The sequence below is a fragment of the Mytilus californianus genome, unplaced genomic scaffold (genome assembly GCF_021869535.1).
Source record: "Mytilus californianus isolate M0D057914Y unplaced genomic scaffold, xbMytCali1.0.p SCAF_9, whole genome shotgun sequence".
Lineage (NCBI taxonomy): Eukaryota > Metazoa > Mollusca > Bivalvia > Mytilida > Mytilidae > Mytilus > Mytilus californianus.
In genome coordinates, this window is record NW_026262745.1 from 10,084,113 (window position 1) to 10,228,291 (window position 144,179).

Sequence of the window (144,179 nt, forward strand, 5' to 3'; positions counted from 1 at the left end):
TTTATTGATTTTTTATTTGGTCCTATACAATGAATCATTATAACCATTTCTTAGTTTTAAACAATTTTCAATGTGTTTTGGGGAAGTAAAGTATAGTGTTTATTACAAATTGGCAAAGATGTGGATTTCTGTCAGTCTCTAAAAGAGATAATAGTATATATATCATCAGACTTGTGTTTAAGTTTTAAATGTAAAATAAAATCTTGTTTTTACAGGATTATATGGCTTATTAACAATCTCAAATATATGATAAAAAGGAGGATTGCATTAAGATACTTGCATTTTGTAAATATCACTGCTTTCATGATATTATTTATTTACTACTTTGAGAAGATACTTTTTATTGAATACTTGCAAGAATTGAAAGAAAAATGAATGCATCATTTTTAGGTACATCACTAAAAAAGGGTAGTTTATCATGCAGTATTTTGTAAATAAATTATCAAAGCTTCTTCCCATAATATAATGTTAAAAACATCTTAATTTGTTCTATAAATCTGAAAAAAGAAATGTTACTTTATATATATGTTATAATAAATGGATAGTTTGATGTAGATAAAAATTACTCAAATGAAGTTCTTTTTTGTATCAAAATTTAGCACACCTTAACTAACTTGATAGCTACAACATGTACCACAATTTTTTTTTTAAATCCTGAGTTACCTTGATAGAAAAATAAAGGAGATATGAGGGTCCAGATGGGAATCACAGAATAGAGAATAATGGCCAAAAAATATGAATATAGAAAAATGAGCAAAAATTAAAAAAAAAAATGGAGAATAATTGGGTGCAAAAGTATAAAGACTAACTATGGAAAATAAAAGAAGTAGGTAATACAATACCGATTACAGAAATGAACAATGTACAGAATAAGGAAATCAACTTATTACAGAAAGATTTAATATTGAAATTATTTCCATGACAATTTTTCTGAATAAGTGTTTTTTTAAAGATAAAGAAAAATGCCAAAAAAATTTAAAGATTAAAGAAAACAAGGACCCTCATCCAGACAATCAGATATATGGGGTATACGTCAATTAGAGTCCAACCAGTTAAATAAAAACAAAAACATCTAGATGTAATCATTATGGTTTTGAAGAATAGACAGATGTCTGTCCAAATTATCAAGCTTTAACTGGTATACATGTAGACTCTGAATAGATTTAACAGAGATCATAAATGATCTGGTATCAACACCTAAGTCTCCAAATGATAAAAACCCCTTAAGATATGATAAAAGACAACTTGCTTTGTTATGGTAAATGTAATGGCCTGTGTAAAAGAAATAATTTTGTCTATTTTCAGGAGCGCTATTGAGCCATGGCGGTTATGGTGTAGGGGGATTAGGACCCACAATGCATAACCCAGTATCTGGTGGCTATGGTGACATGTTCTGAATTTTGTAACTGCTTCATTTAATGTGTTCTAAATAAAGGGTATACAATATGGTGATATGTGCTGAATCTTATTACTGCTTCATTTAATGTCTAATAAATAAAGGGTATGAAATATGGTGATATGTGCTGAATCTTATTACTGCTTCATTTAATGTCTAATAAATAAAGGGTATAAAATATGGTGATATGTGCTGAATCTTATTACTGCTTCATTTAATGTCTAAATAAATAAATAAAGGGTATAAAATATGGTGATATGTGCTGAATCTTATTACTGCTTCATTTAATGTCTAAATAAATAAATAAATAAAGGGTATAAAATATGGTGATATGTGCTGAATCTTATTACTGCTTCATTTAATGTCTAAATAAATAAATAAAGGGTATAAAATATGGTGATATGTGCTGAATCTTATTACTGCTTCATTTAATGTCTAAATAAATAAATAAAGGGTATACAATATGGTGATATGTGCTGAATCTTATTACTGCTTCATTTCATGTCTAATAAATAAAGGGTATAAAATATGGTGATATGTGCTGAATCTTATTACTGCTTCATTTAATTTACCCTAATAGATAAAGGGTATATATTGTGTTCTTATTCAGCATATAAAGTAATTAGAGTATATTTTTTCTAACTGTTGTTAATAGATTTATTTTCTAGATTTGATGTTTTGTTTATGCATCTGTTTTTAATGTTTTGATATGATAATCATATGAGTATGTTAAGGTTGATGGGGGAGTCTAAATAAAATAAATAATTTTTTTAATACTTTGTCTAAACTAAGTTTATATCATACTATTTTATTTATAAAGGGTATCATAGAATGGATCTCAAAGCTTTTTTTCTAGCTACTGGTTGTGCAAAACTGTCAAATATTTGTATGATTATACTTGTAAATAAAACCACTTTGGTGTGAATAGAAAGAAAACTTAATGATAGAGGTTCAGAATAGAATATGAGAAACTAGCTCTTATGATGTGCTTTCATAATGGTTTAGCTAATTGATGATGGCCGTATGATGACCTATGATTGCCTAAATTTACATTATGTGGACTCTACTTGATAGTAGTTTCCTTGACAATCATACCACGTTTCCTTATTTATATTTCAGAAAGTAAAAATGAAAATTGAGGTAACCTTATACTCTTTTACTTGTTACAAATCAGATTAGGTAAATTTCCTTTACACTTCTTTTTTTGAATAAAATTTATTATCTGAGTTATCTCTCCTTATATGAGAAAGTTGAAAAAAGTCTGATTCAAACAAAAATATTCTTTATTTAAAAAAAAAATCATTTTACTTAAATAAATCATATGATGTTCTTCATTGAAATGAAATTGTACAAAAAAAACTGTATTCCTGAATCCTGTCTCAATGTAAGCATATTTCATTAAAAATCTGCAACCAATGTTTTCTGATACTTTACAATCCAAGATTGACTGAAGACGCCCGATCTACCTTCCAGGATTTTTGTGTCTACCTTTTAATTCTTATTTTTATATCAACAGCAAAAAAGTTTATTAATTTTAAAATGTTTGTTTACATGTTGTACCCTAAGTACTACTTGATTTGTTAAAGCTAACATAATGTATTGAACAAATAATACACAAAAAAAAGATAAAAGCCAATCTTAAAATATATTTTTCTGTCAATTTTATCCTAATTTGAAGAGTACACAAGGCTTAGAAACTATTTGAAGATAAAAGTTTTATTATACATTGTACATATGTGCATTATGTGAATTTTAAAGTAACTTTTAAATTGGGTACATTATTTATAATTTTAGGTAAATGTGTTGTATGTTTGTTCTGTAATACCATGCATGCTGTTAGGAGGTTACCATTTGAAATAAATATATTCTCAGACATGGCATTAGCTTTCTCTTTTTTAATTCATCTTTTTTTTTTGTATGTTTTTATTTGATAGGCTCTTCGTCAGCAAAATTATATATTTTATAGAATCATGTTTTGTTAAAAAGTTTAATCTTTGTAATTATTTGTCAAGTTGTTTAAGATATTGTACAGTAATTGTTGATATTTTCTAACTGTTATATACTGTATATCTATCTGTTTTTATCTATTTATAAAATAAATATCTTTTTATTTTTTATTCTTCTTAATTTTCCCAATAGAACAGACAATTGTCTCATGTATTTCTTTAACTTACAAATATTGTTTAAAAATATTCTAATACTATTAAAGTTGACAGTATGCAAGTAAAATTAAAAAATGGTATTAAGGTGAATGAAAGAAATAATTTATAGGCCAGGATACATCATATCTTCTACAATATTTATTGCTCAAAAGCTCAAAATTAAGGTAGAAAATATCTAGGAACACATGTACTGCATAAAAGTAAATTAAAACACATCTTAACACAAGAAAACAAAATATTGCCTCTAAATTTTCCTGATTGAAAAATCAAGGATGTGAGATCAGTTTTCCACTGTTTCACTTCAGCTGATTACCGTCAACCTTGCCTTCACTTCTAGTGCTATAATTTGAAACATTTTTATATGGATGGAAATCTTTGTCTTTTGTAAAACAACTGAACCTCTTGGATGGGTCTTGTGTTTTGGTGAATATTCAAAAGTATAGCTGTATTCCAAAAGTGAAAGAATTATTTAATTGTTGTCCTAAATATACATGGAATATTTGCCATTGAACATTAAGCAACAATCAGTCTGCTAATGTAATACTAGTATTTTAATGTATTTTAAAATGTCTATTATGCAAAGGAGGTTTGTTTTTTTGTTGTTTTGTGTTGTTGGGTTGCTGTCTTATTGGTACCACATCTTTCTGTATTTTGTCTACAAAGAATCCATCATGGCCTTTTCTAATATAATATCTTATTAGCAGAACCAATTGAAACCAAAATGTGACATATGTTCCTTGGAAGGTCCTTAACAACAGTTTTTACTTTGTTACTGATGTAAAATTCATGATTGCCAGAGAAATAACTTTAAATTTATGGGAAATTGCAGTTAGGTTTTCTTTTTAGGAACAAATGACTTGAAATAAAAACAAAAATTAAGAAATTTTCCTTATAGAAGCTCCAAGTACAAATGACTTGAAATGAAAAAAAATTAAGAAATTTTCCTTAAGTATAGAAGCTCCAAGTACATTGTACTATAAATGTTGTTACATATGGTTCTGAGTAAAGTCCAGTAGGGCCTCAAGGGGAAAAAAGGCTTCTTACTGGTCCGACATTGGTCCGATTTTCACTGATCTCAAGAACTAATGAACCAATTGAAACCAAAGTTGACAGAAGTGTTCCATATAGTATTACTTTGATTCTGATTAAAAGTATACTTTTGTTTTTTTGGCCCTTAAATCCAGTTGAGCAATTCAGGCTATTGGTAGCCTCTTGTTGATAAGCTTTAGTATTAAGGTAGATTTCTTGTTAAAGCGAGATCATATAATTTTGTATTACAATTCCTTTATTTACAGTACATAACTTATAACAATGGTCAACATGACATATTATTCAATATTGATTGAAATTAGTAAATTAGTTTCTCATAAATATTTGATAGTGTTTTGATTATATTTCATCATTATTAATCTCGGAGATGGAAAAACACAAATTATAGAGAACACAGTCTCTTGTGGAGAGTTGTCTCATTGGAAATCATACCACATCTTCTTTTTATATCAGTATAATATATAATTTATTATGAACTCTTGTTATGCTTGAGCTATTATGGTTAAAATTTTGCATTTAAGCTATAGGTCCATATAAGAAACGTATATTAATATGTAACTGATATTTTTTTGCTACAATTGTCTCGTGTATTACAAATATTTTCCATAACTTTTTGGTAACTCTATATAAAAATAAGCAGGTGAGCTAAAATGAAAAGGAGGTGTGGTATGATTGTCAATGAGACATCTATCCACCAAAATTCAAATGAAGTGGATGTAAGCAATAACAAGTTTACAAATAATAATGTTTGCATATAGCCTACATTCTATGCTGGCGAAATCTTGGTCTTGTTTCACTTTTAAGTTCGTATATTTAAAGATCCATGATATTAGCTATCATGTATTAATGATCAGATTAACAGTTCATCTTTATATTGGATCATTTGGTTCAGAAAGAATTATATATTACCCTGACTTGGCAGGCTCAGGTCTTGTTTTTTGAATTTAGATCCAAATGGAAGCTCTAGTTGGCGTATTTATCTTAAATCTTGTTTTCTGTCTCAAATGAACAGATAAATTGATATTGACAATAATGATTAGCCATTGGAATGCAGTGAATAAAGTTATATATATTTCAGTTATAATACCAGAATAATTATAACTTAATAATAATTACGTAATAATAATACATGTATAATTTATTGTTAATTAATGAGACAAATGAATATAATTATACACATATTACACCAACAACCTTTAGTTAGCATGTTACAATTGAACAGGACAAAGATATAAACAAGTGATTTATTATTTGGTATACGAGTAAATGGTTAAATTAATAAAACATTTTTGAATATTATAAATAACATTAACAAAACTTTGATACCAGGCTTATGATTGTATACGCCAGATGCGCGTTTAATCTACAACAGACTCACTAGGGACCCTCGTATAAAAAAGTTAAAAGGCTAAATTAAGTACGAAGTTAAATAGCATTGATGACCCAAAATTCCGAAAGGTTTTGTTAAATACAGCTACAGACGGCGTGCACAAAGTTGACGGCAACTAGAAAATGCGCTTTTGAAAGTAGTTTTATACAACCGTGTTTAAAATATCTTTTAAAAAGGAAGTTTTTAAAGGATAAAATTATGAATGCTAGCCATTAAAATCCACATTACTATTAAGGTTATCAAAATTAAATCTATAAAGTATGAAACGAACACTGAGAGAACGGCAAAAATATGTGAAACTAGTAACATTAAATAAGCATAAAATCGAGTTTGTGACCTAAAATTTATACAAATTCAACATATTTTCCCGCATTTTCGTATATTAATAGAATTTTTCGGATTCGGACTATGACGTCATACGAAATTCACCGCAAAAAAACAGAAACGGCCATGGTGGATGAGTTTGGAATGTAATTCGTTATGTGTAAGAAGTAGTTATTTGGAAGGATTAATATCCGAAAATGAAGAATCGGTAAAAAAAGATATGTAATTGCTATTTTTTTACTTCAAAATAACTTGATATTTCGAATGTGCATAACAAGAGGTTTACAAAAATCTGCAAAATATGAATGATTCGATAGCCCGGGCTGAACACCTGATTTTTTTTAATGTCCAACTATTATGTTACAGTTTAAAGAAATGACGTTTTAACGCTATTTTTTAAGAGGGTCCACGACATAGTCGCTTATTATTTCCATTACACTGCTCTTAGCATATATTTATTTATATTTCCAGAATGTGCAATTGCTGCACGTTGTTGTTCGAAAAAAAAGTGATATGTTGAACGTGTATGTTTAAAGCTATGTGATAAACTAAGTGTCCAGTGTTTTTGTTACGCGTTTGTTTTCTGGAGAAAAAATGCCGACGTCGTAAATGATTTAAGTAATTTGAAGTCGTTACGTTTGTGGACTCAGCTTTGTGCACGCCGTCTACGGTGATCTATTCCTGGGGTAAAAAATCCGAAATAATTTGAACAATTCAAAGTTTTGTAAACAGTTACTGTGCTAATGATACTCTCGGGGAGGAAACTATTTTTTTTCTTTTAGCGAAAATTAGAATAAATTTCAAACGGTTAGGGTTATAGGTATCCGTTGAACATGTAGACAATAAAACATAGGGTTAAGGTGCTTGACATTATTCTTTGATAAAATTGTTTTCCGTAGCTATTTCATCTTCAAATAATTTGATTGTTCATTTTTTTTCACAAGAAAGGATATGTTTCATGTTTATTCTTGTGTTTTGTGTTTTTTTTGTGTTTTTGTTTTGTTGGTGGGGGATACATCTGTGGATTTGGGAAACTTCATATTATGTAACGTGACGGTAACATTGCTTTACGCTTATCAATTCAATCAACTAGGCTTTTATCTCTCCTGGCCCGAAAAGCGACTGCAAGCTGATGCCATTACCTAGCGTCCGTCGTCTCTCCTCCGTCGTCGTTGTTGTTTATATATTGCCATGTTTTTTGTTTGTTGTTGCTTTTTAATCTGAAAAGTACATAGACTTTGCTCAATGACAGCTAGAGCATTTTTATTGTAGCAAAGAGACAGCTACAAGGAATGTTCTACGATATAAAACAGACATAATATTCCTGTAATATTGGTTTTTCACTAAAAAATGTAATACCTAATACTGTAAAGAATCTATTTCATGTGGATTTCTATCAACAAAGACTGAGTAACAAGTGTTAATGTAATTTTTGTTCATACAGACATAATAACATCTTACTTTTTCTAGTGATTATAGCACTCGTTTGACAGGCATTATATAATTAAGGGTCTCGAGTTGTCAGAAGTTTGTGAAGACTGTGTCTCTTAATAAAACCTGTAATTAGATTTGGTGAGAATCCAATTCTTAAGGAATTACGTAAAGAAATATTGTATTTTCTCCTCGATTTATTGAGAATGGAACATAGGGAGCACACACGTAAGTATTCTTTACATATTTGTTTCCTCGTTATTTGTAAGTGTGCTTTGTCAAACAAGTGTCAGTCTGTAGTCATCAGTTTTATGCATAATCAATCAAGTAAATTCTTTCAAAAGTGAAGATTACTTTTACAGATTAAAACAAAGGCTTAATTTTAACTGCAGTCTTAATTTCGTCAATGATTGAAGAAATATATTTTGGTTGCTAGAATTTCAATGCATTGTTATTTTAACAATACATTTAGCAATTTTGTATCAATATAAGGGTTGCTATATAATATTGTACTTTGACATCTTTTGGGATATATCGTGCGCAACAAGCTTCAATCCGTCAGTTTTTCTATAAAAACAGTAGCAAAGCATTTTGCAGATGTGCTACTGCATTGAAGCGAGCCTTTCTTTGCGTGTTTAGTGTCCTAGCTAATTTCGTTTTAAGACGAAGCTAATCAAATATGTACATTGATTTTATTCTTTGAAAAGTATTGTAAAAAGAAATTTTAAATAATATATAATTATGCGAAGATTATTCGAAGGCATTAACGATACACGCCAAGAAAGTGTAAATAGATTATAAACCACAAGTGTTTATATCATCATTTATGTAATTAGCCGAAGTTGAAACCACTCTGCACTAGAAATATCATTCTGATTGCTCTTTGATGAGTTTATAGTTGTATTGTAGCAACATAGATAGATTGCTATTTATTTTTAACAGACAACACTTCAGTCATTGACACATATAGTAACACTTAAGAAAAGCACACTAAGCAAATTAGTAGAACATAAATATCCGCCCAAAACCCCATCCAACTCATATAGTTTATTATTGTTGATTTTGTTTTGCTCTTGTGTTTTTGTTATTTATTAAACCGTGATTATAGAACTTAGTGCTTTTCTGTATTCATTTTCAGTGTATATTATTTTATGTACCTTTTACAAGACCTATTATCGAGATTAAGAATGGAACTGTTTGAGATTTATAAAAACTAGTTTAACCCTGTCACTTTTTCGTGTGCAAATCTTCAATCAGAAACCTTGCGAGTGGTGTCCCATCATTTTATTTATGAATTCGAGGAATTATGTGTTAATGGCAGATCTTTGTTAGTCTCTGATTATTTTTTGTGATGAAGAGCTTGACATAAGATATAGACACCTGACTATTGATGAAGACCGGACGTCGTCCTCTAGATGTGTCGTTGGGTTTCTGTATCATTGACGTTTACCATTATTTCCTTTTATTAGCGCACCTGTTCAAAAAGTCAGAGTGAACTATTATCATCCCTTGGTGTCAATCGTCCGTCGTCGTCCGTTAACTTTTACAAAATTCTTCTCTAAAACTAAAAAAAATGTCCGATGATCTAACCAGCCAAACATCATGACCGACAAGGCTAACCATAGAAAATAGGGGTGAAATTCAAGTTTTGTCTGTTATTTTGAAAACTGTTATAGATGGTTAATAGAGAAAATTTGACTGACGGCAAACCTGTTCAGAATATAAAGATCTACTGACTGTCCATTTGGTTAAAATTATCCTTAAAAGAGTTATTGTCCTTAAATCAAGATTTGCTTTCGACCATTATTTCATGTGTGTCTATCATCTTGAAAACTATCATAGATACAAGAAACTTCAAATATATGTGTTACAAATTTGTATATACTCGAAGTTGAGGTAGACTTTAAAAGTGGATATCATATCAAAATAAAAAAGTGATTTAAAGATTTAAATTACTTCCATTGTCTCATTGGCACTCATACCACATCTTCTTACATCTACATGTATGCGTTTCAATTGAATCTTGTGTTTAAAGTTCATAGTACTGAAACATTATTATAGACAATTTCATTATAAATATTCCTTATAAAAGAATATTCCCTAAAATTTATTCCGTTAGGAATATTTTATAGATATTATAAATTCCATAATATTTCTTTCATTTTGATTACTGACATAGAGCAATCGGATTGCAGAAAGAAAATGGATCCTGAAGAAATGAGAGAAGGTAAACCGATCGAAAACAAAGTCGGGGATGAGAGAAACAAACACCCTGCACAACCTTGTAAATTAAAGCTATATATACTTAGTATCTTTATTTTTTTTTTAAATAAAATGCGACGGACATTTGAAATTAAAAGGGGTTTACCAAAGGTCAGATCTTTTGGACGGGTTGCAAATAATGCAAAACCGTCTTGCTATATATGGTGAACGTTAGGCTTGCGGTTGGGAGTACCATTTTGTGTAATAAACTCATCCCACAGTTTTGAATCTAAGAGCTTTCAAACTTTGCACAATTTATGTACTATATACATAAAGTGTGTGCCCCTCCTTTTATGGATTCTTTTCGGATATATTTTGCAGATTTGCAAGAGGTTGAAACTTCGTAATTTTTTGGCAAAAATGTACATATGACCAAGATGACACTTCTCATGGGGCCCCGCGAGTCCTTATTAGACCGTTCAAATGATCTAAAGTATATACTAATTTGTTTAATACCTACTCGGGAATATCTGCAATGTTTGTTTCCTTTCACTACATCTATTATTGTAAACAAGACAGAATTGGTTATATGTAAATTTTATCTGCTAGCATGCATATTTTTCATCCAACTTGGACTGATTTAAAGGACCTACATGTATAATACATATATATTAATTCAGTGTTAACTTTTGAAATGTTGCATTGGCGTGTCAGGGAACATATGAGAATGTCTGCTCCAGTATTTACGGGATCAGTGTTTCTCATTTGTCTCTAGTTTCAGTGTGGAGTTGTCCCCAAATGCGTTTCTTAATTTCCCTTCTTCTTGGCCGACGCTTCGTTTTTTTTTCGATCTTTTCTTTTAACCCGTTTAACCTGGTTTGGCCATCCTGGGCCCTTACGTGAGCGTTCAAAAAGTCCAAGAAACCATATCCTGTCATTTTAATTTTTTTTTTACCTATAACGGTATTTTCTTAACAGAAAAACTTTAAAATAAATCGTAACTTCCCTTATGTTAAATAAGTAGATCTGGTGTGATTGTCAATGAGACAATTATTCAATAGAGATTAAATTAAGCGGATTTCAGCAATTATAGGTTACCATACAGCATTCAACAAGGTGCAAAATATACACCTTTTGTCAGGATAAAAAGGCCCCGATATGACAAAATGTGAAACAAGTCATAAGAAAAACAAAAATCGGCCTGATTTATGACAAAACAATAAACAAAAAATAAATATGACAGACAACAACCAACGAAAACTACTGAATTAAAGGCTTCAGACTTGAGACAGGAACATATAGAATGTGGCGAGGCTAACATGTTAGTGAGCGCTCGACCCTCCCCTAATAGGCTTAACAGCACAACGTATACGCAAGAACAAACTGAAAAAATTAGTTGGAAACGACTTGGCTCATCACATTGGCACGAACACAAAAAACAACCAATATTAAGACAAAAGACTTTTACCATTTTCATGTAAAATTATAAACTTAGAGCTAAACCACGAGCAACAAAAAGTAAAATGTAAATAATGAGCTTCCAATTATCGGAGTGTCGAGCATATGTTGGACAAGCTAAAATGCTTATTTTCTTTCAAAGTCACTGGAAGCCTATGGAAACTTTCGAGATAGAGAAAATAAATCAATCAACCTGACCGTAGAGCTTTGTGTGTTTTTAGTAAAACGACAGATTGAACTTTTCCAATAACTGTAATTAAAAAATTCAAACTAGCTTACGATGAATTTATAGAATTGCATACTTACATTACAATTACCGACCCCCCCTTTTTTTCCCCTTCTTACACATTCCCCGTTCTATAATCATAGGCGATGATATTATTAAAATAACACATAGCTGAGAAGGTGGTAGAGCAGATTATTACCCTGAGAAAGCATTGTCAACCGTGGAGAAGCCAAGGTTGACAATGCCTTTCGAGGGGCAACAATCTGCTCTATCGCCCTCTCATCTATGTGTTAATTTATTATACTGAATGTTCCGTTTTTACTGTCTATTCAAATTCAAATTCAAACGTCTGGTACATAACAGCCATCCGAATCTAAAAAAGCGCACAACTGATCAAACTTTTCGTTAAGAGTAAAAGAGTATTACCTATGTGATAGAGTAAATTATCACCCTCGTATAAATCAAACAGAATTTGGCATTGTAACATGAAGTATAATAACATAAAATGATTAAAATGTTCGAGGTACATGCACTAAGACGTTCTAAATAATATAATAATGAACCAAGCATGCATAGGATTTAAATTTTGCCGGTTCAGTTTAAAAATGGATGCATCTTATCAATGTTTTGACACAGTCCCCATATGTAAAGTCTTATTTGTCAACCTCAACGTCGAGTATATATATATACCTTTTTAGTAACATGTCTTTTGGCAACAATGATCAGCAATCAAGCTCTACAATGATTTAACATATAGCCGAAGTCGTCAGTTAACTCCTTAGAATGGCGTTTTTACATTTGTTTTGCCTATTTTCTGTAAAAAGTATAGTAAATAGAGAGGAACCTTAATAGCAAAAATCATCAGCAAAACAAATACATCCACATGGCCGAAATCGTCAGTCGGCTCTTTATTAATAGCAGTTACTGTCCCTTATTCATTATTTTGTTTTTGGTGTTTGCCTATTACCTTGAAAACTATATAATTCGTCTCAAATTTATCCCAACAATGTTAGATCTTCAAATTTGCGTTATACATATAGATAGAAACTAAAATAGCAAAAATGACCAGCAATTAAGAAAAGATACAAATGCAGCAAACATAGTTGAATCCACCAGTCAACTCCTTGTATATATATATGTTGTGTACAAGTTATCATTTTGTACAAATTATAATTTGTACAAAAAAATTGTACAAATTATAATTTGTATTTTGACTTTGTACAAATTGTAATTTGTACAAAAGTGCCTGTACAAATTACAATTTGTACAAAATTCGACTAAAATTCACTTATAACTTGTACAACAATTTATAGTATGGATTTTGTTATAAAAAAGCATTGATACACACAACATATTTATAGAACATAATAAACCTTATTTACAAAATACAAAAATACCCAGAGACAGCAAATGTAATTGATACATGCATGTCAGTTAATTCTGATAGCACAATAGAAATTGGGCACTGTCACAATTCTGATAGAATAATAAAAAATGGCCTCAGTGACAATTCTGATAGTATAATAGAAATAAGCCCCAGTAAGAATTCTGATAGTATAATAGAAATTGGCCCCAGTGACAATTCTGGTGGAATAATAAAAATTGACCTCAGTGGCAATTCTGATAGTATCAGGGAAATTGGCATCAGTGACAATTCTGATAGTATAATAGAAATTGGCCTCAATGACAATTCTGATAGAATAATAAAAATTGGCCCCAGTGACAATTCTGATAGTATCATAAAGATTGGCCCCAGTGACAATTCTGATAGTATAATAACAATTGGCCTCAGTGACAATTCTGTTAGTATCATAAAAATTGGCCTCAGTGACAATTATGATAGTATCATAAAGATTGACCCCAGTGACAATTCTGATAGTATACCTAGAAACTGGCCCCAGTGACAATTCTGATAGTACTCATAGAAATTGGCCCCCGTGACAATTAGGGTGACCCTGACGTTGAAACACCAATCATACGTGCCAGGAACCGTGCGCTGTCTGGCCAACAGATCCAAACCGAATATCTAACCATGAAAGCGAAACAGAAATTATCAGAACTTGCTGTTGGGTATAAAATCATTATACCAATTCTTCAGTATGATCGAACCCCAACTGATTCTCGAAATATCTTATGTGTAATCATTGAATCTGGAGAATTTGGGTACCGCACTGCAACTGCTGTAGGAATTTGAACAGGATATTTGTCGAGAAATCAAATTGAAGCTGTTAAAGACACATCTTTATTCGCAGCAACGGTTTCTGAGTTTCGACCTTCGCTACGTGAGGCAGATAAAAAGCTTTCAAAAACTGGTGGTTAGGGTTTTCTTTCATGTAAATGCAAAGGGGGAGCAAATGTAGATGTAAAAAGCAAATGATGTTGTGCAATTCCTGATGCCATAATTCACTCACATGCTCAAACAAATTATACAGAACTATTTTTTGTATTTTGTAAATATGTTTATTGTGTGGTCATGGAATACAACTTCTTTGGTGTGTATCAATGCTTTTTTTATAACAAGATCCATAAAGTAAATTATTGTACAAGTTATAAGTGAATTTAAGTCAAATTTTGTACAAATTGTAATTTGTACAAGCACTTTTTGTACAAATTACAATTTTTACAAAGTCAAAATACAAATTATAATTTGTACATTTTTTTTGTACAAATCATAATTTGTACAAAATGATAACTTGTACACAACATATATATAGTAGCAATTGTCCTTAAATGAGGATTTTCAACAATTGTTTTTTTTTTTTTTTTTTTGCCTTTTATTCTAATAGCATTTTCGTCCTCGAGAGTTATTGAGTTATGTATACATTATTACGACATGGAATTCATCTTCAGCCACTATATTACCTAGGGGCACAATCTATTTTCTAAATCTGTTTTATGAAATATACCACGTTCAATCTATAGCCAGCGTGCTGTTACTTATTGTAGCATAGTATTTTTTATAATATATTCATCTAAATTAGATAGAAAATATTTTTCAAGTTAATTCGTACTTTCTTTAAATTTTCTATAAGATCTTAACTTATTTCCATTAATCGAATCGTCATCATTAAAAAGTTATTTCTTTCCAAAACGAATTGTAATTTTCCTTTAGCTTCTTTGTAAAGGAGAATGTAATAGTTTTTTGTTTTTTTTTTCAAAAAGTACTTTGATTTTCCCAACACGACACACATTCAATTAGAATAATAAAAATTAAGTTTTAAAGCGAATCCTTCGCGTAATTGCTGGTTAACTTTATAAACATTATATACTCAAGACTGCTTTGAGTTTCAAATATGCAGCCAGAATCCTATAGACGACTTTAGACCCTGAATATACATATGGGGAACATTCCGAAATCAGCTAATACAGCTACATTAACCGCCTTTGAATTAGCTCCAAGTAGACTCTTTGCTTTGATTTGAAGTTTTACTGATACCATTAACAAATTAAATATTGGGACTCAAGCGTTGTATTGTTCTTTACAATATTAAGGGACCATATCTCATTACATAAAGGATAAAACTGCAGAAAGACACACCATCTTTGTCTATGCCTTTCAAAAACAATGTTGATTTGTATTTAGCTATAAAAAATGTAACACAAGAAAGTAATATACTATACCATAAGTCACTCCCTGCATGAATTGTTTCAAAAAGAATACATGTAAATCTATTTTTATAAAATATTTATGACATTTCTGTTTATTATCCAGTAGAACCTAATACATATAGAGTTCAATTGGTATACAATGGTAAGTTTGCCACTTTCCCAGCATGCCATTGGTTTACAATGGTAAGTTTGCCACTTTCCCAGCATGCCATTCGACTCGTTATGTTTGTTTGATATATTCACAATCCGTCGACAACATCGTCAACATTAGAATTTGTTTTTCCCTTTTTGCTTAGCTTGAAGCTTAAAGGCGTTAACATGAATGATTACAGCGTTTGAAGCAATTAAAGTGTACATAAGGCTTAGTTCATCCTTTTTCCTTGGATTTGTGTTGCTCAAACAAGTTCTTCCTTTTTCCTTGGATTTGTGTTGCTCAAACAAGTTCTTCCTTTTTCCTTGGATTTGTGTTGCTCAGACAAGTTCATCCTTTTTCCTTGGATCTGTGTTGCTCAGACAAGTTCATCCTTTTTCCTTGGATTTGTGTTGCTCAGACAAGTTCATCCTTTTTCCTTGGATTTGTGTTGCTCAAACATTAAATTTCGGTGCAATGCTTTGTGGACTATAGTTTGTGTGTTCATCTATTTAAATATTTTTGGTCATGGTGTTGTTTATCTTTCTTCGACTTTTAGTATTTGCTTCCTCTCTCTATATCTTTAAATCACAATTGTCATAAGAAAGAAAAGAAAGACGAAAAGGCAAATCATTCACAGTTTACAAAGTACTTCAATGTACAGATTGAGCAGCTTCTAACCCCTACCAAACACAAATTTCACATCTCAACCGATACTTTATTTTTAATCGACAATTTTCTCTTACCAAGTTTTTTCAAACTTTGATTTCCAATTGAGGACCCATTATGGGCAAACAATCCGCACAATGATTAACACACACAATATATATGATATTAATGATAAAAAAATACGCAAAAAATCTCAAAGGAGTTAATAATATGACCATATACCATAATGTTCATTTCTTGTTGATTACGCACCAGATTCGGCATCATATCCATTATGAAAGTGCAGTAGAGGGTGGGGTAATATCTAAAATAATGTTATTCCCCGCTCTGATTTCATTAGTGCCTTTTCCTCGAGTACCATTGATATATATACATTTTCTCCACTCTGTTCATAAAACAGGCTAAAAACATAAACAAACTTAAAACTATATTTTGTGTGTGTTATTTGCCCTCTGGGAAAGAGAGGAAAATAGAAATAAATTGACATGTAAACTACACAATAAGTCTTGTAATCTGAGTTGTCAGTAGCCCTTTAGTATTTTCTTTTATCATTATGAAAAGCGTACTGTAGCTTTACATACAAATGTATCTGTGTTTAGATCAGGAAGGACGACGATAGAATAACCATGTATTCTGTATACAAAGCTATGCATGGAGGTAAGCCTCTCAAATACTTCTTCACTTCTTTACCTTAAAATTCATTGTCAATACGAATTAAATTCAATTTACAACCTAGACTTGTACTAAGGTTTGATTGTCATTTTTTCAAAAAAAATATTTTACATTTCTCGCAAATGTATGTATACAGCAACCAAGGAAATAGATACAAGTACATGTTCCAGTTTTTTTTTCTTCTGAGAGCAATGTTTACGGAAACATATCTATATATCTAGAATAGATAAATAAGTATCTTTTTAATAATAAGTGGGTTGCAGTACTGACTTGAATGTTGAGTTCCGTTCTGATAAGGATGTGGTTTATAAATGTATATATCGCAGGAATTCGGTTGAGAAAAATTATAAAATTATGTAACTTTTGTCTAGCCTAAAATCTATTTCTAATATCGAGTCGCATAGTAAATTGTAAAACAAATCAGAGACTTATTTTAACACATACAGACTTAAGATTATCAATACAAGGTTGGGTACGGGTATTTTCGTCTTAGATTTGTTGCAGAACTTTCAAACTGGTAACAATCTTGTCCCTCCTTTGCTAGAAATAAGGGACATTTAGATATGTATTAATATTGATTAGACCCAACATTACCCCATCAATCAGTGTAACAAATTATCCATTCATTATTATAACTCTGTCCTCATAAAATGATCAATTACTTCCCAATTTGTGTTACACTTTTATTATCAATTTCTTTGTTATTGTAAGTGATCGCTATTTCAATTTGCATGGTTGTGATAATGGGATTATTTATACACTGTGGCTAGTTCTAAAGTGCATGCACTTTTATCATATAGGCATGAATATGTTTAAAATCTTAAAGTTGTTGAATAAGAAAAGAAAAAGTTAAGTGGTCCTTTCAGAGTTGATCATTATGACATTTACATTTTGAATTTCAAAGCATGCTAAAATGATGTGCAAACTCTTTTTTTTTTTTAAATTAGCATCTTATAAACTTGGTAAATTTTACAATAGTAAGGTTGCAACAACACCAGATAAAGTTGAATTCACATGATTTGAATTTTTTTTTATAGTACCTCACGTGTATATCTCGTCTGTTCAGCTATGAGGGTTCTGATTAAATGTTATCAAGAAAAAACCTATACATTTACTTTGATTTACATAGATTTCCTGTTCTTTCTACTAGCCATTATATCCTTTGTAAATAAACAAATCCTTAAATTATAGGTAAACTGCAATAAAGTCGTTGTCGTTAAGTAATGTTTAAAAGGCGAAATAAATACGTTAAACAATGGGAAATAACAAATGCACTAGACTTCAAGGTATATATTCAAATGATCAATGTCTACTGTAAATACGTTATCAAATCGATCCTCCCAACCCAACAATATTTATGTAACACATTCTTTGAAGAATGTATGAAGAATATGATGATACAGTTTCTTGTAAACAAAACAGAAAGTTACCATAATAATTATATAAACCACGGGTATAACAAAATAAAATGATAGATTAATATCACTTTTTCTTGTATTCAGTAAAAACTTGTCTTTTGTGATAAAACATATGTCGCATCAACATCTTGTGTTTGTATTAACATTAATACAAGAACGATGTTAGACAGACTAAAAGTGAAAGTATTCTGATTTACATGGGTATGAGTTACAAGCTGTGGCCAGAAAGCTACGAAGAGCCAGGTAGGAAGAGTTATCGTTCTTATCTTAAGCCAAATTCCTTGCAATGAATAAGTCTACGATGTACCATGTAGAATAGATGGTATAGATGAGGACATGATAATCTATGCGATACCTGGAAAAAAAATTGTACGTGAAAAAAGTTAACAATTGTGGGAAACGGGAAGAGAGTATAATAAATGTATGCTCTTTGAATCGTATATGCTACATGCACATCCTGCATGTGACAACAATCAACCAATTGCGTATAATTAAACACACTGAAACAAAAAGATGAAGCAATCATAAAATGATATTCAGATTTATTTTATCAACTGCTTCCCTGTCGTTTCAATTATACATATAGTTTACTGTACACAATTGAGTGCATACATACCGGAATCGGATGCTTTTGAATTCTAACTACTGCATTTTAATTTCTGCATATAAACACCTTTGATGTTGCAAATGCTATTTGCAGAGGACATTTAAGCGCATTGATAACTAGAACATTTTAGCGAAAGGAAAACATCGGACCTTTTAGCGCCAAATATATAGATATAAGAAGATGTGGTATGAGTGCCAATGAGACATCTCTCCATCCAAGTCAAAATTTATAAATTAAAGTAAACCATTATAGGTCAAAGTACGGTCTTCAACACAGAGCTTTGGCTCACACCGAACAACAAGCTATAAAGGGCCCCAAAAATTACTAGTGTAAAACCATTCAAACGGGAAAACCAACGGTCTAATCTATATAAAAAACGAGAAACGAGAAACACTTATGAACCACATCAACAAACGACAACTACTGAACATTTTAACGCAAGATAATTTACCAATTTTAGCCAAAAGTTGCTACTAAACTTCGCACGGTAACATTATTTACAAAGGTTAAAGTACAGCAATTGTTTTTTTCTATATATTAGTATCATCTTGATCCACCAATTTGTTGTAAGTTGTTTTTATAGAAATGGATATATTTACAACCAATTTTGTTTAGTTTGAAAACCCAATAAATATAAACAAATAAATAAATATTAACAATAAAAAAAATAGAGTTGTCCTTTCAGTTGGGCATTGGATAAGACAGTGTGATCAGTACTTTTCACAATGTTGATATATAAAAATTACTTGGAAATATAATGGTCGATTATACAGAGTAAAAAAGCATTAATTCTGTAACAGCAGATATACAGTTCTATATATATATATATACTGGTATTCTTTGGCACTGTATTTAATTGTGTTTTACCTGTATATTTCTTGTGGTCCTCTGTGTCTTAGTGAAACGCATTTCTTTGTGGCTTTTGCTTTTTATCCGATAGATATAAAAAATGAGAGGAACGCGTTTAACTTCCCGGCGTGTTAATGTGTCATTTCACAAGTTAGAATTACATTAGTTGTCGTCTTTGTTTATAGATCGGTGTTTTGTCCCAAAAAGACTTTGGTGTTGAGGACAGATCTTTGGTCTCTGTTAACCTGTCTTCATTTCGTGTGAATAAAAGCTTCAAATGTAGTATACATATAATAGTACAATTGTAACTGCCCTTCTAATATCTACTATTTTTTAGCATTTCAAATATGACATATAGCATATGAATCATATCAACATCAAAACACAGACTTTTCTAGTATCTACTGACGGATCATGGATAATAATGATGATTTTGTTTTATTGTGTTGTTGGGTTGCTGTTCAATGAAATATTCAATATCTCCTTTATATTCGGTAGATCAGATTTATAAAAACTTATATTTTAATGAATGTTTGAGCCAATAGCTGTAAAGTGGAGCATAACAGAGAAACTAGGAAGTTGTGAATTGTGTATCTAACTATTTAGTATATATATATATGTATATTGACATTTCTACATGTATACGAGTACTTAGTCTAATAATTTAATTTCCGGTTTACGCATAACTTTGCATTGTACGTTTCCATCTACTCAAATTTCACAATGGGTTTTAATCTATTCTAGATATATAGATATGTGCACTTAATTGTTTGGCATTAAATCAAAGAGCAAACACATAATAATATGATGAACTGCACAAACAATTCGATTTCTGTGGCCTTGAGATCTTAACTCAATCGGAATATATGAAAAATTAATAACACATTTACGTGATCTAATTATATATATAGAAAGTGAAAGTGTGTGCAATATTGGTTCACCTTTATGGGACATAAATCCAATTTACTGCCATTTTTGTCCAACCACGTGGAAACATTATACCTGAATAAATAAACAGAAACTACATATTTAGCGAGAGTTTAAACTACTGATTATTGTTTGTCTATAATTAAAACTCATCTACCGTTCAATTTAATGGATATCCGTGATTTTTTCATGGTGAAAATGTAACTGAATGAATTCCGGAAATGATGCGTAACCGTCTTTGGTACGGTAAGTAGCTTCATTTTCAAAAGTATCTGTAGTAATATTTGCCAATGGACGTCACGTTAAGCAAATTACAATTAAAAAACATTTTTGGTTTGCTGCACATTCAGCTCGTATGTTTATTGTAAGAAAAAGAGTAATGAGGTCAACTAGAACACGTAGAAGAGGTTAAATTTGAACTGTTAGTAGTTAGAGCCAGAGAATATTTCAAGATTTATGAATAACACGATATTTCAGATATCTGTTCTTCAAAAATATTTTACAGATCGACTTGCTTATGATTAAGTCAGATGTTACCATCTAAAACCTAACGTTTTAATACGTAGATCAATATTCAATTTTCTGTGACTACATTTATATCTACGTAAGACATACCAAGGCAAAATCCAATAAATTATAGTTTAAACATGAAACAAACACAAGCAGACAAGTTTAAATGTCGAAATCAATATTTTTTCTGTCATGTATAGAGCTAACTTAATTTCTTGTATCTATGTACTATATTATGTTATATCTTGAGGTATGGGCGATATTAACCTTTTTAAAGGTCAACTAAGGATATTGATTTACGTCACATCTGTCTTTTACATTACATATAAACTTACCTAGCGGAAACATTTAATTAACGCCAAATCTGTCAGGAGGAAAACATTAAGCTATTATGATATACATATTTCTTGGATTAATATACTCCCTTTTTTCTTTAATTCTATGAAAATATTTTTATTCCAATGACCTGCGCCTTATTTGTTCCAATTTTCTATATAGAGTTATCTCTCTTTTGCGCTTGTATGTTACTTGCATATGCTGCTTGTTGAAAGCCTCAATGTGATTTTAAGATGAAGTACAACAGTAAAACTGTAGTACTTTTGCTTTTGATTTTGTCGAGTGCGCATAGGGGTTTGTGCCTTTATTATATACACAATCAATTCTTTACCGTTGTCAGATAGGGAACATCAATAATATCGCTATTTCTTTAATTAAATAGCGTTTTTTATAGTAAGCAAACTATTTTTTCTCGATCTGCATCCATTATACACATACCTTACTGGATGTTTCCTATAGTAAGGAGCTACTGTAGGAAAACAAATAATTAACTTTTTATTGACTTGGATACAGATAATAATTTTTTTAATCAATCAATTGATTATTGTGCTTTGTCCTACATTCGCTTGCCTACTAAAACAATAGCATGTTAAGCTTTGGTGTATACTGTTTAATCAGTTCGATGCTGAGTTTGTTTGTTAACTATTAGAAACCGTTCCATAAACAAATTAGTAACGTTGGTTTGGTTTCAGGTAATACAAGGTGAAATATTAATAATATAATTGGAAGTTTAAATCCAGGATGTTTCTATTATTCTGTATTGCAAGGAATATAAAGTTACAAATTGTTAAATGATGTATTTTAATTAGAGGATTATGTTTCTTATCGAGGCTACTTTGTTGTTATATTGATAATTTCAAATGGTATTCCAGTTTTATAAACAAGTATAAGTGAAATCAACCGTTTAGATTGTTTACTTTCCTTTCATAATTTTTTTAACTAAACTATATATACAGTTATAAGCAAATGTTAAATATCATTTGTTTGATTTTATGTAACAACACAACGAAAGTTACATGTTGAACCTAGTATGGGGGTTGGGGTTGGGAGGGGGGGGGGGGTTGCGGTTGGGGGGGGGGGGGTGTTGGGGGGGGTGGTAGAGATCAAGAACAATAAGGGCAGTTTTAGCGTCCAAACTAAAATATTTGGGTCATTGGTGAAAGTGATTGTATTTATGGTATCATATTGGCTGCCAATGTAGAATGAAGGACAACTGTGTAAAATCTTGCTGTCATATTAGAAACTTACATGCTGTCATATTAGAAACTTACATGCTGTCATATTAGAAACTTACATGCTGTCATATTAGAAACTTACATGCTGTCATATTAGAAACTTACATCATGAAATTATCAAAATGGGTTCAAAATGCATTTGAAATAGTCAAAGGATTCTGATAACTGTTTTGCAATATACAAATATATAAATAAACAAAAGTAAGCTAACGATTCTCGTATCATCTTTGTCTGCCATTTTGACTGTGTTCAAATGAACTATCATTTACAGCTCATGGCCTTTTTACACTTTAAAGAAAGTTTGCTAAAATACCAATAGCTGTCTATTGATACAGTAGAATTTAATCAAGGAAAATGTTTTTAAAAACTGTTTTTAGACGTTGGCCTTGATCAATGTTCGTTAATTATTAAACCTTTTTTCCTGTTATGCACTGAATTCCTTCAAAGCATCTATTCGTCTATATAATCCTACATAGCTTCATCAGCATCCGTGACATCTTATAAATCAATAACTTGGCTATAATATTAGTTTTTAAACGAGATAGTATTGAACTGTTACATCAAGTTGCAAAAAATTCATTCTAAAATCCATTGAATAGAGCACTGAATCAGGCTTGTGTTGTCACTGTCACAGAGTTACTTTAAAGAGTCAATCATTGGAGACATAAATAATGCATGGACAACTTGGAATATTGTATTAAAAAAGAACTCATTCAATAATGTATTTGCAATAAGTCATATGAAGGAAACGTTGATAAGACTCACTAAGGACTAAATTTAGATAAGTTATATGATACAAAAAAGTTAATAAGACTCACTTAGAACTAAAAATAGAAAAAAAAGTTAATTCAAAAACAGTATAACTTAAGGTGAATATCAAAAAGAAAACCGTGAATATTTCTAGCCCTATTCCACTGTATTTCCGTTTTCAGTAATGTATACTCATAATGAATGCATTATAAACTTTAAACAAAGCACAATTGCATCAAATTTCTGAAAACGAATTATATTCATTTTATTTTTGAACTGGTCCATATGCCATTTATAGGGGGATGGCAGGGTTAAAATAAAATACACTTATAAAGTACGTATAACTTGATACTTAAGAAATACATTGATGAAAATAGCAAAACTTAAACGCAGAAGCAGTACTATAAACTTGACCAACCGTACAAACAAACAGCGACAACATGTATATAGACTGCATAAACAAAAAGGTCAATTGGCTGAGGAATATCGTGACATGCACATCTTCCCCCCAAAGTTACTACTATAAAATAACTACCGATTTAACAGATTTTTGGAAAGTATAATTGTTTCTGGTGGTAAAAAGTGCGATTATTAATGAGGCACCTGTTTGAAGTTGAACTTAGTTTCACTTCAATGGGAGCCTCAAGTTGTTTGCATGTATCTTCTATATCAACAAAAATTCTAGAAATTAAGACCAAGAACTGAAAAGAGAAACGAATAATTTAAAGTATAAAGAAGGAAATATAGAGTGTGTAATCTTATCATAAGCCTTGATAAGAAGGTAGTTTCATGAATTAAATCCACTGTCCGCTATAAAGGTGGTGTCTTAATTGTCACTACATAATTAGCAGTTAAGACACTTTGTTACTGGCTCCATCGTATTAAGCCTAACGCATAGAATAATTCAACATAATATACCATAGGTCCGTCCGTATTGAAACGTACACGAAGAATTTACTTGAATATTCCTATGGCAAACTTTCCCGTTTTATGTAGCAACCATCAAACAGCACTTGTATATAAAATATAAATAATTCCCAGATTATACGATTACAGACTTCCTGTTGTTCTTGAAAGAAGGTTGCCTTTTACCAAACAAAGCATCTGATCTAAAGGTTTGTAATGGTAAAGTTGAAGTCATTTTGTTAACAGTTTCACTTAGACCATCATGACAATGTTGAACGTTACAGAATATTTGCAAATATATATACAAATATGTTTTATTTCACGGTTCTATCCAGAGTTTTCCCACACAGTTCTTATTAGACCTTATTTTTACTTGTTATGAGCAGCTAGACGGGTACAACTTATGGATGTAGTACAGAGCACATAAGTTCGACCCAGATTCTATTCGGTTTCGTTATCATTCTTCGGTGTTCTGGTTTTTTATTGATTGTTGTTTGTCATTTATCTAACGAAAGTGTTATCTGATCTTCTACGATTATCACTTTGTTACTTTTTTTATGTCAGTTAAATATGTATAGGATATTTAGGGCTTCCTTAAACTCGAAAGTACATAAGTTGCTTTCTCGTTTGGATGTTTTATTCATTGATATTGAATCTGTAAAGTCAGTCACATTTCTCTTTTGTTTGTATCTCAATGTACACCTGAAGATTTCCAAGTTGACCGTAACGTTTGATGAAAAACCAATGAGAATTACCAAAAAAATTCTTGAATATAATAATACTTCACAAGAACAATGTATTATAATAGGTAAGATAACCAAAAGTTTGTTGTAGGCGTTTTGAATAATATTTAACTCTCAAATATGTATATAATCAATTATGCTATGTAAATACGAACATTTATTTTATTATGAGAAAAAAAACAGGTAATTTTGTGTTATTAACACCTACAACTATATATATACTGGGACATGATTTAAAACATGCAATAACAAGCATGCATGAAAACCTTATGATATGCGTAGGTAGATCTTCGATTGAACTGATTTATGTTACAAGTGTCTATACGTAACATGCAGACTGAATCTTTTATACTTGGTATTGTATCACAATCTTTTCCGCTTCGTTTCCCTGGCTTCCTTCTTGGAAGCTAAGGCCCCCGGGGGGGGGCTTTGATCTTGATGGCTAAGCCAGGAGAGTAGAGATGGAATAAATCGCATCTCTAGATTGATAACAGGCTTTTTTTAAGTTCTTCTCAGGGGCAGATTCAGGATTTTGGAAAGGGGGGGCGTAGTATTAAAGTTGGCCGAGCGGAGCGAGGCGAAAAATTTTTTGGACCTTTTTTTGGCTAAAAAACATAAAATAAGTGTAAAATGCATTTTATAGTTAAAGTGTAGGGTTGGTGCCGTATTCTCTCCATCAATTGTCTATTATGAAATGATTAGATGGATCCAAAGCTATATACTAATTAATATATTTGATGTGGGATTTGTCAGTAAAAAATGGACATGGAAAATTCTCGTTTGTTGTATGGTTAGTTAGCATAACCTCACAGATTTCTTGTTGTAAACAAGATATACGGCTATTCAATGAAATTCACAATACGACCGACACGAAAAAAGACAAACAAGCAATTTTCATCCAAATGTTTGGTTGAAATGTTTCACCCAACAAGGGAAGTGAGGGGTTCCAAATCAACCAAAGGCTACGAATGAGTCGGAAATGACAATGAAGTTGTGAATGACGGTCGACAAATGGAGACATATAGGCCACACACAGCAGGCTGGTTGCAGTCGGGCCTTGAAAAAAGTATTCAGTATATCAGTTCGGCGAAACAGACATTCCGGTCAGATATGGGATTCACATGCAACCCCCCCCCCCCCCCCCCTCTCAAAAAAAAATTACGCCCGCTTTTATTCATCATGTTCATTTAATGCTAAATAATTCTGTTGAAAATATTTTTTCTAAAAGCAAAAAAGTGGACAAGATTATTGTTTTCAATCCAGATACGGCCAGAATTTTTGTTTAAGGCAAAAATCAGGGTCAGAATTTTTTCTCTAAAATATCTAAGACTGCCCCCTTAGATCAAATGGTCCATACCTTAGACTTTAAATCTATATCTAGAGCTTACTGACTGGGGATCACTATTCAGCAATGTTATTAATGGGCTGGGGCGTGTGGGGTTAAACATGTTTTCGTAGGTAAATAATATTGCTGTGGAACTTTTTTTTTCATGAGAGTGTAATAGAGTATTACTTTCTGTTGGGTGGAATTGTGAAATACTTTGTCGCTTTGAAGGCGTCATGCTTGTCATCCTCAGCCTAAGCAATGTGTTACTGTAATTTGAATTTCAAAATGACTGAGTGACGATTTTTTCGACGAACTGGTCAACTCCACCGTAGAGAATCGCATGACTTTGACATAATCAATAATATATTACAGTAAATACGAGCGAAAAATATCTTTATAAGTCAAGAATTGTCGCATAAAAATTAAATACACGGGAAATGACAAAGTTCACGAAGTCTAGTCTGATTAATCATTTTACAAAAAAAAAAAAAAAAAAGTGCAAGCAAAAGGGGGGCGTACGCCCTCTACGCCCCCCTCTGGATCCGCCACTGCTTCTGAACACAAGATAAACTATTAATAGCTTTTTTTAAGTTCTTCTGAACAAAAAATAAACTATTCGTCTAATGTATAATTCATGCCAATTTTGGCTCCGTCAGTATTATACTTTAAATTCTTTATTACTTTACAGTACTTATAATTTACAGCATATCTTTTTATACATTGTAGTGTACATGCAATTATCTTGTAAACATGGTGTATCACTTTTGATGTTAAACACATTTAAAGTTGTCTTATAGATTTTTTTTCGCAAGTCATTTTAATTTTTGCATGAAAGTGAAACACTGGTTGTCGTGACTAAATATGTGTTCAGTGTACAAAAAAACATAAAGTAAGCATATCCGGGATGTATTATTGCCTTTTAGTGAAATGTGTAATATTCGATGTTAAAAGCGACGGTTTCGTTATATTCATTTTTGATATAAAATTTTATTATTACATATTCTATAGAATATACAGATTTACATAACTTGAAGAACGTGTAAAGTTTTTAAAAAAATAATGATTTTCAATTAATTTTGATTGTTGGGGGCGGGACGAAGGATTTGATATACGAATTGCGCATTAAAATGGATAAACAATGTATTATATTCCTTCTACAAGTTAGTTCCGATTGGATAACAGACGAAAATTATTTAGATCAGTTGTTTGGTATGCTCTTGAATCAAGAATGTTTCTTCTTTGATGAGATTGCAGTACAGTTAATATACCATGTCTATATATTATACAATATGGTATACCTGTACTTTAGCCTTTTTCATCCTGTTTGATGTAATTACATGTTACCCTTTGAAGTTTGTTACAAAACACATCTTAAGAAAAATTGGCTAGTTATATATTGTATTTTAATTCATGCACAGACTCAAAAACACAAGGTTTTCATTGCTATATAGTTAGACACTGAGCAAAAGCACCTTTATTAATGCACCGGTTGGAGCAGACTTTGACATTTATCTTTTGTATGTATATTTCCTGTGTTGAGAAAGTTGTTTTGGCTTTGTACTGAGTTAAAAGTACGCACCATCATATATGGCTGTTACCAGTATAGAAATTAATTAAAGGTATATTTTACAATGTGCGTAGCTGTGGTACATGTGATAAGTATTTTACAATGTGCGTAGCTGTGGTACATGTGATAAGTATTTTACAATGTGCGTAGCTGTGGTACATGTGATAAGTATTTTACAATGTGCGTAGCTGTGGTACATGTGATAAGTATTTTACAATGTGCGTAGCTGTGGTACATGTGATAAGTATTTTACAATGTGCGTAGCTGTGGTACATGTGATAAGTATAGGTCTGAATTTGGTACTGAATTGTTTTCCTTTACCTGAACAAGAATACAGTGTCTTCTCCTTTATAATCATGTTTTAAAATTAATTAAACTTTGGTTAAAGATTTTTAAACAATTGAAATATCATGGGAATGAATCCCAAACTAATGTAAATACATAGATAAATCTGTACACTCGAGTTTTCTATTAAAAAGGCGAAACTCTGTACAGTAAGGTTTCTTTTACCATACGTCAAGTAAGTTTCTGCATAGCCACAGTTTCTTTAATTCTGATTTTTAAAGACAAATAATGGCTTTTAATTTAAGCATACCACATACACATACATAATTTAAGATTAAACATATTGCTTATTATATATATACATGTGTATAAACGTTTGTTAGAAAGTTTTCTGAAGATCATATATGCTTTGTTAACAGTATGGAATGTGCTGTGGACATTCCATATCAAAAACTATCGTGCACAGGGGCGGAGTCAGAAATTTTTTAGGGAGAGGGAAAAGGGGGGGGGGGGGACATTACCAAACGTTAAAAACGGTCATGAAAGAGTAACAAATAAAAAAAAACCATGGTTTACAAAATTGATTCCAATCTTATTTTGTTTTCATGTCTGCGAGCAAAGGTGTAAACAAGCTCATGAAAATTTTAGTGTACATCATTATGCGCGTAAAAACCCAAAGGGTTTATTGGGATGTAGAAAAATAGAAAAAAAATATTCATCCTTTGTTTTTCTTCCTACCGACAGTTAAACGCTTATTAAAGTGGGGCGTCCGTTTGGCTGCGCGGAATGCATAAATTCGCAACCACGTCCGGTCAGAATTTGGACGTTTAATCCTATGCCTCGTGTACGAGAGAGACCTGCCAATCTGAAAAATCCTTGCAACATATCTTATATGGGAATCCGTAGGTGGCCTGTTGCGCGACTAAATTTCTGTCCCTGACCAATTTACCCTTATTTTCTAGTCGGACTATCCAAATTGCCCTATACCTATTGTTTTATTGTCGATTTGTTTTCATACTGAACAAGCATGAAATATTTGCCACCGGCCGCTATGAAAACAACAATCAATCAATCACAATGCACGTGCATCAATGCTAATCCATTAAGTCATTTCTGTTCTAATTTATAAGTAAAAATTTACCCAGGAACCAGAGCTTCTTATTTGAACGCTGACATTCTCAACTGCATGGCTACACATATTATGCAGACTATTTTAAGATTCCATATATATGATCCTGTCCATAATATGATAGTATTATATTAGGATCTAGTTTTTCTTTTTTCCAATCATATTGTGCTTAATATTGTTGTAAATGATGCCCTTTATGGGTTCTTGATTAGATTAATAAAATTCTTATCTTATCTTATCTTATCTTATGCTCTGCTGTATATAATACATTGGTTCGTATTCACACCATGCCTTCATATGTCAGCGTTATTGTCTAATATTACCTGTACACATACAGTTTGTACCTAGGCAGTGATATAGTTATATGACATTATCTACGATCCATGCACTTGTTGATAATCAATAGCCTGGTTTTTGATAGTTGGCATGATTCAAATGCTAAATGTCAATTTTATTATATTATGTATATTTGTGCTAATGCTAAAATTACAATTTCCCAGAACAAATTTGATCTAAACTGGTTGTTTGGCTTTTCAGTTTATGCTCTTGTGGTTTTGTGCTCTTCAACATTTTATAGTTTCGGCAGCCAGATTTGGGGTTTTTTGCACGATAAAGTCTTGAACTTGATGATTATTGCAATTTATATACTGCATTTATGATAAAGACATCGATTACATATTTTACACGGTCAGACAATTATGTAAATTAATATATAATACTTATATACATATATTAAGCGAAGGACATTTGCATAAACTTACATTATGAATAATTTATATTTCGAATATAATATTATATATATCACCATCATATAGAATGTTAACCAAATTTCTTCAGATAACTCCTGGTACAAATTTTCACTAGACTAGAAAATGATTAGACCAATAATTAGTCTATCATGAATGAAAAAAGTTAACAAACTTTCATTTCAACTTATACTATAAGTAATGTTACTAGTAAAGTAAAATGTACCAATACAACATATATGTGTTGTGTGTGTATTTCTTTGTATGTGTGGGTGTAGCAGCTTTCAAATGAAAATAAAAAAAAACAGAATATCACAGATAAAGAGTGTGTGTGTTTCGTAATAAGACATTTCCTATAAATTGACACTTTTTGGGAAGTCCATTTAGAATTAGGATACATGACATAACTTTTGTATCACCAATTCCCTATTATTTTTGGGTTAGCAATATATCATGCATCTGCACTAAAACATTTCATTTCTGTAATTGGTGTTGTTACAACTCGCAAACATTACGTGTGTGTCTGGCCAAACTTTAGGCCAAGAGTATATATCTTATGAAACTTGTTCCAAAACACGTGCTTGCGCAAGGAAATCCATCTACATGTATGTAGAATTTATAATTTGGTCAGTGCTGATGATTTTTAGTTCCAAAGAGAACCATCCACCAAGTAACCAGTGATCCGTGTTTAGTAGAGTTCCGTGATAGCTGTTGTTTCAATGTTGGAAGTTGAAAAAGTCGTATCACGTGATATTTTTCTGTGCATCTGCAGACCTAGATTTTCACATATGCGAAATAAGCTAATGAAATGATTTTAGAATATTGAAATCGACCACACTTTTCTATTTTGAGTCCCTCACTCTGATTTTAACTCAGTTGTAGTAAGGTGTCATTACCCATAAGTTTATATCTTTATGCTACGACGTTGTGTTGATCTCAACATTGCATAAACTTCTGACGTTATACTTGATTCTTTCATACTTTGGAGTGCTAATATATATGAATAATCTTTATTGTGCTAAAGCTATAAGTTTGGAACTCTGTCAGGGTTAAGAGACATGTCTAACCCTAAACATATACCTTGTATGTCCACAGTTGTCACCTGACCATTACACTAGGCACGGAGTGTGTTCAAATTATATATTTAAGGATGTTATGTCTAACCCTAAACATATACCTTGTATGTCCACAGTTGTCACCTGACCATTACACTAGGCACGGAGTGTGTTCATATTATATATTTAAGGATGTTCGCTATTCTGTTTCAAAATAACAAGCTTTAAAAAAAACTGTTATAAATTAAAATTTATTGATAGTACATAAATAAAGAAACTCAAAAAGCAGAACTAAATCAAGGGTCCGTGAGCTTGTTATCGAGATATAAGCCATTGAAAATTTGGCGGGAAATGATTATCTCTAGATTGTTCATACATTAAACATTGACACCTTTTTTTCTTCAAAAAATATGAAAAAATAACAAGAATTTTATAAGATTTTGAAATATTGCTTTTTAAAACTATATGTAATAATATTATGAAAAGAAAAGTAAGGGTTAGCGGGCAATTTTTTTTTTAAATCGCACTACACGGATAAAACCAGAGGATTCCGAATATCTGGCAAAAATTCAAAAACAAGAGAACCGAACATCCTTAAGGAGCTCCTGAAATATTTCATTATAACTAAATCATTTCAATTTCGTTCTTCTGTAATTCACTCGGTTTAACATAACACAATGTAACAGCTGGATCAGCTGGGACAGTACGCATCGATATAATGTAACATTTCGTAATTTCTTACTAGAAAACTGATCAAGAACTTGATGGAGCTAACATATTTCAAGCAAAAGAATATTATGTTTCTTTGAACAGCATGTGTATTGTAACACACTGCTCGATATAAACCTCAGGTAACCAGATTGACTAACTGTTATAAGACCTTAAATTTATACAAATTTATGAAAATCTCCTTTTATCAACGATGCATATTTGGACATAAGCCATAAATAATTGAGAAAACATGGATTAAAGTACGGCTCTAAGCGATATTTTGAGGTCCTTTTTACAACACGTGGAATGAAGTTATGCCAATGTTTGCCCTTGATAAAAGGACATACCGAAATAATATAACTTCAAAATAATTTTATTGTAATGTTATGCAACTGACAATCATTTATTATAGCATAATCAATAGAATGCAGATAAAGTGTTTTTGTGTGCAGATTTATTGAGAATATATATGTCATCTGCTCAACCAGAAATGATTAGGACCTAGAGGTACGGCAATAAAATGTCTTTACCTGTCATTATGCATGAAGAAATAACAATTTATCATTAATCAGATGTGAAGCTTGTTACATATTTGACCGTTCTACAACATTAGGATCTATACAAGGACAAGCAAGTGATACTGTCGGGATATTACATTGAGAGAAGGAAGAAAAAAACTTGATATTTATATATGTACACCTGCATTGATTGTTCGCTTGCAATTGGACAGGGAAGAAAAATAAATCAAAAACTGTGGATTAGGCAAGCCGAATGTAATTGTGACCAATCGCGGCAGTTGAATAAAAATAAATATTTAATCGGATAAATAGCAATATCGCTTGATATAAAAGACATTTTGTGTATTTAAGAATTTTACCTGTTTCAAAATGGAACGAGGGCTACTTGAACGGATTAGCAATGCATAAAGTATGATATTCTTTTAAGGAATATACTGTAGCAGAATAAATTGCAAATTCTCAAAGAAGAACAACTTACTGTGTCTGCAATAGACAATTACACTTCACAAAAAAGCAGAACGACGCCATAAGTGATATCTTATGATCAATGCCTCTTCCCTATGTACTCGAAAAGTGTGTTGTATCGCGTTCACTTTGTAAAATAGGACGCATAAGGTAAAGGAATTCCATCGTGAATTGACTCGTGTTGGATGAAAGTGAGGAAATCTAAAAACAAAGAAATCCACTCAAAACTAAGTGCAGTAGGAAACTGACAAACGACTTTAGTATGCTCATTATCTACTTTGACTAACTACCTAAAGGAAACTAGAAAGACCTAGTTCACTAAGTAAAATACTTACTACGTGTAATTAGACTTAATGTCGACACAGTCTATTGTGTGACCTTTTGTTATGCAGAAATAGATTTAAATTGATTCATATGCAGTTATAAAAAGAATATATATGAAACAAGGTACAATATAACGAAGGAAGAAACAAGGTACAATATAACGAAGGAAGGAAGTTTGATTATCGGACACTATAGCAGTAAAGAAATAGCATGAATAGCGATAGTCTGGATTTTCCAAGTGATCATTAAATATTCACAATTTGCAAAGAAATCCAATATTTCAAGCGACTGCCAAGTTCTGATTGGATATTGAAATTTTGTGTATATTTGGTAGAGATCTGGTGTATCGTTCTTGCTATATCAATGAAGTTTATGTAGTAAATACGATTTAAAACCACCTATACATACTCCATCAATTACTATATTATAAAACTCCATTGAGACTAATTCAGCTTAAAGTGAACCATTATTTAGTCAGCAGAACACGAGAAGATCAATCGTTCCGGCGACATAGTTCATCGCATCAATCGAGCGTTTGGAATATCCCGGCAACTGAAGGTTTGCAAAATAGCAGTCCGACTAATTACTCATGTGAGACGACAATTTGCTTAAATGCAAATGTCAAACGTCCTAACTTATTAATAGATGTAAAGTTAAATACATGTTAGAGGATTGTATCGCATCATATGTTTGTAATATTGAGGGATTTTAACTTGTATTTGTTGTTTACATGAGATGGTTCTACTTATTATTACAAGACGTAATCGGTATTCTTCATAGAAAGACAACTGTACCTAATGTGAAGCACATATGGCTTAGAAAAATATTATAGAAAGGGAAAAATAACTTTTTTTTTATCACAGTGCAAAGTGGTAGACCACATGTGAATTCAAGAAAAAGTATATCAGGATAGTTCCCGGTATTTTATATGATGGAAAGTCCATGGGAATCGCAAAGGGCAGAGGCTGAAAACGGGGAACTTTTGTCTGTTGAAGAATCGGACCATGAAGGAGAAAGACTGGTCCACAAACAACCGGTGGAGATTGTTAAAATTCATGAAGGTAAGTTAGGTCGGAGGATAAAAAACTGGAAGAATTCAATACGCTGCATTTATTAAAATCTGGTTTCTTTTTGTATGCTTCACTGAAAAAAATAAACAACGTGTAAAATTACCTATGAAAGTTACATTAAGATACACATCAAAGAGGTGACACGTAAAGAAAGGTGTTCTATTATTGATTTCATTACAATTCTGTAACATGATATAAATGTGTATTGGATTAAAACGTAAAATGTAAATGTTTAAAATGTAAACAAATCATTTGTGAACTACGGAGCCATGTTTTTGTTTATATACAGAAAATCAATACGTGTTTTAAAAGATGTATAATATTGACTGAAGGCTAACCAAGCGTAAATATCTTACATATATCTGACTATATCTTTGTGGTTATTGGATAATAGTGTTTTATTATGGCAAGTTATAGACATCTCCCACATGAATTATTATCATTATCCATTACCATCAGCCTAGTTTTACGAGAACTTAGATTTAATTTGGACGGTCCTGTATTATGACGTGGTCTTTTCATAGTTGAATTTGTAAAGTATCATTTTGTGATGAGTGTAATTAATACAATTTATACTGACACACCTCTCCACCCAAGGCATACATGTTTGATCTTCTAGTTTAATAATACATTAAGATCAATCTCCCTTTTTATCCGTGTAGATTCATATGTATACGTCGGAGTAAGTATGTGACTAAATCCAATATGCACCATCGAAAAGATTGTTACATCATTATTGTGTGAACATCGCCTCTGGGGAAACTTGACATAAGTATATATATAGATATCAATAAATTTAATAGTTTGTTAGATCTGAGGTATATATCATAAAATAACTTTGTAGAAATGAGTACAATTATAAATACTAAATCGATTATCAATACTCTCTAAAACCACTCTTTATCGTTTCTGTATTCGAATACAATTTATTGCAACTTGTAGAGCACGTATCAAGTTATTAAGTTCTTATGTTTAGCGGCAAGAATTTTAATTAGCATACGACTTTGCAAATCATTATGACAAGGACATAAATGAATATAAATTTAAACTTTTCCTATTATTATAGAAAGACAAAGGTAAATTAGAACGCCCGTTTGTACATATGCTGTGTTCAAAGATCCAGGAAGAACGAGCATCAAAATACCTACAACATGTAGCTATGTTGACACAATGACCTTAAGTTGGCCTAGATGTCTCTGAGTGTTTATAATTAATTAATCTATCATAATATTGAGATAAAGTGTATTAAACAATGATTCTTAAAGTATTATATACAAATTAGTATATTATAAGAGCTATTCTCTAAATAGTTTTTTTTTCGTTTTCCGAATTTCTGTTATTGACAAACATTCATGCACAGCGAATGCCGAGCATACTGTGCAGATTTTTAAATTGTTTTACTTTTAATACACATGGCCAAACTATTGATAGGCTAAATTGCAGGTTTAACCCGCACCAAATATTTGTATCTACCAAGTCAGACTGTCTGGACCATATGTCGTTCGTTGTTTAGTCTTTAGTCTTTATTTGTATGTCTGGTTTTTATACGACCGCAAAAAAATTTTGCGGTCGTATATTGGTACGACGTTGGCGTCGTCGTCGTCGTCCAAAGACACATTGGTTTTCGCACTCTAACTTTAGTTTAAGTGAATTGATCTCTATGAAATTTTACTATAAGGTTCAATACCACAAAAGGAAGGTTGGGATTGATTTTGGGGGTTATGGTACCAACAGTTAAGGAATTAGGGGCCAAAAAGGGGCCAAAAATAAGCATTTTTGTAACTTCCAGACATTACTTGTGTGTTAGTGTATGGATCTCTCTGACATTATACCACAAGGTTCCATATCACAAAGGGAATGCTTGGATTGATTTTGGGGGTAATTGCCCAAAATGTTTAGGAATAAGGGGCCAATAAGGGGCCAAAAATAAGCATTTTTCTAGTTTCCAGACAATAACTTGTGTTCAAGTGTATGGATCTCTCTGAAATTGTACTGCAAGGTGCCATATCACAAAGGGAAGGCTTGGATTGATTTTGGGGGTAATTGCTTAAAAATTTTAGGAATTAGGGGCCAAAAAAGGGGCAAAAAACAAGCAGTTTTCTTGTTTTATGACAATAACTTGTGTGTAAGTCTATGGATCTTTCTGAAATTATACTACAAGGTTCCATATCACAAAGTGAAAGCTGGAATTGAGTTTGCGGGTAATTGCTCAAAAAGTTTAGGAATAAGGGGCCAAAAAGGGGCCAAAAATAAGCATTTTTCTAGTTTCCAGACAATAACTTGTGTTCAAGTGTATGGATCTCTCTGAAATTGTACTGCAAGGTACCATACCACAAAGGGAAGACTGGGATTGATTTTGGGGGTAATTGCCTTAAAATTTTAGGAATTAGGGGCCAAAAAGGGGAAAAAAACAAGCATTTTTCTAGTTTCAGGACAACAACTTGTGTGTAAGTCTATGGATCTTTCTGAAATTGTACTACAAGGTTCCATATCACAAAGGGAAAGCTGGGTTTGATTTTGGGGGTAATTGCCCTAAATGGTTAGGAATTTGGGGCCAAAAAGGGGGCAAAAAAAACAAGCATTTTTCTAGTTTCCGGACAATAACTTGTGTTCAAGTGTATGGATCTCTCTGAAGTTGTACTGCAAGGTACCATACCACAAAAGGAAGGCTGGGATTGAGTTTGGGGGTGATGAATCATAAGGGGGTTCAACAAATGTGGGGGGGGGATTTTTATTTCCTTTTTTTTTCTTTAAAATTTTCCATTTTAAATTGGTTATTTCTGATTTATATATATAAGCAAATAATAATGATATGGGTTGAATAGGTAAATTACAAATTTCTAAGATCTTAGACAACATTCATTCTGTGTCAGAAACCTATGCTGTGTCAAATATTTAATCACAATCCAAATTCAGTGCTGTATCAAGCTTGAATGTTGTGTCCATACTTGCCCCAACTGTTCAGGGTTCGACCTCTGCGGTCGTATCAAGCTGCGCCCAGCGGAGCATTTTATTTTTTTTTATCTCGGAGGAAGTCCAGTGTAGGTGGTTGGTGCGTGTCGTCTGTTAAAGAGTCCAGTATTTCCTGGTATCTTGTTTAAGTGTTATTAACAGCGGACAGGACAAGAGCAAGATATAACTGTATGTTGTGTATGTTTAATATTTGGTGTTTTTGTTTAAAGAGACACAGTCATCGTACTGCTCAACCATTTAGAACGGATCAGGTTGCCATTGCCCTAACTAAATCCTGTTGAGTTGTCATTGTCCTTAATGGGCCCTGTTGAAATGCCATTGCCTGAACCCCATCCTGTTGAGTTGACATTGCCCTTACTCCATCCTGTTGAGTTGTCATTGCCCATATCCCACCCTGTTGAGTTGTCATTGCCCCATATCCCACCCTGTTGAGTTGTAATTGCCCCTACCCACCCTGTTAAGTTGACATTGCCCCTACCCGACCCTGTTGATTTACCATTGCCCCTACACCATTGTGTTGGGTTGTCATTGCCCTTACTCCATCCTGTTGAGTTGTCATTACCCCATATCCCATCCTGTTGAGTTGTCATTGCCCCTACCCCACCCTGTTGAGTTACCATTGCCCCTTCCCCACCCTGTTGAGTAGCCATTGTCCCTACCCTACCCTATTGAGTTGCCATTGCCCTTACCCTACCCCATCCTGTTGAGTTGGTCATTGCTCCTACTCCATCATGTTGGGTTATCATTGCCCCTATCCAACTCTGTTAAGTTGTCATTGCTCCTACCCCATCTTGTTGAGTTACTATTGCCCCTACCCCACTCTGTTGAGTTGCCACAGTGCATGGAGTCCAACATATAAAACGAAAAAAAGAAATGTAATATAAAGTTAACTTGCATGTTTCAAATTGTTCAATTATGAAATTAAGAAATAAGTCCACCCCAATGTACCTACATAGGAAAATAAAAAACAAATAAATGTGCTTGTAAAAAAATGCACTGGACAGTCGTATACGAGAAGAATATCGATTTTGAGTTGAAGGATAATTTGTAGGTTTAACAGTTGACATGGCAAACCTGATATTATAAAATGATCAAATTAGGTCTTTACGCGTAATGTATGTCTAGGTATTTACCTCAGTGATCATTACGCGTAATGAATGTCCAGTTATTTACCTAAATTATGATTAATAGCTCTCCTCTAGTGAGATGACCAAGTGGTTGATAATGATGTATACAACATCAATACAATGTTTATTTGAACAGAATCTGCCAGAGTTTTGAGCAAGTATTTGATATTCATGCATTCTATTTCAGAGTGAAAACAGGCTATTAGTGTGAATATAATAAATGAAATAATCTAAACACATTTTCCGTGTAGCACTGAGAATTAATAATTGAATACCACAATACATTGTATGTTGTGAAATCTTATACATAAAAACAGAATAAACATTATTTTCTTTTTATTTTCTCCTTGTAAAAACTATCAAAGTTTAAACTCATGATTTACGGTGCAACCTTTTAATGTTTTACTTGAGAAAATCGATTTTTTTTTCTTAAAACACTACTTGAAGCTTTATTAGAGAATTTTATTACAGTTTCTAACAGTTTCAGCAGGTGAAGCCTGCATATTTTTATCCTCATCATAACGGATCAATACTTACTATATATAACCTACTTCGAGTGGAGAGGAATTCTTACTTTTTGTAACCAAGTGGAAAGGATAAAGCAACGGAGCAGATGCACAACACTATCAAATCACGATTGAGTATGCTTCTTTGAACGGGGGGAATCAAACGCAATAACTGCTTGTATTTTTTCTAGCTTGATGTGTATTGATTGATTGTGGTCTGTTTTGTTCTGGATAGAAATGAAAATTATAAGCAGCTTCGTTGCTAGGATAAATATAACAACTTGAAATGCTTCATGAACTTCGATAAAAGAAAACAAAAGGCATCAAATTGGAACTGATAATTACAATAATTACAGCTATCACATAATGTGTATAGTAAACAATTATTCCTTTGTTAAAGCGTCATTATGGTACGTTTTCCTTTGCTTGGTATTTCGTATAATAATTGAATGAATAAATGTATGAAAGGGAACGATTTAGTCACATTAAAACATTCCATAACATCTGGTATATATATATATATATATAGTATAATACTAAGCAGCCCAGGGAAGCTGACTAACGGAATCCCTATTTTTGCTGTGGTATTCCATTAAGTATTTGCTACAGGAAATAAGACTATTTTATTTTCAAATTCAACATGCTTTCATAGTATCTGGTAAATAGAAACATAAAGGGGAGCTGGTTATCTGGATAACTGTAATAATAGATGTAAGATCTTTGGTGTAATCTATTAATTTAGGAAATAGATATAAAATATTAATGAAAAAGACAAAAGAGAAATAAACAACCTTCTGCGTAATTTTCATATTATATTTGAGACAACTTATTATTTTGAAAAACTTTAAAAAAAAATTATCATAATAGCGTAAATAGAATAGAATACAATAGAATAGAATATTTTTATTTCCCAAATTACAGGGCCCATAAAGGGCATAAAATCAAATACAATTGATTTACATAATTGGTAACAAAAACAATAATAGTCACTTGAAAATATATATTTAGTATATTAGCATATATATCCATCAGATCATAATAATAAAGCACTGGTACATTCCTTTCTCATCAGCATTGAACACATAGATCTGTGTAATGGGTATAAAGTTCACGAATGTGCATTGTATTCACCCTTCTACGTGCGTACTATTGTTTGAATGATTAGGAAACTTATAATATAAACAGTGCACCTAAGGAGTAAATATTTTACAGTTAACATCCCAGATGTAGACACCTTGATGATACAACTTACCAGATATTAGAAGTATTTATTGGCTGGTGATCATTTCTCTGTGTTTAGTCGATGTATGAAGGTCTATTAACAGAACTTTATTGTCTGTCTATAAATACATTGAATTGAGAATATATGTTTTCTCCAATTAACAAGATTTCACACCCTAAATATCTCACTAAAATGACAGTTAACAGGATAATTAGATACCTGCTCCAGTGGTCATCAAATTATAATCTACAGGGGCGGATCCAGCCATTTATAAAAAGGGGGGGTCCTAACCCAGGATAAAGGGGGGATTCCAACTATATGTCCCCATTCAAATGCATTGATCGTCAAAAAGGGGGGTTGCAACCCCCGGAACCCCGCCACTGATCTAACGACGGGACACAATGAAACCTGACAGATTATAAACGGTCGCAAAGATGTCCGGAATTTTTAATCATTTGAAGAGTATACACACGTATTAGATTGTGACGGGCTCGGTGACAGGATTTTTCCCCTTGAGTAATACATACTCAGCCAGCAATAAACGGTTGAGCTAGTGGAGTACTTCTAGGAATGGGCTCTAGTCAACCCCTGGTTAAAGATATGGGCTCCAGTCCAACCCAGATTAAAAGATATCATATTCGATCTCTCTAGATATGTTAATAATTTAATTTGATGAATAAAAATTTCACAAGTTAATTAATGGGGTCTTCCAAAAGTAAATCCATCCGTTTTGTCCCGAATGAGTTCATTAATGTGGACTGAAATTTGACAGTTTTGATAGACTAGACACATGGACATCAATGTCGCTGATAGTATAATTAATAGAAATAGAACAGAAAACATGTTAATTGTCATTGTAAGATTGTCTGGTATTGGAAAAGATCAAGAACAAATACAATAAGGGAATAGTAGTCTTACTATTGAAGAACATTTACTGAAAATTAAAAAAGAAAGTAGAAAAACAGGGTGCTCATGTCTGTGTTCTCCATAACAGGTTCCATATTATGATAGATAAGATAAGATATTTTATTTCCAATTATGGGCCCCAAAGGGCATAAACATTACAACATCAATAATTTTTTTTATAATACAATACAAACAATGAGATAAAAAAAAAAAAAAAGTTAAACGAGAACTATTTAAGTTCTTAAAGAATACGTAGATAAAGAATCTATAGTATGTTGTTTTTTTTAATACTAATGCATTTTATTGCAAGTGTGGTTGATATAGATAACAAACAAGCAGCCCAAAAAGAAAAAAAGAAAAATAGATATCCACATATGTATAGTACACAAAAAGTTGGATCAATTAAATATATAATAATTAGCCAAAAAGAAAGTAGAAATTAAACATGTCCATGACTCATCCTGTGTCAGCAGCAAATAGGAAAGCATTATGGTTTCCTAAAGGCAGCTGACACCAGGGGGCGATACCTTATGGGCCATAGGCATGTAAAATGTGTGTAAATGTCTCTTTCCTACCTGTATCAAAAGCAAACAAGGAAGCATCATAGGTAACTTGAATGCAGTTGATACCAGGGGACGATGCCTCAAGGATATAAGAGAACATTTGAATAAATAATATATCTTAACAATTATTTTTTTTTTAATCGGCTAGTATGTTTGTGATATTCAGATGAATATAATTTTCTATGTCCAATCAAATGTATATACACACATAGATTTCCTTTAACTAATCTTCACTAAGGAAGATGTTTGTATATAAAATTACATATTATTTTAAGTAACTCAACATTTTCTACACTAAATAACCAGATAATTTTGCTTTGACTGTTCATATGATTAAAATAAGAATTATATTGTGCAATACTAGCTAACATACAATTTCTATCATCCTCAAATTTGTTACAATCAAATAGAAAATGAGCCTCATCTTCGACAGTATTGGAAGAACATTTATTACATATTCTGTTAATTCGGGGAATACCCTGATATCTACCTAATTCTATTTGTAATCTATGAGAAGATACACGTAATTTAGTAAAAATCTTCTAAGTTCAAAATTCTTGATCAATGTTAGATATTTTTCAAAACCAAAATTTGTTTTATATAAAAGGTAGGTTTTCAGTTTACTGTCTGAAAATTTATCTATTTGTTTTTTCCAACAGCTAATAAACAATATTGATAGCTTGGTTTGTATATATTTCTTAAATTTGTATAAGGATTCACAAAATGGAGCATTTATGGCATTTGTATAGTCAATACCAAGTATTTTAAAAACAACATTTATTTGTATTGGTTTGTAAAGCATACCGGAAATTTCCTTCACCGGAGCCTTAGCAGCAAGATGAATGCTACGGAATCAATTAAAGAAATAACTTTATGCAATACAAACAGCAAACGATATTTATCTACAAATATATCGTTAATCAAAGCTTTCAGATATTAAGATTAAATAAATTTCCAACCTACTATTTACCATTTTATCATAAAAGCACGTGTGCATGGCGAATTGTAATCACTATCACAGCATTCATCGACGGGGTAACATACAGGGGTATAAAACCTTCTGCAATAGAATGGTGACAATTGACGACAGCTGTATTTCTCGGCTTTTTATCGGAGATTCTTCTCGTCATAGCTATGCAACATTTTAATCCAAATCCTTATAACAACCATACATTTGATGTTTGAGAGAATATCTATAATTCCTTTATCTTTTGAATTTATCTGAAACAAAACATGTAGGAAACGGTCAAATACTAAAATAATATTTCAGAGAACTCTCTGATTCGTTATCATAAACAAACATTAAACAGTAAGGTATGAGGATGTCAGCATCAGATACAGGGATACAGTAAAAACGGAAATACCCGTAGATTTTACATTAGTAGTGTCAATTATAGAGGGAACAACATATTTTGATTTTTTGTATTAATCATTACTATGATAACTTGAAATGTTTAACATTCGAAAACTTGTGTAACGAGGCATGAGACGCATTTCAGTTGTAACTTTTTATTTAAAATTTTCAAACATACATGCCTCTTTAAAAATTTTAAATAGCAAAATTATATGAATATGACTTCAACAAGTGTATGGTTCTGATTTCAGTACGCAGGGCATGTATTTCTAAAAAAAACTTTATTATAAACGCAAGAATAATTAAAAAAGAATTTAAGTCCAAAAATACATCAAACGTTTGTAAACAAACACTTATACAGACTCAACAGAAAACGGCCAAAATCGTGCAGATGGGAGATTACAACAATCATTTACTAATTTTAACTTTTTCACAGTAAGATGGTATCTTCAGCACCGTTTATTTCATTCCTTTTAAGTTAAACAGGGTCCAAAGTTATTCAACAAATTAAGTTATTGCAACTTGAGTTAACAAATTATAGCAATTTCCGTGTATTTAGCAAATTTCAATAAAGCCCGGTTGTCACTATCAAAGTTTTCTTGGTAAAAGTTTTTTTCCAAGTAAACTTGGTCCATGTCATCTATTGTCATTATCAAAGTTTCAAAAACTTAAACTTGGTTCAAGTCATCGGTTGTCACTATCAAAGTTCTGATCAAAGAAAAAACTGCACTGTGAATGGATATTTCCTGTCCAAGTCCATCCAAGTTTCATGAAAATAGGATGAGATTCTATTACGTCCAAATCCGTCAAAGTTTTTGATCAAAGATTTCTTTGACGGTCGTCACTATAAAAAATTCCATCAAAAACTTTAAACAAGAAAACTTGTACAAGAAACTTTGATAGTGATAACGGACCTTAAGTAATTCATTTCTACAGAATAATCAGCGTTTAGTTATGAGAATTGGCAAAGAAAAAGTTCCTGGTTAAATTTTAAAAAGTAGATATTTTAAGGTTGTTTTGATAGTACCCGGTTTTAGTTTAACCTTACAACCTATAATACTTAACATCTAAAAACTACTTGTAACTTCTAAAAAGTTTTCTTAGGCGATGTTCTCATCATAAAACTGTCATTTCCCGCCATCTTGATATATCTAGAAGATGAAGTACTTCCTTATCGTCTGCAGCAACAGACAGAATCAAGGTTTTACTGTAGATTTTCAATGCACAACATTTGTATATATATATACGTCCACTCGGAACAAGTTTAGATTCCCTGGAGGGTCTATCTATAACAGTAGGATCATTAGTGGACTACACAAGGTTTTTTTTCACAACTATTATTAGTGTATTGAAGATGTAAACTAATTAGAATAAAGTGTTTGTAAGAAAGTGTTACTCATAATGGAGAACCCACAAGAAAATATAAACATGGAGGAAAATGTGAACACTGAAGTTAAAATGGACGAACCCAATGATATTAATGTAAAGACTGAGGAAAATAATCACGAAACAACTCAGATAGAGGAAATTAAAACGGAAGAACCAATAACCGAAAAAGATGTCGAAAAATCTCAAGAGAAAACTGATTCTGGGTCAAGTAAGTCATAAAAATGCAGCAACTTTAATTCATTCTTTGGAAAATTTGGTAAATATGTTTTTGTTTTATCCTCTTTGGTATTTGTTTGATAACGGTAACATGGCACTCCCGCGCCTATACTATTTTTGTTAATCATGTTAATGGAAAAATATAGATGCATGTACAATATAACTTTAAATAAAAGAACAATTTAACATTAGGAAAAGTATTTTTTTCGAAGCTTCATCACTTTTACAGACGGCGAGAGGTAAATAATCAAGGGTGCCCCTCCACCAATTTTAATAGCTACTTCCAGCTGTTGTTTGAGCTAAATAGCAATGTACACTATATAGTGTGTAATTTACAATCACAACTTGTGGTAATCTACTTGATCGTTAAATAATTTAGCTCTGGAGTTATTCAATCAGAAGATAATAATTGACGATTTTAATCAAGTCCGTTACACTCTTTGATATTTTGATTTAAATTGATAGTATACCATACACGTAACCGAGATATAAATATTTGGATTCTTGTCAAATTTATAACAAAATAATGGTAACATATATAAATACGATAAAATACGCTTAATTGAAGTATTGCAAGACTGTAGATCCTTTTAAGCTGTAACCAAATTGACATTTTTCATGGAAGGTTGACCTTAGTCAGTGAATTTGGCTAATTTTTTATGTCCCTTTTGGTCATATACAGTACCTAACGTTTCTTCGTATTTATACATCCCTGGCTTTCAAATGATTGGGTTTGAGCGTCCCTTGTCTGTAGAAATATAAAAAAGCGATTCGGTGCACGAAATTTAGAAAGTGTCAATTTCATTTTCTGGATATAGACCCTTTTCAGGATTTAAAAGTTTATAGGTTTGAGTAACCAGCAACTGAAAATGGGTGCTAGAAGTAACAGAGTAAAAAAAAACCCAGACATTTTACTATAGTCTACTACTATTAGACCAACAGAAATATAGTTGTGTTTCCTGCCTCCATACCTACCCTTAATGTTCATGTCTAACCTAACACATTTCATGGACAGTTTAGTTAAGCACCAGATACCATACTTTAGGTTAAGCACCGTTAAAGTCCTAACATTCCCCTTTATAGTCTATGTAAAATACGTTTTTCTTTGCCAGGAGGCAGGAAACGAGCTTAGCATATACATGTATTTTTTAGCCTTACCATGACATGCCTTTATGAAATGGATATACTAATAATAGTACAATCACAATTACAGTGATTTTTCCGCTGTACTTTACATGTTGGACATAACATGTGATGACTATATAATTACTGTATGCCTTGATCGTGAGAAAATCTTACAGGTACTGAAACATGTGAAAGGTAACAGTTTATTTTTTTTATATTATGTAAAAGGATAAAAATATATTTTGAATAAAAAAGTTGAAAATTTAAATTATCCATAGACCTCATAGATAGAAGTAATACAAATACATTTATGCATTTAAACAAAGGGTAAAATAGTGATAATTGGCGCCAATAAATAACGTCAATATAAATTCACACCTTCCACAAAACGAGGAAAACATGTTCAATTGAATCCTTAACGATTGGAGTTATACATCCTTGTTAAGGATGGAGGATCCTTTAAATAATAATTCGTATGGTTCCAATAATATGGTTTTAATATCTCGTTGTCAGTGTAATATGACACAAAGAAGGACCAATATACACTCACGGGCATTGCGTCGTCAAGGTAAGCATTTTAAAAACACCGACACTGCCATTGTTGCAATGTAGTAGGAATGTTGTAGAAAAATATAAAAAAAAACACAATGAAACCAGTCTCATAATGTTTGTCGAGGTTGCGACATTTATGTCGCGAAAGCTTGACATAGAGATCCTAGATTTCGTCGTCGTCGCCGGCGGCGTCAACATTTAGGATCAGTCTGGTTGACAGTTTTCTTTAGACATCACCAACTTTGTCAAACCTGTATGGAATTTTATGAAATTTTGGAATAAGCTTTTTCATGACTAAAATACAGTATCAATGCAGAGCACAATTTTGAAATATATTTATTTCATTTCTCCGTATTTAACTCATAAATGGACTAATTTTTTACAGTTAACATTAACATACAGTCTAAGGTATAAGTTTTTCAGTCATGAATAACTTTTCAAACCTTCATTGAATTTTATATAAGTTGGACAGAAGCTATTTGTATGATCAAACGACAGTATCCATACATGTAGCAAAGATAAATGAACTCACGCTTTACATGCAGTCAACATTATATCTTCACACTTACTATGCTTACAGCAGCAATCGCAAGCGATACACAAGGTTCCGCTGAACCATTTATAAATTTTTGATTTTATTTGCTCGCTGACTTGGTTATTGATTTGGCCTTTCGACTGTTTTGCTGTGAGTTCCACTGATATGCGTCTTTTGTAAACGAAACGTTCGTCTGGCGTTCTAAATTATAAGTCCGTTATCGTTATTGACTTTTGGCAAATCTCTAAATCTGAATTCTCATTCAAGTTTCGGCATCTGCTAATTCAATTTCTTATGTTTTAGAAGATATTAAATAAAGTTACATTGTATATAACTGCATTTACTTAAGTGACTTTAAATAAGACTTTGTTGGAAGGAAATACAAGATGAATGATCGTTGTTGCATGCAACGTTTGCAACGTTTTTCTTGCATGTTTAAAATGTATCATATTGTGTCTTTGACGTGGTTGTTGTTAACCAAAATATAGACACATAAACTTTTAATAATGATTTATTAAAACGAAAACAATAACTAACAAGATATGTATACTTTCAATGGAATACATTTTATATCTTGACATATTGTCTACTCTGACTTGTCTATTTGTGAAAAAAAGCAGAGAAAATACCTAGGGTAAAAAAAAACCGTACGTGTAATAGACTATTTTCATATTACCGACTTTTGACTCCGGATTATATAATTTTTCGACAGGTTACCTACTCTGTGGTAGGACATCCTGGTACTCGGTCAAACAAGAGCAACCAAAAGAAGTAAAATCAAATATCATGAATATATAATCGGTGCAATGTAGGGGGGGGGGGGGGGGGGGGGAGGAGTATACTGTTTTCTAATGATTTTGTCGTGTATACAATACATAAAACAAATAATTTCCCCCAAAATTGTACTGATTGAAAGCTTGATTTTACTTCTTTATGTTGCTCTTACCTGACCGAGTACCAGGATGTCCTACCACAGAGTAGGTAACCTGTCAAAAAAATACAAATTCCGGAGTCAAAAGTCGGTAAAGTCAATTCTTAGATGGGTAACACCATGACCAAAAGAAGAAAAAAAAAAAACGACGGAGCAAACAGTTTTACAGGCCACAAAACAGTACGCAGGAAACTTGCCTGTCCTAATTGATGTATTGTTTTTGTGTCGTTGGATTGCCGTCTTCTTGAATTATACCTTGCTGAAACTTTTATTTATTTGTGTGTATCCCAAAGAAATTATTGTTAAGGTATTCTGTAAACCAATGCCCCAAAGACGTCGTATCTTTGCTGGGATAGTTTGGAATCAAGCCAAACATGTTCAAAACTAGCTGTACTTCTTTTATCACCGTAATTTCGCAGCAATGTTCTATTTTCGATTTAACATTGTTAAAAAGTTGTAAGAAACCTCACAGAATACGACATATTTCATTATAAAGTATGAATCATGTAACTTTTATAGGTTCTACAAAGCACAATTACTTACTAACTCTTTTAAAGGTTGCATGCTATTAAGTAATATCACCGTTTGCAATAGAACATTCAAATATTACACATCTTGAAACATAGACTATTTGATATTCCGGGGAGAGGGGGAAGGGGGTTGCGGATTTACTTTTTATTTGTATCTGTTGCTATGCACGCTTATTATTTTCCGCAACTGTTTCCTGAATTTTATGTTGCGGAATATTTATTTTCAACCCCCTTCAGAAAATCACTTGGTCGTCCCCTTACTTGACATTAGTTGACCAATTAATGCTGTCAGGTGGTCAATAATAATAATGATGACCTATTAGCTGATTAGGCCTATGCCGTAAAGTTTATTGGACTGTAGGATCTAACATTAAGATTTATAAATAAATAATTAAAACAAATGCAGTCAATAAAATCTCTAGAATCTGACATAAATGATCAGCTTGTTGAAATGCTGATTGACAGCTCAGGGAAATGTAACCATATTTAAAATTTGTGCACTCATCATACATGTACATGTATTATTTTTTTTTGCTGATCAAAATGCCGTACTTTGAAATTTGGACACATCCGATTGGTGACATTATGATTTCATTGCAATAGATTTTATACATCACAATTCAACGATGAAGAATTTTAACGGTCAAAGCAAAACATTCTTGTGTACAGATTATTTTTTGAAAACCTTTATCGGCTTTTAAATATTGTTCATCAATAAAAGATTGCTGAATAATAAACATGTCTCATTCGCATAATCCAGCATCGTATCTACGGTTCTACAAACCGATCCTTAGCACTGAGCCATGATTAACGAGTATTTTCTTATTATTTCAGCTCGGAATGAAAGTTTTGGTAACCGAGTCTTACACTGCCTGTCTCAGGTTCCATGTGCCTCCCTTATAGCGTGGATCATCCTCCTTGTGGGACTTGGTGGTCTTACGGGAGGACTGTTGATTGGGATACAGAAAACACGTGATCTAGTCGATTCTGAACACTTGTAAGTATATCTATATTCACATGCTGTTTTTTTAGGATTACAAACATGCTGTGTTTTAAGCTAGCAAACATTTTCTCTTATTTTGTGTACATATAAAATTACTACTGTTGAGATTTCTTTAATTTCAACTCGTGCTGCACTGGACTACTGTTTGTTTTGTTTGTTTGTTGGTTCGTGTTTAACGTCACTCTCAGCTTCCTTAGCTATACCATGGCGGCCATTTTAAATTTGCGGGGGAACCCAGAGAGAACCGACTTTTGGAAAACTGACTACTAATGGTTTGTCTCACTTGCTTACAAGTCCATTTGTACACCGAATTTTGACTACAATATTAATAAGAATTTATTTTGTTTCCCCCATATACCGCTTCAGTGATCTTGTAGTAAGTAGCCTGCTCGTCCCAAAACCATGACTCTTAAATCTGATATCTAAAAGGTATCTGCTAAGCACATGCATGACAATTATAGGAGTAAGTACAAAGATGTTGCGTGGGCATGAATAAAAAAGAGAAGTTTTATACTCATACCTAGGAGTCTACTCCCGTATCCTGAAGAAGAAGAAAACTAATGTGTATGAGTTGAATGGTATTTCTTTCTTTTAGAAAATGATTCCTTGTGAGCTGAAAAGCGGAAAATTAGCCGAAAAACAAAACATTTCATAAATCATATCAAATTGGCGTGGTCTCGTCTTGAATATGACTGAAAAAGTACTCATTGGTTGGTATATATATTCACCCATCCAATACATTATACTTCCTTATAACAGTATGATCAGACAGCAACAGGCCGACAAAGGACAGTCAAATAAAAAAATAAAAAATCTATAATGTAGACATTTCACTATAGTAATACGGTGGAGGCAAACTGGTCCACTATTTGTTGGTATTCGGATCGCATATTAGTAGTTTTCAACCCATTTGACCCTTTAAACCACATAAACTGTATAATAAATGCTTCTTAACTCTTTCTAAACAGCGCTAAACACTTCTTACGATGGAAAGGGGTTTGGGGGGGGGGGGGGGGTCTATTGCATGTAGATCAAAAGTGGTCGCACGGAACCAAATATGTAAAGATCGCCTACGAAAACTTATTATATCGTACTAAAATACAGAGAGTTATTAATCTGACAACATATAAAGTATATATAGAAGCCTTTTTTGGTCAAGTAAGCTCAGTAATTAGCAGTTAATTTGAAGCCAGATACTTTTTAACTTGTAGATTAATGTTCAAAATGTAAACAAACATAGAGAGTTCGAGACAGAAGATCTGCACTATTTACAGTTGTTATGACTGTCATAATACAAACACTGGTTTTGTCTGTTTTTTACGTTAATTGAAATGCTTGGAAGCAAAATAAATATATAGATTTGAGGCAGGACGAACATACATTTTGATCAATTATATCTGATACACATATGAAGTGTATAACTAACTGACCGTAAAACATCATTCCCTGTTTCCACATATTTCCCAAAAAAGATCTTTTGCAAGATTTTTATTCGAGTGTTTCTTACTTAAGGGTATGTACTCCCTTGAGCATGTTGAGAGCAGGTTTTAATATTTTTATGCAAGCAGTTGATTCTCGTTATGCTGAAAATATATATATTAAAATGGAATATTTGTGTGTTTTATTGGGTTTGACGCTTAAATGGATTTAACAAAAAAAAGTATTCAAAAAGATTTAACAATAATTTTGTTTTGAAAAGATGAATTATTTTTTTTTTACATTTTTGTGATGAAATTGTTAAGATAACCAGTTTGACTTGTCATATGGCAATGAAGCGTTGATCAATATCATCATGACTTAATCCTTTATAAATTGGTCTTAACTAAATCATATTGGACTGCTAAAGATTTTAACCTCTCGTTTGGGTTTTGTTAATTGTGTGTAGGGAATAGATACACTATTTTCGTTTATAACACTAAATAGTATTAACAAAGGTAGAAAGAATAGTACAATGCATATGAATAGTTTTCATATTCATGCAAAACACCAACCATTGTTTTATGCTTATAGAATGGATCAAGACTGCCAAATAAGATGAGCAAATTTTGGCGGGAGCCAACGACGCTAAATCTCACAAGTATCATTCGCAGAATGACGGTGTTGTCTCTTTATTTTTTAGTATTTTGAATAACGGTTAATATAACACTCATGCATTAGTATATTATATATGTATTGATTGGTAGTAAGTACGTTAGTAGACAATTATGTTATGAACAATGAATTTTTGGGTTTTACTGTTATTATGTAACCGTGATTATCATGATAATTAACATTGAATGTGCCAGTGTTCTTTAGTATACTGCATTCTGTATATTTCATATCAGGCTATGCATTTTAGGATATATATAGTAGAGGTGTTTAGCCGGATTAATTTCGAAATACCGCACATATTATGATTTTATTTCAGACTATGGTTTTTAGAATATGCAGTTGCCGGCGTAGTAGCCGGAATGTTTGTATTTGGGACATTGCTTCTGTGTATTGGTCACATTTCTACTGACCCTACTAGTCGTCATATTTTCCATACTACAAAAAGAAATCTCTGTGCTCAAGGACTTAATATTACGGTAAGTTCATAATGACCAATAAAGATGTATGACCAATTTCCCCTGTTTTTGTTTCACCCTCAGTGTCAAAATAAAAAAGAAGTTGTAAAAGTGTATTGTGTTATGCGACTGTCATACAAGTGAGAGGTTTAGCTAGCTATAAAACCAGGTTTAATCCACCATTTTCTACATAAGAAAATGCCTGTACCAAGTCAGGAATATGACAGTTGTTATCCATTCGTTTGATGTGTTTGAGCTTTTGATTTTGCCATTTGCTTAGAGACTTTCCGTTTAGAATTTCCCTTGGAGTTCGGTATTTTTGTTATTTTACTTTTGACATTTTAGAGGGGAAATGGCCCTAACTCTTTATCAGCTCTAGCTTGTAGATTTATTGGTGGACATTTCCACATCACTATATCCTATGCTTTTTAATTTATCATAAAATACTAGAAAACTTAATTGCTCACAACTTAAAAGTAAATGTTCTCGTGATACTGTTTTTGGTGAAAAATGGCTACTGTTATCTAAGAAATGAATTTCCATTTCAATTCTGATGTTGTACAAAGAGACATGTATAGACTGTATCCGATATGTCTTGACATGCCTTCACATACAGCAGCATTCTCAACATGATACGTTCCATTTTGAAAATAATATTATGCAAAACATTCATATTACAATGTACTCACAAGTTCAGATTATGATGAACTTAGTGTATATTTCCTAAGAATAGCTGTCCAGTAAAGATAAGAATCATTAACGATTCACGATCAATCTTCTAAGCTTATACGTATTTAATGTTTCTACTGGATGCCGAGAGAGGAACAAAACGCGTACTTAGGAAGATTGTGGATAGTGAGAAAGAATCTTAGGTTTGACATAAAATCAATGTCTGTTATCTGAAAATGGATTCACATCGACAAGTAAAGGACACAAAAAATTAATTGACGTCTGGTTTGATCAGCGTCAAACTTACAAATATGTCATCTTGTTGATAATTGCCTATTAAGTGTCTAAATATGGAAAACATAAATAACTTCACTGTCCTGATGTATTTGCTACTACAAAAGTATTGGAATTTAAAGAACAGAATACCTCTAACAAAATTAACAATATCAATGAGCCCTCGTCTTCATCTAACCGATTAATAAGATGGCACAATAGCTATATAGTCTCATTGTTTTTACTCCAACCAACGAGCCTTTAAAGGTTAATTTCTCCTAAAAGTATTGTTGTCATCTTTTGAATATAGAATGAATCATGTTTAGAATGCTGCTGTATGTGAAGGCACGTCAAGACATCGGTAAAGGTCGATGCAGCTCTGTTTGAAAACAAACATTGGAATTGAAAAGGAAATTAATTTCTTAGATAACTTTTATCCATCATTTTCCATTATTCACCAAAACAATATCACGAGAAAATGATAAATAATTAAAATCTTCCGTCCGTCTTTACGTCCCAAAGTTGGTTTCCGTTCTCTAACTTTAGTTTGCCTCAACCAAATGTTATGAAACTTATACAGAATGCTTATTACCATAAAACACAGATCAAGTTTGAATTTTGGTGACTTCACTGTAACCGTTCTAGAGTTATGCCCCTTTACAAATGGAAAAATTCCTGAATTTTTCGTTTCCGTTTTCTAACTTTAGTTTGCCTCAATCAAATGTTATGAAACGTATACACAATGCTCATTACCACATAATGTAGATCAAGTTCGAAATTGGGTGGCGTCACTTTTACCGTTCTTGAGTTATACCCCTTTCTAAACATAAAAACTGCTGAATTTTTCGTTTCCGTTCTCTAACTTTAGTTTACCTCAAGTAAATGTTATGAAACGTATACACAATGCTTATTACCACATAATACAGATCAAGTTTGAAATTGGGTGGCGTCACTTTTACCGTTCTTGAGTTATGTCCCTTTATAAACATAAAACTGCTGAATTTTTAGTTTCCGTTCTCTAACTTTAGTTTACCTCAACCAAATGTTATGAAACTTATACACAATGCTTATTATCACATAATACAGATCAAGTATGAAATTGGGTGGCATCACTTGTACCGTTCTGGAGTTGTGTCTCTTTATGAACATAAAAATTGCTGAATTTTTCGTTTCCGTTCTGTAACTTTAGTTTGCCTTAACCAAATGTTATGAAACTTATATACAATGCTAAATACCACAAAATACAGATCAAGTTTGAATTTTGGTGGTGTCACTTTTACTGTTCTAGAGTTATGCCTGTTTACAAATGGAAAAATTGCTACTGTTCTCTAACTTAAGTTAGCCTCAACCAAATGTTATGAGACTTACCATGCTTATAAACAATACTTATTACCACAAAACTCAGATCAAGTAAAAATTTGGGTAGTGTCACTTTTACTGTTCATCAGTTATGTCCTTTATAACTTTATATGATATGCAAGCAGGGGCATCATCTGTGTCCCATGGACACATTCCCAGTTATGTCCTTTATAACTTTATATGATATGCAAGCGGGGGCATCATCTGTGTCCCATGGACACATTCCCCATTTATTTTATTATCAATTGATAAATATGGCTCATTAACATCAAAAAGTGGTCTACCAACTTGAATGCAAAATAGCACATTCAGGTGAAATGATGCAGAAAAAATTTATCTTTACCCCTAAAAATCTCTAAAAGTTTCAATTTTCAATTTTAAAAATAAATTCTCATGAAAAATTGATGTGAAAAATAGAATTGAAAACAGTATACCCCCGTTGAACCTCTATAAATGCAACATAAATATCAAAATGCCACTTGGAACACACAAGGAGTGATCTGACATCCTTATTTTATCAAAAGAATCATACAGTTTGTTTCCTTTATACACTTGAGACTGCTAATTTTGCGTTATTTTTGCATTTTCCATCCTTTAATAACGCCACTGATTTTGGCATTTGGCGGGAGATTGATGTCACAGATGTGACCAACATATGGAATGCTGTAATTAAATGCAGGCAAAGTTCATTCTCTGGCCAGACAGTCTTAAATAAGAAAATAATAGCAGTAGCAGCTAAAAATCATAATTAAAAAAAATACGACCCGTTATGTGTAAGATACACCCCTATGGTCGTTAGACCGATTGGGAGTATCTGATTCACACCAAGCTATTCTGATAAATGCCAAAGGGAAGCTTTAAATAATTTAGGAGAGGGTCTTTCAGTAATTTGATTTTTTTTTTATGGTTAAGCATGTCAAATGCAGGATATCCAATTACATTTCATGACATCCATGACATCTCGGTAAAAATACAAATGCTGAACATTTAGACGACTCTTTTGTTTTGGTTTTCATACTGATAATTTCGATTCTAATTCTGTACCACCTTATGATTTTAATTAACACGTCAATTATCAAGGTCTTGGTATACATTGTACATTTTGGACCAGTAAGTTTTATGTAGGAATTCGGATACCGGAACAGGCGATGAGAAATGATCAGAAATCCTGTTTACGCTTTCATGCCGATTATGAAGATATTAAATATCTTTCATAACTTCATTTTCTTAGATAAAATGTTGTATAATATTTCAATACCATGAACAATTTAAAAGATAAAATTGATAAATATACCAATTTCACTTGAATGTTGATTGTTTAGACAAAGGTCATGTTATATTTAGTCTACGGATTTTATGTGCTTCGTTTTACTGTTTTCTGTCCATAATTCTGATCATTTATCTTGGGATTTGAAATTTCATTTTGTGCCTCGAATGTTTCAAAACTCTTTTCAAGTGTTTTTTTCTTTCAACGTGTTTAATGATACTAATAGTAATAAGAATGATAATGATAAACAATTATTATCGATACTATTATTATTCTTATTTTTAATGGTATTCGGCCTTTGTGTATGAAGTTACATGGCTGTTGTACGTATGGTGCAAACTTGGCCGTGTTTTATACGATTTTATTTAATTGATAGAAAAGAAAGCATACAGTGTATAAATTCATGAGAAAAAAATCGGATAAAATGCATACTCATTTAATAAACAAACTTTGCGAAATCTAGCATTATGAATTTCCATTCTTAAATGCTGTAAGTATTAGATACACCTATGAGGGCGTTAGCCTGATTTGGTGTATCTAATTTACACCAAGATATTACTGTCAATGTCACAATTTAGGAGGGGACTTACAGCGATTTGACCATATGTTATTACAAAACATGATAAATGCAGGGTATCGAATTTCGTTTAACGACATCTTCGTGTAATAATGGATGCATTACTTTTACTTTCAGATGCTGGTATTTAGCTATATCTTTGGTATTGCCTGGGTTCTCCTGACTGCCATTTTTGGAGTCCCACTTTACCTTCTCATAAACATTTTGATCATTGACGTTGATCAAATAAATCTAGTCAATTACGGTAAGTTGATCATGTGATGAAAGTCAATTACGGTAAGGTGATCACGTGATGAAAGTCAATTACGATAAGTTGATCACGTGATGAAAGTCAATTACGGTAAGTTGATCATGTGATGAAAGTTTCCTAGTCAATTACGGTAAGCTGATCATGTGATGAAAGTCAATTACGGTAAGATGATCATATAATGAAAGTTTCCAAAATGGGAAATAAAACATCCAAAGAGGAAACTGTTCCAGTCACAATATAGAAATAAGGAGATGCGGTATGATTGCCAATGAGACAACTTTCCACCAACGACCAACGGACGAGGAAGTTAATAACTATAGGCCACCGTACGGGCTTCAACAATGAGCAAAACCCATACCATATAGTGAAGATATAAAACAACCCGGTATGACATATTTTTACAGCTTTTCACACCAAGACAGTTTAGTTTAGTGTTTTAAGGACATGAAGGAGTTGTTTGTACCTAAATGCTTCAGATTTTGAAGTACGCATTTACTGTACCAAGTTTGAAATATGACAGTTGTGTTTGAGCTTTTGATTTTGCCATTTGGTAAGGGACTTTCCGTTTTGAATTTTTCTTGGAGTTCGGTATTTTTGTTATTTTACTTTAACTGCTCAAAGAATACATTAGTTAAAGTACGTGAAAATGCAAAAAATGTAATATATTTTTAATTAAACTACTATCATGTGATAAATGATAAAATGTAATCAGGAGTCTGTTCCTTGATAACAAGGTTAATTGCATCATTGGATGCCTTTTAAAAGCATTTGTTTCGTGAATGTTGTATTTCTGATCATAAATGCAGATATCAGGCTGATGAAAAATCAATACGAGGCCTTGTCGTTGTTGTATACAGTTCTGGATCCGTATATTGATCGGCGGAATTCCCCAAAGTAGTATATTGAAGATGAGCTCTACAGATTGTTAAATGACTATCAAACTATCGATAATATAGCATTATAAATGCTTGATGCTATCTATAGGGATTAAACTGGTTCTACCAGGGACAATAACACATTCACAGATCTGGTTTTAATTTAATTGTACAAGAAATTTCTAAAGAAATCATACTATTATTGTGAAGTTATTAAAAAAAAACAAAAAACAAAAACGGATCTAATACTTTTGTTTTTTTGTCTCGCGTCGATGAAGTCGAAAAGGGGAAACTTAGGCGTGATGTTTCCGGCGTCAACACTGTATTGGTTTGTGATTAGGTCAAGTTTATCATGTTTATTGGGAACCATTAGTGGTAGGTCAATGATATTTTGTAATCAGTTGTATTCGCATTGACACATATCATTTCCATGGAGATTATTTGGCCCCGCCCCCTCAGTCATGGTCTATTGAATTTGAAACTTTTGCTTAGTTTACATGTATTAGTTTTGTGATTAGGTCAGTTAAAGGGGAACCATTAGTGATATGTCTATGATAATTGGTATGTAGTTGTATAAGCATTGACACATCTCATTTCCATTGAGATTATTTTTCCGCGCCCCCTCAGTCATGGTTTGTTGACTTTGAAACTTTTGCTTTGTTTATACGATGTATTAGTTTGCGATTAGGTCAGTTTAAGTGGAAGTACTAGTGGTAGGTCAATGATATTTGGTATGCAGATATATTAGGATTGGCACATCTCATGTTCATGGAGATTGTTTGGCCCCTCCCCCTCAGTCATGGTTTGTTGACTTTGAAAGTTTTTCTTAGTTTACATGTATTAGTTTGTGATTAGCTCAGTTTGAGGGGAAGTGTTACGTGGTAGATCAATGATATTTGGTATGCAGATGTATTAGCATTGGCACATATCATTTACACAGAGATTGTTTTGCTCCTCCCTCAGTCATGGTTCATTGACTTTGAATGTTTTGCATTATTTACATTTCAAAGTTTGTGATTAGAACAGTTTAGGATGAACTACTAATGTTAGTTCAATGATATTTGGTAAGCAGTTGTATTGGCATTTGCAATTCTCATTTCCATGGAGATGATATGACCCAAAACCCCTCATGGTTCATTGAGTTTGAAACATTTACATAGTTAACAATTAAAGTATGTGCTTAGGTTTGTTGAAAGGGAACCACTAATGATAAGTCAACGGTATTCGGTATGCGTTTTTATAAGCATTGGAATTTCACATTTCCATGGATGTTATTTGGCCCTGCACCTTCAGTTTTTGGTTCATTGACTTTGAATGATTTGCATAGTTTACATTTTTAAATATTGCCATTTTAACATTTGCATTATACAGTTATACCATCAAAATTACAAAACACGACACGTATCTCTGTGTCAGCAGTGTATTAACATCTGTTTCATATGATATTTCGCGTTTGTGAAGTACTTCTTTGACTAATAAGCTGCAATATATTTGCCGATTGACATTCAATCGAATAAAGAGCATCTGTGAAGGTATGGCATTAAAGAGACAAACCTATCAACATTAAAAAACAATCTAGAGTCAAACCAGCCCTGCAAAAATTATTTATATAAAATACTATATATATATATGCATTTGAATTCGGATTATTACCACAATTTTCGTGAAAAATACTATCATAACATTTAGTTGTCAGTAAATGTAAAAAAACATGAATAACATAGTTTTTGCTTAATCTGAAATAATCTTAGTTTTTGAAAAACGATTAGAAAAAAAATAAAATCTAGCGGCTTGAACATAACACATTTTTAGATATATTTACCTCAAGAGCAGATATTTACATCTCAGATTGTTATTTGCGATGTATACCGCTACATTTAGGGCAGTCACCAACCCTACTTCAAAAATAACCAAAAAGCAAATGAAAAGATACAAATATGCACAATTTAGCTGTCACAGATAATTCAATTTTCCTTGATTTGTTAATCTGTTAAACATATGAAACAATTATACTAACAAGATATTGTATGTCCATTAAACTTTGATGTGTTTTGAAATTTAAAAAAAAAAAAAATACGATGTAAGATTAAATTGAAATATAAGTTTATAAAATAAGATTTAGTTCGTGTTATTTATAACGTTTATGCTAATTCTAAGCTGAAAAGTCTAGACATTTAATGCTAATGTTGTCTATGCCATAAAATTCTAGATAATGAGGTGATCAAAATGTCAAAAGCATTCAAATTTATTTTTTTGCTATTGAAGCGTTTTCATGATCGACCTTTTGGTTTAAAGTGAAACCATGACGATTTTACATGTACGTGTAATAAAAAAAAATATTTCATTCTTTTTATTTATAGGTTTGCAGGATAAAGTATTTTCTGGAACAGACTTTGACGACTTTCTGGTTGAGGTAAGAGTCGGCTGTACAAACATTTAGAATTATCAAATATGACACATCTATTGCACTTTTCATACAAAGAGGGGTTTTTCTTAATGTCATTACCTTAGGTTGTGTCAAGTCGGGTATATCTCCTGTACTTTATGATTTTGTAAAGTTTCCGTCAAATGCTGGTTGGGAATAATCATGAAAAGTTTGGGATATTGTATTGACACTTGTTTATTGTAGAAGACCAGATGATGACTTTAACGTGTCGTTAGATAACTCTCTCATTGTTGTGTGCCGGACTCGCGCTTCCTTGTTGGCAAAGTAACATTTGACAGTCAATACCGTTGTTGTCATAGTTACATTTGACAGTCAAAACCTTTGTTGTCATAGTTACATTTGACTGTCAACACCGTTGCTGTCATAGTTACACTTGAAATCAATACCGTTGTCATAGTTACACTTGACAGTCAATTCGGTTGTTGTCATAATTATACTTGATTGTCAATACCTAAGAAAAATCTTTTATAGAGCTTTAAAATTTAGAAGAAATTCATTTTATCTGTTTACAGTTTTATTGAATAGAAATATATGATATCAAAAGTCTATATCAAAAAGTAACCGACATACATGGATTACAAGAGGCGTAAACTACTACTGGGTAAACAACACTGTTTTTCATCTATTCACAGTTAACTAAGTATTATTTTTAAAATATAGATATTGCAAATTGACAACTGTTCCCAGGCTAAGAATGACAGGTTACATCATATGTCTTTGGGTGGATTCTTCAGTGTAAATAGAAAACAAAAAAGTGAACTAATTTTTGAAATTTGTCTCCTTTAATTGGAAAATTAGGAATAATTGTGTAAAAGATTGCAAGGTCAAACGTTTTATAAACTGATTCGCTCATACTAACGTAGCTAAATTATAACCGTAGAAAAACGGATTTTAAAAAATTTACTTATTAGAACGTTTGTGCAGAAACAAATGCAATTGCCTTTTTTACACAACATGTTTTACTAAGGAAACAATAATTTAAGAAACAACACCACCTTTAATCTTAATAAAATTCCGGTGAAACCAACATCAGGATTTTATTGATAATCTATTTTTTTTGTGTTTGTTTGAAATGTGTTACAACAGACAATCGGCATTTGGTCACACCCTAACCACTGATCTTTAAACAAAGAACACCATTACTAGCACAAAAACAACTTTGTCTGTTTTAATACATTGACTTGCGCCATGAAATTAACAATTAACATAGAGGTCATTTTCCAATATTGAACTTTCCATTTTTATACACAAAATATTCCAGCAGCAGTATTCTTCCAGTTAATTATATATGCAAGACCTTGTGATTCCTATGGTTTGTGCTTACAAAGAAGACACTCATCTAGTGGGTTTTGATAATAACGTTGAAGTAATCACTATGTACATTTTGAAATCACCATCAGAACTTGGTTAGCTGTCCCCTTTCATTTGTAAATTTAATGTTACCAAATTCAACTCGTTACTGGTCTCACTTATATTTTGAACATAACTTTCTGCCCTTCCCCAACACTATAGTTCAGCAAAGTTTGTTGTTTGGTTTGTGATGTTGCCCAATATTTATGTTTTCTGTGTAGTTTGTGGAGTGTTGTCTATTTTTCATTTGGCGACGATTTGGAATCATTTATGATAACTTTGTAGAGTGGATGGTTTTCCTATTTTGGTGGTCGATATTACAGGACTTTTCACAACCAAATGTACACCTTTCACTAATAAGTCCAGTTCTGACGCCGGATAAGACTCATTGACGACTATAACACATTGTCGGACGTTTCCACAATGTCACGTGTTCCTCGTGCGGAGCAAGGTATTCTTTCCTCTTGTCACGTTAGTTTCCACATTGCTATTTGTGTATATGTTTTTGTTTTGTGAGTATTTGTGTGCTGTTCTTTTGTGTTAAGTTTGGCACCGCCTAGAATTGATATATCGACCTTTGACATTTTGATAATTTGTTGTATAAGAGAGGCTAAAGATACCAAAGGGATATTCAAACTCATGAGTCAAAGTCAAACTGACAACGACATGACAAGAAACGAAAAGATAAACACCAGTCTACAAACAAAACAGAAAACTAAAGACTGAGCAACACAAACCCAACAAAAACAGGGAGGGAGGACTCTCCGGAACCGTAATCAGAGTCGTTCTTATTCACAGTTCATTCCTTGTATACTGTCCACGTGAACATAACAATTGTTAAATGGTAGAATGCATTTGAAGGTGATTCATATGTTGAACCTCACTAAGAGACTTGGTCAGTATTTAGTATCAAATGTTATGTAGCGAACCACAATTACTGCGAAATCAGTAATAACGATCTGTGGTGTTGCAAGCAAATAATTCTGAATGATACAAATATTGTATCTTCAAACATAGCAGGGTTATAGATAAAAATCCGCAGCTAGACACGTGTTAATCAAATATTATCTTTGTATTTTAGGCGGATCGCTTATTGGTCATCTACATTACCATCTTTGTATCATCCATTTTGATCACAGTTAGCATGGTAAGTACCTAACACAGACAGACACACACACACTCACACGATTTAAAATATTGTCCTTATCCTTACATCAGGATATGAACAGATAAAAGGATTAATAGAGCCTTAAAGCAGTATTTCTTTTAATGTATATACATTTGTTAATTAACTAATTCCCAGATGAATAAAATAAAAAAAGTACTATTTTTGCTGATGTATTAAGAACAAAGTAGAGACAACGGTAGTTTACGTATGTTTAGATTGTTATATAGAAGCTATAAAACTTATATGGCGTAACACTTTTCTTCGTACAAGGGTATTGTTTTATAAAAAAGGGAAACAGCACGAAATCCCAGGGTCTTGATACACAATAGTAATCACTTGAATTAAATGTTAAAAAAAACCAAACCTGAGGAACAGCGATTAGCATATATACCCTGGCAGACTTTTCCTTGAGAGTACTGTTTAAATGACCAGCTGTATGAAAAGTGATTATGTTAGTTTAGCTTAGACCTCCCTATCTGTGAACATCCTATTTTATTCATTTTAGCATGTGAATCATACTATTATATTTTTGTTTTTCTTTCTGTAGTTTCTTATTCGACGCTGGCATCATATACCAAGTTTTAACGACATATATTGCAAATTACAAGAATATGTAAAATCATGATATACAAGTAGGAGTAAGTCTGCATGTAAGGTCCCTCAGGTCAATAGTTTGGTGTATCACCGTTCTGTTTTGTAAAATGTTATTAAAAAAGACAAATAAGTGAAAATTTGTTTTATTCCAAACAATATTGTGTTTAAAAAAAGTGACCATAATGTTTAATGTTGTCTTTCATTTAACGTGTATTACAGGAAAGTAACAGTTTAATACAAACAATTGTTAATGCTTTAAAAAATAACGATTTACATATAAATGATTTAGTGTCGGTGTTTTTCAGTGAATAATAATTGATATATGATTTAGAGGAACGAATATAAAATAAATATTTATGCAATCGATCCTATTTTGATATTGTAAGATGATATGATTAATGCGCTATGCATAGGATTTGACCTTGGAGTCCAAAGTTTTATCAGATAACTGTCTGAAAAGCAATACATGATCAAGGCACTCATCAGGTTGTAGATAAAATAAAACGACATATGTAATAACCCAGCCACTTTCTTTTGTAAAATATTGTTGCATGTTTTTATATTGATGTGTTTATCTCTGTGTACAGTGTAAAACATTGTTTATCTTTTTTGGATCACCATAAAACAGTATTTATAAGTATTTACAGTATGATCAAGTGAAGTGTACTTCCATGAAACCTATTTTATATCCATATCATATATTCAGACATGTTTTTTCTGCTCAATAATACATTGAACTTGTGTAATTAAGGGAGAAACACCAGACACTTTCAGCAGTTTGCATTAATATAGAGAAACATGTTAGCTCTTTTCCTCAATTTGTTTGGATCATCATTATAATTATGTACTAAAAAAAGTAAATTACTGTCGAAGACAAACGATTAGACTGGCTGGTATAGCTGGTATGTACATACCAAGCCTAAGCGGTAGATAAACTGCTACCAATAAGTCTTTAAAATTGACAGTGAAGTTAATTGATACAGTATAAATGTATATTGCGGTACAATGAAATTCAATTATGACATTGTAGTTAATTGATACAGTACATATGTATATTGCTGTACCATGAAATTCAATTATGACATTGTAGTTAATTGATACAGTACATATGCATATTGCTGTACAATGAAATTCAATTACGACATTGTAGTTAATTGATACAGTACATATGTATATTGCTGTACAATGAAATTCAATTATGACATTAAAATAACATAACATCTCATTCATCTGTTCTCTGGAAAAAACTAGATCGATTCGGTTACAATTGAATTCAACGCAACATCCTGCATAAGCCAGCCATGTGTAAGTTCGTTTATTGCGTTATTTGAAGCACGTTCGATTAAGTTGTTTATGCATATATTATTGGAAGTGAAATCTCTGAAATGATCCTTTTTTTGGTTGGTTAATGTATAAACCAGCCACTAATGAGGCTTTATTACTGTTGCATATCATTGTTTGAATGTCACAGTAGTCAATAGAAACAATACAAAGGAAAACATGTTGTGCTGTATTAATTCATTTCACAGTTAGCAGCACTGCTGCATTATTTGGATTGCGAACGCATTTTCTTTTTTATATCATTACCGATAATATTCATCTGTTGCATTTCATATATCAATGATTGTGCAAAAAGTGGCATATATTTGGATCAAGTATATGTTGTTTATTTGAATTTTATGTTGAATCCACCAAGTTTCTGTCAAAAGAAATTTTAAAAGGAAGCATTACGTCTAATCAAGTGGTTTTGACTTGGGGCCTTTTTCAGAACAAAGGACTCTTTAAACCTACTTCGCTTACCCAGGTCGACTGTTCTAGGTAAATAGTTAATGGACTTCGCAAATCTGACCTATTAAATTGAAAAAAAAAATATATGTGTACTTGTTGAAAGATACAGGTTCAAGAGGGATATTATAAGCCTGGTATCGTTGATGAGTTGTTTTTTTTGTAACTAAACTGGAATGAATCAAGGTAAACAATTCGTAATTGCACAGTTTGCAGCCATTTGATTTAAAACTATTAATTCTTGCTAACTTATTGGTAAAATTGGGTAAATGTATTTACAGTAGACTAAAAGATACGAGAAAAATACTTGAATGAATTTACATAATTTTTAAAAGTTATGATTTATTTGCAGATTCACTTTTTGATCGTCATTAGTTCTAATTTGACACATCTAAAGGATACACGACTTGCCACCTTGAATGCCTACGCCGATCATACAGAGATGCAGAATTCCAAGCACTCCGTGGTTGATACGACAATGTGACGTTACGTTACCATGGAAGGGACGTTTCTCTGACATCCAGTCTTTTATTACGGCATTGGGACAGTTCGATGGATGTGCTCTGGTTGAGGCCACATGCTATTTATTTGAAAATAAAAAAAAGTATATTGCTCAATGAGCATTACAATATCTATAATATTCAGTTATACAGATGTCTTTACAATTTGTAATACCATAAAGAAAAACTTCATATTTGCAATGTGCATGTGACCTCACCTTCTGATTATTATCCTCGAAACATTTATTTCAGAATTTTCAAGAAATATATTTAAGGAGTCGTTATAAGAAACTATATGTTGATATACGCGATGACAATGTATCTTTGAATTTATATACTAGAAAGTAGAAATGAACACTTGTTTGCCTGTCATATTACCATATAACAAGATAAGTATGTGATTAAAGAAAGATAACTCGTATTGGCTATTAGTGATCTTTTTTTTTATTCGCAATCAACAAAAGAAAAATTGAACAAACAACCATATGCCTGTGTCAAGGACTGGATCATTTCCATATGATCTTTAACGTTCCCTTTCATGTAAAGAAAACTTGCAGCTTAGTGTGCTTTATAGTATTCTGTTTTCTTTGCAATTGTCAGGACACATTATAGGCATATGTTGTGGTTCTTTTTAAGTGCAATAGTAGAAAAATCTTCGTATTGTCATATTCGAAATTTATGTTGGCTTGAGGGAAAGTCTAGAAATTCGGTAAGACCTTTATGATTTTCGAAGGAACGGACTTGGGGAATCAATCTTATAACAAAAAATTATTTAGGAAAAGTTTTGACAAATTTTGAAGTACACTAGACTTAAAATTTTATCGAAACTTTCCTTTACGATTAAAAAGAAAATTGAAGGATCGGGATTTATAAAAACAAAACAAAAAAAAATTGTAATAGTTATCAATTAAACGAACCACATAATTTAGAAAGATTATGCAAAGGTTTCGAATTTGACAAAATGTTGTAGTGTAACAAATTAAGTAAAGAGTTGCTTCTGATTGTAATAGGTATTGTATTTTATAGTCTTTTTAAATAATTCTTTTTTTGAAAATACCTTGTATTTTGAATCTCATATAAAAATTCTTGTGTTAGCTTTTCATTGCCATTGGTCTGTACCTTTTTCCTTGTATCATATTATGCAATTTAAACATATTTAGTTGTACGTTTTGAAATTTCTTATAAATAAATACATTTTACAACATTATATTAAGAATATATTTATACTTAATTTCAATGGTCATCTTGTTATAAAATATATTCAAGTTTTATTAAAATACACACATGTAGTAAATTTTTAATTTGAATTTGGTTTTTGAAATATATACATAAACTAGATTGTAAACATGAAAAATGTGGCATTGTCTTTAACACCATTTTGGCTGTACGTTAAAAGCTGTTGTTATATAGATCAATAGTATAATGAGGTAGAAAATGTTATGAATTATGTTTATAAATGATAATTGACATAAACACATGACATTTTCAGATATATACATATTGACTTTTTCTTATTTTGTTTTGTTATAAAATAGGCAGCTAAATTTACAAGACTACTCTTTACAACTGTAATAAGTTCGTTAAAAATTTTAAAAAAGTATTTTGGAAACTAATCTTGAAATACTTTTTTTCTCCCGTTTAAACTTTTTATATGAAATAATATATAAATATAAAAAAAGTTGGATGTAGCATATTTCAATGACTATTTTTAAAACCTTCTTTTGATTACAAAATTAAAATAGTTTCAAATATTCAAAATAATTTTACAGCTGTAAAGAAGTCTTTTGTGAATTCCCGAGTGTAAATGTTCAGGACGCAAATTTGTCTCTTTCCAATTAAGTGTAAACTGTGTATTTATATTATCCAGCACATGTACAGATATATGTGTTTGTCTGTGTGCTTTAAGTGTGTATGCATTGTGAAACAATGTACATTGCCTTTATATGTTACAGAACTAGTAGTGTAAGCATTTACTGAGTTTATAACTTTATGAATTGATATTTTATTTTGAAAAAGGAAAAAAAATGAAGTGATACTAGCTGTTAAATTGTTGTCTTTGAAAGGGTAATGTTAACTTTATCTGTTGTAGAAGTATTTAAACAAGTTAAATCAGGAAAATAATAGTTATGCCCCTTGGGGTAATTTCTGTGTAAGAAAATGGCAGTTGTTTAAGTTTAATCTAATATGACTAAAATTCAGGAAAATTTCAATTTTAAATTCAAATGTTATGTAAATACCCAGTACTTGTTACATTTGTTGTTTGAGGTTAAAGTATTTGTTTTCAAGTTGTTATCTAGAAATACCTAAAGGGGATATTTATTTAGATATCATATTGCTGCACGTTATTCTTTGATAATTAAAGCAAACAAATAATTGGTAAATGGAATTAAGGAAGAAAAAAAATGATCTAAAAATTTATACGTAAAATGAAAATATATAAAATAGATTTCATTGTAACTGTTATTTTTCAATTACTTTAATCTGAACGTTATAGAATATAGAGAATGTTTAAAATAAAAAATTCAATGAAGAAAAATCTAGACAGTAATGTATGAACTAAAGACCATCAAAGATAATGAAATAAATTTTTATACATATTACATGGAATGTCATGTAGTTGCTTGCAAGGCAGACTATATAAAACTCTTAAATGATCAAAGTCAAATTAAATTGATAAAACCTCGTGACACATGGAGGTGGATATAGGTAATGGAAAATAACTTCTTTATGACGTGAGGATAAGAAATAAATAAAAATGAATAAATATGCAGACTCAATACTATTTATAACGTTGTGTATATGTTCCTGTTAAATTGACATCATTCTTACCTTGTTAAAGTACTAAGTGCCAGTCTTTATGTTTTTATTCTTAATCCTAAAATTTTTAAATGCATACATATTAATTGTTGTTTGATATTGTAGTATTGTTAAAGTACACTTGTTATTTATTTAAAATGGGTAGAATTGACAGATTGAAATGGATAAAATGTTCATGTTGACAATAATTTATTACTGATGTAGTTGAGATAAATAGATACTTCCGTGAAAATTATGACAAATCATACAATGAAGCAATATCCATCACATAAACATACACCATTACAATGTTTTAATTCATTAGTGAAATAAACAGCTGTAAATCATGTATACTAACACCTCTTTAAATCAACACCCAAACTATAGGTTCAGACATGATAGTGTACAACACAAGTTCATATTATGTATTTTTCAGATATCATAGCTGCAATTTACAAGACTTGAGTTAACAATATTTCCACTAAAGATACTAGATGAACAAGTAGAATTACAGAGCACAATCAACAACTCAAGAACAAGAAGCTAAAAACCCTACCAACATATCATTGTACAAAATTATAACACCAAACTCATTGCGACTTCAAACATTTGAACGGAAAATCATATTAAAAGAAAAATCAATATTTCATAGTCGGGATAAAAACACTGATAAAACATTACTATGACCATATATTCAAGACAAATTGCAAACTTCACAAGGGAAACAGACTCATTATTATCTTTCATCATTTTCTCATTTTAATTTTATTTTATTATAACAATTATAGTTAGATTAAGACATTTTGGTCTTTTCTCTATTTTCATAGAATTGAGATTAATAGATTTATTTATGTATGGTAAATAAAGTGTTCAATGTCTAAATTGTTACTACTTGTTCTTTCTTGCGGTTACTAGAAAATTTACTCTTGTTTAACCAAAAAGAATGAGAACCGTTAGTCCCATGTCTCACAATGTTAACAAAAAGATTTTTTGACTGAGAATTGCACTTATCATGTCTTGGAGCATTCTTGAAATACACTAAAAATACTTCTTCTTACTTGAAAATAAGCATTTCAAATATACTGTAAATGAATTTCCAATTCTCGAATTGGAAAGAAAAAAGAAGACAATACCAAAGGAGTACTTAAGATAAAAGGCAGAACAAAACTGAATACACCATTGTTAAGAGAAAAAAGACTTACAACAGTCATCAATACACTACGCCAAAAAACCGTGGTCGGACAACGGTGTTTTGATAGAGTCGGCTAAAGGCAGCAGTTCATTCTAGCATAAATGTCGTGAATATGACAGTTGTTTTCATTCTTTCCGTTGGTTGATATAGTCTTTACGGTTGATTTTGTCAGGTTTAATGGACTGCCTCCTTTTTGAATTACCTTTGAGTTTGATACTATTGTTTATATTTTCTACGCTAGTGATACTTGCCATGTTACTTCTGTTGTAACCCGTAACTGTTGATAGCCATATTCGTTGATAAAACTTCATATTGGTTAAACTATATTGTTTAACCTCAAGACATCACCAAATCTATAAGTCATCGGTTAATTAAATTCTATAACCCTAAAATTTACCGCGAAAGTTTTAAAATAAAAGACCGTTTTAGAAGTAGAAACATTGAAGACAATAAAAACTAAGCCAATAAAATATACAATACAGCACCGTAAACTAAATGAAGCGCAATATGGCACCCTTTAAACAAAATCAGGGATACTCTTGTAGCTTCTCGACCAGTTTCTACCGTAGTGGTGCTTAGTGCCAGTAAAACTCCCTTGGTAAGTCGCATGATATCATAAACAAGAAAACGAAGATGGAATTGTACAGCTGGAGCATATCACTGGTAATATGTGACGCAAATATTAATATGTTTCATCATTTACCTTGGGTGGAAATTGGTGAAACTTTAGATCCTTTTGAGGCAGTTATTTCTGTAACATATGGTTAAAAAGAACCATAGTACATTTTTTACTTGGAACTCTTGGTTCAATGGCTTCATTGTAAGCAGCAACCCTTTATCAAGAAACTCATGATAGGAAACACACGCTCTGGAATATCGTTTCAACTGGGAGATATATATGCCATATCCAGGCACTGCTGGAATGTTGTTAAGTTTTGTTTTGAACCGACCCTCATTGTCAATTTCTAGATGTAAGTCCAGACATGAGGCAGTCTTAACTATCTGTTGAAACTTTTATTTCAAGTTCGATTGGATAGATGCGTTATTTACACTTACATTGTAGTTTCCATAGGAATGCCGAATTTTGTTTAAGGAAAAAAAACACGTCCTCTCAACGATACAAATATGCCGTTAAAAAAATGTTTGTATCTACATTTGGCCATTCGTTTTAATAAAACAAAGTTGGACTAGTTTTTTTCAATTTGTCTTTGAGTTAAGAATGGGGTATACTAGGGTAAAGAGTAAAGAAGTCAAGAGGATAGAAACTTAAGAGTGTATGTATTCTAACAGATCTTTCGAATTAGTCGGTCTCTGCATCTGATTCACACCGCCACTAAAGTAGGTTGTTTCACAGTAACTCTGAAGTCTAGCTTTGAGTAAAAAATCTTCCTTTTTAATACACATTCAACAACAAAATATAATAAAATGTTAAAGTACCCTTTTCAAAAAAATTTAAGCTAGTAGTTGAATAATTTAATGTGTATGTAGAAATAGACAGGATCTAAACAGAACCATGATGAATACTTTTTTTTCTATTTAACGTCCTTCTCTCAATCTTTTCATCAACTTCAAACCAAACTTTTTTCCAACACTGAAATATAAATATGACAAAAGTAAATGCCAAAAAAATAAATAAATCGAACAAACCCTTATTTTGCAATAAATTCACACAAGAAACCAGCAGATACACCAAAAGAAAAGGAAATTGGTCAATTAATGAACCCAAACTATAATAGTTGTTATCACATAGTCCGTGTCTATGTATGTTGGCGTTTGTTTTTGTAGCAATTCAGTTTTTCTGTTGTTCCGTTTTGTTTCCTCTTATAGTTGATGTGTTCCCTCAGTTTTGGTTTGTGACCCGGATTTGTTTCAGTCAAATCGATTTATGACTATTGAACAGCGGTATACTACTATTGCCTTTATATATCTCTGTATATTATATATGGGAAATGTTATTACTCAGTATAATCTGCAAGTCCAATTCAATGGGAAATCAAATGTTTCTGCAGAATTCGTTGTGTGTAAAGTCCTTTCCCAAAGGTCGATTCCAGATGCAGAAATGAACCCAAACTATAATTCGATAGGAGCTACTTCTCTTCCCCAAGAAATATTTGTTTTCTGTCATAGAAAGCATTGGAGAAAAACACAAAACAAATTCTCACTTAAAAATAAAAAAATATTGAGTGCGTAAATGTCAATTCTGATATTAGACTTAGGTTCGTTGTAAAGAGACCTTATGTAGTTGTACAGCATTTATCTAAATCAAATATATGAGATTTAACATGATTAATCTACTTTTCATCACATTTCTGTATAACAAATGACATTGAATCCCTCATGGGAAGAGAATGAATAACTTACATATAATAATCAGAGATGAACTGACATCAGATGTGTTTATATGCTCATGGTTGTTTCGTTAAAATATAAACAATGCATATCACTATTGATTATATTAGTCAACAGTCTTTAATAAAACTTTGGGAAAATGTATTTATTCGCTGCATCCTGATACTACATATATATACATAAAAACAGGCTTACTTTGTTACTATTTTGACTCTTATAAACACAAATGTTAACCATAACACTTTTCTGCCAGTGAAGAGCATCTAGTGTGCATATTGTTATGCTCCTGTCTATACTTGTTGAGGGGAATTATTTTTCCAGTCTTTGTCCGTCCGTCCGTCAATATCAGGTTAAAGTTTTCTAATAAGGTAGATTAGATCATTTTGAAACTTAGTTCCCCTGTTCATTATGAAGTATACTGTTTCATATATATGCCCAATTAGAGTATTGACCCAGATTTCACAGTTCACTGAACATGGAAATGTGATGGGTTAAAGTTTTGGTTAAAGGTAGTTTGTGGTCACATGATGTCATCAACCTGAAACTTAGTACACATGTTAACTATCAAATGAACTGTTTGATATACATGTATATTCCAAATGAGTGTTCTGACCAAGATTGCACTATTCAGTGAACATGGTATTGTGATAGCGTGAGTACAACATGCTGGAATATGATTGTTTGAGTTTGAATCTTTGACTTATGTCATAGTATCTGTGATGTGTTCCTCTACAAGGCATCTATAAAAATTAAATAGTATACTTACAATTTCCCCAACACTGGGGAATACTGATTTGCATATGTAAGAAAAAGAACAGGATTCAAGGCAATCCAACATTCATCAAGTTTATTGGCTATTGCTATGGCACTTAATTCAGCACAACGTGTTGTTTTCATCCGTTTGTCAGTTGGCTCCATTTTCTGCTTTAGTACCTATTAATCAGCATAATAAATTTAAGCTTAAAGATCGTATCAAGTCGTCCTCTATATGTCACAAAAGTTATTCCGACAGAACATAACACAGTTATACAGCAATTAAATGCAGATTGTTTTAATGTAAATGCAGATCGTTTCAATGTTGAATTGTAGATGAATTAACCTGTTTTTTGTTAAATCTACACACAATCAAAATTGAAAATGTAAAAATACTCAACATTGCATGTGTAGCAACAATTGCGCAATCAATCAATAACCAATTAAAAGACATATTTTCAATGATGTTTACTGTATGTTCTAAATATTTATAATGTGAATAATATTTTTATTTGATAGTTTTCATACATTTAATTTATTTGATTCATAAATGACTTTGATAACATGCCAATATTGCGAAATGCGAACGATATACTGTTTTAACTAGGATAATCTGGACGATGAAGAGCTTGACTTATAAGGACATCTGTCTATTGTTGAAGACTGTATGCTGTCCTTTTGATGTCTTTTGTCTTTGGGCTGCTGACCCATTGACTTATGACTCATAATTTCTTTTTTATATTCACAGTGTTATTTGTGCACTTGTCATACAGTGTATCTCTTTTTAATCTAATTAATCCAATTAAATTTGCGGGTAAAATCTCAACTTCTATTTCATTGAACTACAACTTTTTATGGACAATGGCCAATACCTTTTTGGGGTTAACAGTGTGATTTGAAAAGAAAAATGACACACATCTGTTTATATCCAGTAACATCATGCGATCAAAATTCTGGCGATTCACTTCTTACCTTTTAATAAATACAGAGACATATAAACATTCCGGCAATTCATGCAAAGGTTCCATAAATGATCATTTAATTCTAGGTCAATTTGTTTTCGATCTATGAGTTTGACTGTCCCTCTGGTATTTTTCGTCCCTCTTTTCAATCAAAAATTAAATGTTATAATTAGATTAAAAGAGATATAATTACATGGAATAATTTAGATAGAATCAAGATGTGAAGTACACGCTAGTGCAACATCAACAAGTGTTCAGCCCCATTTTCCATTTTTCTTAATATGAGAAGACCCAACCAATAATGCAGCTTGATTTACTGTGATTTCACGGAGTTGCCAATCTCTGTGTACATATGTCTCTGAAAAATATTAGGTTCTATAAAATATATAACATTAACATATACAGTGTCAAATAACTCCATGTTCACATGTCACATGAAGAAAGTAACATTTTAAATTTTAAAGCTCCAACGATAACAGGGAGTATAAATCAGTGAACAATAATTATATTTACTTTTCCTGCTTCCCCTACGAAAGCAATATCCAAAAGATTTGAAAATACTGGTCCTGGGCACAGATTAGTGACTGCTATGTTGTTTTCTAGAACCTCAATTCTCAAGGCATCAAACCAACCCTGTAAAATGTATTTAATTAATGAACTGAACACATTATCTAGAGTCTAAAAATTAATCAAGAAAGTTTTTGCATATTTTTATCAGGAACAAGTTAAAATAAAGAAGACATTTACACTATCAGGGTAAACAAGAGGATATTTTATTATATTGTAAAGGAATACAGAAATATTTTAGGATGCATATAAATTTTAGAACTACTAAAATCCGACATTCGGTATCAAAACAAAACAGGAAAAAAAGATAGCAATTTAATTTCATTAAATACGGAATTACCTGGATTGCATGCTTAGCTCCAGTGTAAGATCCTGAAAACGGTGCCCCTGTAAAAAACAAACGGTCATCATTAGGATTCAGGGGCGGATTCAGGCGGGCGTGGCGGGCGTGCGCCCCCCCCCTAAAATTTGCAAAGCATGGGTTGTCCTCAGCAATAAAAGAATATTTCGATAGTTTTATCTAAAAAAAAATGAACTTTCCCCCCCCCCCCCCCCCAAACTAAAATACTGGATCCGCCCCTGGGATTCTTCAGATAACATTCAATATGATTCGTACACGCTCTTTATAAACATTGAAATGAACAATTACTATAAGAAATTTCCACTACACATCATATTTTTCATAGTATGTACATATTCAACGATTTAAATAAACTTGTTTTTAAATAGGTTTTGTTTAAGTAAGCTGTTGGTCTTTGAAATGAGTGTCAAAATACCATATATAAATCAACAGCTAAATTGGAGTTTAGTATTTTTGTTATACCTTTTTACATTTCAAAATCATGGTGTCAACTTTCAGTGACATATTTATTGTCACAGTTCACTTAGTAAATACATTTTTGTTAAAACTTGTGATTTGCTTTTGGTTCCATATTTAAATTGGAAATCCTACCAATGATTTGTATAGTCAGAGGTCTTACTATACAAATACTTGATCCTACCAAATCAATTTTCAAATTAGTCATTAGGAATATTAGAAATTGCCATCACATATTCAATTTGCTATCAACTTTTTTTTCAAACTCGTTTTAAAACAAATGTGAATCCTGAATTTTCCATCTAGATTTAAGCTAATGATGAAATAAGGTGTTCAAGACAACAAGTTGAAAACAGCTCGAATTCCTTCCATAAATTATGATCATAATAAATCCGTTTGATAAAATAATAGTGATAACTAATTTATAAAGTTATTTAAAATTTCTTAATTATGTTATATGCATCTTTTGTAAATTAAATTGTACCTATTTTGCCAGCAATACTGCTCATGTTAACAATATGTCCCTCATTCCTTCTGATCATATACGGTAAAACAAGTTTTGTAAGTGAGAGCACTCCAAGTACATTTACATTCAAAACTTGTTGGTCAATTTCTAATGCTGTCTTTATCCATTCAGCTCTCTGTGATCGTCCAGCATTGTTCACTAGAATGTCAATCTGCAGAAATAAAATGTAAACGATTCTAAAACTTAGTGATCGCCCAGCATTGTTCACTAGAATGTCAATTAGAATGTAAAATGTAAACGATTTTAAAACTCAGGTCCTATCAGAACCATCGCTAAAATATATGTCAATTGTCGAAAATGAAAATCATTTTTTTTCGGACATACAAACACATAATAGATACAGTAGCTGTGTACACCATTTCATCATGACTTCTCTTAAAGTTAAAGTTATTTGTTCACTAAAAATTTTTGTGATCATAATGAATGTCTGAATTAAAACAACAAGGAATATTGTTTTTCACAGCAAATGTATGAAAGAAAACGTGACATATTCTTGTGTTTTCTGAAAGCCTAAAAGTTTCCTCTGTATGCGAGTTTATTCTTGCTCAGGTACAAGTATGAAAAGGTATGAAGTATGACAAAAGAACAAAGAACGAATTCGTACGGTTAACTGAGGTAGAGAAGAATGGCCACCCCTTGGACTTCTCCCGTCCGGCAGTTAATTCCTCGTTAAAGTGGGATGTCCTTTTTGAATTTTGACTGTGAGGGATGTATGAATACGCAGTTATGTCGAGTCGGAATTGGGACGTTATATTCGATGCGTAGAGAACGGGCAATGCTCACTACACGTTAATGGACCTTTTACCAACTCTTTGATGGGTCCTTAGGTGACCTGTTGCATAGCACAATTGCTTTCTCTTATCCAACACACACTTATTTCGCTGTTCATCCTAGTAGTCGATCCTCTTGCAGAACCTTCATATTGCAATACTTGTTCACTTGTTCTCATCATCGATGTGCATGACATATATATTTGCCACTGGATTTTCAGCATACAATAATCATTCAATAAATTAACAGATATACCTAAAAATCTACATATTGCATATTGAAACATGTTCAGAAAAAAAAGAAACAAAAACAGCAGTAGCACCAAATAAAAAAGACGAGTTTAACAAGAGGGCAATACAAGCTACCTGATAAAGTAGCTTAAAGATACGAGGTTAGATTTTACAATGTACATATGGGTGTAGGTGTACATATTTTGTGAATTAATACATTTCACTAACCTGCCCAAATTTATTAATGACTTTCTCGACAGCTGCTGCATGAGTATCAAATTCTACCATATCTAACGGTACAACTAAAATATCATCCGCCTGTACACCCCCTTTCTCTAGAGATATAATGTAGAAACATGTAAGTATTACATACGTAGTTTCATATAAAAATTGCGGTACCTGTAGTATTACAAAAATGCGGTTTTCTGTTGATCGACTTTCTTTTGAAATTGTAATACATACACTTTTAATATTCAAAGTTGTGCTTAAAATTATAGTTATGCTTTTAATTAAAGTGTTGCTTTACTCTTTAATTTAGCTTTAAAATCATAGTGTGATTGTTTTAAAGCTTCAGTTTTATTTACACTTAAGATGTTCTAGTTGTGCCTTGCATGTTGTGTTGATATGCTATATTTATGTATTTTGATATACTGTGTTTAATCTTTTATCTGTTTTTCGAACGTGGCTGCGTATTTTTACATCCTGCAGAGTCAAACGGACGGCCCTCTTAAGCATGGAGTTTACAGCCGATGGGAGATGTTCAGGAGTTACCATATTTCTATATCCAATATAAAAAGATGATGTGGTATGATTGCCAATGAGACAACTCTCCACAAGAGACCAAATGACACAGAAATTAACAACTATAGGTCACCGTACGGCCTTCAAGTCTACCGTCCAGCTTTTTATAGAGAAAATATGTGATGTTTACATGCCAGTATTTACTCTAAAAGAGAGCTTACAAAATCGAAAAAAATAATATGTTCAAAAAGACTTCTCTCAGTAGTTCATTTATCACTGGCCTACTACTTCTTGTCCTATACAATTGACATTTAAAAACTTACCAATGCATTGTCCTCTGACACGCTCTAATTCGTCTTTTCGCCGAGCTGATAGAATCAGTTTGCAGCCCACTTTGGACAACTCATAAGCTAAACATTCGCCGATACCACTGGATGACCCAGTTATCCAGACCACTTTATTCTTTAAAGAGTCTAAAATACATATCACTTTACACAATGTGTGCATTTTAGAAACACAAAAAAAAAACCAATGACAAATGAACTGTTAGTCGAAATAATTATGACGTTTTGTAAGGCAATGTAAATTCTTGCTAGGATGCCTTCCTTCAAGAAAGTAAAAAGCTATACAAGACGCCATAATTATTTGGACTAAACATTAAATTTTGTTAATGTTATTTTGGTAACTTATGTCGTTGTGAAGCTTTCTCATGGACGTGTATCTCGCGTCTCATTTTATGCATATTTATCCTATTCCCAGATATATATTATATACCATTTCATAAAAAGGCGCATGTGTTACCAGAGTCAATAGGATTGTGCTACTTACGCAAAAAAAATGCTCAAAAAGAGTTATGAGGAAGCACAACTGAAATCGACAAGACATATGTTGTACGGTTACCATTAGAATTTGGAAAATTTTGTCTCAACTCACTAGCGCGACTTACTTTGCAGTCTTAGATCTTTAGGTACCAGAAAAGTCGTCTGATATAAAATGCTGCATCTCACATCAGACCGAAGATGGAACTGGTTTTATTGTTCCCTATTCTTTAGATTGTTATAAGAGGGTTGATAAACTAGTTCGCCTTTCTCCCTCATTTGCCTTTATTGCTCCGTTTCCGAAGTTGCAAGATAGCATTTTGTTTTAATCACAGAACGGTCTATGAAACTCATAATCGATCATGATAATTGCCCATAAACAAGAACCCTGCAGATGTTAGTAAAAACATATTTAAGTATTTGAAAATGTTGAATACAAAAGTTTGCCTCTCCATGTTTAAATATTATTATAGAACTTGAAATATGAAATTCTGCAAAGGATTTTGATCACTATCAACAACATTAAGACAGTGAGAACCCTACACGTCTTCATATCGACAAGATGATTAGTGTGTATATAAAAGTGAATATAAAGTCTTAAGACTGTTGCATGTAAAAGAAGAATAGTACTTGCATCCCTGAACTACATCTTCCTTCTACACAAGTACTTATTATGTACAAGTTCAACTTTTTTTACGCTAAAATATATTTGATATGATGAGCACACAGTTACAAGTTTATATAAGTATACATGTACAATGTGATACAATATTGTTATACGATCGATATTTTCTAACTTCAAGCACTTACTTGTTGATTTTCCAAATTTTTCAGCTATTTGAAGTAAAAGATCACAATCACCCAAGATAACCATTACTAGAGCTATGATGAACCATGTCAGCATAAACAAGAATATCAAATACAACCAGTCCATCATTTCAACTGGTCACTAAAATTGTGTAAAATTGTGTACATTTATATAAGTCAGAGTGATCACAGTCTACTTCCGTCACATTCAGGAAATTTCAGAAGAATATACTTCGCCTTACATATTGTAAATTTTGGAAATATGTATTACACGGATGACGACAATGACGATGACGACGACGAAGATGATAACGATGACGAAAATTATGATGGCTATTTACCATTCAGAGGCAAATTTAACAATCCTCAAGACAAAAACATGTTGATATCTGATGTTGATATGATATTAATATGAACCCTGGTTTGTACAAGACCAAGGAATTGAATCAAGGAATTGTATATTTAAATATACAATTCCTTGACAAGACTGACATGTTGAACCGGATTTTCAGCGTGCTAGTTCACAAGTTCACAATCCACAGGAAGATATGCATGATGTCTTGCCCGGACATATTATTCTGACTTTTCTCGTACGGCTAAGCGGAGAAGCAGCAATTTCCAATTTCAAGTTTTTTGGTTTTACCTGGTAGGGGATCGAACCTACGACTTTCTGCACTCAATGCGAGTGTACATGCTAATTAAATAGACCACCGCCCAGTGCTCTAATTCTACAAGGAAGACTATAGCTTTTACAAAACAACGTAATTTAGGTAAATTTCGAAATTTTTCACAAGAATTAATATCAGATATGTTTTAAATAGTATAACCATTTAAAATGTACTGGTATTCAGTTGCCATAGGCGGCTAGGCCGACATTAGTGGTTTGGTAATTATATAAAATCTAATAAAATCATTGAATGAATAAACATGTTCGTTTTGCCCGTGTGTGTAGTGATGTCATAGATTTTAACGAACGTAATCAATGCATCACTGGTAAATTATTAAGTCAGGGATTTCGTTACCATAAATTACTTAAAACATTTACTAAATTCTTTCATAGATAACAAGATTTGATAATTAAATTTGGCTGTACCTGTAGAAAACTTTTTAAAAACGGTATTTTACATCCTAAATTTTACGGTAATATTGTACTAAAAGAAAGTCGTAACGGGGAAACCTTCATGACGAATAACGGTAAAAAATCTTCCCAAAGACGTTTTAAACGGTAATTTTTGGTGCATGACGATAAAATGTACACTTTCTTTAAGACGATAAAAAATCGACTGATTTTGACGAATCACGTTAAATTTTTTCCAAAAATAACGGTAACGAAACTTGAATCGCATGAGTGTACCTGGGACAGTGATGCTATTGTTTGTAATAACTGCGATAAATGGTGTCATATTGGATGTGTAAATATAAGTCCATCTATGTATGAAAAATTTGGAAATTCATCAGCACTTTGGATATGCCCGATATGTGATACTCCTAATCACTCTAGAACCATTTTTCAATCATACCTCTCATCAGGTAATTCTATTTTGAACCCTAACTCATATTCAGTACTTTCTGATAGTTCAGCTTTTTCCTTAAGCTTCAATATAAATGATAATCATGAAAATTTTGGAGACCCAGTTGCTACATCATCACCAAAACCACCAGTAAAGAAGCAACTAAAAAATAAGAATATTAATAGACAAAACTCATTAAGAGTTCTTCAGATCAATTTAGAAGTTGTAAAAATAAAGTTCCTCAAATTGAAAATTTATTAACGTCATCTAAACCAGATATTATTATTGGTAATGAAACTTGGCTAAACAAAGATGTATTATCTTCTGAAATTTTTCCAAACACACTATTTGAAGATGTATTCCGAAACGACCGGGTCGGAAAAGAAGGTGGAGGTGTATTAATCGCCATTAAAAAAGGTATTATTTGCCAAGAAGTATATAAAAGCAAAAATGTAGAACTTATTGCTGCCCAAATTAATATAACTGATACTAAATCCTTAGTTATTATTTCTGCATATAGACCACCAAATAAAAATGATATAGACTATCTCAAACAAATGATCATTGAAATTAATGAACTTATAAAATTTAAAAATTCCACCTTCTGGCTTGGTGGTGACTTTAACCTTCCAGACATAAAATGGCCGGAGCAAAATATATCTGTCTCATTGTATACTAAGGAGCTGAATAAAGCATTTATAGATATGCTGAACAACTTAGGCATTGAACAAATGGTTGATTTTCCAACTAGGAAAGATAATATCCTTGACCTTTTCTGCACAAACCAACCTGCATTGATAACAAAAATAAAATCCATACCAGGTATATCTGACCATGATATTGTATTAGTGGATGCAATCTGCAAGCCCCAAAGATCTAAACAATCACAACATAAAATTTATTTATGGAAAAATGTTGATATTAAAAAGATAAAAGACATAACATCTCATTTTATATCTGAACTTATATCTCAGGCTAATGAAAATTTAAATATTGACCAATTATGGAATAAATTCAAAGAAGGTAGTAATAAAATAATAGATGATAATGTACCAAGCAAAATAACTAAATCTAAGTACACCAACCCTTGGGCAAATAGGGATATAGACCATTTATGTAAAAAACAACGTAAAGCTTACAACAAAGCTAAAAAAACTGGTAAACAAGAACATAAAGATAAATATAAAAAGTTAAAAGCTACTGCTCAAAGAGAAATAAGAAGAGCCCAGAGCACGTACATGCAAGAAATAATTAGCCCCCAGTTAGAAGAAAAACCTAAATCTTTCTGGCAATTTATAAAAAGTAAAAAAACAGAAACATCTGGTGTTTCACCATTAAGAGGAAAGGATGGCTTATTATATAGTGAGCCGAATACACAAGCTAACATCCTAAATGAACAATTTAAAAAGGCTTTTACTACCGAAGATACATCCTCTATGCCAAATAAAGGTACAAGTCCCCACCTCACTATGCCAGACATATTTATTAGTAATAATGGCTTATTAAAGTTACTTAAAAACTTAAATCCACACAAAGCCACTGGCCCTGATAATCTGCCAGCATATTTTTTACATAATTTTGCAGAAGAATTGTCTCCATTTTTGACATTCTTTTTCCAAAAATCTATTGATACTGGTAAAATCCCAACTGATTGGAAGCAGGCTAATGTTGTACCAATATTTAAAAAAGGTGACAAGCATAACGCTATTAATTATAGACCAGTTTCATTAACTGCAATATGTTGCAAAATTCTAGAACACATTATAACAAGCAACATAAGGAAACATCTTACAATTAATAACATATTAAATGATAGTCAACATGTGTTTAGAAGTAAAAGGTCTTGTGAGACCCAACTTATCATCAGTTTACAAGATATTGCAAAATCATTGGGATATGGTAACCAAATAGATGTTATACTTTTAGATTTTTCCAAAGCTTTCGATAAAGTCCCCCATCAAAGATTAGCCCAGAAATTAAACTTTTATGGTATTAGGAATCAAAATTTAAATTGGATAAATGACTTTTTAGCTGACAGGCAACAACAGGTACTATTAAATGGTGTTAAATCTTCAAAATTAGCTGTTGATTCTGGTGTCCCTCAGGGAACAGTTTTAGGCCCAACACTATTTTTACTCTTTATTAATGACCTACCCGAACATGTAACTTGCAATGCAAGACTTTTTGCAGATGACTGTTTATTGTATAGAAATGTTAATAATAGTTCTGATGCCAAATTACTTCAAAAAGATTTATCTAGTTTAGTACAATGGGAAGAGGACTGGCAAATGAATTTTAATCCTGAGAAGTGTTATGTTATTCATATTTCTAAAAAAAGTAAACCTTCCACTTTTGATTATATATTGCACAATCATGTTTTAGACAGTAAAAGACAGTAAATATTTAGGCGTAACTATAAGCCATGATCTTGATTGAGGAACACATATAAATAATATTACCTGTAAGGCAAATAAAACCTTAGGTTTTCTTCGTAGGAACTTAAAAAACTGCACACGTAAGGTTAAAAACCTTACGTACACATCACTTGTCCGTCCAGTCGTCGAATACTCTTCCCCTGTATGGGATCCGTACAAAAAGCAACACATCACTCAGGTTGAGCAGGTACAGCGTAAGGCAGCCAGGTTTGTCTTCAATGATTATAAAGACAGATCACCTGGAGCAGTTTCAAATTTAATTAAATCATTGGAATGGGAAAATTTAGAAATAAGAAGGAAAAAAGCTAGATTAACTATGCTATATAAAATAAATTGGGGTTAGTGGAAGTTCCTAAGGACAATTTAACAATATCTGATAGACGTACTAGGGGGAAACATAAATTTAGGCAAATATCAACAAATAAAGATTTCTATAAATTTTCTTTTTATCCTCGCACTATTTCGGACTAGCTGAAACTCACTACCTGAAGCAATAGGTATGTCTGACACCCTGGAATCCTTCAAAAGTGGCATATCCACTCTAACATTTGAAGGATCCACAACAACTTATTAAACTACAAAGCCACTATACATAATGTATTATATGTTATTGTTAATGATTTTTCTTTGTCATATTATTTTTAAATTAAGTCCATATGTACATAGCACACAAGTTCCGGGAAGTTTTACACTCCTACCTAGGAGTCTACTCCCGTATTCGGAAGAAGAAGAAGAACGATAATTATTTGAGACCTCTGACAAATCACGATAAGGATATTTTGACGAATCACGGTAAAATTTTAACTGTGACCAATTTGACGCTAACGGTAGCCGAAAATGACCGTTTGACGCCTGACGGCAAAGGGCATTCCTACCCTCCTAAAAGCGCGGAAATCACTATGTGATCCGTGTAAACTCATCGAACCTTTAAACAAACTTATTAGTAAAGGTTATCTTATTAATGTTGTAATAAGATCTTTGAATATTGTTTACATTAGCACTAACATCGATTTTGTCATCAACAAATTAAAACATAACTAAATTTGTATTCTTTTCGAATGGTTTTTAGGATGTTTAAATACACATCCACGTTTATTTTCTATTTTAGCGATTGCTTTTTCTATATATATAACATGATACATATTTATTATAAGGTTTAATCCTAACTATCCTACTGTCTGTCGATACATTTATTTTGGCATTGCACAAGTCATGTCTTCTTTGACTGTCCATGGTGTTAAAACACTAAATCCCTGGGATGTGTTTTAATGGATTTTAGTCTCTGATGCATGATTTTTTATTATTAAATGTTTTTGGCTTATAACTAGCTTTCAGTAACTGCGAGTACTCTCAAATCGTACTTCCGTGTTAATTTGACCTGTTGACACAATTTGTAATGCAGTTCTGTTATTCAATGTTTACTTATTTTGTGTTATATATCGTCTCGCTATTTTTAATATGTACCAACTTTGATAAGTGTTTAGTATGACGATAAATTTTTACTTCTGTACTCGTACTGTGAACAACAAATTTAATTATTTTGTAAAAAGTTTCTGTACTCCTAACAACAAAATTATTATATTTAAATTTACCTGTGTACGTTATTTTATTTAATGCCATTTTGTCCCAGATTAGAGTTTGCTTCTGGACATTGTTCCTACATTCCTTTATTAATATTGTATTTATATTGTGTCATAGTTTTTGTTTATATGTCTTTTTGATCGAGTTAAGCCATTTCAATTGATATTTTATAGTGTGTCTTTTTATGTTGTAATGTTACACTACTGTTTCAGGTTAGGGTGAAGGTTGGCGCCTGTTAAAACGTTTAAACCCGCTGCATTTGTATGCACCTGTACTAAGTCAGGAGCCTGTTGTTCAGTGGTTGTTGTTTGTTGGTGTGGTTCATAAGTGTTTCTCATTTCTCTTTTTTTATATAGATTAGACCGTTGGTTTTCCTGTTTGAATAGTTTTACACTAGTCATTTTCCGTGTTGAAGGCTGTACTTTGACCTATAATTGTTTGCCTTTTATACATTGTGACTTGGATGGAAAGTTGTCTCATTGGCACTCATACCACATCTTCTTATTTATATTGGCTAAATACTGCCTACTTTGCCGCTTACCAAACTGATGTGTCCAATCACAAAGTATTATTAGTTGGTTTTTTTCCCTAGAAGAATAATAGATGCACTAGGAACAGCAGAAACAGATATTGTAGCATTGTTTATAACCAAGTTTCCAGAAGAACAACTTATTTTAGGAGGAACAAATAGTCATTGGCAACTGCACATGCTCCTTTATTTCAACGATAATAAGCAGAATAAAGGTGAAATAAATAAAAGTTGGCATGTACACAATATGTCTAAAATATACTACATGAAGGGAAGTATAATCTGTACAATAAATTAAAACATATATCTCCTAATGTTTACATATTGGCCCCATCCTTTATGTGTTAGATAACTGTGTTTATGCTCTTCCATATCTATAGAACATTGAGACTAAAGTTGATTTTTTCTTCAATATTAATATTCAAATGGTACATACAAATACACATGTACCTTCTTGTTAACCTGTTGCCTTTATTTTTCTTATGTCCCTTTTGTATACATGTGCATAGTCTAGGTTTCAAATGATCAATGAAAAAATTAGTTACTTTTCTAGATATGTTTAAACATGTACCTTAATATCTAACTGGTATTTTTCATTTAAACATTTTGAAATCTAAAAAATGTGACACAGGCACAGCAGGCAGATGGGCATTGACCCCTTTTTGAGAACTTTTGTCATAGATTTTTTTACTCAATTTTCTTCATTACTTCAGCTTAATTTCTTGGTCTAGACTTACTTGTTCTTACTCATACCAACTTAATCTTGAATATGACGCCCCTCGATCTTCGAATTAATATATTCAATTGTAGAACAGACTCGAGGGGGGGGGGCACTTCAATACTTCATTGATAGAGGGTGCTGCTGGGATTCTGTTACCTCACCCTTTTTCATATGATTAAGATTTTTAAAATGTATACCTTTTCATATATTGAGTAGGTAAAAATGTAACCTTTTCCCATATTTTCGATAATCACATTCTGGCAAAATCGAGAAAATATCACCTTTGCTCGCAGCTCAGATTCCTTATTTAATGTTTACTTTTCATTGATACGGCGACACTTTCGGCTGTGTAAAAAATACAGAGCTCTTCAAATAACAAATATTGGGAACTTTATAGACCTTATCATATATTCCTGATGGTTTTCCCTTCCTATTCACATATTTCCAAGCTGGCACGTCCTTTCACCTTGTATATGAAGTGGTCCCCCCGAGAGAAAAGAAGCATGGTTAATCCCTAGAAGAGGATAAGGTGCCAGACACATAAAAATTATATATATATATACACTTTTGCTTGCTAATTCAGAATATGATCTTGTTATATATATATATATAATATATATATGTTGACATGAACAAAGATACGTTAAAACGATTAATAGCTTAAATAAAAATAAAAATGTAAGTCACGTGAAAAAAAATGTAAGGCCTTAAGTTATATAGTTCAAAGCGGCATGCTGTAGACAAAGTCACTAAACGAATTATAAATGTGTTGAGACGAATAACATGCAAATGGAGGACTGTAAATGATAATAAACAACTACAACTGATCTTACTCACCTTTAAAAGAAAGATAAAAAGCTGTTGAAAAATCCTTCCGGCTGAAGACTAAACGTCCTAAATATTGACACATATTTGTATCGGTTATTGTTATCACCTCCAAAACTAGGAGCTCCCATTCAAGCGAATAACAAAATCAAATATTTCATTGAAGCTAAAGTCAAAAACCAGGGTCATCTGTACCCCTGCAAATGTTTTTAAGTAAGGTTCAACGGAAACATTTTGAAATCTATCTAACTTTTTGTCAATGTTTAGCAATATTAAAGACAAATCCCTCTATTGTTTATGATCGTTTATGCGCACATATATTCAAAATAGATGTGTGATTCGGGGAGCCTCTGTTTGCAGTTCCAACTTTTTACTTTTATTATGATTGTCTCACTCTTCTCAAAGTTATTGTACAACATTCTTAAATTTCCGAATATAGACTTCTTTGTGACAAATTATATTGTTTGTTATCACTATCATATATCAGGGGCAGACCTTCCTGTGTACAAAAAAAAAATAACGCTCATGCTTTAATACTAATGTTATATAGATGTTTCATCAGATTACGGTATTTTTGTTGACAGACATCAATTTCCTCAGTATAAATAACACTTCAAGGCCATATCTACATGCACGTACTAGCCACGACAGCGTTAAAACAATGCATATGGAAGCAGACGAAAAGTTTGATTTAGCTCGTAATCATATCAATGCCGTTTATGTACAGTATATTTAAAAACGAAGGCCTCTTTTTGTGACTTATCCTATAGGTTTGGAAAAAAAAGTTCACTCCTTTAGCATGAATTAAGTGTTTCCGCGCTTCATACACAATGTGCTTTGGTCAACTCGGTTATGCACTCATATAATTAATTACAAAAAGAAGCATCTAATTTTTTATTTAAATTTAGTAAACAGCATTACACGTGAAGAATCGTTAAACAGACATTGCAATTTTCCCTTGAGGGCATTTCGGACATAATGTTTAAGGTATTTCAAAATGCATTGTTGAGGGTGTGGACAGGGGTACCCTTCTCCCACCTCACGCCTACTATCTCCCACCTCCCACTTTTAGAATCTTTTTTCTCTCCCACCTATTTTTTGTCTAAAACCTCCCGCCCCCACCGCCCACCTCCCTCAAAAGCTTCCATCCCTCATTGTTAAGTAAAAGTCATTAACATTTATCGAAAACTTTGAAAATATAAGAAATATATCAAACGGAATCCAAAATAATTATGACGTCTTGAAAGGCTATATTAATTTTTTTTCTGTGACGGCTAGGAAGGCGTCACAGAAAAAAATTAAAATAGCCTTTCAAGACGTCATAATTATTTGGACTAGGGTGACATGTCTTGCTGTGATTTTAATACTGTTACCTTGGCAATGTCATCTAGAACATCAACATCTTTCTTCAATGCGTCGATCTAGTACAAATTAAATTCATACCACATCAACAGGTTTTTCGTCCTAAATATTCATGTAACATTTGACAATGAACATTAAACATCTAATCTTCCGAATTCTGAGATTAGCTTTTGTGTTTTTATTGCTTATTTGAAGTATTCAGTGTAGGCTGTTGATATACGCTGTATATGCAACCTTGGTTGTGTGACTTTGGAATTGTTAAAATCTAAATGGGTTGTGTTTCGTTTTATTGTCTTTGTTGTTATGTATATTATCAAATATAATTTGTCTTGCTTCTTTTATTTTTTGTTCTTTTTTGTTCCTTTTTTTTTTCTTGTTTTTGTTTTTGTTTTCGGTTTCCTTTTGCTTTTCGTTTGATATGTGTTTTTATAGAGTGCGATTATCATGCAGGAGGTACTTATACATGTTATAATAGACAATTAATACCTTATTTGATGTTGCATTTGCAGTTATACATTTCTGGTAAAATCAGATTATGTGGTAACCATGGTAACGCTATTTCGACAGATGTGTATTGTAGATTGTATTGTTTATAGAATTGGGAGTTAATGACGCATCTTTAGTTGTTTCTTTTTAATATATTAACAGCTTTTGTAGATTCGGGACAATTTTAATTAGAGCTTGACATATTGTACAAATACCTGTCTGTTGTTAAAAGTACACAGTCACATCCGGTCTCTCGTTGTAGGAGCATGACACGCTGTATGCACGTTTTTGAACTCTTGGAATAACTCTTTCTTTGAGGGTTCTGTAACTGACATGTTGCAAGCCAAAATTATTGTATCTACTAAACATTCCCTCTTTTTCCAATGACAGTCACAATCTACCACCAGCTCCTTGGTTGTCCAGCTTTATCATGCTTGTGGAACATATTTTTGATTTTTTTAATTTTTGTCTCGTCTTAAATATGCATGTACTATTTTGCAACTAGACGTAGCAAACAATTATTTCAAACTTCGTCATCCCGGGGCTTTTTATAGACCACTATAAGGTATGGGTTTTACTCATTGGTGTGAGTCGAAAGGTGACCTAAAATTGTTCATACCGTTGTCCTTTTTGGTCTTTGATTGATTGTTGTCTTACTGACAATTATACCACATCTCCTTATTTTAAAAAAAAATCTATTAATCTTATTGGGTCATGAATATTGTCATAAATTTTTATCACTCTCAACTGAATATGAAATAAATACGTTCGAAGAACTTAAGAAGTGATGATAAACTCAATATTCATATAGTAATGAGATTAAAGATGATTTTAATGAATTTTGGACCTGTCATAATTAGTGGAGGATACACTTGCCTCGTGTTTCTGAAATTCCCCCGATAGAAATACAAACAACAAACCAGTAAATCTAATAGTTAAAATTTACAAATGCTGGTCTGTGAATTTAAGTAGTCCGTATGAAAATCCGGTTATTAAATTGGGATTGTACGAATGGTGGACGGCTCCAGCTATTTCCGTCCCAAAACTTGAGAACCATTCAACCAAGTAATGCTTTTAAAATTTTAATATGGTCCAAGATTTATTGGGAAATGGCACCTTAAGTCGATTCCTTGCAATAACTTAAACACCTGTAAACTAATTCTTTTTCAGATTTTAATATGTTCTTATGTTGACTAGTACAGGTGACAAAATCGGAGTCTACTCGAAACTGATGAATTTCGCTTTTGCCGTTTATAGCCATCGATTGCTTTAAAATGACACTAACAAATGTAAGAACAACTCGGTTTGCTGTCATTTTGGAACTTTAATGAACTCTGTGATCAGACAGTAAATCCCATATATACTAAATAATACGCAGCCGCGTCCGGTTAGAATGGTGAAGTTAAATTCGATGGTGCGTTTGAGAGAATGCAAAGAACATTACAAGAACTCTTTGGAGTTGATTGTGGCGAACTTGCAGTCCTTATTTAACATATGCCTGTTGTTTTAAGTAGGAATTGTCTTCATATAACCTGTTTTTTTTTTAAATTATTATCGTTCTAAATATCATTAAAAATGTAGATTCAATATTTTTTTTTTATTAAAGTCTCACCACTTGTGTAACATAAAACATTCGAATACATATCTATAAAACATAGCGTATATTAAAACTAACATTAAAATATCATTAACTTAAATATTAAAACATATACAAGCGCCATTCTATTAAGAATTATGAGAGACTATTAAAAAGTAAAATAACAAAAATACCGAACTCCAAGGGAAATTCAAAACGGAAAGTCCTTTATACAATGGCAAAATCAAAAGCTCAAACAAATTTAACGAATGGAAAACAACTGTCATATTCCTGACTTGGTTCAGACATTTCCTTGTTTAGAAAATGGTGGATTAAACCTGATTTTATAGCGAGTTAAACCTCTCACTTGTATGACAGTGGCATAGAATTTTTTATAATTGACAACAATGTGTGAGCAAAACAAACAGACATAATAGGTAAAAATGTCAAAAATTGGGGTGCAGCATTCAACCTTGTAATATAATCTTAATCACTTTAAAAGCAAATAACTATTTAAACAAAGAAAAACAAAAAGGCATATAGACACTCTCTAGACAAAGTACATGAGCAAAAAATGAAAGACAAGAATACATAATTGACCATAACACAATAGAACAATGGTGGGATGCATAAGTACCGAGCCACGCTAAAAGTATAATACAAAAAATGGACTAAACAGTAAAGTTTTAAAATGTACAAGAACAAATGAAACAAGAGGCTCTCAAGAGCCTGAATCGCTCACCTGTATTTCAGAGGAGAAGATTTTTAAATGTTAGCAAACTTGATGAACAAATTGTGTAAAATTGTCTTTAAAGGGCAAAAACTCCTTAAGGGGTCAATTGACAATTATGGTCATATAAACTTTTTTGTAGATCTTACTTTGCTGAACATTATTGCTGCTTACAGTTTATATATATCTATAATAATATTCAAAATAATAACAAAAAACTGCAAAATGTTGTTAAAACTACCAATTCATTGGCAGCAACCCAACAATGGGTTGTTCGATTCGTCTGAAAATTTCAGGGCCGATAGATCTTGACCAATTAAACAATTTTACCCCTGTCACATTTGCTCTAAAAGATTTAGTTTTTGAGATATAAGCCAAAAACTGCATTTGACCCTTATGTTCTATTTCTAGCCATGGCGGCGATGTGTGTCGATGGATCAAAACTTCGGATAAAATTTATAAACTAGATACCCTAAGGAACATTTACTTAAAGTTTGAAGGTATTTGGCCCAGTAGTTTCAGAGGAGAAGATTTTTGAAATAGTTTACGACGACAGACGACGACAGACGACGACGACGACGACGACAGACGACGGACGCCAAGTTCGGGCCCCGGTGAGCTAAAAAAAGGGAACACTATAACATGTAATTTAGACGATAAACAACGTCAGTACCTAGAATCTATACTTCAAAACCATCATGTATTATTTGTGAAGTTGATACGGAATATTTCTCAACAAGGTCTTGGTATCTTCCAGTGAACTTTATTAGAAAAAGGACGAGACGTTCTTTGACATAACCTTGGCTCATCAACTTTTTGCTCAGACACTGGTGGCGTTTTATAAAGTCTAAGTAGCAGCTGCAAGCTCTTGTATACCGACTGAGTTTGGAAATGTATATCCCATATGTAGGTGAAGTTGGTATATTGCTGCTAAGGTGGGGGGAAATTTATAATTTTAAAAATTAAAATCGTCTCCTTTTTCATAGATTCTGGTACTGAGATGACCGCTTAAGTCAAACTCTAGGTATAAGTCTAAAAACGAGGCAGAGGAAGCCTTGTCTGCTGTTTCTTCAATTTTTTGAAGAACTTTGTCAGGTAGTTGCTAAAACCGGCTTTTAATATTTCATGTAGAAGAACAAATTTCTTATTTATCTATAGCTGTTGATAAAAGAATTATTATATGCAATACTTTACATAATTTTATAACTATTTAAGATTTAAATAACATTAACAGCTATATATAAATAACAAATTTGTTCTTCTACATAAAATATTAAAGCAGGTTATAGCAACTACCTGCCAAAGTTCTTCATTTCTAAATAAATATACAAACTTTTCGTCATAAGACTAGTTATAAAATTGATCATTATATTTTACTGCTTCACTATACAATATATTTCGAATGTCTGCATATGAAGGACATAGAGTAAATGCATGTTTTCGTCTTCAATTTTTTTTTTTTACACACAAAACAAGATATTTCATTAATTGGTTTATTCTCATATCGTCCTGTTTCTATTTAATGTGGTGCAAAGCCACATCTACATTTTGCATAAGCAATTCTAAATTTAATAGACATATTATGTTTTAGCTATAACTATGTACAATATTGTGATTTATACAGCTTATAAGTACGAAGTTTGTTACAATTACTCTGTGACAAAATTTAAGTTTGTCATTCTTCAATATATTTATTAAATTAAATATCTTCAAGTTGTAAAACAATATTCTTATGAAGTGCACTATTAAGACTAGGATACAATTCAAAATTACAATCTTTAAGTTTTTTCATGACTCTATTACACCAGTTTTTCTTATTATTTACAGCATTTCTATATGACCATTTGAACACTTTATAATTTATTGTCATTGTCCATGACACTATATCTTGACCAGTGCCTAAATACACATGTCCATTGTTTTACGCTTGGTGGTCTCCAGCCCATGTCCCCGTTAATGACCAGAGTATCAAATAATTTTGTAAAAGTACTGTGCTGAAAACCCCCATGTGCGTAACTTTTAACAATCAATAAACTTAGCGCTCGACTTGCAGATCTTGCTACGGCTTTAGCCATCTCATGATAATCGCGAAATTCTGTCAATAGTAGACCCAGATATTGGTAACAGGATGTATTATCATTTAACAAAAAAGCCTTTGATGTTTGTTGAACCGTTGTATCTAAGTTTACATTCATACAATTGGTAACACACCAATTTCTTAATACATATAAATCATTTTCGTTTTCAGCAATAAATACAATGTCATCAGCATATAAAAGTACACCAACTTTTTTCACCGTCAATGTCTACTCAAATATCTAGTGCTTTTATAACATCAATTAAACTGTTGATGAAAATATTAAACATAACAGGTGATAATACACATCCTTGTTTTAAACCTGAATTAACGCTAAACCATTCTGTCATATTGCCATTAAGTTTAATACAACGTTCTACGCATGAATATATTGCTTTCAATGTACATACCAATTTTGTACTAATTCCTAAATCATCCAATTTAGAAAACAACAGTTTTCATCTTGACAGTTTCATATGCTTTTTTGTAAATCTATAAAAGCTGTTCTCAATTTTCTAGTTTCAACAATTGTAGTCAATGTAATTAGAGTGGTCAATTGTACTTCTACCTTTACGGAAGCCATTTTTTTCATCATGAATAATATCTCTTTGTTCTAACCAACACACTCACCTATCATTCAGTTTACTGCAATATAATTTATATGCACAGGGGGCTAACGTTATGCCCTTGTATGAAAAAGGATCTCGTGGATCTAAAATTGAAGACTTAGGAAGACTTTAGCAAAAAACAACAAATCAATCAGTATTTGGTCCCTATTTTACATATATCTGTTTTTCGAGCGGTAGTGGAAATTCTTTCCAATTATCATAATCGACCTACTTCACAAAAAACATGACGATTGGACTCTTCGTTAATTTGTAATCGTAATAAATATGCATGAATATTTGCCTCTTAACATTGAGTAAACAACAACCAATCAATCAACATTTATTGGGTAAATACTAAAATTTGCCAATGGCTCAACACACAGACTTTATTAACGATCATATATCAATGGTTACTAAATTAATCTTAAATAAAAAAAAAAAACGACAGAAATTATTGTTAAAACCTCCTAGAACACTGCAGTAATGTGAATTTAAAAAAAAAAGATCGTTTGTATTGAATTCACGGGCAATTGTAATTCTGATAAATTGAGTACTTTTATAAAACCTTGAAACATACAATGTCATATGACTACATTGTAACTGTATTTTGAAAATAACAGAGATCGATTCAAAAAGACGGCATGCAACTTATAGAATATTGTTATAAAGAACCAAATTATTTCATAATTTAATTTTGTTTTATCTCATAAATCTAAAATGATTTTTAAACAATTATGATTCTATGACAAAATAATCACATTAATTTGGATAAAAAAGGTCTTATATTTTATCTCCTGTCTGACAAAAAAGATTTGCAAATGCTTCAATATCTCCCTCTTTTCTCAGTACTTAGTATATTATAATAAATCAATTTCAGTCATTGGCTCGAATAAAATAACTCTGAGGCGACTCAAATTGTTAACAAATTTACAACTAATTGTGTATCGTATCTTTAAGTATTATCTCTTGACACAGATCTTAATTTATCCGAATGGTTGTTTAATCTAAATTTACCGATTTCATCAATTTGCTAATTGTGAAATTATGACTGAGATTAGCCACATTCGTATTATGGGTGATGCATACACAGGAGACGCTGTCTATGCGCCAGGTGTTGTTCAATAAAGTTAAGGTGATCAGTTTTTATATATTCAAAATAATATTTTTTGATTTGTTCATTAATAAAGTACTGTTGCTTCTTCACATCTACAAAATATTGGGAAATATTATATACACAATTTGAATAAATAAAACAAAGTTAACAACGTTATATGTACAACACACACATTGCAAAAAATCATGTGACAATTGATATTTACACAAGCTTAATTTGTTTCTCACATTCTGCATACGAAGATTTTTAGGTACATGTAAAGGTATTAATCGTTTGTTAATTGCCAGTGTTTCCAAAGTTGAATTATCAGATGGATTAATAAAGTGGGAAAAATTTGGTTGATTATATAGGGAACCACTGAAGCATGACTGGAGCGGGCCGCCCCCCTTTAGGTCAGTCAGCCCCCCCCCCCCCCCCACCCCCCCACCCCCCTTATGAAAAGTTCTGGAGCCGCCACTGTTACTGTTCATTATTGTTGTAGATAATCGTGCCATTCAGAGAAGTAAAACTCAATGTGTCGGTGTGTCAGCATGGAGATGAAAATTTGATTGCGGGGAGGGGAGGGTGACTGTCGGATTTCTTCGGACGGAACAATCGTTAAATTTTAGAAGAAAAAAAAAACCTTGATTTTTTAAAAATTTCATCTAAGATTAATATCAAAGGCGACAAACTGTTCGTTCTTGTGAGACCAGATTATCATGCATTTGTAATCTTGAATGATTTGGATTTAAAGTACCAAAATATGTCGCTTGAAGTTTTAATTTCGTTTTATCTATCTGTAATGGGCACAGATTATCGTCCATTCATCAAACTAAACAAGTGTTATTTTTTGAAATACTTGCTAGTAACAAATGAAGGCAAACTAAAGGTTTGGCGAGAAAGGCTCACAAAATGATACCCCGTTTCCAAGTGCAAATTCTAATATATGATTTTTTATTGGTAAGCCCACAAAAAAGTCTGATACAAAATAAAAGAAGAGGTGCAAAATGACATTATATGGTCAAGATTCTGGAAAAATGCCACACATTATAATTTATAAGAATTTAGGAGTAGTTCTTGTTACTAAACTGGTACCTCTCATAAAGCAACAGCGAAGTCCGAAATCAATTGGCATCATACACAGCATAGGAGGGGGATATATGCATCATATGGTGACAATTCTGTGAAAGTTTCCTTATATTCTGAATAAAGGTTTAGGCGAAGTTGTGGGTACTTATTTGTACTGTAGTGTGTGGAATTAAAAAGTCAAGTGAACCCAAGCAATCGATCGGATGAACAAACGAAAAAGGAGATGCACAATTAAATACATCATGTGAGTAAGTTTCAAAAGTGTGGGACGAACAGATTGACACCCAAATCACTGCTTGACACCCGCTTCTAAAAAAGGGGGGGGGGTTAAAAATCAGGTCTTTGGTAAAACATCCAGCATTATTATGAAAAGCCCGAATATGACAAGGAAAGCAATACCTCCACTTCCTATGTAAAATGAGGACTTTCTTGAGTCAGGGGCGCTGTAATGCCGTCTTCGGTAAGAGGATAATGATTTTTTATCAACTCTGTATAGGTAATCTGGGCTAGCATCAACACTACCATTTGTGTACTGGGAGCTATAACTTTTACACTTAGTGATGCATGCCACCTCACATGCTGAAATGATTGGCACTGGAAACTTTCTTTGAATGATTGTGACATTTTCGACTTGTTCTGTATATTTTTGTTCCGTCGTTGTATCGATGTATTTTGCTTTTTCGTTAGTTCCGGATCTTTTCGAAGGAGTAGCAGATAAGTGAGTTGAATCTAAAATAAAAGATGACGATACTTCTGTTATAGTGGAAGCACGTAATTTGATTTCAGATGAGGGAACTGTTGTTTGTATATAAGCTGATGTGTCTTCCATCTGTGTAGAAATGTGGATGGCTGGTGTGGCTGGAAAACTATCAATCGCTGAAATTCAATGTCAGAAAAAGGATTTTTATATATGATTCAAACTCGGTCAGTTTCATTCAGTGGGTGTCTTTGTTTCATGTCTGTCATACATGTATTTGTTTTTCGAAAATTGTATTTTTATAAATTAGGATTTTAGTTTCCCCTTTTGAATGGTTTTACACTTTTTAGGTTGGGGCCTGTTATAGATAACTATAATGTATGGGTTCTCTCATTGTTAAAGGCTGTATGGTAATCTATAATTGCTAATATACACGTCATCTGAACTCTGGTATGTAGTTGTCTCAATGGCAATCATACCACATGTCATTATTTTTATACCATTTGTGTGAATAAACGTTACCGGACATTAATTGCTCTGCACATTCAATACATTATCTAGCTGCGGAACCGTAGCTCTTAGGTCCTTATGTTATTTTTTGACTATTTGCGGACCATAGAGCTACGGATTTTTCCGATTTCAAAACGTTCGGAATTGCGACCCAGGTTCAGGTCGCACTTATTTCCCAAACATTTATTGTTTATCGTCCATGCAAAGCTTGTCAATATATATAGTTGTTTCGTTAGACATTTTCCTAGAATATGACGTAACTTTTTTTACCTATTTATTTAATCCTTTAATTTGACAGCAATACACCAAACTATCAAACAGTCTGGCATTCTGTAAGATCAATTTATAATTGAGATAGCTGTAAAGTTTTATAAAAATCCAAGTTGATTTGAAAAAGTTATAAAAATAATTGATTTGACAGCAATGAACCAAACTACCAAATAACCTGAAATTTTGAAATATCAATATATAATTGAGATAAATGGACTAATTCAGACCAGTCTAGATTAAATTTAAATGTCGAGACTTGTCAAGACTGGTCAAGACTGTTCAAGACTGAGTAGAGACAGGTCGAGACTGGTCAAGACTGAGTTGAGACTGGTCGAGACTGGTCGAGACTGGTCGAGACCATATTCAGACTATACCAAAATTATCAAGTACTTCATCAGACTTATTAAGTAAAGTCGAGACCAAAGTCGAGTACAGTTAAGTACATTTAAGTACTGTCGAGATTATGTCGAGTCTTGTTAAGTAAAATATGGTCTTTTAAGACTCTGAGCAGTTTGTAGTGTGATGAAAGAACTTACGATGCAACTAACTTACCGTCTATTTCGCAAACGATTCTCTGTTTTTCTGTACATTCTCCATTATAAAAGAGACCATATTGTATATATGCACAGATGTTATCCAGATCTCTATGGTTTGGTTCAGAGCCTATATATATCAAAACAAAACATTGCAATAAAACTCAATTAATTGAAGTCCTCAAATCAACTCCGCTTGTCCTTGCATTCCTGGTTTTTGATTATTAATTGTTCATCTGTCTGTAGTATAGTTTAAATTTTTGCCTCTAGTCATAGTATCTTATTACTTCTATTATAAAATTTGATGGTTATTCACCTTTTTTGTATTTTATAGTTTGTGATATACCTTTATGTTTCATCGTTTCTGATATGGTCTGACCTAATCGTGAACAAATTTTAAAAGTTATATACAGTCATCGATATTTCATTTCTATACACATAAATGTCATTTTGACTGAACCAAATACATTATAATTTTGTATCCAGCTTCAAAAAAAAATAATACTAGGAATTAATTTGGAAAACCTTGTTCTACTAGTCTATTTTTTACCTGAAATCCTAGAACAAAAAGATGTTTCTCATTTTTTTAATGACAAAAACTCTTTTAAAGGCCTCTTCAAATTGATTCATATTTCTTCTGAAATAAACCTTATTTTACAAACATTAAGACAACCACTAGACACACCAATATATAGGCTGAACTATATGACATATGTTTACTTGTAAATATTGGAAGACATTAACTGGACTGCAATTCAGTTTCAATAAACAAACTGACAAACAATGACACAGTGAAGTAGCACAACAAATAATAAATACGCCATAACTTCAAATGTAAAAATTGAAAAGCATAGCCCTCAAGCACACGTGGATATGTTTTGCCGCCCAAGCACAGCACGAAGAACAACATCCTTTAATACATGTGTGTATAATGAAAACATAATATGGTCGTTTAATAATGACGCTTACGAGATATTCTGAAATCGTATCTCTTAAAGCGTACTACATGTACTAGTCGTAAACTGTTTCAGTTTATGAATGATATGTACATATAAAATCTATGCTTTTATTCAGGTTGATTAAAATTATTCTGATGCTGTCTCGGGAAAAAAACGAGTGCCGTTATACCAGGGTCCTTGCAAGAAGAATAAGGAATCGTTATTTGCCTCTTGATCTTTATGTCACTGGCTGAAAATTTGTAGATGGTATGACAATCAATACGAGTAATTATCTTTTAAACATGATTACTGTATATTGTGCTCATCTTTCTTATAATGTCGTCTAATTAAAAGATTGAAGACATTAATGTAACGGTTCTTCTCGGACTTCTGTTATCATGTGGGAGCGTTGTATAGCCTCAAGTGTTTTTTTATCCAAAGGGTACGTTGGTATTCCCCGAGTGATCTTAAGGTGTCTAAAACCATGAGGCTTTAGTTTGATAAGACAGTTTTTGTCTTCTTTTTTATAGGAAATACACCTATATGATGGCTTTCTTCGCTATGTGTTTTTTCTAGTCTCATGCTTTGTGTATCATGACAATAATATATACCCAACCTCTCCAGGGCAGGGTTATGTTTCCAATAACATATCGCCAGGACATTTGCCATGGAAAAATATTCACAAATGATCCATAACTTATTTGCTATATTCAATATTGAGATTAAAATTAATTAGCTAGAGACAAGAATATTAAATCATTTTACAGAAATGTGCAAAATCGTGACACCAATACTCTTCTTATCTTATTCATGATTCATTGATAGAATACAACATCATATATAATATCCAATATGAAGTTTCGTTGTATACTACTAACTAGATATATGTCTTGCAACATTGTGTTTTAATTTTCTAATTATATGTTCAATAGTTTGTTTGACCTACCACAATTTATATTAATTAGAACAAAGATTCAATAATTTACACTGCAAATTACAAATGTTTTGAAATAATAATTAATACATGTAATATGTTTTAACGCGTCAAATTTGTTCAGTTGATACAAAGACTTGCCACAAGTAGAGGCCATAAAGAGCATGCGTGGCTCACCTAGGCCAATGTGCATCTTCAACAATGAACACTCTCCAACATTTTAGGCTGGAATATATTTCTTGAAAAAAATCGCCATTAATGAGCAATAACTCAAATAAGGAGTCGACTTATGATTTCAACCATTAACTTATTTGTAGATTTTTTCTTGCTATTCATGTTTGTCATTAAAGTTTCTATCTATCTATCATAGTTTTAAGCTTTTAGAAAAACACCTAAAAATGATAAATCTCGTCAAAAAGGGTAATGACTTAATCTTTTGTCCATTAAGGAGTCAGCTGATGATTTCGACAATACTGAATTATTTGAAGATCTTATCATGCTGATCATGTTTGCTGTTTAAAGGTTCTTTCTATTCAAGTTATACCAGTGTTCAAGACAATTTGCAACAACAAAAAGAAATGATAAAATTAAGGGCAATAACTCCTACAAAAAGTCACTGACAGTTTTGACGTATAAGGCAGAAGTTGGATCTTATTTTTTTGAACATTTTTGCCCTTTCAGATGTTTTGTTTAGATTTTACACCTGTGTGTTCTATATATAGACATGGCGGCCTTGTTGGTTGGCAGGCGGGATTATAGTGCACATTAATTAAACTACATGCCCTCATGATGATTTTGGATAAGCTTGGTTACATTTGGCCCTGTAGTTTCAGAGGAGATAATTTTTGTAAAAGTTAACAACGAATGACGACAGACGACGTACGTCAAGAGATGGCAAATGATCACATTACCCTTTTGGGCCAGGTGAGCTAAAAATGATTAGTAAAAGTTATGCGAATGCTTAAAGACCGACTACTTGACGAATAATAAACACAAGGGTTTCTAATCCATTCAAGAACCCGGAGGTTGTGGATGTATTATCCTCATTGCATGACAAAAATGTTGATATGTCGTTGTTCCAGTAGACTAAGCCTTCAATAATATTGTAAACATATTTAAAAACCATTACTTTGAATGTCTCACAAAAGAGCTTGGAATAAACATCACAACTGGTAATCCTACATATTCTTTAACATCATTTACAAAGAACGAAATTTTACTAAATCACAAATCTGTCCGTCTTTCTTTTGGTATTAACATCAAAGAAAGCGAAGAAAATCTTCCGTCATTTCACTGGATACCAAAACTTCACAAAACTCCTTATCAGGAACGATACATAGCTGGATCATCAAGATGTTCGTTTAAACATCTTTCTACAGTGCTGACTATTCTTTCTGCAGTAAAACGTGGCTTTCAAAAAACATTGTGATTAGATATATTCAACCAATGGTGTCAATCAGATGTGGATTTTTTAAAAATCTAAAGATGTACTACTAAATCTTAGATCACAATTTTACACCAACATTAAGATTTAATGATTTTTCTACGATTTACAGTACTATTGCTTCATTGGAAGATCGACTTCAACATCTCATTAAAGAGAGCCTTGGGAATCGTAGATACAAATTTCTTGTTTTGGGTTATAATAATTCTTATTTTGTGAAGAACCACACTGATTCTACCAGAAAATACACTAAAGATGATATTATCAAAATACTGGACTTTTTGACCGACAATATATTTCTTGAGTTTGGGGGATTGATATTTCAACCGACAGTCGGTATTCCAATGGTACTAATTGTGCATCCCTACTGGCCGATTTTATTTGGTACTCGTATGAAGCAGAATTCATTCAGAATCTTCTAAAAGATAAAATAGAAAAGCACCATTCGCAATTCTTTAATTTTACTTTCAGATATATTGATGATGTCCTATCACTGAATGACCCTAACTTCAGTCAGTACCTGCATCTCATATATCCCAGTGAACTTGAAATTAAGGATACTACTGTTACTAGAAGGACTGCTTCATACCTTGTTATTTCCTCAATATTGAAACAGATGGACGACTTCACACTAAAATCTATGACAAACGGGATGATTTCAACTTCTTTACTATCAATTTTCCATTTCTCAGCAGTAACATACCCTCTGTCCCATTGTATTGTGTTTACATATCTTAGTTGATACGCTAAGCTCGTGCATGTCCACACTATACGGAATTCGTATACAGGAGTGTACTCCTTACACAGAATCTGCTCCAACGGAGTTATGATATAAAATGACACTCTGAAAATTTTATGGACACCATCAGGTAAATTTCACTATCACGAATTGGTTGATCTATACGATGTGTCTGTGTCTTAACTAACTTACGACATTTTTACCATGTTTTTGATTTTGGTTTACCATCTACGTCGTCTGTCTACAAAGTACCGAACGAGTGTGAATTCGCACTGCTATACGACGTGTCTCGGTATTTATACATCAATCATTCATGTATTTATTTATGATGTTTCGTTTGTAAGTCTGGTTGGATAATGTGTTATGTGTTATCGTTTGTGGTTTGAATTCTATTTTATGTTCTATATGAACGTAAAAGTTAAGATAATTAATCAGCTATTTCATTTATATGATTTTTAGTTGGAAGCAACCATATGCACAGGATTTATTTTTGTTTATACACAGTTTTTGTTTAGTAAACAAACCGACATGGTTAGAAAATACAAATAATTACACCTTTACAAACACAGTTCCTTTTTGATATATTCTTCTCGTGGTTAGAAAATACATAAAATAACACCATAACAAACTCAATCCCAATTTTATATTCTATGTTTTTAGAAATTTACCTGTGATAAAATAGAAGACACAAAAAAAATATGTCACTTTTTGCGGCATTGATACATTTGTGTGACGCACAGTTTATAATTCTATTGTGGTGTCCTGCTGTACTGTCGTATATTTATGGGAGGTTTCCGTTGTTATTCTGTGGTGTACATGTTGTAATGTACTTTTATATTATTTAAATATGTATTTCTCTGTCCTGAGTGTTCTTGCGTTTTTTTGTACTGTATTTCTGTCACTTAATGTTGTCATTTTAGCGGTATTATTATCATTGCCATATAAGCGGGAGGTTTGGTTAGCCATAAGAACTGGTTCAACCCACCACTTTTTCTCAAAGTGTCCTGTACCAAGTCAGGAATATGAGATTGACAGTTGTTATCAAATAGTCCGTTTCTATGTCGTTTGTTTTTGTTGCAATTCAGAGTTCTGTTGCTCCGTTCTTTCCTCTTATAGTTGATGTTTTTTCCTCGGTTTTGGTTTGTGACTCGGATTTGTTTTCGATTATTCGATTTATGCTTGTTGATCAGCGGTGTACTACTGTTACCTTTATACATACAGTCAACCTAAATGCACATCAGCCTGTGGTAGTTTGCAATTTTATATGGAGGTCAGTGTCGTTTTTTTTTTGTTAGACCGTCCAGCTAGAGCATTACGATATAAATATTCACAAATAAATAGGGGATTGGTTAAAACCAACATTTTACCATAATAAATCTACATATAACCATTGTAATAGTCTTTAGAAAAAGGATATAACCTGGCGCTTAGTTAATTTGCAGATCAAGATAGATAAGGGCATATATAAAACAGAAAAAAATCTATCCACACAAGTCTGAGACATTAATTGTCAACATGCGTATATGGCGCAATACTATAACTACCACCAGGTCGATGCATCTGCTAGTGGACTGTGAGTCCCCGATGATATCCCTATGTTTATTTGTATTTGATTTGCTCTTCAATGTTTTCATTAGTGTTTTGGTTTTTTGATGTTGTGGCCTTGAGTATCACTTAAACGACATTAACTGTCGAAATGAGCATCTGGGCAATAAAATAAGTACCGTTTATATTATTCCGTATGACCATTTATATACATAATCATGAATCAGAGGAAACACATCAAAAGATGTTTAATCTTGTCCATTTGTATTAAGTACAGGTTTAAAGCTATTTTAACACCCGTTAAATCAGTTTCGACATGTCCTTGATTTATGACGAACAATAATAATTATTCAAGAAAATTAATACATTTTGAATTATTTAGTAATACACAATGCATCATAATATTTATATTATATGAGAGCACACAGACTAAGTTGAAATGAAAACAATATTAATATTATTATGCATACTTTGATTATAATTGACTATAAAATCACGACAACACTATAACAAAAAATGATAAATAAATGAATAAATAAATGTTATTGGATGAAAAGGATGCTTACTTCTGAAATACAGATTTGACTGACTTTCTTCAGTGCCATCTTCCCACGTGTAAGTATGATCAGCATCAAAATCAGTTATTCCGACCCAGCAAGACCTGTATGAAAAAATATATGTTAACAATGTTATTATATTGAATGACTCAAATTGGGATTAAAGTTTGTAAACTTATATTGAAATTTGGTGTTGATGGCAGATCTTTGACTATCTTCATTGAATTATTGACCTAACATTTTAGACTATTGGGAATTTAAACCTTGACATATTGTGAAGAGACATCTGTTATTTGTTATTTGACCTGCATATTTTACTGTCGATGGGTTGCTTTTTTTATCAACGAAGACTACAGTTATCGTTTTAACCTGTCGCATTCTGTCCGTCAAAAACTATAAAACTGTAGTTCTGATTCTAATTCATTACAAAAATAAATGATACGTCAGAGCTTGAACAATATAATTTTGAATAAAATAAAACTCTGTGAAATGCCATGAATGATTTTGGTGCATAGATGTCATGACTACATAACTTCTACACCGCCATTTCTAACATTAACAAAGCATTAAAAGTTTAGACACTGGAGTAAAAGAGGGGCGAAAGATACTAGAGGGACATTCAAACTCATATGTCGAAAACAAACAGACAACGTCATGGTTAAAATTGAAAAAAAGACCAATAAAGACTGAGCAACACGAACACCACCAAAAAATAGGGATGATCTCCGGTGCTCCGGAAGAGTAAGCAGATACTGCTCCACATGTGGCACCCGTAGTGTTGCTCATGTGATGACAAACCCGATAAAGTATAAACATAGATACCAGGATTTGAATTTTGTACGCCATACGCGCGTTTCGTCTAGAAAAAAAACTCAGCATTGACGCCCTTATAGAATTATTAAATAGGTCAAATAAAGTAAGAATTTGAAGAGCATTGAGGACCCAAAAAATCTAAAAGCGTTTTGCCAAATACAGCTATGGCGTCAGCACAAAGATATGAGAGGACTAATATCTAATTTTCAAGGAAGTAATAAATACATACTTATTTTATCTTTCCTCGTGTTCTAAAGAGAGTATTTAGTTTTGATAAAACAGTAATTGTGTCATTTTGCACATTATTCAGATACGGTAAATTTCAGAAGATGTTTTATAGTATTGAATTTGGAATGAAATCTTAAATGCATCTGCTTGTCTGTCATTAAATTGATACCTTATCACTACTATTGTATGGCATTACGGATCGCTGTACAATGTTTTCTTTTTCTATCTAAATGGCCAAATCTGAACTTTTTGCTGATAAATAATAACACTTCTATGCAAGTTATGAAGGAATACCGGTCGTCTCTATATTGATAAAACGTATACAGACGTTACGTTGCTGAAAGGAGTTGTTTCCCCAGAAAAAAAAAACATACGTTATAACTACATACAATGTATCCTTTAAAAAATATTTACCTATATATGCTAACATATATGTATTTCATCTATAATCCTTCAACCTGTTTTAATCAGAAAGATTAAACAAGCTACTTACTTTCCACATTTGAAAGAAGTGACAATGTTGTTGGCTTCACTTTGTGACTGTGGCATCATTATGTAGGCATTTTCTTCATTACAAATACTCCTTGCATCTCTAAAATTTACGCCAGAATTACTTTGTCTTAATCTTTTGTACCATAGGGTTCCTAACATTGTCCAACCATTTTCACATAAACCTATATTGAGATAAGAGTTAAGAGTTTATATAAAAGTAGAATATTATGAAATATTTCATTAATTACATGAAACGCTTACTAATGATAATCTATCTTTATTCTTGTCGGTGATAACTTACAATTTACGGATTCTCTTTTCGAAACGAGCATCATTTGAATTGGAATTTTGGAACTACAAAAACAGTGTAAAAGACGTGGTAAAAGCGACAGCAGTGTTTGCTATTTCTTCGATTTCGCCATTATCAATGCATATTTGTCTTCATCATACCTTGACTTAAGACATTGGAGTTGAGGGTCGTTTGATAATTTTTTTTTACGAAAAAAAAGACAAAATTTCAATAATTCAATTGTGTGTTTTCAATTTTTCTTCAACAACAATCAAGCAGCGCCCTCAAATTGAATATATATCCCAGTTGATACAACAGTCTAGATTTTATTGTGTTCTCCCTCTTTTCAGTTATACAAGCATATATACCTGGACCGTTGATTTCTTTCTGGCAAATTAGCCCATGTGTGCTGTAGCAGTATCGATCAAACATTTCCCCGTTTCCCGAAACACTGATACACAGCTCAGGAACCTTGGGTATTTCACCTTTTTAAAGTATTCATTATCATGTTGTAGAAATACATATAATACGTCTAAAAATGTACAATACCATAATAATGTAGTGATTGATATTTAAGTCTTGGATACTTTTTAAAGTGTTAAATAGCTTTATACTAACTTTCAGTAACTGCAAGTATGCCAAGATTTCTATTTTCTGTTCTGAGCGAACCTCAACAACTGGAGATTACCTTATTTGGAACGAAAGGATTAGCTGTTTCTGCCCAGATAGTGGCAACCGATTCCTTATAACTGTTTTTTTTTAGTTTATTAAATAATTAGGATGCTGTCTCCTTGTCGTATACATCATTTTATGACCATTTTAATATTACGTAGTATTCATATATACAACACATGGAAAAAGGGCCCTATCCCCCCACTATTTCATTTCCTTTCTTATATTAAAAGCTCCCTTTATTGGAGTATTCAATAATGGCCATTATCGACTTCGAAGAGTGCAATAGTGTTTTGATGATTAATCATTTGTTAATAGGGTAATTTTATTTGCTTCTAGGTTGAAATTGGAAATGAAATTTGAACCATTTTCTAAGACGATCACAAAAATATTTACAGAAGTTGAAAATTTGATGAGTTCCGTTTGAATATACTATAAAATTAAGCACCGCAACACAATTTTCATATCGGTACAATATCATATATTAAAAATAGTATTTTTATTAAAGGACTTCATCTGTGGGCACTGGACTAGTGGACCGGGATCCTTTTCCACATTGCTTAGAGGGAGACAGAGTAATTATTGGCCCTATACCGACGATGTATTTTGGATAGGTAACAATCTGCTCTATAAATCTCATTTAATTTATAATAGTGAAATTTCTGTTTTTATTATTTCTATTGTTTTCATTGTCGCTAAAAGATGTTTTTTTGTCAGTTTGTATTGGTTAATACGCAAGTAAGATTATATTACAAATGCAGTATAAAACTTATACACTGACGATTAAATTCAACTTAATCCCTTTATAGACTTAAATGACTTGGCTTTTATTTATTTATTTCTGGAGTGAAATGTGAGATTTAACTTTCAACAACAAATGAGCTGCATCGGATAGAAATCGACATTATGCAAGTGGCGATAGTTAAAAATACATGCATTACACTTTGATTGATTGTGAAATAAAACTCTGACATTTAAGGTTACTCGTTGATCTAAATTTAAAGATTCGTATAAAATATCCAAATTTACAAACGGTTCAAGCATTTGCATGCGCATTTCTCCACCAAATATAGCGTACTACATGTATTTGTATTTATTTGCATGGGGTCGAATTCTATCTGACGCAGCTCAAATGTTGGTATCAACGGTCAACATCTTATCTTTAATATGACTTGTGTTGATCTTTTAGTCAGAGAATTTCGTAAAACAATTCAATTATAATTTTGTTTAATTAAAAATATTGTGTCTGGTATGAAAAGGTAAATAGATAAATTGATCTCGACAGACTTTTCAATAACTTATTCCACAGCGAGTGACATTACGCCATGATTTTCATGTGCTGACTATCCAAATGGGAAATAAATTGTTCCCAAACATACGTTTCAGGAAAATGCATTAATTTGGAAAGACGATGTATATTATTACGATGGTTATTTCGCAACTTGATCTTGAATACTCATGAGTAGCATATACAAATTTATTTTGTCCTAATTTGACTTCCAAAATTACAGGTTAAAAAAAATCTGCAATTGGATAACCGCAAATGTATTGCGAACTCAGTTAAAGCAAAATGGATAAACAAACAAAAAAATCAATGAAAAAAATAACATTCTTTACAGGAAGATTATAGGTTATCACAACTTTTATCACAATGACAAATGTATACTTACCTCCCCATATATCAGTTCCTGTCGATCCATCATCCCATATCCATTCTGAGCCATTGCGAAACCTTAATCCAACCCATATTTTGTCTTCAGACCTACAAGAAGAGTTGCTATCTTAATAATGATAAAAATATGATGTAAATTTCGATTTATAAATACCAAAGTCTAATGTTTTATTTTATTAATTCGGGAAACGTAGAACAATTGTTCCTATTTGCTTCTCTTCTTAAATCCAGACATCTGATTAAAACATTATTTTTGTAATATGAACTGTTGGTGCATTGAATGCAAATTATGTTTAACCTCAAAGTTATTCTTTTGGAGATATTTGATGATAAGATGGTTTAGCATTGGTGCGTTCCTTTTATTTAAATGAGGATTAATTTACATCAATTTCTATCTGGTTCGAAATGAAAATATGCTACAATAAACATATGTTATCGTACTCGATAACTTGATTTTAGCTATTCCATTGTTGGTTCCTGTTTGTCATGTTGCTTTTTTTTATATTGCTACATATTCATACTTCGATGGGTTTCAAAAGTTTGAGCGTTTCTGATGAACGTCAATCCAAAAACTACTTTCTTCGCTGTCGGTCATACTTTTTATCAAATTAAAGTAAAATTATATTTTTTATATCTCTACACTTCATCTCTAATGTAAAACGTAACCATAGCGTGATTTAATTAATTTAAATATTTAATACTTATAAAGCTGTATTCTGAAATATTTCATTTGCAATTTTCTGTGATTGAAACGATCGTTAAAATGTAACATACGTATACATTCATTAAAACCATATCATTAAAGATACCAATGTTCTACAACAGATGCACAATTCGACAATAAATAGCAATTTAGTATTGCTTGAGGCCAAAATGTTTGAAAATCCAAAGGTTTTTACTAAAAACGAATAGTTCATAAACCAAAAAGGACACACAAATATAGCCAAAGTTGGACAAAGATCCGGGCAAGGAATCTGAATTTAAAACAATTATATAATTTATTCATAGACTTATCATGTGCTTCTTATTCGATGTATGAATTTTGAACTTCGATACATTGCTGATGCCGTTAGTCACAATAACTCAACAAAAATTCATCAAAGATACCAACCAGGCCTATAATTTGGTACATCAAATGGTGATTGTTTCGTCTGCATAAGGCTCATCAGTTGCGCTCGAATCAATCAAAACATTTAGAAGGCCAAAACTGTTTAGCATATTTTTTTATTTATTGATTTCCTAGTATGATATGATAATTACAAGGTGTTATAGAATGGACGACAAGCGATTTATATATATAATTCGTAGAATTAACTCATGAAAAAATGTCGCACACAATCGAATTTTATCAAATATCAATGATATGATGCATGATTGGAAAAATGTAAAACAGATTTAATATTTTTTGTATGTATTAATTGGCAAAAATACAAATATTAAAATCAAATATTAAGGTTATATATATGAAGATATAAGACAAAATAAATACAGTTAGTAGGTTTTTCTCATTTGTATGAATTCTTTGACCATCTTTAATGCTCACGGTTGGGTAATATATCTATATGATTTATTCTATTAGTTGAGCTTAGGGAAATTAGTTTACGTGTTTATGACACTAACACCACACTCAGTTTAGCTCATTGTAAACACGGCCGTAGTGTTTTAAAAGAGAGACAAAAGATACAAAAAGGGTCATTCAAACTCACAAATTGAAAACAAACTAACAACTAATTGGAATAAAACAGAAAAGGATGAAGGAAAACCAACATAACAAAAACACAACATAGAAATCCAAAGAATAGAATAGCGAACCGAAACAAGGAATTTGTTAAAGAGATAACAACCCGACTAAAGAGCGGAAAAACAGCCGAAGTCCACTCAATGCAGCGAGAAAATCATACACCTGGAGGCGGGCTTCAGATGGCCCGTAAACAATGCTGTACACTAAACTCAGAAACACACAACAGTGTTATGTATTATCTACTTACAACAATACAGCGACAAGATTGGTTGCCACATCTTTGGACGGAGCTAGCATCAATACTGCACTTGGATCTTCGTTGCTACACTGATCCTGTCCATTCATAGGACTACCAGGAATTATTTTATAACATTTAGATCCATCTAACACCCAGTCCGATTTTGTACATGTAAATGTGCCTGAATTCAAAAACATTAGTACAAAATGTATATATTTACAGAATTTCAGTGTACTAGTTTTTAATTTGCCCATTTATTTATTGTTGAGATAAAACACGCCCGACAAATAAACATAATGAGATTTGTCCGTAAAAACGGAATGTTAGTTTTACATTTAAATAATATTTCACCATAATTATGGTGCATGTTTCGTCTGTCTAAATTGCCTCGTAGGATGAAACAAATGAAAATACAAATATTTTTTCGTTTTTCTTTTCTTTAATATACAAAAAAAAAACACTCACATTCGTTTAGAATCTCATGGACCCTTTTCAGGAAACCCCAGGCCATGAAAGCTGATCCTGCGCATGTATTAAGTATAGCTGTCAATTGTCAATTTAATTTTAGATAAATGTAGCATCTTTATGTAAAAGGAGTGTTCAGCACGTATTTTCAACATGCCTTGCGGCATATTCAGAAATTAATCATCTTTATCATATAAATATTTGTTTATCATAGTGCAACTGGAACACATGCTAAGTTATACAATTTACAATACAAATATCAGCCAACACTTTTATAAAATAATTTTAAACCTCAATTATTAATAAAAAGTGATTTATCTTTAATATATCTTTTTGTTTTTAATAGCGAAACGATTTTGTTGAAACTATAACATGAAGACGGGGATTTTGGTACCGTTCGACCCATGATTAAAATATGTCTAAGACATGACATGTGAAGTATTGACTACGGGATATTTTAAAACAAATATTGAGGCTATAAATTTAACAAATTCTTCTTATCAAGAATAAACTTTAATCGCCTGTTTAGTCAAAAGCGTGAACAGTTCTTGAAAATGAATAACTATGGTAATTTGATGTGCAGATGACAATTGCAACATGTGTTCTTCTTACTTTTCTCCAGATACATATATAATATAACTGGACAGTCACCAATTGTACAATGTTTATGTCAATTGAAAAAAAAAATATATTATTTGTTTTTTATTTTGTGTGACGGCAATAATTTATGTTCCGAGAAACCCTCATGTTCTATAAAGGCTATACGTACAATTTTTTAAAGTGATTGGGCAGATTTTTATTATTTATCTATGGTTGTCGGCATGTAACAACTGCAGGTAAAGTTTTTCGTTTGGCTAGCAGTAACGCTTCGTTCAGGGCCAACAGCTTCATATGTTCGATTTAGGTCTGCCTTGGACATTAGCTTTGATAGCATACCAAGGATCCCCCTTCCTAATATGAAGGCATATCGAATATAGAAAAAAAATTTCAAACAACTTAAACGAAGTAGCGCGTAGACATTTTGAAATAGAATACTATTTCCCAGAAATGACTATGATTCACTTAATATGATTTTTATGGCCAATACAGCAGAAAAATTCCAATGTATTTAAATTAATCATTTTGATCGGGAAAAAATCCTCTAAAGTATGTTTTCAAAGAATAATATTTCAAAAGAATTTTCCATTTGATATAAATATAATGTTCCCGTTGTAGAAATATTGTAACAAGATAGCAAAGGATCAACCAAATATTAAAAAAAGAAATCATAAACTATGGTCAACAAGATATAAATATACTCCAAAAATAATGCTTCACAGAAAATTGGAGATTAAGCAACACTAACCCAACCAAAACCAGACCTTGGTGCTCCAGAAAAGTAGGCAGTGTGTGTTCTGTTAGTAGCAGCTATCATGTTGCTCAAAAACAGAAAAAAATCGGTTATAAGACGCGATGGTAATCCAATTGACCAACACAAATAAAAAAATAAGGAGATGTGGTATGATTGCCAATGAACTTCACTTATAAGTGTTAAGTTTTCTGTAAAATAATTAAATGTACATGAAAAGACGTATTACCTATATCAATGAATTTGAATCATGTATTCCGTGAAAACAGAATTATTTACTAATTCATTAACATCGATCAATCCTTGGACCTTTCGTTGATATCACAAAATTAGACATTACACATCGTTGTCATGTAAAGACGGCTCCGAAACAATAGTAGATGGTTATGCAAAAGACAATTCATTTATACATAGAAAATAAGAGAAAGCAGGAATACTTTAAAGGTGAAAACTTGTCGTACCTTATGTTTATTTCAGATTTATCATATTGCGCATTTGTTATATCTGCTTTTATTGTATCTAACAGTTTGAGGAACCTGTTTCTTTTAATATTCATAAATGATGAAGGTTAATCCAGAAAAAAGCTTCGGACACATGACATTTTTAAAGTTGTTTTCATTTTTATAAACATTTTCTTCCGTTCAACTGAAGGGAAATTAAAAATGGATTCTCGTTTTTTATATAGATTAGACTATGAGACCGTTGGTTTTCCCGTTTGAATGGTTTTACACTAGTAATTTTTTGGGGCCCTTTATAGCTTACTGTTCGGTGTGACCTATAATGGTTTACTTTTATAAATTTTGACTTGGATGGAGAGTTGTCTCATTGGCACTCATACCACATCTTCTTATATGTACTTTCCACTAATGAAACAATGTACCGTTAAATAAGTACCATACATATATTCTTGAACCACTCGGTCAAATAACATTAATGCTAACCAATTTAATGCTATCTAGATTACAATTCATATTTTATCCTGAATTCGTCGAATGAACCAAATAAAATCTCCTTTTAAAACCATAAAAGTGCTATGCGTTACAATAGCTTTTCTAAAATTATCATATGAAACATATTTTTCAAAATGATTATTGTAGACTGTAAAATCTAAACTACAATTCATCAAAATACATGTAGTCAGCTATCTATTAACAAAAGACCGAAAAGAATAAAAATGTATCTTACCGTTTACAAATAATAAGCCAAAAGGAAAGAGAAATATAAATCCCTTCATCATTCTCTGATGTCTTTAAACGGCTGCATATATTTAATTAACAATGCTTGAAGATACATTACACAATGACATAATTAGTCGTAAAGGTTGCGCAGCAATTCAATAATTTTAAGATCATTGTTCTTTATTATACATATGCATATCAATCCTGGTTAGATATGCGTCAATCATTTGAGCATTTATTTGATGTAACAATCTGTTAGTATAAATATAAAAATAAAGAGATATATAGAATAATGGCATTTTGGTTTTTGATACTGACTTTATCAGGAAGAATATCAAGCGAGCCCGCAAGGGCGAGCTGATATTCGAGCTGATGAAGTCAGTATCAAAAAATAAAATGCCATTATTCTTTTTATCGACAATTTGTCAAAACTGTATTTTTTGTTTGTTCAGAATATGAAGTAAAATGAAATAATAAGTAAAACTACTTTTACGCGTACAAAACGTTGGGATAGTTGTTCGGTTGTATGAATGAAGTCGCTTGCATTTCATTGATAAATTGAAACGGACGGACATGAATACGTGACGTTGCTGCACTGATACATGACGTCATTGCCTAATATTTTCGAGTATCAAGTCATGTCTATGATCTTTCAAATATTAGACAGTAAGATCAAAGGGAAATGTACAAATTGCCGATAAATGGCATTATTGCCATTGACACAACTTTGCACCAGAGACCATAGAACGAGGACGTAAACAACAAGAGGGCCCTGTACGACTATCACGTGGTTTTGAACAAACCGTTTTACATTTTGTTCTGTTTTTTTTCATGATAAGTTAACGGTGTAGTTTCTTTTAAAATCTTTGATAGACAATATGATAAAAAGAGCCACTTTAATAAAGTTCAAAGATTATGCATTTAAGACTATTCGTAAAACATTTTATTATTTTACGTTCATAAAGTATGAATGCTGTTTTAACGATTTACATTTCAAAACATTTGTTATTGATTATTGTGTCAAAGAGTCTACAAATGGCTCAAGTGGCGTCGAATAGGGTACAAATTAAGGCGACAATAGTGTACCGATGTTCAAATCTCATAAATCGATTCAGAAGACAAAACAAGGTATTAAACAAAACCTTAAGGAATCACATGAACTCATAAAGAAGCGAGACTGGATTTGTCGACAGGGTAAACGTCTCCTACTATACATGCACCAATCACCATGAGAAGCCACACTTAGTCAAAATATCATAATCGTTAATAGGACATAATAGACTAAAAAGCAAATTACACGGCTAATTTGGTGTCGTAAGATCTAAGACAGCGAAACATGTCGATAGATAGTTGAGACACATCGTTACGGTCAATACATTCGTGATGGTAACCGTAAAACTTATGTAGTGTCGATTTCAGTCGTTCCTTATAACTCTGTTGGAGCTGTGTTTGTGTGAGGACCAAACACCTTACAAATATTATTTCGTATATTGTGAACGAGCATAACATAACAACTGATATATATATAAACGCCATATGATGGGACAGAGGGGATGTTACTACTGCGATTTGTGAAGTGGACAATTTGAAAGTTAAAATCATAACGTTCGTCTTGTTCGAAGTCGTCCATGTGTGTCAATATCGAGAAAAAGATCAAGATATGAATAAAATTGAGAATGGAAATGGGGAATGTGTCAAAAAGACAACAACCCGACCAAATAGCAGAAAACAGCCGAAGGCCACCAATGGCTGTTCAATACAGCGAGAAAATCCCGCACCCGGAGGCGTGCTTCAGCAAGCAAACCTTCTAGTTTCTTTAGTATCCTTAATATCACGCACACTGGGCTATGTGACACGTAAGCACTTACTGAAATGTGGGTTATTGAGTGATATATGTGAAAGTGCAATTAAAGAACTTTGTTGTGTTTTCTTTTTCTTTAAGAAGGTTTTGTTAGAATTCTGCTTCGTAGGAATACAACAAACAAGTCGAACAGTAAGGGCATACAATTAGAATCAGATGCAATACCAACTTTTTGTTGAAGTGTCAATCTATCAAAATCAACAAATCTGTTGGTAGTCAAAAAGTTCACCATTTTGATAATATTACTCTCGGTGAATATGTTTTTAGAATCGGTGCGATTCTTCAAAAAGTAAGAATTTTCATAACCTTTAACAAGTATCAACGATTTTCATATATGTTGAAAAAGCTCTGAAGGATAATATAATGTATTCAATCTTTCAATTAAGCATGAAAGAATAAGTATTGTAAAGTATTGATGAAGGCTCTCTTTCACTATAGAAATAATGGTGGTAAGAACTTTAGAAGAACGTTTACAAAAGCCATAAATTCGTCACAGAAAGTGTTTCACGTTAAAAACTAAAACAAGAATATAATCGAAGAAAGTCGGAAATAAAAAAGCACAGTTGAGCTACTAACAGGACAAACACTAATTCAAACAGGGAAATAAAAAACAGCACGTAATTTCGCTTCAGGCAACTGACAAAAGTAGCCATTGTTTGATGAATACTGTCGCTTAAGAAAACAATCAGTTCGTAATAATTTATTGAAATCGACAGTATTTTTAAAAGCAGTGTAGGTATTCTAAATTGTAAGACTGTCAGGAGAAAGAACCATTTTAACTGTCTTAGTTAGTAAATCAAGCCTTAAGCGCTGTTCCGAGTTCCGAGTTTAAACATTTCATTTTTCAATGCTTATTTTTTTTTACGAAATTACAATAGAAGTAATGATGAGACGTTTTATTAGGTATATTAGTAAAATTTATTGACAATCAAAATTACAAGTAATGGAGTGAAAATGTTTACCATGATGGCAACTGGTCTGTTTTTTGTTCACTTAAAGTAAAGCTTTAGTATCAATGAGATTCATCCTAGTAAAGTATCTTTTATTATGTATTGCGAATGACAATTAAATGATGTCCTCTATAAAACATATTGAAATACGTATGGGTAATAAGAACTGAACAATTAATGCAAAAAGTATTCAAATAACATCAAGAAAAAGACGGGACATGTATGAAATCAGCTAACAAATATGAAATTCGAATTTTCAATACATTGTTAATATTGTGGACTGTCGTTTGTGTCTTTGATGTTTTCCTTTTATAAATGACGCTTTCTGTTTTGCTTCACTGAATAATTATAGATTCTCTTCGTGATATCTTCTTAATTTGTTTAAAAGCTGACAAACCAACAAAATTCTCCCCAAAATAAGATCAACTAGGAAATTATCATCAAGACGAAAATAAAATCCAAATATAGACAATAACTGTTTAGTGTCTTTAAATATCAGCTGTATTTTTACGAGGCTAAGAAACAGGTGTAATGCGAGCTTTAGCGAGCTATTACTCATGTTTCGAGCCGAGTACAAATACAGCTGATATTTAAAGACACTAAACAGTTATTGTCTTTATCCTGCAATTAATTCTGTATATTGTTTGTGCTTTGAAAGACACAAAAACTCCCTTGAGGCCCGCGTAGTAATATTAAAATCACACACTCAGCTGAAGACGTGTTCGCAAAAAAAGAATCTCGAATGGTCAACAATAATACATCGCTTAAGGTGAATAATTATCTATTTTAACATAACAACTAATTTCAACAGTAAAAACAAGTAACAAAACATTGTCCAATTTGAAACAGAAGTGTTCGAGTTGTCCTACGCTTCAGAATTTTGAACTGAACTTGACATTTTCTTAACATGCATGCTGAAATTGACATGGTTGATTTTTTTACACATTTACACATTCAAGTTTTGAAATCAATGAGTGTCGTCGTAGAAAATACTGCTGTTCATGTTTGTCTGTTATCAGAACATTGGTTTAATTCTTATTGCCCTAAAGAAAGTTTGAAAACAAATAGAACGTATAAAAGTACTCGTTAGTTCGCATAAGGTAAACCAATACGTCATTGGAATGCGACTGCAATACACATTCTGAGGTCACGCAGGTTCATACAACACTCAGTCCGGCAGTGGGCGGAGCTTTAAAGAGATATCTGTATAGTATACAGATACAGCATAGCGATATCTGTAGGACTGTATCTGTATAGTAAGACACCTGATTGCAGGATAAAATCTAATATTCTTGTATTACATGTTCTAGTTTCATATAACATTGCTGTCCATTAAATGACAAACACTCTTACACCCTTTTATTTATAGCTACTATTAATATAAATACATGATGATACTTGAACAAAGTAAATGACAACGACACAAAAAAAAAAAAAAAAAAAAAAAAAACACTCAAAGGGAAACTAGCCAACTAAGTCTTCAACAACCGTCCATGAATATAATACAAAAAAAAAGAATATGGGGTATCCATCTATGACACAAAATCAGTAAATGCACAGCAAAAAACACACAAAAAGCAAAGGAACAATGTGCCGAGTTTTAATCGAGTTTAAAAAGTTTGTTCACCGAGAGTATCATCAGACCAGTAGTCAGTGCTTCTATCATGATAACATACCTTCATTAAATTCTCCGGTAATCAATTTAGAAAACATTATGAAACTAAAGTTCTAACTCCTTGTTGACCTTAGATAGGTTTGGATATTGTTTGTACATGTAGCTCTTAATGTGTTTCTGTAAATTATACATTCCTTGCTTTACAATTTTTTGTTTTTTAGCGTTCCTGGAGTAGGTAAATCCAGAAAGGCGGTCCAAACATGTGTAATTTATTATCTGTTATTTTAAATTTGGTATGAACTGGTTATTTTTTTAAGATGGGAGAGTTTCAAAACTAAGACAATAAAGTACAGACGTGGTTATCTTGCTTAGCATAGGCTATATTGCGTAAGTGATTCGATCTATATTATGAAAAGGATGCTTCAATGTTACCAAAGAAAATTGTTTAAGAGGTTTTAATAAGTCTCTGAACAATTTTGTTTATAGTCACAAACGGTATTTTCCCGCTTTGAACTGTCAATTGTAACATTACACCGGAATGAGTATTAGGGATAAAATTTCATGCCGTTTAAAACTTTTGTTCAATTTATAGTATTTTTTTTCATTCAAAACAACGACAAGTGAATACATTGCTGATCAACCAAAATCTCCAAAAAACGGCCCAAGGGTTGACTGGAGTATAGAAATAGGGTCGTCCATTGGTCTTCTTCCATCCACGATAATAGAAGCCTTGCCAAAGAGGAGCGTACGTTTTTTATTGCGGGTTGTTTATACTCGCTGCCACGTTCGGTCAAAATGAGGACGTTACATTCGTGAAGTGAGAGTGTCGCGCTGTCGTCACGTTGAGAACCATTGCAACAGCTATATGAGGGTTCCGTAGGAGTCTTGTTGCAAGGCTAAATTTCTATCCCTATCCAATATTCCCACTTTTCCAGTGGCAAAAATTCCTCCCCGTCAACCCGGTTGACCCACTATTGCGGGACCTTCCAATTGTATTTATTGTCAATATGTTCTCGTCCTGAACATGGATGAAATATTTTCTACTGGAGTGCAGCAAGCAAGAATTAATCAGTCATTCCAATAACTTCACTTGAATTGGTCATTATCTCCTTCAAAGTACATTGTACCGGTAGTTCATGTTGCAAAATGCGGGTTTATTCTTTTTTTAATATGGTGTATTGAAAGGATTATGTCTTTCATAGCAAATTACAAATAAATGTAATGAAAATACGGACTGTATACCTTGTAATTCCAAACTGATGTTCTAAATATAAAGCTACACAATATTAAAATAACAAATTTTTTTATTTTAATCAAACTCGTTTAACGTCCAAATACGCATAGCACCTAATATTAAATCTGATTAAATTGTGAAAAAAATTAAATGAGTTTTATTGTCCCCTTGATAACCTTTGATGAATATATTGAATGTTGAACAAATTAATTTGACTATTTTATATTTATTACCTTAACTAATATACATTAGTTGCAGAAAAATTATATCTTAATTAGTTCCAACAGGATGAGAGTTTACTTTGTACATAAATCTACGTGCTGAAACTATGGATTTACTGTGTGTTATATCTATATACCAACACATTGTTATAATAGGTTTCGAACCGGGCGTATGGTTACCGTCTACATAAATATATGGGTTTATAATACTGGGTAACGTCATCAAAAACAATAAAAAAAAGTTTATAGATAAGCAATATTTTAACAAAATTTACTTTGTGATTGCTAAATATAGGCTATAAAAATAAGAAGATGTGGTATGCTTGCTAATGAGTCAACTCTCCACCAGAGACTAAAGATAGTCAAAAGAAACCAAAGAGATATTCAAACTATAGGTCGGAAACAAACTAACAATGCCATGGCAAAAAACGAAAACGACGAAGAGACAAACAGTACACAAAACACAAAACAGAAAAACAGAAGATTGAGCAACATGCACCCCCCAAAAAGCGGGGGTGATCTCAGATGCTCCGGAAGGGTAAGAAGTTCCTGCTCCACGAGTGGCACTCGTCGTGTTTTGACTTTTTTGTTAGATATTCGGAATCTTCTAGTGTTATCCATGTAGTGCCATTAAAAATTTTTGCCCGCAAACCCTTACTTTTCTTTTCATATTTTGATTACATATTGTTTAAAAAGCCATATTTGAAAATCTTAGAAAATCCTTATTATTTTTTCATAGCTTTTGAAAGAAAAAGGGTGCCAAAGTTAAGTGTATGAAAAATCAAGAGAGAATCACTTCCCGCCAAATTTTCAATGGCTTATATTTTGAAAACAAGCACACGGACCCTTCATTTTTTCCTGCTTTTTAAGTTCCTTTATTCATATACTTTCAATGTATAACAGTCTTTTAAAAAGCTTGTTATTTTGAAACAGAGTAGCGGACATCCTTAAACGAATAAAAAACAACTGTAATGACCCTGATCCTTGGTACAGGCATTTCCTTATGTAGATAATGGTGGGTTAAACCTGGTTTTATAGCTAGCTAAACTTGTATGAAAGTCGCGTTGAATTCCATTATATTGACAACAATGTGTGAAAAAGAAGAATAGAATAACACAAACTATGATATTATTTGTAATTACTCTATTTTGGTATTATTTTTGTAGGTTTTTATATATGATTTCGTTTTGAATATAGCATCATTTTCATTATTTAAAAAAATAAGGAGATGCGGTATGATTGCCAATGAGAGAACTATCCACCAAAGTTCAAATGAAGTGGATGTAAGCAATTATAGGCAACCATGGGGCCTTCAACAATGAGAAAAACCTGTATGGTCGGCTATAAAAGGCCCCGACTTATAATAGATATGAAACAATTTAATTGAGAAAACTAACGGCCTAATTTATAAGAAAACAACATACGAAACACAAATATGACAGACATGAACTAACGACAACCACTGAACTACGGGCTCCTGATTTGGGACAGGCACATGTATAATGTGGCGGGGTTAAACTTGTTTGCTGGCGCCAAACCCTCCACCTAACCTGGGACAGTAGTGTTACAATACAACAAAAGAACAAACTATAAAAATCAGTTGAAAAGGGCTTGACTCAAAAAATCGATACAAAGCAGAAAACATCTAATGAAAGCACAGGCCGGACGTGGCAGCGTATCTATACATCCCACATCAAAAAAGACACTCAGTAAAGATCTGATATTACTCGCAATTACTGACAGCTAGTATTGTCTTTTTTTTTTTGGTACTTATGTTATTTTATTGACTTTTGGAAAAACTTATATTATTTTCGTCCCGGTGAATATCAGTTTTTCAAAAGCCAATAAAACCACAAATTTACTTAATGAAAAAAATAGTAATTGTATAGAATAGTTGGCTTTTGGAACTCAACTGTCATCAAATGTCCAGTAATTTTTTTTCAAATTATAATTTATCATTTAAACATGAACTTTTACCGTAATTTCAAGGCAGTGCACATTGTAACAAATTGATTAATTTTTTTATGGAAAATAGATTGCATTTTTAATACTCCTTATCAACTGTTGAAAATAATAATATATATCCATGTGATATTGCAATCGACAATAACACCTTTCATTGCTCATTGGCATGCATTAGTTAATTTCATAATTATTATATATAGAGAGAGTAAGAGAATATCCTTAACTTTTTCCATGTTACAAAAATACCTCAGTTGTTTAAATACGTATGGTACAGTCTTTGGACAACTCCGTTCTTAATATATCTTTAAAAAATGCTAACATACGCACTGCATATGTAATACCATTATAACACTTTTAATGCTATTAATATCATTACCAGGTGCATTTTGCAAATATCAATTTAAATGGATTGCGTCTTCGCTCGTAACATGGGAAATTTTATTAATGGAATAGAACACTTTAGTTTTGGTTATATAGCTCTCCAACTGTTTAGGTTCTTATACATCCTTGGCTTTCAAATATTCGGCTTTGAGCGTTACTGATGAAGGTAAATTCAAAAAGGCGCTACGGACGCATGAAATTTATAACGAGTTGTTTTCATTTTTTTTAGTAAGAATAACTCATATAACTCATTTTTGAAAATATATAATTGAGCAACATGACAGGTGACACTATTGGGAGCACCGGTTTTTTATTTTTTTTGGGGGGGGGGGGGGGGGGGGGTCGTGTTTTTATCAGTCTTTGTTGTGTTTTGTAGACTTGTTTGTCTTTTCGTCGTCTTTCGTTTTTTCCATGGCGGTGTCAGTTTCAATTCATCTTATGAGATTGAATGTCCCTGGGTAACTGTATTTTTAAGTATGCATTTAAAACTTTCATTTAAATTGTGACGTATTTGGGGTTCATTCAATTTAAGAGGCTTACATAATTATGCTTCAACATTAGATAAAAATAGAAAATAATGTTGCTCTGGGAAGCCAGTATATTACCCTAGTCAAATAAGAAGTCGCATTCACGTTTGGAAATGGACGAATGATTAATTTTCATTATATAGAAGAGGGAATGTTCTGAAGAAAGGAGCGACCATTAACGGTGATAATTTTGTATATTATGAATAAAATAGATTTTTTTTTAATTCTTTATTTATAAATTTATGAATTATTAAGAAACTAAGGTTCTAGCTCCCTATTGCAAATTAACCTTTATGATTTTGAACTTTCCTTAAGAGGCCCCTTTTTGTCATATAGCTCAAAACGTATCCAAATGGTTGTACAACCTTTGTTTTCAATTATAGGGTTTGAGCTTTAGAATGTAAATCTAGAAAAAAAGCTCTTCGAATGCGTTAAAGTAGAAGGTATGATATGAAAATTACACTTTATAAATTGTGTGCGTCCGAAGCGTTTTTTTCTTGATTTACCTGCAAACTTCTAGTGTCGATTTTAGTCGTTCTTCCTCATACCTCTGTTGGAGCAGCTTTTGTGTAAGAAACAATCCTCTACTAATGAAGCCCATATAGTTAAAACATGCATGGGCGTAATATTCCAATTGCGATATACAAATGCCATACGATGTAGCACAGGGTATATTACTACCGAGATATGGGAAGTAAACATCTGTAAACTTGACCTCACGTTTGTCATAGATTCTAGCAAAATCCTCTAGCATCAATCTGTGCCAATATCAAGTTAAACATCAAGATGATGAATGATACCTTTTAGTTTTGGTAGTATCCTTAATCTCATGTTTAAGGGACACATGCAATGCAAGCACTCATTGACATATATGTTTATTGATTGACAGGTCATCATCAATATACATCTGCAGTTCAAATTAAAGAACTTTGTAAGATGTTTTTTCGTTTTTCTTTGAAGTATTTGGTGTTTAAACTGCTGCATATCAGTAAAAAAAGAACAATTCGACCAGTAGAGATGCACCGTTAGTACTTGATGGAAACCACCTGTCTATTGAACTATCAATCATTCAAAACCAACAAATATGTTGTCGATCAAAAAGTACAGCGTATTGATTAAATCATCTTCGGTGTACCGGTATTTGTTTTTGGAACCTATGTGGTTCTTTACAAAGTAAGATTTTTCATTAAAATAAATTGAAAATTCCTGTTGGAAATTATTACAGTTAATTAATATTTCACATAAAAAGCTTTCAGTACGATGGAAAATTCCAAAAAATATGATACATTGTATGTGTAATTTTTGTAAACTAGAATAAAATGCTATATTGTTTGTTGAATAGTGGCTGGTCACCTGCCTTGCAACACGCCACATACGGACTCCTCAGATAGTTATTGCAGTGGTTCATTGTGGCAGATGGAACATGACACTGTCCAAATACGAGACGTTTGATTTAACATCTTCTTTCCTAATTGATGTCGTTGGGTACCTATTCAAAACGCATAGCCAAACGGGATCCTCACCTTAGCACAGTGTTAGGTGCCGAAATAGAGATTTCCAATGATTGTCATAATGCCTTACTCCAGTCAACCTATGGAATGGGAGTAATAAGACAAAAAAGGTATTAAAAGGATGCTGCAACTATATTGAATCTGACGAAAACTTCAGAAGGTTGAGACCATTTGTTGTGAATGAGTGCCTGAAAACTAATTAGACGACATCATTCTTTTCTCGATCAACTTCAAATAAATCAACAGGGGTCTGTTGTTCAACTTGTCGTTAGTACTAACGAGTCGTTAAAATTTCTTAATCATTCGATTAAAAATAATCATATGATTAGTGTGTTGTTCAACTTGTCGTTAATTTGAACGCGGTGTTAAAAATGCGTAAACTGTCGTTAAATTGAATCCACCTCATGAAGGTGTATTAAATTTTAATCATGCGATTAAAAACATCCAAAATGGCTGCTGCATCATTGTAAAAATTGGTTTATGCTAGTAAAATGAGACGTTTTAGAGGTATTTATCCCATTGAAAGGCATTTTAGCAATGATCAGCTATGAAAGCACTTTCGATTTGAAAGAAACACAATAAATTTGTTAGGAGTTGAGTTGAAAATTAAATTGGAAAGGGATTAGGAAAGTCGAGGCAAAGGGTCGGACGGATACACAGAATGGTCATCAGATAACAGAAAGAAGTTGCACATATCGACAGGTTTTTTTTGTATATCATATGTTACTGCTTTTCGAGCAGTGTTGATTGTAAAGAGGGGACACATTATTGTGCGGACACATTCAACAAATTACGACGAACCAGCTTTTGTGAATATTAAAGGTTACCATAGCATTAATGTAGAGGCCATAAGTGATTTCCAAAGCAAGTCTTTACTAATTTTCCCTTTTTTCGAAGTTCAAATATTAGCACATTTGATAGCGCCCTTGACCTTACTGCTTACGAAGGTAAATTTTTAATGGATCAATTCGGCCCACAGATAGATCGGACCATCCGATATTAATCTGTTTGCGTAGTTCTGTTTCATCAAATATGTATTTATTACCCTTTAGTAAAAATGATGAGCTGCACGAGGATCCAGATATTTTATAATAAAACTTTCTATAATAAGTGTTTTATGTCAGTGATTAAGTATAACATACAGTGAATAAAAAGTCTTGTATTTCTCAGGTTACACAATATACAAAAACAAGCACCTGTTATTCAGATTTGGGAAACATCATTTCAGACAGTCAGGGATTTAAAAAAACAAACTTCTTATACCCCTGTGGCTGAGAGGTAGTCGGCCTATTACTAGTACCTTCAGGAAACAAAAAAAAACCAAAAAACATTCCAATCACTAATATTACCAATATATGACATTTCATGATTTTTTTTTCACTGAACATTGCTTCTCGCGTGTCTCCGGTAAAACGCTCAAGGTCCAAGTAAGACATGATAAAAGATAAATTGCAGCAAGATCATAGAGCATCATTATAATATAGTATCCAACATATATATTTCCGCCATGTAATATTTTACTGTTACATGTATGTGAGTAATGATCGCAGGAGCAGATCCAGCAATTTTAAAAAGGGGTTTCCAATCATATGTCCCCATTCAAAAGCATTGATCGCCTAAAAGGCACCAAATATCCAACTAAACAATTGCATCTTGTCACGAAAGGGGGGGGGGGGGAGTTCTCAACCTACAGATTTGGATACCAGCTTGTTTGCTTTCATCGGTCATCCTTGGGTTAAAGCAATAGAGAAACCTATGTCACAACCATTGCTATATTTTAAGGTTGTATAATGTATTTGTATATATTGCCTTTACCTGAATAAATATTTATATTCTTTTTATATAGGAAGATGACCACCCCCCCCCCCCCCCCCTTTTCATGTCCTTGTATATATATGTATTGATCTTTCTGGTTGTGCCTGTCCCAAGGCAGAAGTCTATAATTCTGTGGTTATTGTTTTTTGCTATGTATCAGTTACATATATCATATATATCATAAATCATATATCATATTTGAGTTTTTTCGTTTATTGTTTTGAATAAAATCAGGTCATTATTTGGCAGTATATGGGTTTTGCCCATTTTTGAAAGCCGTAAGGTGACCTATAGTTGTTAACTTCTACGTCATTTGGTCTCTGGTGGAGAGTTGTCTCATTGGTAATCATACCACATCTTCTTATTTTCATATTTATTATCATGCACCCACCTATACTACATGAATATCGGTAAAACAAAGATACATCCTCGTGATGGATATGGCATTAAACTTACAAAATTGAAGAATTAAATTGTCGCAAGGTGTCTTCTTATGCCGTAGGAATTATAACATGTGTTATTGTTCACAGTTCTGAATTTATTTTCACCAATCGTAATAATTATCTAAAATGTTAACTTGGCATGCCATACTTGATAGAAATGCGGACGTGAAAGAAAGCATTCCTTACCAAAGCATCAACGGAGATTACATTCCATGGATGTTACATTACTAAGATTTCATCATTCATCAAACAAAAACTCAAAAAACATGGAATCTGTATTAACACCAGAAATTACAGGTTTTTGAAGGACAACTTCTGTGAACAAAAAAATCAAAAACTCTGGCCCTAGTCATGATCAGTCATGGGTGAATGGAAATGTTTATTATTGTTTACTGTACCCGAAAGCATATTTTGTTAAAAAGAATGCATTAGTTTTGGCATTCCTGATCATTTCTAAATTATTTTTCCCTTCAAGCACATTTCATTTTGAACTCAAACAGACAAAATATGGACATGTTATTAGATAGTATACTAGTATTCAATCATATCTGGCACCCAAATTCTAGATAAAAGTAGAAGGCTATATTTTGATACAGAAGAGGATGTTATAGGCCCCGATATACAATGCATTATGGGAAACACTTGCTAATTACCAAAAATTAATCATATGATTAAAAATTAATACAGTGATTAACTAATACAATGATTAAAATAAGTTGAACAACAAAATTTAATCATTTTATTTACTAATCATGTGATGAAATTTTAACGACTCGTTAAAATTCATCATATGATTAGTTTAACGACAATTTGAACAACAGACCCCAGATTGACAATTGATTATTAACAGATGTGGCGTATTTTTTTTGACAGTGAATGATAAATATTTCAACAATTGTGATTCTTCATTTACATTCATCTTGTTCAAGTCCATCTTTAAAATGTGAAATTGGTAAAATAATAAGGAATATAGCTGTTGTTTATGACTGTCCAGTTTCGTCATTTTATAAATTATAAGAGGACATGGGGCCTACAGTCATAAAACGTTCAAAAATGATTATCAGACTAAGAAATTAAAGTGATATGCAATACATCGGGAAAATATTAATAATATCTGAAAGTTAAAGACGTTCATTTTCACTAACATTTACATATGTTATAGTGTTATTAACTGGCTGTTTCTGTATTGGCCTTGTTATAGATTAGAGGTTAGCTGTATAGGAGAGTCGAGGACCAATAAAGCTGATCGAGAATTTACAACAGGGCCAATACAGAAACAGCCAGTTCATAACACTTTATTAAATGATTTAAATTCTTTGATTAAAATACGAAACTTACCGCGAAGAAAATACAGAAATTCATATCTGAACTTGTCTTTTCGCAGTCACGATGGATTTTTTGTCAACATTGATGTAATTCGGTATTTCTCGTCCAAGAACTTAATCTTATGCATTACAATTCATTTTATCTAGCAAATATAAAGTAGCTGAGAAGAATAAATCAGACAGTTTAACCATTATTACTCTTGAATCGTCTGCGTTCTGATAATGATTGATCAACGGAAATGAAACAGTGATAATAATCGAAAGTTTTACTAGAAAAGGCTGTGAAATATTTCCGTTTCAAGACGTTACAAAACACGGAACATCATTTAAACTTTTTTTTATGTTATTTTAAGTTAAAAAATATGATACAAATGTATTTTATGCATAATGATACTTTCAGAGTTAAGTAAGCTTTGACGTCAGAAAATTGAAACCGGAAGTGAACGTCCCGTATGAGCCCATGGCCCAATACGGCTTTTTCTGTATTGGACCGGTCCGAAAAGAAATAGTACCTCTTGATTTATATCGATAAGGCAACGTTATGAGTATTGCACATGCTGATTTATCCGTATTAGGGCTGATTTGCTCATATCATTTAATAAGAGATAATACGATATCTAGATCTCGTCTTAGCAATATTTAATTCAATACCCAATTATGAATTCTGGATATCTATTTGATTGCATTTAATGTTTGTATTTTACAATTGAATAAATAATAGTGAATCTAATATGAAAAAAACAATTGTGAAATATATCTTCCCTTTGAACGGCAATTTGCTACATGTACAAGTAATAAAATTACAAAAATTCGGCCATAATACATATTCCTTATGGTGTTTCTATAATTGTTCGGGAGTTTTCTTTTCGATTTACGGTTTTCATATTCTATCTATGAAATTAAATTTAGGCAAATCGGAACAGCTTAAAATTTAATATGATTTTTAATTCTCATTTGTCACTGCTCGAAATAATGTATTCAAGTTTTTAAGTTTGTTTAAGGTTAATTTGTCTTCTAGTATTTGATGTGTTTTATATGAAATTATTTAAAGAAACTGTTGACAGAAACACTCCCTACCTTGTCATGAAAATATTTTAATATTGCACAAACATGGTTTTTTAATAGATATTTATATAATTATACATGTATGTGTTTTTAAAGATAGATATTAATGTTTATTAGGAAAAACCTTTCGGAATCTTTGGTCCTCAATGCTTTTCAACTTCGGACTTTATTTGGCATTTTAAACTTTTTGATTCGAGCGTCACTAATGAGTATTTTGTAGACGAAACGCGCGTCTAGCATGCATTATTTTAATCCTGGTATCTATGATGAGTTTTATTTTATATATGTGTAATATGATTTTATATTTGGCGTTTTGTAAGACATTTTATCATGAATGCTGGTAAAAATATTAAAGCTCCGCGATTTAGATATACCTGTTTTGAGTCTTTTTGGTATTAAAGATGGACTTGACATCTAAGAATTTTGAACCTGCACCAGGCTGGAAACACTCAGGTACTCCGGAAGGGTAATCAGTTCTTACTTCATAAGTGGCGCTCGTCATGTAACTCCGGTGTTCGATAGCATTACATTATGTCAAAATCGAGAATAAAGGACGTATTTGTGGCTACAACCATTGGAACATATTCGTGGAGTGGGCATTCAAGAAACACATTTACCGACATCTTAGAATTTAAAACTTCACTTCAACACTATATATCTTGATTTAGTAAGATAGGATTAGTGATATTTGTCCGTGAAATAAAAACATCAGTATAATCCTTTCTCATCTAATCTTCCATAATTAACATTTCAAACGCCACTATTTTAAAAACATTCATTGAAATCTGCATGTATGAATAAGAGTATTGTTCCATGGCAAAGAAAAAGTACAAGCAACAAAAATATTTTTTCATAAATCTTAATTAAATGCAAGTTAATATTAAAAACTTGAATAATTCAGTTGACCTCAATGTATCATTCATTTACTAATCTCAATATGTAGCCATACTTAATAAAAACTTCATAACAAAAAAAAATTATTATAACAATGCAATGATGTTTGAAAACTAAGCACAATATGTCTGCATCCATATTTTTTTGAAAAAAGTGTGCATGTTTTCATAAAGTAAATTGTGGTGAATCGGAAACTTCAAACATGTTTGACCTGCACCATGCTGGAACACTCAGGTACTGCGGAAGGGTAATCAGTTCTGACTTCATAAGGGGCGCTCGTCTTGCTACTCCTTGAAAGTAAAGCACGGTGTTCAGTAGCATTACGTTATGTCAAAATCGAAGATAAAGGACATAACTGTGGCTACAACCATTGGAACATATTTGTGGAGTGGGCATTCATGAAACACAGTTAACGAAACGGGCACCTTAATCGTGATGACGTGCGTGTAAAATTACGACGAAAAGTCTTCAACTTTTCACTAGGGAGGTCCATGTATACTTGGATACATTCGTTATTCGTTTTGAGTAATAATAAAAGAAAAAACGACAAATATGTGTTGAAGGCCGTACTTTGACCTATAATTGTTTACTTTTCACACATCGTGACTTGGATGGAGAGTTCTCTCATTGGCACTCATACCACATCTTCTTATTTCTATATATGTAGGAAAACAAATAGATACATGTAGTAATATATTTTATTGAAATAACACAGAAATTCTCACCGATAGGGTGTTCATTATCTACTTTCAATAACAAGATATCAAGTATCAAGATAAACATTACTCAAATGCATTAACAAGCAAAGGTTTGTTGAAAAATAGTTATTAAAATCGCCAAAAATTAAGAGAATCTAAGTATCAACCATTTTGTCAACTATATCTTGAACTGATAAACATTTTTAACTGTTTGTGGGACGGTTTGATAATATTATGTCAATCCGACCTGTTTTACAATCAAATTATTTATTATATTTATGGGAATTCATGACAGTTGCATTCAAGGTAACTAACTTTGTATATATTTACTCTTAATTTACTATTCTTTGTGTCATATATAATTTACACATTTGTAAGTTTTCGTAGTTGTTTTGGTAGATAGATATCATGTTGGGGCACGCCAGTGACCCTCACTGTCATTATAAATAATGGTACTATCCAGGAACTATCCAACTCAAACATATACTTGGTTATTTGTATTTTCTTGACATCTAGATTATTACGTGACTTGATTCCATCAGCAATTAAGAGGGTATGGTTAAAATTTAAACAAAATGAGATAAGGTGATACAGATAATACAACTACGTCAATTCAACTACATTTACTGAAAACCTTGGATTTAAAAAAGTTGCTATTAAAAGGATTTGTTTTTTTATTTATTGTCAATCGATTGTAAGACCATCAAACGAATTTTAATAATTCTGCATATATTCAAAACATAAATGTAGTATAAAAACTGTTCAATACACAACACAATATATATGCATGTTGCAAAATGTGATAAAATATCTGCTTTAAATTATAAAAATAATAAAATTAACACTAATTTACAAAATTACAAAAAAAATCTTACATGGAATAAAATAAGTACGATAAAGTCATTTACTTATCGAGATTAAATCGGAGACGGTTCGGATCTCACAGAATTTGTTTAACCGCGCCATATATTCTTGTGCCTCCCCATGTCAAAGCCCACGTTAGTTGTCGTCTTCTGCCATATCATAAATTTGTTTTTGGAAATTTTGATCTTAATGATCTTTGATTATCATTGGTAATAAATCCTTACATTTCTTGACTCCAGGGCCGTTTCAGGTTATGAACTTTTATGAGGTTTCTTTTCGATATTATGTGTTTATGTCCGACCGAATTGCAACTGTTTTGATTCGAGCGTTACGATGAGTCATATGTGGACGATACGCGCGTTTGATATACAAAATTATAAGCATGATATCTTTGATGAGCTTTACACCCCACATCTTCCTTAGATAATATTCTTGTTTAGACTTAAACCAATCCCCAAAAAAGTGCTCCTGGAAAGAACCTCGATCTGAAGGTCATCACCATACACAAAAAATACAAAAATTTAACTCAGACTTGGGGCATGTCTAAAACAGTCTTGGTACGTACACATTCCATAAGTCCAAGGGCCATACATTCATAAGAATGTTGTCCATCGGCAGGAAACATAAACTCTCACTGTACGTTTTTGTTATATACTAACTAGTCTCTAAAATCGTATCAATGTCTGCAAACATGAAAAATGAAAAAACAAAAATCCGAATAGCTGTTAGATATGAAAAGTACGGAAATTGGTCATTTCATATGGCGCAGACACTTAGTTCATAAGCCATGAAACTCCCATTTAAATGATTTTCTAAGTGACTTGTGATTAATTTGTGTTTAATGTTCCATTCTTACAGGAAAAGTCCTTCCTTTAATCACAAAGTGATTAAAAATTGTTCTAGAGTTGTCTCTCTTTGTCTGTTGTTAATTGTAATTCACAAATACCAAAATTAAAATACTACAGACTTTTTGTATATTAAACTCATTTGTGTAGAGGTTCCATCCTTTGTTTTTCATTTATAACTTTTACAACTTATAGAAAAACAATCATTCTAATTACACATACATTTTATTACACCAACTTGTACTTACATTTTCATGACTAGAATATACATTTTTACTTTGTGGCATTACTTTGGCTACAGAGTATTCTATAATATTTTGTTGAGGCGCCAGGGTGACTACCGATTACCTATACACACTGGCTATCAGCTGACCTATGTTGACATAGTGTCATAAAACCCCTGGTAGTTAAACACGGTTACACCACCACCTACCATGGGGAGTGACCAGGGAAAACACTCGTATTACCAATGCACCAGTTATTAGTGCCCCACCTGTTGGCAGGTGTAGGCCTCCCCTCTATAAGATGAGGTGGAGGAGGTCCCAGAGTTACCCATCTGTAGACCCCACCGTTACCACTAACCACATTTTTCAAACCTGCAAATTGTAGAACTTGTCAGGCCCAGAGCAAGGGCCGAGTGAAATAATCCCCCAATCACTACCAGTCTCCCTGGACCGCCACATGAGAGACCAAGTCAGCTTGCAAATCTGACTTGGGTTCTCACCTCTACAAAATTTTTATTATTGAAGCATTGGAAAAGTTGAAATTGTTGTGCGTAGGAAAGACTCAACCCCCCCCCCCCCCCCCCCCTGTATATTATTTAAGAAAACCTGATTTCCAGTTTGTGATAAATGAGTTCCATCTGTTCTGTATTAAGACACTTCACTTGCCCTAATGTTTTCATGTAAAATAGCTTTCCCCCATTTTCTATTACAAAGTTTTTGACCACTGAATTCACTCTTTTTCTCTTCTGTTCGATTATTGCACCCGCATTCAAGGGTGCAAAATGCCAGTATCAGCGCTGTAGCATTTAGGACCATATTATAATAACATTTTTAAATAAAGTCTGGTAACGTAGGATAGCACATTTTACATTTTCAATTAAACCCTTCCCTGTCAATTCTAAATCTGTCAAATCATTAGCTCCACAGTGAATAATAATAAAATTAGGAGAAGGTAAACATTTTCTTTTTGCATCCAGTAGGGAGTCCAAATCTTTACTCTGTAAACCAGGTTGCCCAATCCAGTATGTTGTAACACCTTTGGACTCCAGTCCAAGGTTGGTCCTACCATATTTCTTCGCCTCTATATTGGCCCAATGACCAAGGGAACTTCCAACAATCCATAAAATCTTGGGAACTGTGGAAACTTGTAGCTTGTTAGCCTTTTGAAACTAGAAAAATAGCAACCTAATATAGCGCGAATAAGCATGCGATTTTCATCTGCCTAATTTCATACTTACCTCCTCTGAGACCCCCTGCCTTGCTAATTCCGTGGCTCCCCCAATTCTAAAACTATGTGACCTAAAATGACCTTTACTTATAAGAAGAAAATGTAAAGCCTTTTCCAGTATACTGCTGAATTGGTATCTAGTTAAAGGCATACCATTATAATGAATAAACAAATCTTTATTGTTACAGGTAGGTCGTACCTTTAAGTATTCGTTAATGAGTCGTATCGGACAGTAGTTTTTTTCTGTTCTCAGGTATCAATAAAGTAACGGACTTTCCCTTTTGGTCAGTTATGGACTACCTTACTCTTAGCTCCAGGACTTTTTTCTTAACTAAAATATTAGAAATTGTTAAGTTGGAGCCATTTATAACAGACTTAGTTTTTGAAGTAGTGATTTCCCCTATCCTTAGCAAACCAAAGAAGGCAACTGAAAAAACTGCTGAAAATAAAGCAGCTTCATATTTATTCTTACATACTAAACAACCTATCATATCTGTTAACAATTGCACTGTAATTGGTGCTCTAATGTCATTACGTTTCCCTCCTTGAATTCTTTTTATTCCTTCTAATGCCTTGCCAATTATAAAGAATTTTGTAGTATCCTGTATGCCTTGTATTTTATGATGGTATGAAACTCCTGATATATAAGATGATATGGTACCCCCAGACAGACCTTGTACTGACAAAAAAGCTATAAAATTTAGCAAATCATTGACTGGCACTGGCCAATGCTGATTCAATTTGTAAGATGATATAAAATTACAAAGTTTTTACAGAGCCAAATTGTATGATTTTTGTGTATTTTTGGACACACCTTGATTGACAATATAATCCGCCACCTGACTTAAATGTTCCAGATCTGTGTTGGAATTTTGGTTGGCCACTGGTCTGCTTCTGGAGCTAGGCTTCTGAACTTCCCCCACTGAGAACGAGAAAGACAATCAGCAAATTGGTTTTGTTTTGAAGGGATATAAATTGCCTTCACTGACGTATTGTTTTTTAAGTTCATTAAAACCATTTGTCTTACTAAAGTCATAACTCTACTTGATTTGCTAGTTTTCATATTAATGATTTGAACAACCACCTGATTAATAACATGAAAAATAACTTTTTTGTTAACAAAATATGATTCCCAGGTCATAAGTGCTGCTACAACTGGAAACAACTCTAACAATGTCATATCTCTGGTAATTCCAGTTTCAACCCAATGTTTTGGCCATATGCCTTGAGCCCACTGACCTGCAAAATAGATCCCATACCCACCTTTGGACCCCCCTGCACTATCCGTGAACAACTCGAACTTTTCATTTGAAACCCATATATTGTCGGTTATTACAGTGACACCATTGTATTGTTTTAAAAAATCTAACCAAACTTTTAAATCTGCTTTCATCTGCTTGTTTACTCGAATTTTGTAATATGATTTTCTTACCCCATTTGTTGAATTTATGAGTCTGCGACAGAAGGTGCGGCCTGGAGCAACCACCTTACAAGCAAAATTCAGGAGCCCAAGAACAGATTGCATATCTTTAAGAGTTATTTAAGAACTGTCTACGGTATCTCTGATTTTTTGTGAGAGTTTGACAAGTTTTTCATTTGGAAGCCGCATGATTAAATTCTGTGTATCAAATTCTATACCCAAAAAAACAAGTAATGTAGTAGGCAAAGTAGTCTTGTCACTAGCAAGAGGAATACCTATTTTGTCGCATACCTCTTGGAATATCTTCAAAGTATTGCCAACTTTTGATGTTTGGCTCGACTCGACAAAAAGAAAATCATCTAAATAATGGAGGATATTATCATTTCCGCTGTTTTGCTGTATTATCCAATGCAAAGTTTTTGCAAATTTCTCTCACAGGGCACAACTTATTGAGGCCCCCATTGTCATCATTTTATTAAGATAATATTCACCCTGAAATTTTATCCCTAACAAGTCAAAAACCTGCGGGGTAATTGGCAACAAGCGAAAAGCCGCTTTTACATCACACTGACTTAAACGGGCATATAATTTGTGTCTATTAATCAAACATGCTGCTTCGTCCACTGAACTGCACTGCACTGAACAATGATCTTTATCAATAAAATCATTTATTGAATTATTCTCAGGATAGGATAAATGTTGAATAAGTCTTAAATCTCCATCCTTTTTTGGCACTAGACCCATTGGTGATACCTGAAGTGTGGGAAAAGGCTGATATCTGAAAGGACCAGCAATGCGACCAAGTTTAACTTCCTTCATTAATTTTTTTTTAAAATGTTGGGTAGCTGTAATGCACTTTTTAAATTGGAACTCTCCCTTGGTTTCCTAGAACCAAAATATTTTAATGAAAAACCATATTTGAAACCAGATACGATTTCATGTGCCACATTGTTATGTGGGTAAAATTCTAAATAATTTTCCAAGACCGATACTTTAACAGGAGTATTTCCTAATGAATAAAAATTAATACTTTTTGTTACTTCTTCCTTGGGCCCGGTTATTACTTTGGGCCTTTCTGTGTTTGCCACCGCATATTTCACATACATGTTTAAACCTATAACGAGGGAAGTAGGGACAGTCATTACCATTATTATAGTATTTACATGACATATTTACATTTCCACTAGTTACCTGTGATTGTTGATGTGTTCTCGTGTTAGTGTTTGAAAGTGTAGCTGCATTTGAGTTATAATGACCACGATTTTGTGTATTTGTTCTATAACCCTGTGATTGCACTGACACATTGTTTTGTACTGTGGGAGATGTGATGTGTAATAGCCAATATTCACCGTGTATGTTTCCCCAAGATAAATTTGGATTCTTTTCTATTTTTAGCCTAAATTGCTCGTCATAGGTGGCCCAGTTTTCTGACCTCGTTGCCGCTAATTTTATATCGCGCATATATTTTAACAATTCATGTGCCTGTGTCCTGTATTTCTCAATGTAGACACTCATAAAAACAATGAATGCTAAAGTCCATTCATTTATGGACAAATAAACACCCGACGATCTCTTTTCAATGCAAAATTTCCCCCTTTTTAATTTCAAATCGCCCTCGTCAACCTCCTCCATTTATTTGTGCGTTCTCAAAAGATAATGAAGCTCTTTAAACTTTCCCTCCCAAATCTTACCTTAATTTTAAAAGGCACGTGTTCCCCTACTGTGTCATGAATGCTAGACTCTTGTGTCGGAGTGAAATCAATGGAATTATTTGCAATTTCAAAATTTTTGTGTGACGGGTCGTGCCTAAAAGAGGGGAATGCCCGTGCATCCTCCTCCGACTCATTACCTGATGCTATTTCAGTATTTTCTTCTGGTCCATGTGTCTCCACGTGTCCAACCTCCTGTGTATTCCTGACCATTCTTTTCCGTCCAACTTCGTCCTTCTTTTGGGTGATTTCTTTGTTCCGCACTCCCTGTCCTTCTTTCCTGCTGGTCGTCCTCCTTTTCTTTCCAATGGCCCTTGATGGCGATCCCCTGGCATTTCTTTTGTTTGGCATATTTTCGTTTAAATAATTTAACTAATTTTGCAGCACCTGCTTTGTTGTCGACAGCAAATTAACAAGTGCCCGATACGGGAATTCCAAAATTAAGATTCCACCTGAGAGCGCCATCTATGACCATGCCAAATATGGCAATGAGCTAAAGGCTGCAACACCCACACACCCACACAAATATTTGATTGAATTAAACCAGATTATTGAAAATATAAAATTTTGATAATCTCTATTATATTGAAACTTTAATTATTTTTGCGTACGTAAGTTCACATGGAACAAACCTACCATCTAAACAACCACCTCTGTAAAAAGAGTTTGCGGACCATTATCAAAAAGAGGAGGCATCGGATTTAACGTTCTTGTTCCTGTTCCTATTGACTAAATTAGAAAATATAAAAAAAGTAATCTAAAATATACAGTTGATATTAAATTGCAATATTTATATATTTGATCAATTTTAAGCGACCTTTAGGAATATCCTGCCTCGAAGTAGGTGCATCAGTGCATGAAAGAGATGCAGTAAGTGTGTACATAGCGTGGCACGTATATGTCATTTGTTTTCATTTACTTCACGCCATTGATGTCTTTCAAACTTATTTGTGTGTGCTTGTGTAAAAAGGTGTAATAGCTAATAAACTCCTAGGCATTTTACAGGGCTACCATGATTTGGAAAATGTATTCCGATGAAGTGTAACTGGAGTTTAAGAAGGATAGTTACAACATTTCGAGCATTCGAAACAAAATAAAATTTTCATCTATATAAGAGGGGCGAAACATACCGAAGGGATATTCAAACTATAAGTCGAAAACAAGCTGACAATGCCATGATAAGTTACAATTAATGTGAATAACATTTATTTGATAGGGCATCATTTCCAAAATTTGAATTCCAAATATGCCTTTCTATTTCAATTTGTATATTGTTGAACATAAACTTTCAACATAGGTTCTATCAAATTAATTTGATACAAAAGTAACCCAAATATTTAACTTACTTACAATGTTACCACTAAGCGTAGGAACTATTTTGTTTAGATTATATACTATTTTCTTGTCATTTGTTTCTGACCGGTCCTGAACTAGTTGTTTTAAATCTTAACAGAATTTGTCGCTGCGAGAAGATGCATTCAGAAATGAACCGATTTTTGTTGTTGAAAGTTTTGACACTCTTATCTCATTCTATTTTAACGTCTTTTAATACATACGAACATTTCATGTGTCGGTGGATTTGTTTCAGTTGTATATCGGGAAGAGCAGCTACAGGTATATAGACAATCTATTTCATTTAGCATTCCAGAGTCAATCAATGTTTGGACTTTGCATTTCCTGAGCCAAATGTAATCGAATTAGACTTACTTTTACAATTTTCTTTACCGATCGTTGTCGTTTTTGATGAACTTGCATGATGCCCGGTTTGTAGTTTCGTATCATAATTTGTTAGTTGGTTCTTTAATGTATCTGTATAACCTTCAGTGGTAGGTTTATCAGTTGATATTTCCACTGCTGTTGACGTGCGATCGTCAGTAAGCAATTTGTATGATGGCATTTTTATGGAGTCAGTAATAAGAGCAGTAGCTGATTCAATCGTGTTTGATGATATAAAGGGGGCAATTGTTGTATCTGAAAGATGCAAAGAATGTATTGAGTTATCAAAAATATACTCTCTTGGATTTCGCTCAAATGATTACTATTTTATAAATGTATTTTTCTAAAGAGAAGTGGTAATGAAATGGCCACCAGCCTAACCCCGTGGAATAAATAAACGAGATAAGGTGAATAAGTTCAGACAATATGCTTGCAGTCATTGAGATTTTTTCAGTCTATGTTCAGACTTGTCGGTAGTTGTTATTAACTTTACACAACATCATACTGAATTGTCTGAAAAGTTACTGACAAGTACTGAATTATCGCAGTAGCTAAGTCCAACAGTTGACTAAACGACTGAACATGGCTGAATAATTATTGTTCAGCCACCATTTCAGATGATGTTAAGTTCAAAATTCTTTTTCTAGTGTACTGCTTGTTTGATGATTATAATTAGTACTTATTTGTGAAATTTTTCAAGTTTCCCTACATTCTATTTCAAGTCAAAAGTCCTTCTGTTTGCTTTTAACAAATTTTACATTACATATTTTCTTCTTAACTGTAGCTGCTTAAAATGTTAAATTCATCAGTTTTATTTAAATTGTATCATTTTGAGCGCTTTTAAGTATTTTTCAAATATAAATTGTAAACCAATGGTAGAGTGTATATTTAAGTTTGGATATATCTGTCTAACCTTTACTTCCAGTCGTTTAAGTATGTGTTTTTGTTGATGTTTTGTATGTGGTGTCCTGGTGTACTGTCGTAAATTCATGGGATGTGTCCGTTGTTATTCTACGGTTTACATGTTGTAATGTACTATTATATTATTTATTTATGTATTTCTCTGTACTGAGTGTTCTTGCGTTTATTTGTACTGTATTCCTGACACGTAGTATTGTCATTTTAGCGGTATTTTTAACATTGTCATATAAGCTGGAGGTTTGGCTAGCCATAAAACCAGGTTCAACCCACCATTTTTTTTTAAATTGTCCTGTTCCAAGTCAGTAATATGACAGTTGTTATCAAATAGTCCGTTTCTATGTATGTTTGGCGTGTTGCAGCTCAGTGTTTCTGTTGTTCCGTTGTTTTCCGCCTATAGTTGATGTGTTTCCCTCGGTTTTAGTTTGTAACCCGGATTTGTTTTTGCTTAATCGATTTATGACTATTGAACAGCGGTATACTACTGTTGCCGTTTTTTGATCTATTTACATGTACAGTACACAATTATGTAGCGATTTACTTGGAATCATATTTTCTTTTATTTGTGTCCTGATCATATTTATTTAGTCTTATATCCATTTATCTTTTTCTGAAGTTTTCTGTAACGTTGTGATCCAGTTTAAATATATCTGTCAAAACTTTTGATACTAATTGTTTTATTGCTCAGTCTTTTCGTCGTTTGGCCCATAGAGTTGTCTGATTTTCTTTGACTTATGTCATGATTTTTTATTGTATCCTTGGTATCTGCTTCCACTTATTTAAACTAGATAACTCTTCTAGCTTCGCCTCAGTTGACAATGTTTTCTCGGGGTAACAATCTGCGCTATCACCCTCTCAGCTATGTTCTATTTATATAACATTAGCAGGTTACATTAAATATGATATTCAAACAACATACAATAGACCACTTTCGAGTTCATTGCATTTCCTTCAAAAACTTTGGTTTTAGTGAACATCATTCGTGCGTTTAGGGGCATCGTCACTTCCTTTACATGTTGAGCGAGCGGTTGAAAAAACATGATGCTGTATTGCACGAATTATTCTTATAATTGATAATCAGCACTGCGTTCATTAGGATATTGTGATTAAGTACCTACGGAACAAACATTATATCTGGTTTATCCTGCATAACGATCACGAAGACGATTGATGAATTTTAATAGTGCAGGGGTACAGGCGATCCCCTCTTTCTGGTAAATGCCGTCATAAAGGCGCGCATAATTGACGAACTTTTCCGGTGAAGGACATAACTCGAAAGTGGTATATTATCATATAATCGAAATTTGTATGGTAAACAGGCGTAGGCCTATTGCAGGATAATACTTATCTTAACTTTTTTTCAACCACACACATACATTTCATTGATATCGAAATGTCATTTTGTTTTATGGACAATAATGAATGCAAATTGATATAGAAACTAGAAAAAAATATACTTAATAATCTGTAGATTTTATACTAGCCATCACGCATCATATAGACCATCGTACATTAGCGAACAGACCATCGCACTGCGTCGCCGACCATCACACTTCAGCCTACTAATAGCACCTCCGAGTCCTACACATATACAGTGAAAGCTTCGAATGCAAGTAATTATGATAGATATTTAATTTCAGTCACTAAATATGCCACGTGTTACCGCTATTAGTACATAATATTCAATTTGTTGTACACAATCTCAATACAGAGAAGGTATTCATAGGTTACCCCTTTTTAAAGTATCCAGTTCAATTCAGTAATCTTACATGTGGCTTTTGAATTAAATTAATCATTAATGATTTCGATGAAGGTTCATCAAGCAAATCACTTCAAAAGCATTATCATCCTTAGATCTTAAATTGCTACTACAAAATTATCGATAAGCTAAGCGCCAAACTTACTATTTCATGCTCTTTTAAATTTTTGTACACTTATCAAATATGATCTAACCAGCTTTGCATATTTGTCTGTATGGGTCGACGAGAGCGCTTCAAAGGATTGTGTTTACCATGATATGATATTAATCTTGTGTTTTTCATAGGAATAACTTTTTTAAAACCTTATTTATTGCTATATGCAAGTGTTGGCTTGTACACTTTTCTTATTGCTTTTGTTTTTATCTCCTTAATGATCTGTCCTTTTAATTTTTTATAAGGGAATTCCCCTACAACAAAAGTTTATCCGGAATCGTCTAGCTGTTATTACTTAACTTGATCATGTGCGTACCTATAAACGTATGAAAATGTTTGCCCTTTAATTACTGTATATGCTGTATAGCCTTTATTTGTAAATTATGAATTGTACATGTGAAAAATTAACAGGAATGTAGTATTTTGTTTAAATAGTTAATAAATGTACTGTTGCATGTGATATGTACTATATGTATAGAGCGCTTCTGTATACAATCTCAGTCTAGCCTTACAGAAATGTCATTAGTGTAGTATTTATTATTCTATTGCTTTCAATAGCGTCTTGCTATGTTTTTTTTTAAAACTTTTTCTAGCAATTTCTCGTGTTTAATTTGCTGTTTGCTGTAGTATGTTCATACATTTGTTTGACCTTTTACAGTACTGTAAAAAAGTTATAAATAACGGAGAACTAAATATTTCATATTATATTCTACGAAATAATGTCTTTTTAATGAAGTCATATCTAATAGAACTTTTTACATTCCTATTTATCAAAAGAATACTTTACAATTTCAAAAAGAATTGAAAAAAAATTGTTCAGAGAACAATTGTAGGTCTTTCCACAAAAAAACAAGTATTTTGATATGAAAATAGTAAAAATTCGGTTTAAAATGTCATTAACAGCGTCAAATGATAGCTTATAGTACGCTGATTGCAAAAATATATGGTTTCTATACAAAAAAATTAAATAAGGGAGATAATTTGTTACTTCCGGTTTGAAAAATTTTACTTCCGGTATTATTTAACTGTTTAATTGACCCTGATTCCAAAAATATATGGCTCTATATACTTTTATATTAAATAAGTACAAACAAAAAGATACTTCCGGTTGGCTTTTTCAAGGTTGAATGGCCTGCAACCTAATGCAAATAGTCCCATGGCTTTATCATGTATACATATGAGGTAAAAGCAAAGGTCAAAATATAGAACGTCAAACTTGAGCTCAATTTTAATGTCATAAACCAAGGACCTCAAATCAAAAGATCTTACTAGGTCTTAATTATATTTGGTTAATGGGTTATATCACCATACGCGTATTTTTAATACAAGAGGGGAGAAAACTCTAATTTAATATTAGCGTACCCTTAAAACCAATATGTATGTGTAACGACATGTCGCAACTAACAATTAAGTAAAAATATGTTGTCGATATCTTATATGGTGTTTGAAAAGAGGTGAAAATAAGACAAAATCCAAATTTAGAAATGACCTTGACCTTTGACCTTGACCCTATTTTCTTTTTTTTTTGGACCAAGGACCTCAAATCAAAAGACCCTGGTCTCTATCACTTATGTTTTACCAATAATGACTACATTTTACTTATTTTAAATACAAAAGGGGAAATAACTCTCTTATGGAGTTTCTGGACCGCTTCGGTCAAAATTATTTTTAAGATCCTGAGGATATAACGAGCAAATTGGTGAAATAATTTTGTCGTAATATTTTACGGTTGCGAAGGAGATGCGTACACAAGAAAAACAGTGTTTGGGGAGATAACTCTTACAATGAAAAGTGTTCGGCTAAACAGGGTCAGTTTCAAAATCGCAATAACTGTTTGATATCATACACAAAAAATCTAAGCGACATCTTGCGAAACAAAAAAGCACCGTCAGAAAAAAGTGGCGGAAGAAGAAAAAAATAATAATCAGAAGAAAACCAATAGGTCTTTCCACAGAAAAGTGGAAAGACCTAATAATAATAATCAGAAGAAGAAAATCAATAGGTCTTTCCACAGAAAAGTGGAAAGACCTAATAACGCAAATTCAGCTATGTCTGTTTCATGTCATTATAGTGAGGTTCGGTTGAGAAAGTAACTTCGAAAAAAAAAATTCCAGCGACACCCACAAGGCGCATATATTCCTAGATGATGTGAAGATATTCTAGAACGATAATCGTAAGTAATTGATAGACAATAAAAACAAATTGTTCAACACAGAGTTCTTCATGCTATAATTGAAGTCACTTCACGGACGTCAGTATGAGTTGGCATGGTGGGTACGAGATATCTGTGTCAATTACAACAATTGAAACATTCAATATGTTTCCTTGCTAGGAGCAGGAACTCCTTCACTGTTCCGAAGGGTCTGAGTGCATACCCGGGTTTAGGTAGGAGTGCGTTGCTTCTTTTTTGCTATGGAGTTATCTTTTTTCATCAATGTATAACTTCAAATTATACCATTGCGTCTTTTAATAACCCCATCTCAAAGAAAGGGGTGGGTATATAGTGATACTCTTATTTGTCCGTCATAAGTCACACTTTTGTTTCTAAAATGTCAAAATTAGAACAGAATGGCATGGACCGTGAAATTCAAGTCAAGTTCGATTTTGACGGTTTTGGCATAAACTGTTCAAGAGTTATGTCCATTAGTTTTAATTTAGGATTTGTTTTCGTTCCAGCATGATATTAAAGTATCGCTTCAAAAAATCGTTTTAGGTGTTAACTCAATGACATGATCCATAAATTACAAGTCAAGTTGGATTTTGATGCCTTATTTTTAAACCGTTCAAGCGTTTTACCTTCATATTATTTTAAAGTTGAGATTTGTTTTGGTGTCCGGATTATTACTTAAGTACCACCTGCCATATTTTAAAGATTTGAACAGAATGATTTATAATTTGTTACCATCCATTTGTGGTGACATACACATTGACTTCTCGTCAAGTGTTTCTTGATCTTTTATAACAGCTGGATCGACCCCATCATTCATACATCTGTCACGTCCATCTGTCCAGTTGAAAGGACCTGTTTTATAAGACTAACTGCAAGATTGACCTGAAAATTTAAAACTATGTAAAGTTCTTCAGGTTTTGAGAAAAATGCACCTTACTTACCCTCTATGTTTTCATAGGGGTCAGAATAAAGTAAAATAACAAAAATAACGAAAAATTCAAAGAAGTGAATCGTATGACGAATGTATCGCAAACGGAACCTAGCACGTTTTGTATAAAAACAAACAAAGAAATACATTTCATTCATATATGACGTCACCATTGATAGAAGACGTGACTTCATGAACCCCATATGAAATCTACTAACCCCATGCAAATCCGTTAAATCTTTAAGAATATTTAACCCCGCCGTATTCTGTATGTGCCTGTCCTAAGTCAGGAGCATGTAATTCAGAGGTTATCGTTGGTTCATGTCTGCCATATTTGTTTTTCGTAAATTGTTATGTTATGTAAGTTTTCTTAATTGAATTGTTTCACATTTTGCATGTCGGGTCCTTTTATTGTCGACTATACGGTAAAGGTTTTACTCATTGCTCAAGGCCGTACGGTTACCTAAAATTGCTTACATCCACTTCATTTGAACTTTAGTGGATAGTTAACTTATTGGCAATCTCCTTATTGTTATATGCATTTACCCTACTCCTTTCTAGACAAGACACGTCGAGTTGATTGATTTAATTTTTATCTAGATATCAAGATAATAGTCCACAGAAAGACGTGGTATATTACGTTAGTTATTTTGCATGCCCACAGGTTAGAAATTAATATTAACAAATCTATTACATTTAATACGTAAAGACTTTGTGGTTCTTATTTAGGTTTTGTAAATTCTATGGGAAACGAACTGCGTGATTAGACAATGTCATTGCAAGTTAATTGAAATTTGACTTTTGAATGTAATAATAGTGAGGCACATTATATTTGTGATTGAAATGTTGTTGTAGATATGAGTGATGTATGAATTTTGTACATCACAATATTACAAATATTAATGTTTAATTGATAATCATCGAAATCTTCAGAAACCCATTTATGAACTTCTAAATTATAATTAAATTCGAGGTCACAAATTTAAAAAATAACGAATACGAGACATTATTTGGTACATTTTGACGCTATATTTTTTTTATTGAAATTTTACCTTAATTACGAATGATTAGAAAATGGTATCATTATAAAGTCATAGTAACGAATTCTATGAATATGTTTCACATTTTTACGATTTATATATTTATTTAGTTATTTTTTTCTATATTGTAATTTTTTTAACTATTGCTTTACCTGAAACTGATAATGGTCCAATTAGACATAGCAATTTCAGCAGTAGCGGCATTACGTAATATGATCCGTCAAAAGTGGACTTTGATAATGACTTAGAAAAGCAAAGTGTCGTAGACCAATCAGTGAGCCATTTTTTCTTGATATAAACAAATAGAATTTACATGGTAGAAGAAACTTGAACATTTCCAGTAAATTTTTTTTTATGAATTTAAAATGACTACAAGAGTTTGAAGAGTATTCAGAAAATAAAGTCCAACATATACTTAAATTTAAGCATTACTTATTTCAAATAACTCATTAGAAGTAATACACAAATTAGAATTATGATTTTTATTGACTAACTTCTATCAAATTTTATATTATAATTATTCATACAATTCATCTGTCTCAGTGATAACTATATAAAATTTTATATGCAAAATTGGAAAGCTATTATTTTTATCAAAATGTTATCTATCTCATAGAATGATTTCGAAAATTCTTTTCCTAGAGACTGATGTTTAA

The 144,179-nt window shown here is 32.3% G+C and overlaps 2 protein-coding genes across 7 annotated transcripts; one reads left to right on the top strand and one right to left on the bottom strand.

Annotated features, from left to right (window-relative positions):
* The first annotated feature begins 7,922 nt into the window (after positions 1-7,922).
* Positions 7,923-68,466, top strand: LOC127716581 (uncharacterized). 5 transcript variants are annotated; one of them, XM_052222818.1, is made up of 7 exons: positions 7,923-7,981; positions 48,961-49,123; positions 51,537-51,696; positions 55,938-56,064; positions 59,306-59,358; positions 61,823-61,888; positions 64,641-68,466. In XM_052222818.1, the coding sequence occupies exons 1-7, from the start codon at positions 7,960-7,962 to the stop codon at positions 64,770-64,772; spliced, it is 723 nt and encodes a 240-aa protein (XP_052078778.1). In that variant the 5' UTR covers positions 7,923-7,959; the 3' UTR covers positions 64,773-68,466. The 5 variants fall into 5 exon arrangements, with proteins under 5 accessions (XP_052078778.1, XP_052078776.1, XP_052078777.1 ...); XM_052222816.1 differs by lacking the exon at positions 7,923-7,981 and adding an exon at positions 18,311-18,380; XM_052222817.1 differs by lacking the exon at positions 7,923-7,981 and adding an exon at positions 20,290-20,766.
* A 1,681-nt stretch (positions 68,467-70,147) lies between these two features.
* On the bottom strand, positions 70,148-85,835 carry LOC127714444 (dehydrogenase/reductase SDR family member 7-like). 2 transcript variants are annotated; one of them, XM_052220500.1, is made up of 9 exons: positions 85,732-85,811; positions 78,121-78,259; positions 76,816-76,965; positions 75,980-76,086; positions 74,709-74,901; positions 73,748-73,794; positions 73,354-73,473; positions 71,892-72,058; positions 70,148-70,367 (listed from the first exon to the last, which is right to left on the bottom strand). In XM_052220500.1, exons 2-9 carry the CDS (start codon positions 78,245-78,247, stop codon positions 70,313-70,315), a joined length of 966 nt encoding a protein of 321 aa, XP_052076460.1. In that variant the 5' UTR covers positions 78,248-78,259; positions 85,732-85,811; the 3' UTR covers positions 70,148-70,312. The 2 variants fall into 2 exon arrangements, with proteins under 2 accessions (XP_052076460.1, XP_052076461.1); XM_052220501.1 differs by lacking the exon at positions 78,121-78,259 and having other exon boundaries at positions 85,732-85,835.
* Positions 85,836-144,179: the final 58,344 nt, after the last annotated feature.

Bases quoted from the DNA above. Each gene is read 5' to 3' on its own strand.
- LOC127716581 (XM_052222814.1), top strand. From the start codon at position 44,250: ATGGAGAACCCACAAGAAAATATAAACATGGAGGAAAATGTGAACACT. The intron at 49,124-51,536 runs GTAAGTATATCT...ATTTTATTTCAG, and splicing joins CTAGTCGATTCTGAACACTT to ACTATGGTTTTTAGAATATG. The intron at 56,065-59,305 runs GTAAGTTGATCA...TTTTATTTATAG, and splicing joins AATAAATCTAGTCAATTACG to GTTTGCAGGATAAAGTATTT.
- LOC127714444 (XM_052220500.1), bottom strand. From the start codon at position 78,247: ATGATGGACTGGTTGTATTTGATATTCTTGTTTATGCTGACATGGTTC. The intron at 76,966-78,120 runs GTAAGTGCTTGA...TATGTATTTTAG, and splicing joins AAAATTTGGAAAATCAACAA to ACTCTTTAAAGAATAAAGTG. The intron at 70,368-71,891 runs GTAAGTATACTA...TTTATATTTCAG, and splicing joins TCCCCAGTGTTGGGGAAATT to TGTTGGAAAAAAGTTTGGTT.